The 143,873-nt window shown below is 38.3% G+C and overlaps 2 protein-coding genes across 4 annotated transcripts; one reads left to right on the top strand and one right to left on the bottom strand.

The window, feature by feature from the left end:
* Positions 1–22,185: 22,185 nt before the first annotated feature.
* On the bottom strand, positions 22,186–91,595 carry METTL25 (methyltransferase like 25). 3 transcript variants are annotated; one of them, XM_068400698.1, is made up of 12 exons: positions 91,337–91,595; positions 81,929–82,093; positions 75,494–75,594; positions 67,646–68,278; positions 64,382–64,526; positions 44,669–44,763; positions 42,135–42,164; positions 40,952–41,025; positions 38,415–38,508; positions 24,732–24,806; positions 24,042–24,113; positions 22,186–22,461 (listed from the first exon to the last, which is right to left on the bottom strand). In XM_068400698.1, exons 1-12 carry the CDS (start codon positions 91,593–91,595, stop codon positions 22,363–22,365), a joined length of 1,842 nt encoding a protein of 613 aa, XP_068256799.1. In that variant the 3' UTR covers positions 22,186–22,362. The 3 variants fall into 3 exon arrangements, with proteins under 3 accessions (XP_068256799.1, XP_068256800.1, XP_068256801.1); XM_068400699.1 differs by lacking the exon at positions 24,732–24,806; XM_068400700.1 differs by lacking the exons at positions 22,186–22,461; positions 24,042–24,113; positions 24,732–24,806 and adding an exon at positions 36,254–36,527.
* Positions 91,596–91,636: 41 nt separating this feature from the next.
* On the top strand, positions 91,637–97,849 carry CCDC59 (coiled-coil domain containing 59). The gene is made up of 4 exons (XM_068400701.1): positions 91,637–91,872; positions 92,633–92,855; positions 94,911–95,010; positions 97,604–97,849. The coding sequence occupies exons 1-4, from the start codon at positions 91,716–91,718 to the stop codon at positions 97,763–97,765; spliced, it is 642 nt and encodes a 213-aa protein (XP_068256802.1). The 5' UTR covers positions 91,637–91,715; the 3' UTR covers positions 97,766–97,849.
* Positions 97,850–143,873: the final 46,024 nt, after the last annotated feature.

Here is a 143,873-nt window from a genome sequence, read left to right as displayed (position 1 = left end):
ATATTCCGAAATCTTAATCCAAGAAATTGTCACATTCAGACTTCTCAGTCAGCATGAAAACAGTTCATCTCAGTCTCTGTATAGATAAGAGAGGTAGGCTTGAGTGGAACATTACATCTTTTTCTGGTCCTTAAGTGTTGCTACATACAAAATACAAATTCTTTGCAAGAAAGAAGTACATGCTATGAACACTTAAATGGCTCCAGTTATCCTACTGTGTCCACATTTCAGATTGACTCAAACCTCCTCTTCTGAAAAGCCCGTAAAAGAAAGATTAATGGCAAATAGGATGCTTTAGAAAACACAGACATCTGGAAGCAAAGATATCATAGTGGTGTAAGCCACAGTGGAATAAAACATTTGTTTAATTCAACCTTTAGACTCAAAAGCCAGTCAATAGGGAAAGAGAGCCAACAATCTAATGGCACACATTTCTTTATGCAAGGTCTGCTGTGCAGAAGAGCATCCAATTTAGTTTGCAAACTCTCCAAAACAGCAGGTGCTGGGTGTGCTGAGCTGTCAGAGCACCCAGTTCCTGGAGGTAAATACACGTCATCACTCACATACATAATCCTTGAACCTCTTCTGTCTGGCTGATGATCTTTTTCACCTGCATAAGCCCTTTCTTGCTCAGCCTCTTGAAGCAATGCAGGGCCAGAGAGGGACAGGGAGGAAACCAGCAGCACCGATTCCATAGGGATGGCCCACATGCCAGCACAAATCCTACAGGCATCTGTCATCTCAATGTGCAGCTGCTGCGCTATGGCAATAGCTGGCATAGGTTGCTGCAAAAATTCAGTGTGGATATGCATAGTGTTAATATAAAAAGTTAGCAGTTTTGAATATTGTGAGCTATTTTGCTGGTGATATTTACATTGTGCTGACTTTAATTTCCCACTCAGCAGGTTGAAATATTTTCTTCCAGACTGTGTTTCTCCTTAATCATGTAAGTCTGTTTCTAATTGAAGCTGATATTAAAAGAACGTGATTTTTTTCCTTAATGTGATTTCATGCAGTGCATTAGTATTCTCAAACATCCTTGCTTGTACAGTAGCATTGTCAATAGGTAACAGAACAGCTATAAGGACAGTATTTCTTAGCATCCTGGTTTGAAAACAACATTGCACCATGAGAAGAATCTCCAAACTCATTTGCACTGTGTGATCCTTTAATGAAGAACAGAGGTTCAGCTCAGAATTTTGCAGACTTTCTAAAAATGAAAGGACTTTATCTAGTAGATTACTTGGTAATAGAAAGTACATTAAAACATCAGTAAATCACACTGATGGATGGAACCTTGTCAGCTACTGAATTTAATTTGTGCTAAAGTTAAAATCAATTTAAGTCTGCGTATAGGCAAGGTTTGAGAGACCAACGGTGAACTACCAAATATTGGTCAGAATTCTGTAATGCAGTGGGTCACCTCCATTTTCATTCAAGTCAATGTAAGTTAAGTGTATTTAGCTTTTTGCAGAACTGAATGATAAGATGAAGGATTATTCTATGAGGAAAGAAAATTAACTGTTGCATAAGAAACAGATATAGGAGTTTCAGGGGTTTACAACTCATGAGTCTTTTCAAGAAGATTCAAGACCACCTTGCACCTTCACTATAACCTTTTTCATTAGGACATATTCCTATTAAAAAATCTTTAGTTACTGTCAGAGGAATAGAAACACCCCTTTCTTAAATTCAAATCAAGGGTGAGGAATAGCAACTCTTCCAGCCATTGCTACTGAGTACTATAAGATTATGGATCAAAAGATTACGGCCGTTGTGGCATCCTTATATAAAGAAACAGAGAAGCAACTGCAGAGCATGGTGTGATAAATGAGCAAAAATATCTCTTTGCAAGACATCTTTATGTATGTGAAAGAACCACACCAGAGTCTACATCTTTTTGAGATGAAGACTGAAGAATAAGAATCATCCAAGGCTTCCTCTTGCAAAAGATGTCTGTCACACAAACAAGCATTTGTATTTTTATGAAATCCTACAGCAGTCAGAGAGTGTCAGCTCCAGTCTCATAAATCCAATTGCAAGCTTATGATTAACTAAGCTAAACTGTAATGTGTATATCCATGTCGGAAGGGAGAGAGGGTACAAATACGCAAAAAGAGGAAGGATGCAACAAAATTGCATGGAGGGAATACTGAATGGGCAGCAAATTTGTAGCCTGAAGTTTACAACAGAAGTTAGCAAATTTCCAGTGTAAGCATAAGAGTGTAAGGTAGACATAAAATCCCATTTCCTTTGTTCAAAATCCTCCCAGCTGATTTGAAATTTTTCCTCTTATTAATTTAATTAAAATGAAAAAAATAGACTACCAATAGCAATTAAACAGTTTAGCATCCTAAACAAGTTCTACTTTATCTGTGAGAATGAGATTTTTTGTGTTTGAGAATATTTCATTCCAGAATATAACAGAAGATGCAAGTGGCAAGAAATAACAAGTTTCAAAATGTATTAGGATGGACTGTAAAAGATTAGTTGTTTTACACTGAGCAATGACAGGTTTCTCAACAGCATTCAGAAATTCCCAGCAGACGAAAGACAAGTATCATGCACACTGAAACAAATATATCATAACTTACTCCTCTTGGTCAGCACATATTTCAAACCATGGAAGGAGCCAATTTAGTAGAATTTCTGAAAGACTGAAAGAACTTCTTCGTGAGACTTTATGTACACTACACATTTCTAGGGTAGCACATGGCTAAATTATAAAATGTCTCGGTGTTACCCATCTCTTTGAGAAACAGTGCTAGAAGGAATGTGATACATTTCCATTTTAAAGGATTGAGAATCTCTAGTTTTTTACTTTGCTGAAAGGACAGTCCCACAGGGAACAGAAAGGGACTGTGACACCCAGCCTACTAGGAATGAGTTGCTGCCTCTTCTGGTGTCAAGCAGTTAAAAGTCTTCTCTTGGAAGGAAGTCAAAAGTGCAATGAATAAATCAGATAATTTCATGATATAAGCAGGATCTCAGTAGAAATGTTATTGCCAACCTTCTCTGCTGAGTAAAAAGTCCAGTTTTATCTCCTTACAGAATGATATAGTAAGTAGATTCTCCCACTAACACGTTTCTCACACAAGTCCAGCTGAGACTGCTGTAAACTAGAAAAAGTAGTGAATACATTTAGAAATTATTTTTAAACTTCCTCTTGCTTCATTCCCTTTCCCTTCTGTTACATTTCTGTTTTCGCGAAAGTCTTCCACCATCTCTTGAGAGCTATTCTTGGGCTTTATCTTTCCAGAAGTGCTTATATCACATGCTAATTGGCTTAATTAACTACAAGTCATAGCTCCAACAAAGGCATTTCCTATCTACTCAATGTGACCATTAAAAAGTGATTTGCATTACATTTGGAACAGCAGACACTTAGCTTGTGAAAGGGGCTAATGAAGCATGTGTTCTGGGCACACAAATCAGGTGTTAGAGGTGTAGAAAGCAATACACAATTCCTTTGCAGAAGAAATTTAAAAGGTTTTAACTAGTGGTTTTCCAATACTGACATAATTTTTTGCAATCATAAAATAATGAAGAGAAATGGAGAACTTCTTCCTCAAGCAATTTGACAATTATAAGAAAAAATGCAGTCTTTATTTTTAGTAATTCACAGAAGTGATTAAGTATGTACTATGTCAGAAAGATATTCTGTAAGTTATATTTTGAAAACAGAATTTGGAAAGGCAAGTGCAGCATTCAAGTGTTGCTAATGACCTGCAGAGACAAACCTGCACAAACACAGGGCTCTGCTCTTACATGTAGTAACAATGCAGCACTGCAAGCTCCAAAAAAGGGCACCATTTCAAGTGAAATTTAGGTTACATACAAGTGCCAATACACAAAAATATATTCCTGTAAATCTCCGCACAGCTGCTAACAGACCTTGGACTTGCTTAAGCTCTGTAGGCACTCTTGTTTTCAACACAGATTTCCGTTGATATCTGTAGCTCTTATTCTTGGTATGTGCGTGTGTATTTCACGTTGGCAGGGCTGAGCAGCATTGCCTGTGCCTGGTGCTAGATCTAAATTAGGATTAGAGGGATGGGATTTGGAGCCCCTGCACCAGGCTCCAGCACTGGTCTGGGAGATGTTCTCAGAGCACATCTGAAATGCCTGCACTCCGCACAGCACACAAGTGAAGCAGGAAACACCTTCAGAATATGGGCAGGAGAAATAAGTGTTTGATTGTCTCCCCCTCCTCCTTTTGCTGTTGTTTGGCAGTTGTGGCAGCCCCACAGATGTGAGGAAGGCTAGACTGAATTCCCGCCACCTCCTGCAGAACACAAGCTTTCTGGACACACACTCACATTATAAATGGAGACTGCTGTGTCTTATTCATCTCAGCTTTTATCTGACTTTGGCATTAGCCCTGACTTGGGGGCAGATCTCCAGAGGCCCCTTCCAGCCTAAATTATTATGTGATTATATTATCTGCTATTCGCATTTTGAAAAACAGCAGTAGCCTTTGCTAATTTTCTGCAAGAAAAACTGTACACCTGTTTTGTGAGGTGTATCCATAATGAATCGGGGTAAGTATGAATAAAGAATAAGAAAGAATAGGGAAAGTAAAACCTGTCCATGGAGTTTTCACACTGGTGAGTTGTAGATGGATCACTGTGCATATGGGTGTACGATTCAGGCATCCCTGAACTTTCTCATGTACTGCTTAGGCACCCAGGCATCCTAAATTCACTCATGAGCAAAAATTTCAGACCCTAAAATTCAGACGTGACACCAACAGGATTGCCTCTGGGGAAAGGGAACTCCAACTCCAGCTGCCCTGGTACCAGCTAATGCAGCTCAGTTTCTCACAGAGATCCATTATTCAGCAAGTCCTTTTCTGATTTTGCAGAGGAGAAGTCTGGCAGAAAGCTCTTTCACTCCTCCCTCATTTTGAGCTGAGCAGCAAGCCATGAACCAAGTTCCCATGCCCAGAGGTCATGGTTCTGGTCATGAAAGAGTTAATTGAAATTTTAATTCCTCACTTCTCTTCTTCCCTAGTTGAACGTAATCTGAAAATCAACAACTGAAAATCATGTTAAAGCAGCAGCAAATTTCAAATTATTGTCCAGCTTATCTGTAAGCTATCAGCAGAGTGCAACTAGACTTGAGAGCATGTCTGTATTAGTAGGCTGCAGTAAGAGGACATAGGTTCAAGCTAAACTCTTAATGAAGCAGCCCTGGAGCGGTGTTGGACTGTGCCAACTGTCATGGTTTCACGAGCTGTTCAGGGTGCAGGGGCGCAGTGGGATGCCCGGGCTCCCAGGGGCGACAGGGCAGGGCCTGGCACCAGACCCCATCCCTCTGCCCCAGCCAGGAGGGGGCAGCTGGGGGGCACCAGGGCAGCCCCAGCCCTGGGCATCAGGCACCTCTCTGGGGACAGGGCTGAGGCTGGGACATAGGCCCATGGGTGGGGCTGGCTCAGCAGGGCCCATGGCCGGGCAGGGCAGGGTTGAGCTCTTCCTTTTCACTAGAATGAACAATAAACTGACATAGTTTGAGATATCATGCGGACACGTCCCATGACAACAGCTGTTGCTGTTATAAGTTTATCCTCTCATATGTATGAACGAATGATCTTCTCTTAATCATCTTTGGCCAATCCAAAGGTTTTTGCCCTTAGTCTCAGAGAACCTTAGGCTGGGGTCTTTAACAGTTTTTCTAACTCATTATTCAGATGTGCTTCTTACATAGCCACCTCAAACATCACGCTTTTAATCTCTACTGCTGTAGAGATCAGATTCCCATTTGGCCATTGGGTAGTGCAGCATAGCTGCACCCTCGGGTTGTGGCTTTGAGTGGCTGAGCGGGCACAGACTCCTCCTCTGATCCCCACACGCCTCAGGGAGTTACAGGAGACTGATGGTGCCTCGCAAGGCCCTGCAAGGGGCTACCTCTGTGCTTTGCTGTGTTCGTTCCTTGCTTCTGGAGCATCTGGAGGACTGGAACATCTCTCTTATGAGGAGATGCTAAGGGAGCTGGGTCTGTTTAGCCTGGAGAAGAGAAGACGGAGAGAGGATCTTATCAACACTTACAAATACCCTAGGGGCGGGTGTCAAGAGGATGGGGCCAGACTCTTCTCAGTGGTGCGCAATGACAGGACAAGGGGCAATGGGCACAAACTGAAACATGGGAAGTTCTATCTGAATATGAGGAAAAGCTTCTTTACTTTGAGAGTGACAGAGCACTGGAACAGGCTGCCCAGGGAGGCTGTGGAGTCCTCTGAAGATATTCGAAACCCACCTGGACACGACCCTGTTCAACATGCTCCAGGGGAATCTACTTTGGCACGGGGTTGGACTAGATAATCTCCAGAGGTCCCTTCCAACCCTAACCATTGTGTGATTCTGTGATTCTGTGATTCTGTTGCTTATGCCCAATTTAAATTGGGAGGTTTTAGATCTATATCATTGCTACTGTCTGGAACAACACAAAGCTTCTGGTCTTGCTTACATGTTTACTTCTTCTGGCTAAAATGTCTTGTGTGGATCCCTAATACTAAGCAGAACTTTACTGGAGGTGTGAACTGTCAGTTCTGTCAGGCCTGGCATGTGCTCCTTCAAGAAATATGTTATCTCCTGGAAAGCATCCTTAAACTCATTCTCAATGTTTTGTTTCTCTGAACAATCAATCTTCTCAAGAAGATCATTTTAAAAAAGGAAGAACTTTTTTTTTTTCCAGAAATTGTGAAGTTTCCAAGTTATTTTTACCCACATACTCAGTTTTCTTCCTTTCTTAATAGCGGAAAGATCACTCCTATAAAACCCTGAATCTAACCATTTACCTTCTCCTAACTGTGGCTTTTCTTTCAGTGATAATATCATGGTTTCTGGCAGCACACAGACTTGTGCACCTGTGTCCAACTTAAAATGAATAAATGTTTCATTTGCTTTTGGACTAGTGGTTAATTCATCTTCTGTTGCAATGATGTCCAAAAATTCCTGTTTCTTCATTCTCTCTTCAGACTCTCCCGGCACCAGTAAACTCTTAGAAAGTGATGTAATTACTTACAGTTTCTGCATTTTCTTCTGAAGGCCAGGCATGGTGTTATTTATCGCAATGCATGGACCTGTTTTGTGTATGCTGATTTGAATCTCCACATGCTTTCCTTCTCCCTTTTTGAAGTAATTCATCTTCTTTTGCATCTTCTGTGTCAAAATTTCCTTCACTTCTTTGAAGTAAAAATCTAAGTAAATTTTTAAAGAGTTGAAACTGGATCTCCTATTAATTACTGTCTTCTAATTCAGATTTCAAACATGATTTGCTATACAGAAACTTAGTCTCCAAGATTTGAGGTGTTTCAGCCCTCTGTAAGTCAGCAAGTTTTGTATCTTCTCTTTTCATCCTGTGATTAAGAGTACCTCTCAATTCATGTAACAGAGAGCAGAGCATTCCTTCATTTCTGTGAGAGTTTCAGAGCCTGCCTTCTCTGTCCCAGTGTTTGCGAAGACAGTCAAGTTCTGCTCAAATTACTCCACATCTCTCTAGGATTTCAGATATTTTCAAATCATTCTATTTATTATTCAAGCATTTTCTTCGGTTTGCTTCCCTCCTGGCATCCTGCATCAATTAGGAATCATAAGAATCAAAGTGCTTGACTAATGTCTGGTTTGGGCTGTAGTATCTCAGTCATTAACATTTGATCGATGTATTTCCAGATCACCCAGTAATATATTTTTGATCCAGATCAGGTGTGGTCATGCAAACACTGTTTCATAAAATTAAGAGCATGCAACATGGTGTTAATGCTGTCTTTACACTGTGGGATTTTTGATCTTGCACTATAGGCTCTAAACTTGACACTAATGTGTAGTCAGAGCATGCCCTCAGTGCCTGAGTTGTAAGCTAACACAGCACAGCGTAATGTGAGCCTCAGAAGAACACAATGTATTCCCTCTGTTTTTTGCAGGGGTATCTGAAGTGTGTAACTCCCCACTAGTTTAGGTGAGTTAGACAAAGGAACCATGGTCAAAGGTGAAGATGTGTAACAGTGTATTTTTGTCCATACACAATGCTATAGGACTTCTTGATACCAAATCTAAACCTTTTTTTTTTAATTTTTGCATTTTCTGCTATGTTTCTCATTAGTCTGTCATTTTTTCCCTGCCATTTTTTCCCTCCCATGTTTCAGAGTCCAGAACTGCATCATCACATAAGCTTTAGGTCTGAATGCCAATCTAGATATACATTTAATGAGTGTCAATATATACTTAAATTGACTTTCAAACCCAAATAATTAAAATGCTCTTTAAATATTACCTATTTACTCTTTCCCGTGAGGTACGCCTTTAACTTATATTGTCGTTTTAATCTATTAAGTCATTGTTGTAGATGGGGAGAAGTTTGCAGGTTAACCAAAGAACATTTTACTTCAGAAATCCTGTCATGTAAAGGTGAACATAATTGTTCTCAAAGTGAGGAAGCTGACATGTAGGAGGAGAGCATCTATTTCTACTTTGTCGCTTCTGAAGAACACAGTTTATTATATTTGTCTTCATTCTCTCATTTTCAAAATAGGTGTGGAAATGTTTTTGAACATGCTTAGGGTCAGAAACTGGGAAGAAACACCTATGAACATATACTTTATGTCACTACAAATTCCAGTACTAACCTGATTTCATAATTTGCAAAAGTCCTCAGTGGTTGACTAAAGGATTGGGAAGATTTGAAACCTGACATTGTGAAAATTGCTGTTTCCAGCTTCGACAAGGGAAGGAAAGCTTTTGGAAGACGATACACTGGCATAGACACACAAATATATGAGTCTGGAAAGGCTGTCAAGCCATCATTTAGCCCATTTGTTTCTAGTGGGTGAAGGTCACCTATTAGATTGGATATCAAGCTTCCCCAGAGTTGTATTGGCTCTGTGCCAATTTATCACCTTCTGTGCCATCATTTTTGCACAAAAGCATCCTAATGCAGTGAAGCCTTGGATGCGTAGGCAACGGATTCAGTGAGGGATGAGGATGCAGGGTGGCAGCCTCATGAGTGGAGGTAAAGTGGCAAGCAGGATGCAGAGACAATGCTGAACTGGAATAGGCTGAAGTGAGCCCTCATCCCATATTAATGCTCCTCTTTCGACTGGCTTTGTGCTCATTACTGTATGCATTGAAAGGCTGTATGCTGTGAGTTACTGTGGACAGGGCTGGAAGACAATCTTACAAAATACGGAATGGGAGGTGTAGAACCCTGTCCCTTTGGAGCCAGAGTGTACATAGAGACATGGGAGGCCGGGGGTGGGGGGTAGGACAGATTATCTATAATGATCAATGATCTACTGCACACAACACTATAAAAATCATTCTTTCCATCGCTTGTCAGATGGTCCTGTAACATCTCCCTTCCTTACTCTCAGAGGAGAGCTCTGCAGATTTTCTCTGAACCTTCACAGGTATTCAGCCTGGATTTGGGGGAGAGAATTTGTGGATTTTGAACAGGAAACTTTCAGTTGTGAACTAAACCCATGTGCAAATGCTCAAATTTATATTCTGTGGGGAGTTAAATGGATTTCCGAGGTCTGCAAGCTTAGAAGACTGGAGAATTGCCAGAAACCCAGCAAGGTGACATTGTCACCATTCTGCAATTACTGTGGTATAACACAACCTAAGTTTCCTTGGGGGGAAAACAATCCATATCGAGCTTGAACAATAGGCCTTTGTTAAGCACTTCCATTTTCAGGAAGCTACAGTGTAGACAGCATTTTGAACTGGAGTAAGCCACGAGGTTAACAGAGGGCTTCATGGAACCTGAGACCATAGCTGAACAAATTCCAGTTGACCAAGAGCAACCTTTAGTTCAACACTTTGAGTTCATAGTTTTCTTTTCCAGTAAGACTTTTAAAGCCCAGGTAGGACTTTAAAAATATATAATAATACCACACATGGTTACACACACACAGGCACAAATATGAAGACTGAAAGAAGGGAAACCTAGCAGACAGAATCTAAGTTCTTTTCTTGGCAGATGTAGGGATTTTACTTTTAAGATAACTGTAACATTCCTTAGTTAATGTAGGGAGGTGACTTTAAAAGTTGATGCCTTGAAGGCTTGATACTCTGACATTCAGAATTTGTTTTATATGGTGAAAAAGATATTTTGCCAACGGGTTGATTTTCTACTTCTTTTTACTTATTACTACAAAAGGAGCATTTGTATCAAAAAAAATCCTTAATTTAACTTCCTGGGAAAAATGTATGAGAACCAGCTTAGATTGTTGATACTTGTTTGTAATAGAAAATGTACTGCTGTCCTTGCTACATGCTATATAAAAGGTATTAAGCTCAGGAAAATTCCTTGTGTTTTCCAGTGAGTAAAGGAGTTTATAGATCACACAGAGAAGAACTATGTCCTCATCAATTCACTTTTTCCTTTTGTGTAGGCTGTACAGAAAATCCTGGACTGGTAGGAATACAGGTAAGAATGCTGATTATTTGGCTGGTGGTGAATTTTCATACTAACAAAGGAAAATCAGTGACAGAAATTCATCATTCTGTGCTGATCAAAGCACCAAGCTGTAAGGTATATATTTATACACCATGACAGTACAAGCACAAAAATTTTTGTAAACCAAATAGTTCTATTCAAGCAGATTTGAGTCAAACATGTTGCCTCACATCTTTAACGCCCACTGAGTTGGCTAAGTTTTCCCATTAGAGATAATTATTTATAAAACTTTGTGTGTGTTGAGCATACAACGTGTAAAAATAGATACACTAACTGGAAACAATTCTCCTTTCCATTCTGTTCAATTACATTGGTTTACATTTGCTATGTTCCAAATGGTCAACATCTTTTTTTCATTAATTAATTAAATTGGTCTTGATTTTGTTTTCTGTTCTAGCTAAACAAAGTCTAAAAAGTTTCCATTGTTGCTGTTGCTGTGTTTCCAAAACATCCTGTGGTATGTCCAATTCAGTATATATTTGGCTGTTTTTCGTGTGCTTGCTTTGAATGTTCAGTCTGCATATAATGCAATGATATTCTTTCTGGCATCAAACGTCTGAATTTCCTTCCTAGCCTCTCTGTTATTGGTTCATGGCACGCTAATTTGATCATGATATGAATATAAATATTAAATGTGTATATTAAGCATACTAAATTTATCTTGCAGAGAAGTCTGGGGTAAATATGTTTCAGAAATATTTACTTTAGCTATAGATTTAATTTTTAAAACATATTTCTTTGTCTTTGTGCCTATTTTGTGTACATGTTCCATAAATACTTTTGTAAATCATCTTCATTAAATGAGTAGTTACAACTGCTAATTTTGATAAGATGCACTAATAGTTGCCAGAAATATAGTTCATAATTCATATTCTGTCATTAATCCCCCCCTTCAATTTACCATTCTTGCTGTTCTAGCTCATGATCCTCTAAGATATTCCCCACTTATTTTTACTACAATTAAATGCCTCATGACCTAAACAGGACTAGAGTAGTGAGGTTAAGCAGATGAGCCAATGTCTGCAGGAACAGATCTTGCTTTGCTCCAGAAATTATCCATTCAGAAAACAAAGCAGTGGAAAATGTAAATAATAATTCCATGCCATTTGTGAACCATCTGCAGGCTGACAGTTATTCCCTGAAGAAATTAATGTGTATTTCAAGACAACAAATATGAGAGATAAATATGATTTGCTAATGCAATTCATTTAAGGGGGAATTCAGCAGCAAGCAATGACACAGAATCAGGTAGGCATCTTGCAGGCTGATTTTTAGCTCTTCAAAAAAGGTTTAAATTAGACATAAGTCATTCCTGTATTTTACACCTAAGAGCGGAATTCACATAAATCAAGCAAAAAGTTAAATTAACCAATTAATGTGCCATGATATTTTTCTGTTCTTCTGCATAGCACATCATACACACTCAAAGACAGATGAATTCAGTCCAGAAAATGGGAATGCTTTGTAGCATTCTTCTGATCGTGTTAACTGAAGGATGTCGTTTTGCTACAGGAAGTAATTTATTACCTGTGTACATTTTAGGGCATCTTCTTAGCAACAAATTGCAGAGCTAAAAAGACCCTGTCATTTTAAGACCACAGCCAAACACAGAAGTTTCAGGAACTGAATGTAAACACTTTTAAGATAACTTTCAACAGAAGATACATTGATTAGAGACAAAAAGAATGAAGAACTTTAAAATATTAATAAGGCTGTAGCTAACTTTCATAACAAACATTAGGGATTTCAGGTTTTCTTTGATAGCTTATGTCTTACATAAAACTGCCTATCTAGAATAATTTTCCTTGTTTTTTGGGAGAGTGGACCACTGGAATTCATGTTGCTCAGTACATCACTGTTTTGTTTTCATAGACCATACAAACTGAAGGAAGTGACTGCGAATATTGGCATTGGAACTTTGTAAGTCTAAAACTGTAATAGGCACAGACATTCTCAGCATCTACAAAACAAAATCCAGATTTCTTTGGCATATGAAAGCTTATCTAGATTACTTGAAAATATATATTGCAAACTTTTACTTCAACTGGAAAATGGTGTTTCTCTCCAATACTCCAATATCACACAACTGAAGAAAACAAACCAAAAAGAACAGGTGAAAAGTCCATGGAAGTTAAATATTAAAGATAAAAATGACATTTCTAATACAAAAGGATAGTTTCCTTGAGGAGAGGTTTCAAGAGTGAAGGTCAGTTTTTGAAAAGCACTTTAAAGAACATTTAGTTTTGAAAAGGACTGTCAGAATGTAAATGTAGTGATAATGTAGATAGTGTACGTCCAAGGTGCTTTTCTGCCAGCAAAGAGAGATGTTTATGATTTATCACACATAATAATACTCACCTGTCTAAACAGAAATTGGGTTTATTTATATATTTTTTTGTTCTTTTTAATAATGTCCTCTAGGCAACCTGAGAATGATAATATATATAGCAATGTTCAGTGGCAAGCCTGTGAATTCCCCCCTGTGTTCAAGGGAAGCAATCTAGTTCAACAAAAAAACACTTAGAACAACCTGGAGTAGTATGCCTCACCATATTGCAAAGCACAATGTCACTTCTTCTAGAAGACAAGGCAAGTCCTGCAACACTATTCTTGGGAAAGAAAAAGACAATTAGAGAAAATGGAAAATCTTCCATTCTTTGCACTGAAAACTTAGTAGATTTTAGACAGTATTTTAATTTAGCTCCTAGAAGAGGTCCATGCATGTACTTCAGTTTTGATAATACAGGACACATGTGTCTTTCCAGAAAAAGTAATTGTATTTTGCATACTGAGCTCCAGCTGTCACTGTTGCTATACAGTAGTGCTCATATCCTTCCCTAGCCTTCCATGAGAAGAGTAAGTAGAAGAAATATGAAGGAAGCAAGAAGAGGAGAATTAATGAGAAACAATCTCCAAAATGAAAACTGGAGTAATGTTTCTTAGACGCATATTTTCCAATGGATATACCAAAGCATGTGTATTTAGTCTGAATCCCACCCACTTGTTCCAACAAGAGAATTGGTTTCTGACATAACACTTTGTTTTAGTTTTAGTGACGAGAAAGAGATCTGATACTCAGACCTGGAAAGTGTTCTAACTGAAGATATTTGAGTAAGACAGGGAGCCTTTAGATGACCAGATTTTTTTATTACAGTGTATTTGTGTTTCTGTCTACAGTGTTTAACTATTCTCTCACCAGCTGGACCCAACCACCTGCAGGCATATAGAGAAAGTATAGAAAAAAAATATCGGCATGTGAGTATATGAGGTGCTCAATTTTCAGGACCTTAACAACTGCATGCCCAAAATTTCCTGGAGCTGAGATACACAAAAACCAAACCATCCTCAACATGAACTGAGGACAGGCATAGCTTGGAGAAGTTCACAGTGGAAGATGAGAACAGTTCCCTAAATGACTGACCACTCCACTGCATTAATAAGGCTACTCGCTGCAATGACTAGACACATCAGGTACAAATCAAGCTGACTTCCACAACTGGAATTACTCAGCATTTGGTAGCAGCGTGTCCCAGGCACTACTTACATGAAACAGCTCTACAGGAGTCATGCTTGACCTGCTCATCAGCCACAAACTTCGTGTGAGCTGTTCATTGGTACCCTTAGTCAATAAAAGAAAGCTCTTAGCTCAAAGTGCTTCAAGACAGAACACAAGCAATGGGTGGGAGAACAGAAGTAATAAAGCTCTTCCTTCTTTATTCCTCTAGACCATGCTCCTGTTTCAAAAACTCAAACTTGATGCTCAGAGGATACACGTGCTCCTCCCCTGGGCTATGCAGGAGTACAGTCGTATCAGGGCAGCACTTCACCTGTCAGCCGGCGATGCTACAAAGCATAGAATTAATTTGGGGTAATACCATACTAACAGGCTTATGTGGCCTCTGGGACCCAAGGTAATAATATTGCAATTTTACATGGTGTAAAGCGAATCTATCTTTCCTTTTCTGAGCTGGAGAATCAGAACCTAAAGCTGGTCTCAAACCTTAACTGACTAAAAAGCAGTGAATTGAGCTGACATTAACTTCTGATGTCAAACTGGTAAAGAAACTAAGCGCTTACTGTGAACCGTAATCTTCTCTTGCATGTATTCAGATCTGTTTTGGCAGATGTTTTAATGGAGAAACACTACACTATTTACCATACCACAACAGTCTTATTTCATTCAATAAAGTTGTACAACACTAAGAACATGAATGTTCCTAGATTTGCTCTTCCAGAAACTTAGGTACAGCTTGCCAAGGGAAAATAAATTAGCAACATATGAAACTGCAATGTTTCAATAATACACTAGAAGTGAATGAAAAATTGTGACACATTTTACACTTAATTAATTTATGTTGACTTAAAGCTAAATGCTAAATCACAACAAACAAGAAAATTTTAAAAAATTGTTCCCACTGACAACCTGAAATATTATTTTCATTCTTCACTGAGATCCTACCTCCAGTTACATAAGTTTCAAGTCCTGCTGGAAAATATTTTCAATAAAATCACATTTAAAAAATGTTTTCCATAGAAATCCATTCTGAAAATACATCTTCAATGGAGTTGTAAAAATCAATCAAAATTTATGTCTGCATTTATAGGTTCTGTATTGAATTCATGGGCTGTGCAGAAAGAGTTATTAATTAGCATTACTTTCTGTAACACACAGTTCATGAATAGGGATGTGCTGCCTGTAAAGTGCGGATAGAGGTGGCTATTGGGGAAACATACCATTTATATAAAATCAATTCCTTGTTTTATAACGTTCTATAAAATTTCGTGCACAGAGGAAGGGAAGGAAGGGAAACACAGGTTTACAGTGAAATCTTGCTATGAAGATATTCTCTTAAAGTACTGTAACAAATGCTGCTTTTTGAAGAATTAAGGCTAAATCTTACTTTCCTTATTCATAAAAAGAGTTATAATAGGAGTTCATGGGAATTTAGCATTGGGCTTCAGTGAGAGCACAGGCTGTGACACTTGAGTTATTCTTAGGAACAATAAGTGTCATTTAACTCTGTATTACAGTAATCAGTGCTCTCATTGTTAAAGGACCGGTGAGTGAAGAAAATCCTGAGAGTTTTGATGCATTAAAAACATATTATCTGAAATAAAAAATAAACAAAAGCCATTTGAACTTTCTCTTACTATATGTCAGGAAGATTTCAGTAATGAACATGAGTTCACAATAATTTCTATACTGTTTGATACGTATAGATAAAGGAAGTGTACACAATCTCTTTGCCTTCACAAATGTACATCTGGAACTGTTTTTGTACAAAAGATATTTGATCACCCACACTGTTTGTCTTCAGCAGATGCTTTTGTATCCAAGCCTGCTCCCATGGAAATCAACAGAAATTTGCCAGTGACTCAAATGAAGACGACCCAGGTCTTCACTATGCAAGTGTATGTAACAGATCATTTCATATTATAATCTGTTAATGTTTTATCTAGGAACTTTTTATTCTGAATGCTTGGAATTGTCCTTCTTTTCTACATAGACAAATTACAATTATTCAAAGGATGTGGATGTCCAGAAAAGTGATGATTTCAATTTCAATGCTATTTGAATGTCTGATTTAGGAAATGATCTCTTCTCCATAATTCATTATTTCAATAACTGGTGTTTAGATAGGTGACATTAAACTTGATTCATGTGATTAACTAGTGCAAATGCAACAGTTATCCAAAAAATCACCTCTTAGATACACTTGTTACATGTTCTCTCACTGCTGCAATACTGTTTAAGGATGAGCACATGAACAAAGTGGCACTTCTCAATGATTTTTCTTTAATACCTTCTTTCTAAACAACTAAATTGAATTCTGTTTACTAAAAAACAAAAAGATTCAACATCACTACAGAAGTGTGACTTGAAAAAGAACTGTGACTTTTTAAAAAGCAATGAGTAATTCTCTAAAGCTCTTGTTGGCCAGAGATTTTTTACTTAAACCAAGAACTGTCTAGAGGTAATCTTAATGATACGCATTTTCACTACATGACTCTGTACCATTATTCATATTCTGAAACCAAAACTGTGCCATTTGTTAACCTTTTTATACTCTAAGGCACATTTATCCAAGTAATGTACAGTTCCTTCTACACTTTTTAACATCTGTGTGTCCTTCTGATGACTTCAAGCCTTTCTAAGACTAACAAGTGAATTTAGGATTTATGTCTGAGAAACAGCATGGCTGCATCTGCTGTCAGTCTTTATTCACTACTCTAATAATAGGAGGTGTAATAAACAACACAGATTTACAACTGTACATTTTAATTATTGTTTCTGAAGGTTACATAATCAGGAGAGGTGATCACTGCTCCTTCTTATTTGAAATTTTCCCTTTTGGTGCCAGACACTACCGAGTTATTCAGTAAGCAGACTGCTTTGCTCTTTTCATCAGTGATTCATGAAAGAGTTGACAGTTTTTGTGTTAAGGCAATCTAAGCTTCCGTCTAACAATCTGATTTGTTGGCTCAGTAGATTTACTGCATCTTGATTTTCTTGATAAATTCCACGTGAAACCCAATACCAGCTGCCCTGACAACATCTTTATCTATGTGAATAAGTTCATATTGGTCCAGATGAAAAGGAGAAGAGACTTACATAAACTGAGAATTTGTAATGAAAAATCAAAAGTTTGCAGAGGTTTCACATGCAAAATTTTTTAATCCACAGATAAAACTATAATTAAATTTAGAAGTGATACTTTGCTTGTGGACAGTCGTTAATTTAAACAAAGATATTAAATAATTGTATCTTGTTAGCATGTGTTACATACAAAAGGAAATGGATAGTCCTTGCTTATTATATATAGCCACTGTGACCGTAATTGCAAAAGAATGAAAAGAGATAATTCAATGACAAAGTACTAAAAAAAAAAAAAAAGAGCAAGCATAGACCAAAACTATGGGTTATACAACAGGTACAAAATAAATGTTGTGTAGAAAAGAGCTTGACTTCCTGGGGTGAACAGTATATCAGATTGTTGCCCTGAAAAAATTTTACACTTTTGCTGCTAGTTCCTAGATTGTTAGGCAAGTTTAAAATCTAAATCTTCTGTTCACTTGCTGAAAGTTCATGCTTTCCTGTATTTCCATTGAATAAGATAATTAAATTTCTTCCTACAGTTTATAAAGAATAGTTACATACTTTACAGTAACTGCAAATCTTTGAGATATTTTGTCCATATAATCTTGCCTATGTGTTTTGTATTCGTGAGTTTAACAAATTCTGGCCAACAGTATGCCTCGTGATGTAACCTGTACATACACTGTGCTTTCCTACCCAAGAACACACTTCTGCAGTACAATTTCAATTTCTTCTAAATTTCATTGGTAATCTAGAAACTGTTTTCTGATTGCCTTCGAATACACAGTTCTGAGGAAATGATGGTATATAGTAGGATTCCACTTGGATAAAACAACCTAAAATTACTGTAAAATCAAAAAATAAAGACATCTAGAAGTAGCTCCCACTCATAGCAATTAGTTGAAGTCATTTACTGTTTTGATAGGTAAAAAAAACCTGTATGATGAGAAAAGTCTACCTGTGGAACATAAACACAGGACAAATTTTGTAGACCTATTAATGCTAGTCAGGATTGACTGAATTAATTAACAGACTGAACTGACTGAAAAAGACAGTTAAATGGATTTCAGTAATGATATCTGGAGAAATCTTTGGATGTTGGACATACCCATTCTAAGAGTTCTGTTGCCTTTTAACACAAAGCAGAGAACAGAGTGTCATTCTCTTGCAGATTTCATGAACAGCATCACTGGGATGGTGAGACAAGTGTCTACTCCTCTCCAGTTTGATACAGACATTGCAGACAGTCTTGAGGAGGATGCAGGTATATACTGGGAAGATCAGTGTACAACAGTGTGTTTTAACAGTTTGAGGCAAATCTTCATTATGTTGGTGGGTTTCCTTGGATGTTTAATGATAATGTGCACTGGAATTTCTGTGAAGAAAATGCCTCAGAGCTCTTGAATCGAAAAAGACTCCTGAAGAGAAGATAATGTACATAATATTTTTTAATAACCTATGCCTCTCAGGCTGTCTGGTGCTTATTAATCCGTTTGATCATCAGGAATTAATTTCAAGGCTTTAAGGGAGAAAGCCACAAGAAGCATAACTGCGGTGCAACTTCACTGAGGCTTCCTAAATCTCAGAAGGGTTTTACTTCTTTTCTTAGAGTACTCTGAAATAGAACATTGACAAAGATAACAACCAGGGATAAGCAAATTCAAAGAAAGCAAATTATTCAGCAGTTCCTTGGAGATAAAGAATATAGAGCCACCAAACTGAGTTGGTTATTTCAGGTGAACATGGTGAGGGAACTGCAGCTGGATCCCAGCGAATTAGGCCATGCTCCCACCTGGCAGGAAATATAGAAATCTTGGAAACTGCAAAATTTCAGTGGATTTAAGGAAGCGAAAGTCACAGTTCTAAGGGTTAGGTGACCAATTTAAATGTCTGGGCAACGATACTTCGGTTCTGATTTGATTACGGACAGTGAAAATCCTTCGTGGCTCACAGCCTAGCATGGATTCCTCTCCTTTCGGAGCACTAGGATATATATCAGCAAGAAGGAGGACATATATCAGTAACAATGATAAGATGCATAGGACAAAGAAATTTAAAGATGCTAACAAAGACTGAGTATTCAGCTACTTCCCAGAGAAAAGGAAGTCTGAAGCACCACACTAAGTTGGCTATTTCACACGTAAGCAGGGAAGACTTTCTTGGTGCTGGTCCTATTTTACTACTTGCCATTAGCATCAGTGATCTCTGGCAATATAATGACACACTTAGCATGTTTTTTTAGGAAAAAAGTAAATCTGAACCAATAAGTGCTGATAGGAAAGAATACTCCCAAACATCAAAAAGACATAGAGCTGTTGCTAAGACAAATACATTTAGCATGCTTTCCCTGTGCAGATTTTAAGCCATCATAGCACATACGGATTTTGAGGCTCAAGATTTTTAACTCCTTCAAGACATAGCAAAAGCATTTTAACTCCAAGCAGGTAGTTATTGTTTTAACAGTAAATTAACGAATAATGTCAATGAAGAAGATAATCTGTAATAAAAAATACTTAATACTTAATCAGAAATACTTAACACTTAATCAGAAAAAATCTTGAAACTAAAATCCCAGAAACTAAAAGAGCCCAAATTTTTTTTTGTGGTGTGATATTCTAAGGCATGAATTAGAACCGCAGAATTAAAGTTTATCATCACAAAAGCAGGCTTGGAGATCTTAGGGCTACAACATACTCTTCAATATTAAGGTTGCACACATACCCTGCATATACTCTTGTTCCTCCATCCAAGAACAGGTTTCAGCCCTAAGAAAAATAAATAGAACACTCCAAATCTGCTACAGAATGCATAGGTGTGCCATGAACAGAATCAGGGACCTGAGGGAAAGCAGGTATATCCACTATTCCTTAGGGAGCATATCAAGAGAGATAGCTCTCTGTCACACTGAAAGAAAATGAAGATTCTTTTCTATCAAAAGACTTCATCATATATAGGATACGGTTTACATTATGGAAGAACTTATGGCAATAATCATGAAGAAAAATCGTTTTATTCATCTTGATTACTGACAGGGATTTTTCCATTATGTAAACAATAGTTCATAGGTATTCGGGCATCCAAAGCTTCAAAACAGCTTTGAGAGCAGACAGCAACTGACTTTGCTGACTGCAAACCTGTCATTCAAATCTCTTCATAGTTATTATTCTAAGCAGCACATCGCCTCTGTCTTTGCCTGCATAGACTACAAAGTGCGTGAAAAGTACTGAAAAAGCCTGAGAAGTTGCGGGGGGTGGGGGATGGAAATTTATTCAGACCTTTTTGAATCAGTGAAAAAGCACTTGGGCTAATCCTAGAGATGTGCTTGTTATTCTAAACTGTTGCAAATGTCATCTTAAGATAGTAAGAAGAATTTAACTTTGAATTCAGGTAGCATTACACACATTAAAATATCACACAAAATTAGCAATAGTCTGTATACCCTATGCAATTTCGACTGTGTTCAAATTAAAGCAGGTGGGGCTTGCTGAAACGAATGTTTTTGGGACATAACAGGGTACTTTTAAGCACTTATTTTTAGTGAGAATCTGTTCTTTGTTTGGACATCATATAAGCCCAGGTTTTAGTATTTGATCTGAAAAAGCAGATGAATCAATTCATAACACAAAAAAGGCAATTTCACCCCCAAGTAAATTTTCCAACAGTAAGATTGGATGACAACACTCTAACACTTCATTAATAATTAGACAACATGTCTTAACAAAACATAAAACAACAAAACCTATTTTTCTAACATTTTATTCATCTTTTTTCTTTCTAACATCATGTACTTTAGATTGGCTCTTTATATCAGATATTATTGGGTTTTTTCCTTCCAGATGCTTAGAGGTTAGGAAAGGATTTTATTTCTTTAATTTCCTTGGGTATTGCAGGTGTTCAGCAGCTCTAAGGATTGAACATACCAGGACCAAATGTGAGAAGCTCATACTGGATCCATGGATCTAATAAGGACCGAGAGTCCTAAAATAGACAGCAGTGAACTTACACCACCAAAAAAAAGGATTTCTTCCAAATGAACACATCAAGAAAGATGTGACTTGTTAGAAAAATACATTACTTCTCTTTCCTTGAATGGCCATGTTCACAAGCTCTCATTATATTTTGCAGACTGTTCCTACTCACATTTGAATCTCAGTCTGAGTCCCATGACTATTACTGTCACTATACAATTAACATAAAAATATTTTCTGTTATTCTCATCTTCTGCCCACCAAAGTTTCATTCTCCTCTTTTCTTCTTTAATGCTGTATTTTATTACTTATTTGTTGTCCTTTTTTCTGTGCACTGGTAGTTAATTATGTTTTATATATGCTGGAAAATTCTAATAAAAGCACTAGGAGTTAAAATAGAAACTTTTCTCTTTTTTATTTGATGGAAAATCTGCAAGTTTAATTAGGCAACCCATTGAGATAAATGCACCAACAAATAAATTTCCCGCTTATGAATGCAGTATAGCCAATGAGAAACGGCCTAGCAAGTTTCAATTCACTTGGGTACCACAGTATTTATACCCTACACATTTGGGCCAGATGATAATAGCTTTCTGATAAAACCCAAGGATTACAGAGTGAACTCAAGCAGGGCAGCTGATTCTTAAGCACTGGGAAATCTCCCACTGGATTAGAGCACACACATTTTTTTATTTCAGAGTGACAGGCGAACAAGTGCATGCCAGGAACATGCCTGAAGTAAGAAGGGGTTAATACAAAACTGCTCTTTGCAGGTAGTTACTATCTAGGCTCTTCTAGGTTGCTCTATAAATAAGCTGGTCCTGATGACCTGCAGAACAGGGAAGTACAAAGATCCTATTTAGTCTATGAACCTCTTGTTTACAGTGCAGGTTATTTTTCTGTTTATACTATGCACCATCTGAAACCAGAAAAGAAAAAGACGAGATTAGCCTGAGGCTGCTGATGCCAGACACTAGTAAAAGTTGAGAAGGTACAATCTCGTGATTAGAAATATCAAGAGAAGGAATATTGATACATAGTATAATGCCTTAAAAGAAGAAACATAAAAATTATTTAAAAAATAATCACATAATATGGGTCATAACTTTTATAATAAAGCCAGATGTTCAACATTGTTGAATAACTGACATAAGGAAGCAATGGTACTTATAAAGGAGATATTTATTTCTCATGATTCAAAGAGGCATTGCGCTTTTTAGTTCTGCAGCTGAAAAGCATACAGTCAGTGTACTTGAGGAATCAATTAAAAATAACAGAATAAAAGTGAGGAAACAGCAGTATCAGTTCAGAGCTTTCAACCTATCTGCAATTTGCTTCCACTTAAAAACATGACTGTTTCTTCAGAGCAATAACTGCATAGCATCTGGGGGATTTCACAGGATCAAATAACTTCACAAGTCCAGACCAGGCAATGTTGTCCTGTAAAATGATATGTGATTGAAGTACATAAAAATGTGTCTGACTTAAAAGCTATGATATGGTAATAGATCCACATTTTGAAATACAAAATTGCAAAAAAAGTACTAAAAATTATCCTTAATGAAAAGCAGAAAAAACACTGACCTAACAAGGAAATCATGGAAAGTTTGTTGAGAAAAAAGGATACTCAAAACAGGATGTATTTTAAAGACATTAAATTATTTCTGGCACTATCAAATGACAGCTTACCACCCCTTTCATCAACAAAGCTTTTTTTCGGTTGAACTACAGCAAAGAAATTAAGGATCAAGTCCTACTCATTTTATGCAGCACATTCTACTACTCAAGCTAATTAACTGACTTTTCAAATGAATAAGGCCAGCTGGATCTGGTCTTTATGTTGCATATGGCTTTTATCATTTCTATTTTTCCTTCCTAAACACATTTTGTGAATCAACCAGTACAAGATTAAATCAATGCGTCTATTACATTTAGAAAAGGTAAATTAGTGCTAAATGCAGCAAGTCTGATCTCCTGTCTTGGAAACCATACAGATTTCTATGTGATTTATAACTGGTTGCATTTGGGAAAATACATCATTATTTAAATATTTCAAACTGCCTTTTCTGTAAAAATACCATTTAGAACAAAAGCATACATTTACTACAACTCAGTTGTTCCAAGTACACTGTGGCAGAGAATAAAGTGAATTTTTACTTATGATAAAATGGAGCTGTTAAAATGAAAGGTTTATGGTGGAAAAACAGAGCTATTCACACGAATGGGTTCAAATTTTATTTTAAAATTTTATTTTGACTGTGGCCCAGAGCAGAAGCTGGAAGATGCGACCATTTCCTCCTAGCAAATTATTACTTGTCCAAAAAATGTTTACTGGTGCAGAGAAAGTATGACTGCTGTTTCTGAGTTAATCAGGCCGAGCTCAAAATTAGTGTTAGAAGAAAACACTGTTAATATAAATCATTATGGAGTAAATGTAGTAGCATTTGCTTATTATATCCCAGGTCTACATTTGTAAAATACATCCAGGCTGTATGTTAGTCAAATGTACCTCAGTTGACCCATACAGTTGGAAAAAGTGCACCCTCTCTCATCACTGATCTTAATTAAGAAACAATAAAAGGAAATCATAAACATTTTGGACCTAATTCAAAATTTATTGAATTATATGTTCTAAAACATATTCTTTGGAAGCTCTAGCATATACAGCATGATGTTTGTTTAGCATTTACAATATTCTTTTTAATTATGAAATATCTCAATATGTTATATAAAATGAGATTTGTTGCAGATTTAATTAATTTATTTTTTACTGTCTATTGACTAGTAATTACCATACAATTAAAAGAACATAAACTCTACTGTTGCTGCTTTGCTGAAAATAAAAACATCTGCTGGGCATATGTTTATACTAAATGGAATGAATGCTTATACTTTTGCAAATATGATAGAATAATAATTCTGCAGCAGAGACTTCTGGTCTGCACAGTAATAAATTGGCTGAAATAGTCTCATTTCACTGATGTAGCCTTTAGGTATCATAAAACATAATGCAAAAATACCTGCTCCTTGAGGTAACAAAGACGATCCAGAAGTATTAAAACTTCTACGCAGGGAGCCAGAACAACCTTCAGCTGAAAGAAAGATTAGATACCATAATGATTTTGGGAAAGACAGCCAATACGCTTCCGAATGGTTACACTTCCACAGAACAATTCCAGGAAGGTCAGTCATTTTCTAGGGGTTCTGTTGTACAAATGTCACCTTGCCAATTTTCCCTGTGGGATGGACATCTTCAAAACAGATTATATTAAAGATCAAAATACATGGAATGCCATAAAACCAGGAAAGTATGTTATTTAGTTGGTTTTGAAACATTGTGCAACAAGAAAATTATATTATATGAAGCAGAACAATTTTAAAGAGGGAAATAATGAATTTTAATAAAAAGAATTTTTATGAAATAACTGCATGGAGACTAGTCTGGGTTTAAAAGGAGACTGACATTTTGTTTTCCAGGGTAATAGTCCCTCTTGAAAAAGAATCTTCCATGTGTTTGCTTTGTTATTTTACTGACGCCTAATATAGTTTTGGAATAGGATATGCTCCAAAGTTCGGAAGGGGGAGCTGCTTTGTTTTTGAGATTGCATACTACAGTGCAAGACAGTCCACCTCCACATAAAACTTAACAGGGCTTTGTTCTAGACTGGCACATATATACAAGGTAATAGTATTAATCCTATAACTTTTACCATATTAAATGCTTCAAGTTCATTCATTCTGTGCTTGTATTTTTCATAGTAATCCATTATACAGCTGTCTGGGAGCTGCAAGGGATTAAAAAAAAAAAATATCAGAGTTATTCTAGTTACTTTTTCAAGAGAATTTTAAAACAACATATTTTTTTCCTAATTGAAAGTAACACTACAAAAGAAATCTGTGTTTTGTTTTTGAAATTAGCACTTTCCTTAGGTTTATAATAATTTTCTAATAGCAGTTTATTGGTTCTCATTTACAATAACAGTTCTTCAGACAGCATTTTGCACTGCCATGAAATACTGAAATACCTTCATTATTCAGAAGGCTCTAGCTATTCTTAAATGAGTATTCCACAGTAAAGTGGATATAACATTCTCATTTGTGTTCCCAGATATCTTATCTCCTCCTCACCCCCATCCCCAAGAGATTTATTTAAATACCTGAGGAGTGGATTCTGGTGTGAGAGTAACATGCTTCAGTCAGGACTCCTGAATGGTATTTCATATTACAAAACCTACTATCAGATTCTGGAAATAATACTTGTTTCTCTGTGCCTCAAGTTACCCATCTTTAAAATAAAACTTTCTCTGTTTACTTTGAACTACTACATGTTCCCCTCTTCTTTTCCCCAATCACCTGATGAAACGCTGCCAGCACTGCCACTATGACTGTAAATGCTGTGATTTGGGGATGATTTTGATACAAAGGAAGCTCAAGAACTCGACTAAGCCAAATCCCTTTTCAGCCCTTAGCGGCCACTGCACCACCGCAGGTAGCTAGAGCTATGACCATAACTGCTCTTCACAAAGCATGTTCTCTACAGGGCAGCCAGACCACAACATTTTCCAGGTTTTAAAGGTCATGAAGTCTCTACTCTTCTGCTGTCCACAGTCCTGAATGCTAAAGCAGACAGCTGAGCTGGCCACTTAAAGAACCTGTCAGAGGAGTGGGAAGTAGGTTTGCAATGTTACTGATGACAGAGGCTGATGGCAAGTGTGGAGCTAAAAGAGCGGAGCTGAAAGAGCAGCGCTGAAAGAACCTGATGTACTTCTTCAGTATTGGGAGCTTGCAGGACGGCTACTCTGTTGTGGCTATGGAAAGAGCTAGTCCACAACTTAGCAGAAAAGTAACGGTACTGACAAAAGACTATGAAAGATGGAGTGTTTAATACATTTTTGCATGCTTTTATTAGAAGAGTCATCTGAGAGCATGTGGCTAATCCAGTTGCAAAGAGGTAAAATCTCACAGCCTAAAACAGGGAACCAAACTAGAGAACATTTCCACAAATTATAAGTTTTCAGATCACCTATGTATTATGAACTTCATCATAGGACAGCCTGGAAGGGAATGAAGTGACCTCAGAACTATTACTCATTGTCACTGAGAAGTTCTCAAAGATGGTATGTCAGACAGCTAGTAAATGTATGTCTTATTATAGAGCCATCAGTTCAAATTCAGTGCACTGAAAAAAATGGAACAAATAAAGAATGTAAAAACATTGAAAGATAAGCAGATGAGTAATAGTCAACATGAATTTGTCAAGAACAATTCACAGGTCAGTCCACTTTGTTTACAAGGAGGGTGAAAGGATTCACGACGGCGAAAAACAACTGTCATATATTTTGATTTCAGCAAGATTTTTGATGCCACTTTCACATAACAATTTCATAAGTAATTTAAGAAACAAGGTTTAGATTAAAGTATTATACAGCAAGTGAAAACTGTTTGAATGACCATAATCAGAAAGTAGTTATTAATGACTCTTTGAACAACTGAAAAGACCTGCTGGCTGGAGCTCCATTAGAAAATGCAATGTTTTCATTAAGAACTCAGATGACAGAACAGAAATCACATTAACTAACTCTGCAAACGTGCAACAGGAAGGCATTGCAAGAACTTAAAATACTTTTCAGAAATTGGAGCATTGCTTAGAAAACAAGTTTGAAATGCTGTACAGAAAAGCAGAAGAGACTACACTCAGGCAGAAATAATCAGCTGTTCAGGATGGGGAACACCAAATGACAATCTGTGAGATACAGCAGATCACAAGCTGAGCGAGACTCACAGTTGTGCTACTGCAAAAAAAAGCCATCACCATTCTGCGACATGTATGGGAGAGCAGCCTGCAAAGTGTAGGAAGTAATCCTTCAACTCTGCTTGGCAGTGGCAAAGCTCTAGCTGGAATACTGCATCCATTTTTGGGCATCAGATTTCAAAGAAAGAAATGAACTGTCTGAAAAAGCCCTGAGAGAGGAAAGAGATCAGAGATCTAGAAAACATGACCTATGATGACGAAAGACTGAGAGAACTGGAACTGATCAGGTTAAATCAGAGAAAATTGAGAGTGGGCATAATAACAGTTTTTACAAGGCTATCATGAAGAAGCAGGGAACAGGTTGTTCACTCTTGTCTACAGTGGGTAAGATAAGAACTAATGGGAATGCATTGCAGCAAAAAAAATCTGCCAAAAGCTTGAAGAAATTTTCTCTCTTTGAGGTTAATTAAGGATTAGGGAGGTTGTCAGTCTCCTTCACAGGAAGCTTTAAGAAGATTAGACAAATATTTTTCAGGAATGACACAAAATTCTAACTCTGGCTTAAAACAAGGGGATGGGTTAGAAGAACTTCTGTGGTCTTTCAGTCTCATTTTTTTAATTTAGAAAGTACTTTTTCCCAACTACAGAGGCAAGGTTGAGTAGCTGATCTGGCAGTACTAATGTGGACTAACAGGACTTTTTTGGTCTTGTTGCTATTTTGTTTTCAGTAAAGCTGTGCAAATATCTGAGGGTTTGTTTTTCTCGTCCCCTCTAAAGAGCCAAACCAACTGAAATATATCAGTCATGAGATAAACAAAACAGTTTATTTAACCTCTGCCCTATAAGCTTTTCATTTCAACTGAGAATTAAAAGAGTTTTAGTATAATGGATTTTTGAAATTACAGGCTATTTGGAATTAAAGTACAAAGATCTGTACTTGTAAAAACGTGATCATGAAAACTTTTCTGCTTTTGCTTCCTTCTCCATTTTTCAACATGAAGCATTCAAATTAAAAGAAAACAAGCTGTGAAATGTTTGGCAAATAAAAAGCTGGGTCAAAAATGTCTCTTGGATGTTGCCATACTCAAGTACTGAGCCCAAGTGCTTTTCCACTCCCTCCTTGCTTACTACACATTCCAACTGAATTCATCTTGCTGTCACAAATTGATTAGGTACTATTCCAAACTGTACCTCAATTAAAAGTTTGGTGGGTGAACCAATTCAATGCAATAGTCCAGTTGTAAGAGAGAGAAAATGTCCACCATAGAGCACTGATAGAAAAGGGCATGAAAAGGGTACCTGATAGCTTAGGTATGTGGTCAATTTATTGAAAGATGACCAAAACCCAGGTAACACTGGCTTTGCAACAGCTTGCCACCTGGCTTCAGCTCTTAAAAGGTACTCAACACAATCTTCAGCTATCCTTTCAAGGTGAAGCAGGAGTAAATTATTGTTTGCATTTTCAGGAACAGAATTGTATTTACTAGCACCCATAGTACAAGCTCCATTTAGCCACCGGAGTTGTGCATGCAACTGTTCTCTATGCAGGGTTGCCACAGGTTTGTGTATCCAAAAAAAAAAAAATCTTTAAATCCATGCACTGAACTTTTTTCTTACATTATGATGTTGATACTATGGAATTTGTGGCCTGAGTGAAAATGCATAAAAAAACCCAAATACATATATCATGCACTTGTCTTAATAATGATTCTGCACTCAAAGATCTAGCTTACGCTACTGATATTCAAGTAAGCTTCAATACATACAGAGAGGTTTTGGCCAGTATTTCTTTGCTGATTTAGCTACAATGTCTCTTGGTCTTTATGAGGTTGTGAATAAGAGCACCTTGTCTCTTTGCACTGTGATGGTGGTGCATGCTTTCTTTTAAACTAATTTCTTTGTGGATTGGTGTGGTGGCTCCAATAGCCGAAATAACCAAGAGGAACTAGAGAGCAGCAAGGTCTCCACTGACATAGTCGTAACTGTACCATATGCTGGAAGTGGTACTAAAACTATACCATAGGCCAGCCTCATCAGTTGTGAACACTAGGAGACTGTCAACAGAGCCCTGAGAGCACGTGAGATACCACACGCCTGAGCACACCCGAGTTAGACTACAATCCCATAGACATGCTGATTGAGCACAGGCTGAGAAGAAAACATTCAAGCACAAGGTGGGTGACAATTAGTGATACCATACTTAAAACTTCTCCTGAGAGTGTTTTTTTCAGAGTTGTGTCTTTCCCTAGACTAAGAGTATTTTGACAAAATGAAAGCCTCTTTTACTGTCCAATGTTACACATGTGCTACAGAAGAGAGCTGGAGCCTAAGTATGCTGTTCCAGAGCCTGTTTAAACAGATATAATTCCCCTTTGCTGCCTCAAAGAGACTGCTTTCCCCTGCACTGACTGCACATTTCCATATTTCCTCTCTTTTCTTGTACCAGCACTATCATGAACACTAGCATGAGTATAAGAAAGCAGGAAGGGACCCTTTAAGCAGAGCAGTGTCTTAGATCAGTTCAAAACACTTGGGAGACCATACCATACAGCAACTTTTTACAATTTGCCCATGACTAAGGTAGTTAAAAAATAATGTAATGTAATGTAATGTAATGCAATGTAATGTAGTGTAATGTAAAATAATGTAAACCAGATAATGTAATTAGTGAGAAACTTAAGTTTATTTAGAACTTCATTTAAAATACATTTCAAACAAATGCAATCTATATTATTTAGAATTATATCTAACTGAAGTAAAAGTCACATCTATAAAGATTCCTTGTCAGACTAAAATGTTATGCTACCATAATTTGGATAGTATTTTGTCCGTTTGAAAAACAATTATACTTGAAAAGAGCATTATGTGCATCCACTTTATAGGCTGCAATACAAGTGTTACCTGAGCCTTCATTCAGTATTTCCCTAACTAATAACTGAACCAGGAAATCTGTAAGCTGAAATTCCTTCTGTCCAAGAAAACATTTGAGAAAGTCAATTCTTCAACATTAAATGTGTAAATTCATTTAGTGCCTTCATTTTTTGACTGTTTAGACTCCGTTAATTGCCGTGTTAGAATTCATGGAAAAACAGAGAGTATTGTTTTGGCTTTGGCTGCATGTTTGCTCAGTGGCTGTTCACAATAAAAAACATCAAAATTAGAAATAATCCTAGCAAAGATCAGACCAGTTTGAGGTATTCAGTGTCATTTAAAGATATCAACACTGAATTTGGTGTGGGGTAGATAAGAAATCTCAGGTTAAAAGGCCCTCTCTTTCCCAATTTATGCAAAAATTCTCCTTTTTAGTTCCCAGTATAGTTGTATTTATTCAGCTTAGTTAATGTCTTAATGTATTATACAATTCCACTACTGATAGTTACCCAGTCTTAAGTATGTGCTTTTTCAACAGTTTTTAAAACAACAGTAAAATTAAGCCACACAACTATATTCTTCCTCTTACCTCCCTTTCATTTGCCAGCTGCATTTTATGATATTCCACTAGTCATTGCTGAGAAGATATTACAAGGCAAGGGATGCTCTATGGTAAGCTAAGAGAAGCACATCACCTCTATTCACCCAATGTCCTCTTCTCTGTCTTACTGAAATAAGTTGTCCTAAATAATTGTCCTGTAGGAAACACTGACTGAAATTATGGCTGCATTTTTTCTCATTCAGCACATTGATCATTGGTTCACATTATATCAATACTCAAATCTTCAGGCAAGCATGGAAACAGGATGCAGTACGTGATCTACAGAAGCTCAGAAAGATACAGCGCAATCCCACAGGATAGGTGGCACAATTTTGTTGTATCACCGGTTACAAGATGTACCTTTATCTCTTTCTGTATCGCCCCTGTCTGACTTCATATAAAGTGATGAGGGTTGTTAACATATTAAGTCAAGGTGGGCATTTTATTAACTTCATAACAGAACACAGTGCAATGGTGTTTTTAAGACACTGACAAACGCCAAAGAACGGAGGAAGATGCTCTTAAATGTTTTGTCACAGCAAAAGAGCTAGTCACACTCTTTTCACAGTAGCAAGTGTCATTCGCTTCTAAGAAAGTAGCTTCTTTCAACGCAATTTAGCTGAGAGAAATGGGGAAAAAAAAAAGAGACCATCACAAAACCCACCAAGTTCCTAGAAAACGTTGTGATGGCATTTAGCATTCTTCCAAGAAATCTATTTGAAAAAAATTGGTTTAGCCCATTGGTATCTCAAATAGCACACCACACTAAAATTTAAATTATGAATTTTCCACTGGTAATTCTGTAGTTAAGACTCAATTTTCAGCAACTGAGAAACATTACAGATGAGAAATGAATAACATAGTCAGCCATTTGAATTTAGGAAGTGTAAGAAATCTGTTTGGTTAAAGAGTTCATACTGGTGCTGAATTTAAACTTAGAAATTCTTCACTCAACTAGCCCTTTGGCATAGGTCTAGAGAATGCCATGCTCCTTTGGTCAAAATCTTGTAAAGACAGTAAATCAGAAATTCATACGAAAAACTACTTTTGCCTGAAAAAATTTGAACATATGTATGTTAAAGGTGGAAGAAGTAAAGATCAGTCTATTACTTTAGAGTGTTCTCACATGGCTATGGAAACCTTATTAAGCATTTTCTAGGAAGGATGGAACTTTCCAAACAAATAGTTTTTTAAAAATGCAGCTTTCTAAATACTGCAAAGCAACTTATCCTGACAAGTTCCATAAGGACAGAGGCTTTTTATGTTGTCCCAGGCTCACCTGTTCATTTAAGTACAACATTGCTTGTCAATGATGTGTACAGATCACAGTGTCTCTTAATTATATGGTTTAAAATTATGAAAAAACATGCAAAACATTCTATTCAACATATTTTGACATAGTTGTGTTCAAGTTCAATGTATCAGAAGATCATTAGAACATCTGAAGCACAGCTGATTTAGGAGCAAGCTAGGAAATATATGTGATAAATTGCCAATGGTATTGTACGAGAAGCACAGATGTGGAAATGGGAAGGAATATCCTCAAAGTCTACTCACCATTACATGAGTAAGAATATGATTAGGGACTAAAACCAGGACAACTCATGATACATGTTGGACTGAGAGCCAACATGGGGGGGACAGAGCTTCCACCTGCATGTTCTTCAGAGGGACTACAAAGTTTGCAAAGGCTTGTCAGATGCCTCCTGGTTTGGTCTGGAAAGGGGGAATATATGAATTTAGGGATGGATCCCAGGAAACTCAAGAGGTGTTTCCAAACATTTTCACAGACACTCCCCGTGAAGATATGTGCAAGGTACATTTACCACTGCATGTTCACAAAGCATTTATGTGATCAGGACACCTAAGTCTCTTAGCAGGAGTCTTTGAAAGTCCCATCATCAAGTTCTCGGCTTTGCAGTGCTTTAAGTAAAGTGTTTCCATCTAATACTATAGGAATCTGAACACAGCAAATTGGAACTATTTTTTGTATTAATTTTTTAAAAGAGCACTATTATCATATAAATAAATGCAAGCAAGCACAGCATAATTTATGTCTGCTGAAAATTTATTCAGGACAGAGCCCAGTACATTAAATATAGAATTAGCTAACATGAATAACTGCCTCAACTTATAATAAGAGAAGACACCTCCTTAATCCATGTCCACTCTGCCATCTGAGCAATTATAAAAAGGAAATATATATTAAAACTGCAGTTCAAAACCAGTGGTAAATCACTGAAACCTGTAATACAACCATATTTATGCTCCAAGGGTAAACCTAGTTATTTTTAAAATTAACATATCTTTATTTTTTTTTTTTAAATCAACAGAATCAGTTTTTTTATTATAATTGTAAAAACCTCAGATTTTTGACTTTATATTTTACTTGACAGTTATAGCACTGAGAGATCACTCAGCTTAGCGACTTAGTTTTCAGGCTTTGTATGCTAATGTTATTGTTAGGTGTTTGCTTCATCAAAATGAAAGCAAAAAGTCACATATGCATGCTCTTGTGTTTTCTTAAAAAGTATCACTGTTTTAAAAAAAATTACTACTATATGAAACATATATCAACTATTCACACTAACTATATAAAAAGTGTCCAAAGCCACAAGAAAAAAAATTTCTCCAAAAAAGATGACCATTTAGTGAAAAAAAAATATTTTCACATAAATTCTGATTTCAGTATCATCTACCAGTTTTAGCACTCAAAATTCAATACTCTGAAGTTCACAAAAACACCAAGTCAATGTAACAAAGGGAAGTCATTTAGGAATTCCAGTAAAACTGAACTAGCAAGCCCAATGTATTTCAGATATATCTGGACTTATTTAGTTATATTAAAAATGCAAGCATAATTACTATGGGAAAAAGATTACTGTGTAAATGAATGATATGTAATAATTTCAGTGATTCTTATAAAAAAAGACAAAATTATATACAATTAATTATTAATTATAAACAAACCTAGAAGTCTTGGTTATTGTAGAGAAAGAAAGCACTAACATGTTTATTTAATTAAGTATACTTCTAAATACATAACCTTTGCAGAATATACAGGATGATATGTCTTACATCTAAATTTAGCTACATAGCTACATCAAGGCTTTGAAATATTTTGAGGCTAACATTGCTAGATATAATATATCAAATATCAAAGTTGTTTAAACTACTTAAGACAATAAATGAGCTTTTTACAGGTCATGAGTTTCTTGCACTGTATTATTAATGTAAATGCTACTGTGATGGGTACAACGCCTCACAGAAGTGTCTAGTACCCTTTACTGACCCACTGGTTGAGACCTGACAGCTGTAAATCTTTTTGGGATGCTCTACCTGAAGTACAGGATCAGAAAAAGACAAACGGGAAGCAGCTGTTTTTAAGAAGTCTGGCCAGGGTTAGAGCAAATGGGGATGGTGGAAACTCAGCATTAACCATCTGTTCATTGTTGCAGATCTCATCTCAGGTTTTTAGATGGGGCACCCGCCAAATAAATGACTTTTTCCGGGGGAAGAGCCCCAGCAACTTCAGGTTATGTGCAGATGCGAGACTGTTCGCAACTGAAAAACACCAGTCACAGGAGAGTTGGAAGCTCGGTTAAACAAAACGAAGTAATCTGCAATGACGCCCTTGCTGACAGGCATATAAACTTCTCTTTGTGTGTGAAAGCTTAAGGTGACCCTACCTCTGAAATTGTTATTGTATCTCCCCAGCATATGTCTACATCTGAAAGGGTTAAGTGATTTGTGAAGTATTTTGACTAAGACAAAGTAACTGCCTTATATGCTATTAGCCCATAGCAGTAACTATAGCGTGAATATAGCAGGAGATGAAATCAAAGTGACTAATAGTTTTTCTTTGCAGATGTGTCAGGAGTGTTTCCAGCCCTGTATATCTTCCTGCAATCAGACATGGCATTAAATAGCATTCTCTCCTTATTCCCAGACTGCACTTCACATGAATCCTGGCCAGCTTCTCTTTGTTAAACAGCTCCACTCGCTGAGGCTCTCACTAGCAGAAATCGATCCTAGCTGGGTCATAGATGACAAAGTCTGCCAGACACACATCCAGGCCTTAGGCTTAAGCACTTTCTCCCTTTAATCACCTTAAAGCCAGGCCTTATAAAAGATCCTTTGCTAATCTACCCCAATAAGTACAGGACACCAGGCAATTTAAGAAAGTTTTGGGTTTTTTACTTCAAAGACTCTAGAAACACATAAATACTTATACAAAGACTTTTCACTGTGGCAATGCCATTTGTAGCACCTATTGTCTTAAGCAGCAACCAAATGTATAAATAAAGAGGCTTAGTTTTAAATTCATCTGCAAGGCGGCTAGAAATAGATCTGAAACATGTTCTGCTGAAGAGGAAGGAGCGATTGCTCTTGCTGTTTGCAAGAAGCAAGGCTAACAAACGTAAGAGTGGGCAGCTCCTCTAGGAGAAAGAATAGGGATGAACGCTTCATTCTCTCAAGTGAGAGTCCCACATTCATGTTACATTGGGTAAAACAGTGAATAAAAGGGAAAAGAAATCTTCGGATAGAAAGAATTTCTCCCATATCTTCGTGACACTGAATGCTCTGCCCATACAACACGGAGTGTATAGGAACAGAGTGAGCTATGACAAAGAAAACAACCAGGAATAAAATACTGCCTTGGTGTGTATCCAGAGCAATTACTAAAGCCCTGTGCAGGTATCCACAGCCCACAAAGCAATCCCATTAGTTCTGAAGCTAGAAGCAATGTAACCATACCTGTGAAGCATCAAGCTCACACTAGAAGACCTCTCTCTGCCCTCACAAAATGAGAATATTTTGTTAGACGTTCAGTAGGCATGTCTCAGTTTTACTACTGAGGTGGAGAGATGTGTGAAAGGAATGATTCTGTACCAAAAGGCAGAAAAAAATAGTTTATTTGCATCTCAGTGTTTAATCTGGACTTGACAGGCTCTTCCACAATGAAAAGAGACACAATGGAGAAAATAATTTTCACTAAGGTAACAGGAAACTTCAGTCCCTGAACAGTAACTTGTAACAATGAATGGCCCTAGGTGATTGATAAATGCTATTTTTTTTTTTGTAGAAAATCTATTTTACTACTTTGTCTCACTCTAACTCACTTCTGATTGACTATCTTTTCTGGGTCTTTAAGGGTCTGGTTCTTATTTCAAATAGGCAAATATCTTCACATCTATTCCACAAAGAAAAGAGGCAGAGGGGCTTGTTCACATTAAGAATTGGCAGGATTAAAGAATTTATCTTTACTGAAAAACAATACCAAAAATTAACATACTGTTTCGATATTTATACCTGATAAGAGTCTTCATCAGTTCGATGTTTAGCAAAAGGCATACACTTACATAAATGAGTACCAAGGCAGGTTAGGTGTCTCATGCGTTTGCTCTCTTTAACCTGCCTCCACATTTGTCCAGACTGGAAAATGACTGGATTGCACCAGGGCTACCCTTGATCAGGAACAGAGGCATTGGTGTGCATAAAGGAAGGAGCTGTGGTGTTCACCATGAACCACGAGTTTGGAAGGATGTTTATGTCCCTGACTCCTAAAAACTTAGTGCCGCTACCCCTCTACTTCACAGTACATTTATTATTGTGCAGAGATTAAACCTCTCTTCGATTTTCTGATAAGCATAGTAAAAGACCTGAGAGTTGCAGTTTTCTGACTTAAATTTTTTAAAAAATATTTTTGCACATGTAAAGCAGAGACTTGTAAGTAAACAATTTTTTCTCATTGTTCTCTGTCATTACTACACAGCATTACTAAGTTTTAGCTGTATTTTTAACATCACCGAAATAAATTTATGCATTAAGACAATGACTGCCTCCTTTTTTTGTGAATGACAGGCACGTTTTTGATTATTCTGGAAGTATCCTTCATATATGCTTACTCCCGCCTTGTATTCTTCCCAAGGCATCAGTTTTTGGCCACTACCAGAGACAGAGCAGACATTTGGTCTATGCAGTACAGCTGCTCTTTTGTTCATTTTTAAAAACAGAGCTAGAAAACAAATTCTGCATAAATTTCTCTTTGATTTTTACTGTCTTTGAGAGCAAATGTTTAGGCTTCATCACATTTTAGCTATGTAAGTATTTTCTTTCTGAAGAGAGGAATTTAACACATTTTCCAATATTGTGTAGATATAGTGCTGACTCCATCATGAAAACTGCAGTGTCAGAACCACTGTTGAGGGACTAGTAACAACTTTCCTCTCAGCAGTATCAAAATAGCACGGTTTTATGCTGCTGCAAATTTCAACATAGCTGGGAAAGAAAAAATAATATTGTTTAGATCAGCATAAAATTCAGTCTTCAGTATGCAGCCAGCTGTACATAAAAATGAGGAGAAATATAAGCAAAAATGAGCATTTATTTGAATCAGGTCTTTAGGAACCACACAAACGTGCAGCTTGAAGTAGTGTTGACAGACATTTTTCTCTCAAAGCAACTTGCATTTGGCCAGACCCTTTCTGGCAAAAGGCAGCATGTGTAAAATCAGACATACTGACACAAAGTTTCTATGCTTACTGTTTTTAAAGAAAAGAATGTGTAACTCTCTACCAGCAGAGTTTAATCAATGATTATTATTTCACAAACAATCCACTATTGCTTTTGGGTGATTGTACACATACTGAGGAAGACACCATTTTAGTAGTGACTTTCAGCTGGGGTAAATGCATGATGTTATTGCCTATTTATCCAGAAAAGCAAACTGGTAACTCAATTTGCAAACAGAATTAAATATAATCCTTTTAAAACACAGTGAACTTCAGGCATAAGTCTTTTTCTTAATGCTGTAAGCATGACTCCAATGTCATTTGCATTTACCTGTTTATTTGGTTTTGCATTTTCCTCCTAATTCATGGTTTGATGAGCCTGGCAAATTTTAAGCGATTTGACATTTTGACTACAGATTTTAAGCACTGCTTTACCAAAGACTACAACTACATTTACCTTAAATATTTTACATACTTGCCACTGATTTTTTTACTAATCAGTCTAATACTCTAGTGTCTCCATTGCACAACTTGTTCTCACAGAGTGGTTGTGATCTTCACACAGTCATATTCCATGCCTAATGCTATGTTGCCATCTGTTGACCAATTTAGCAGTTGTCGTACTAAGACAAGACACTCAAGAACATAAAAAAAAATCTCCAAAAGATTTTATATGTTTAAATCTCAATTTTGTATTTACTTCTTTCTCTCTCTCTAGGAAAGTTATTCAAAAAATGTAATATTTATAATTAACATTAATTAATTTAAAGAAAAAAAGTATTAGGCCTTTCCATAAACAGAAGCTGCAGCAGAGAAGATCTTCAAAGGCTACTTAAGGAGACTGTCTAAAGGCTAAAATAAATTGGAAATACTTTGGGAAGTAAATTGTAAGAGAAACATACTGCACGGATGGAATTGCCTATCTTGCTATAATGTTACATCTTTCAGTTTCAAAAGGTGTCCAAAGGGATCAAGATAATATTGCTGGAGAAAAAATGAAAATAAAAAGGGGTCAAAGAGTTTACTACATCATTCATTATTCACGTTTTTTTTGGATCACTTTCAGGTTAACCTTAAGTACAGATGAAAAAGCAACATGTTTGCATAGGATAGTATTTCAGCAGGGTTTAAAAGGGTGCAAGAGCTATTTTTATCAGAATGTATAGTATCAGCACAGGCAAGAAGTTCTTCATGACTGCTTCACTCGGCATCTGAAAAGTATACTTAACTCTAAATGATAGCATGTATAAAATAGTGTATGTATTACATTTTTTGCCTCAAAGGAGATTTGTAGGATTAACTTCATAAATACTGGAAAGCCTTTAAAAAATTCTGATCATAAGCACCACGTATAAAAAAGGATTCTTTTTATATAAAGTCATCAGAATAAAGTAATTTTAAAACAAAATCTTTTCAAGAATTTATACATGGAAGTCTATTTCCAAAAAAGATGAAAAACACCAACTTTGATATTTTTTTAAATACATAAAAATAAGCATGGATTGGCTCTATTAATATTAATAAAAATAAGAATACTTTATACAGCAATATACAAACTAAATCAACTCAATGGCTCAAACATTGCATTATGGAGCTGACTTCAAGAACTTAGATGGATATGAGGATTTCATGCAGTCTCTATTTAGTGACTCACCTTTGAATCATTCAGGCCCAGCTTTTTCAGAGACTTTCTGACATAATCTATGAAGGAGGATGATTTGGAGAAAGTTTTTCCAACATGTCGATCACTGCAAATACAGCATTGAGATGCAGGCTTTTATAGATCCAACAATAGAAATGTACACATTTTTAATTCATTTTAATTAGATTTTTAATTCAGGAGCTACTACTGCCAAGTTAGTAATAATTTTCCTTTCTCCAGCTTTTACTTAAAACAAAACAAGCTAGCTAATACTTGAAGAAATTTCTAGATACAGCAACTGTACAACTGTACTATGGTTATAGTACAGTTATTATTTTGTCTAAAAGTTGGAGAGTTGAAGGTTTCTTTTTAATTTCTCCCTAATATTTTTATTTCCCTATATGAATGACAAAATTCTTATTTCCACTGACAGATATTTCCTTTTACCTTCTATAATTTACTATAATGCTGCTGTAATTTATTTACCATCAACCACTGGACTGAGCAAGTGCCAAGTTGGAGTAAAATTTCACTTTCGCTTGTTACCTTGTGTTCTTGTCCTCGCAATTTTTATTTCACTAAGTGAAGCCAGAATTTTCTCCTGTTCACAACTCAATGGCCTAATTTTGAAGCCAGCGAGAAATGTGGCTTGTTTCAAAAAACTTGTTAAAATAATGCAAGAAAACTTAAAAAACCTATAGGAAGACTGAATCCTAACAGGCCACTTTACATTTATTCTTTTCTCTGTGTTTAAAATATCTCGGAGAAACAATACGGAAAGTTTTTGTTGTCTGAATTTGCTTTCTTGACTGTGTCTTAATGTAATTCCTCTTCCAGCTGTGCAGTGTAGGAGTCACATTTTCAGCTACAGTAGCTGTTTGTGAGTATTCGATTACTTAAGAAGAAATATACTTTCCTCTCCGTGAAATACTAAATAGGAATAATCTTTGTTTAAAACTTTTTCCCTCTTTATTTTCAGTAAAACACCTTTCTCCTTATTTCAGGATCAGGATTAACATCTACTGAGGTCAACAGAAAGACTTTATTCAGTGGCAGTTCTGATGCTGCTTAGCTGGCAAGGATCTCCACTCACTGAGAATCAACAGTCACATTTATTTTTAAAGAAGGATTTGATTTCTGCAGTCATATTTAATATTCAGATGCACTTAAACATTCAGCCTGATGCAGTCTGAAAATCAGTTAATGATGATGCTGTTATGTCATTCTTTGCAAGATGGGCATCTGTCCTCCTAAGCACAAGCTACAGGGGGAAAGATATTGTCTGTGTCTGTCTGGAATGGAGCTAACTTCACAGCAGCCCTTGTAGTGTTGGGCTTTGGATTTGCGACTAAAACAGTGCTGGTAACACACCAATGCTTCAGCTGTTGCCAAACAGTGATTGCACAGCATCGAGGCCTTCTCTGTTCCTCCCTCTGCCCCTCAGGGAGTAGGCTGGGGTTGCACAAGAAGTGTGGGGGGACATGGTTGGGACAGCTGACCCAAATGGACCATAGGGATATTCCACACCGTGCAACATCATGCTCAGCAATGAAACTGGGTGGGAGTCTTTCCAAGGTAGCCATTGCTTTTATTTCAAAAGTATGATCTTAATTACTTCCTCCAAATCATGCTTCCTTTAACAAATGAAACATATTATCATCTATTTCACACTTTTTCTGGTTTTTTTTACAATTTATTAGCCATGGTTTTGTGTGTTATATTTTATGTAATTTTAAAATTAAAAAAAGCATTTATTCTTTCAGGAGTTTGACCTTCTGAAGGGTAAGCTGTCTGGCTCTACATTTAGCAAAAGATTTGGGGGTATCTGCATTAGCACTTATTTTAGTTCAGGAGTGAATTTTCTGTTTTTGCCTACCTCCCATGCCTTGGTTCACACTGTGGAATAGGATCAGAGCTCAAAAAATGGATTATTTTCATATTAAATTAAACTGGAAGGTGTGCTTCTGGATGTGTTCCAAGTGCTAACAGACATACATCCCACAGAATTAGATAAAATCTAATCCAACTACAACTCTAGAAGAGAATATAGTGCAGATGTCAGGTCCTCAGCACCAGCTCTCCAAATCCCATCCCACAAGGGCGCAGTGGTTGCTAACGTAGGCATAGGCAGTAAGTAGCTCTTTACAGCCGTGGCCATTGGGCTTTCAGCAGTTTTTCTCAGGACAAATGGAAATGCCTTTTTGTCTTCTGCAGTATTAAAGCTGCCAGGACCTCTGCATAGCAGGGTAGCCCAGGAATGGGTTGACTTTTTAGTGAATTTGCTGTCAGTTCTCTGGTGAATATATGTTTTACCCATGTATCTAGTACCAAAGAGGACCTATTTCAGCTATGGCTAAAGGAAAGGCAATACATTTGTGATGTGGAATTAGGATGAACAAACGTGTTCTGCGTTTTAATACCAATATATATATACAGTCCGATAAGACTGATTCTTACATCCTTCTTTCTAGGAAATACTTTCTCTACAGAAGAGAAGTGGAAGAGAATGAGATCTTTGATTTGTATTCTTTGAGTTCAGAGCTTCCTACCTTTTGGTGACACCATAAATTTCTTCTATAATAACCTGAAGAACAGCTCGATAAAACAATGATTCTGTAGGCAGCTGTAAAAAGTTTTATAACAGCAAGGATTTAAAATTGGTACTGAAATTAAGAATGGAGTAACAAAAACAGTATTGGCTTCCTTAACTACTTATTGGCTTGTATTCTTTACAATCAGTCATAACAGGTTTAAGAGGACAATTTACTCATGTTCTTGCATCCAGTTAAAATTACATTTTTGGGTCAGATTCTAATATAACCATGAATGAAAGAAAAAAAAAAAGAAACCCAAACTCTGAAGTAAGAGTTCAAAGGTTGGAAGAAGGGAAAAGAACAGAGGAAAAATGTATTGATCATGATCCAAATTCTACTATACAAAATAAATATAACAATTTACCTAAATTGTTTTAAAGACAAAAGGAGTAAATCCCTAGCTGAATCATTATACACTGTAGTCTGAACCATCTAGAAAGTACTATGCTCATAAAACCAGAATACACTGAAAACTTGGTATCTTTGTGTATGAAATATCTGTTTGTTAATGCTTGCCAATTAAAAATTCACAGCAAAGTGCATTTACAGTAAAAGACTACTGGGGTCAGTGGGCTTAGAGATGGAAAGAAGAGGTCTCTCAGCGTTGCCTTTTATATATTTGCACAGTTGGTGTCCACCATCCCCGAAAGGTAACTTGCACAACAATAATTCAGAGTATTCACAGGGAAAAAAAATATACAGGGATTAAAAATGAGAATGATGATGTTTCTAACAGGTTCAAGCTTTTGTCATAACAATTTCTATTTTTACATTAGTTGATAAAACATTGGGATAGAGTGATACAAACCAGGGATATCAGGAGGACATTTGTACCGAATTTATGTATTAGCTGAAAGATAGCAAAAGAGGTTAGGATGGGTAATGTCTTAAATTTTATGCTGTGCTTTTCTTCCAGACTCTTAATTGTCAAAAGAAAACAGATTCACTAAGTACAATCACAGCAATAAAAATGTGATTTCATGGTGACACATGCTATCTATCAGGATTTGATATAGTGTATGCTAGTATTTTAGATTCCAGAAATGCAGAAGTTCAATAAAAGGTCATGGATTAAGAGCATTCAAGGGGGAAAAACACATTTTATCTTAGAATGGCTAAAATAAACAATATTACTTACCATTTGGCCAACTGCAACTCGCTCCAAAGCCTTTAAGAGTGAAGGAAGTAAATTGCTGGTATGTTTATTCTTTATCAGAACATTTTATAAACACATTGTAGAAAAGTCAGAGGAGATGATATTTTAAAAGATTAATGGTGTGACATAACATCTTGCTTGCACACTTTAAAGTGTTAATACCTTTAGGGACTCATAATCAGCTCACTCCTGTTATTTTGGTTTATTTATAGGAGAAGCAATGACAACCAACTGTATGGAAACAGACGCATGCAAAATTTGTTTTTCTTAGTATTGTAAAAGAATTTCAGAGGATTACTTTCTGTGAAAGTGCTAAAAAGAAATGCATTTTTCTTGAGTCTGTTCCTACCAAAATACAAATAATTCACTTTGCATATTCAACTATTTTAAAATAAATATTAGTTCAATGTACAATGTCTTTAAATACTTATAGTCCCTAGTATTCAGACAAATTGAACTTCTGCATGTAAAGTTAAATAAAATAAAGATTTCAGAGGGACTGCAGTTTTAAATGCTGTGCATTATCTTTCACTAGATTCTTCATACCATAAATCCTGATGGAAGTGTGAGAAGACTTGATTTTTATGATCCATAACGACGAAGAATAACAAATAATTAGAAGCGTGGAATAGTTTTCCACAGTTGAAAAGATACTGTGCCTATAAAAATTTCAACTGATTATTAAGGATTGTAGTAGAAATGAAGACAAAAATTCCGTAAATTATATGACATTACAAGAAATCAGATAGCAAACTAAAAATGCCTCACCACTTAAGGGTCATCGTCACCTTTAGTACCCAAACTCCACTACAGTAAATAAGACTGCTTGTCTCTGAATGACCCACTTCTCCTTCTCTTAGTTTTAGAACTGATTTTGTCTTTCAGACTGTTCTTCAAATACGGTCCAAGTAGTTGCAGTTCTTCCGTTCATGGCTTTGGCCGACTATCAGGTTTGACTTCTGCTGTATAAGCTATAGTTCTCATGCCAGCATATATCTGCTGCTGCTTAGAAGATGGATCTGGGTTCTAACATGTATTGTAAGGGTCTGAAACTCTCATCCAGAACCTTTGGCCCTTGGCACTTCAACCAATTTGAATGACATGTAATAATGAACATCAGCAATAATGCTGAGTGTCATTGCTCAGCAGACTCAGTTTCTCCCAGCTAGCCATTACCCCTAGGAAGATGGGTGCCTAGCTGCACTGCGCTATCTCCCTCCTAGAAGGCAAGGAAAACCCTAGTCATGAAAAATGCATAGAGAGAATTACAAACATAACAACATTAGAAGTATCTAGTGACACAGGAGAACTCTTTGCCTTTCGTGAATGTTTAAACTAAAAAAGTTTTTAACTGCCAGATTTCTGTAATTTCTGTGAAATCTAAAATAGATATATATGGCACAATCAGTAGTCTCTTGGGGGTCACTTGCTTACAAAATTTATCTTCCTAGTATTGTTGAAAAACAGCCCAAACTTTTCCTTTCCAAAAGAAATGGAATGTGGAAAGGAAAAAGCTCATGTGTCAGGTGAGGAATTGGTATTGTATAACACCAACAAAAAAAAGAGAAAAGGTAAATCCCTTTTAGAAAGTACTTTTTGTGATAAGTTTTACAGCAACATCTCTAAAAGGAACAATTTTTTTCTTTTACCTTGCCAAGGGTAACACATTTGAGCCTTGCGAATACTAAACAACTGTCCTCCTATACCTTCTCCTGATAGCATTTAATTACCATGTTAGTTCAGGTTTACATAACCTTGATACGTTAGCCTGTACTGAGCCTTTAATCCACACTGTTCTCCGTAATGGAAGTACAGAGCTAGCAGCAGAGACTAGCCAGAACCTGATGTGATTCATCTTGATACTAGAAATTAAAAATTAATAGAGGAAAGGAATAGAGATCTTCTAACTGAGACAGTGGTTGAAATTTTCAGTACCTGTGTGTTTTTTCAAATTAGACAACAGTTCATCATCCTGTCTTGATAAGGTTAGGTCTTTAAAAGCACTTCATCTCTTGGTGCAAAGTTAAAAAGATGTTTCCAGTCTTTTAAGCCACAAGGATTTTAGAGCTCTTCTAGTTTTTGGAATAGGCAGGTTTGTTTAGGTTTTAAACAGTCAGAACATTCAATATTATGAATCATGAAGGTGTTGGGGGAGTTACTGATTGCAATCCTTCTACAATTACCTTGTTCCCCTCTAAGTCCTTGGCCAGGAAGTATTACCCTGAGGGGTTACCTTGTTTAGGTTTCAACAAAGGTTTGGCCTTTCTGTCCACTCTTAAAATACATTTCTGTCAATACTAATTTTTTCATGCCTTCAGCAAGTATAAAATATATAAAGCTGGAAGGTCAGTACTATTTTTTTTAGATATAATTCATCACGCTTAGAACATTAATGATGTTATTCTGTAGAGTCTTGGATTAAAGTCATGGCTATAGGATTAGAAGCCAAAAACAATGAATCCTGTAACATCTGGATAAAGCTCTCAGTAGGAAAAAGAAAAGATGGGGAATCATACCAAGCACGCTGACATTCTAGCATTGCGACCACAGCACCAGCCCTTGTCCTTCAAGTACTGACACATGGGAAATCCCCACACTTCCTCTGGGCAATCTGCAAAATGGAGAAAAAAAAAAATAGGCACAGCTTTCATAGGCTATTTTTCTCTTACTTACAGAATACACAATGTATTGAGCAAACTGAACAGTAGTTAATGGTAGCAGAAGTGCTTAACTGTTCTAGTCCAGTACCAAAAACCATGGTAGTGTTATAAAAAACATATTCTCCCTGTAACAGATGGTTTTGGTTTATGCTGAATTTCTGATAAATTCACATTTTCCAAAACAATTTTAATTGAGTGTCTTTTATGAAAATCCACTGAAAAAACATTCCAAGGGACTAGAGAAGAGTTTGCAAATACTTATGGCACCCCATGCCATGCCATGAGTCACAAGATGTAAGCTGGACAGTCGTTCAATATAGCAGGACTTCAGTATTGCTTCTCATTGGGTTCTTCTTCTATCAAAAACATCTTTTAAACATCACACAGAACAATGTGTATTTGTTTATTTCAGTTCTGAAGGCCCGCACTTTGCTGCGAGGCAGAATGCTTGTTTCCCAGAAAAGAGCAGCTGCGAAGGCTCTTGCTGTTTCTTCATAACACCAAGAAGCATTTGCATCACAATCTGTGCTCAGTTATCATTAATATTTTGAATAACAACCCAATTTAACACTCACGCAAATGTGGGAAAACTAAAGTATGGGGATTACTTTATAGATGTTTGTAACACTCAGGTTAAATGTAGACTAACTCCACAATGTTTTGAATTTTCATTAGTGCATTTGTCAGCTGATTTTTTAGAATGCTGAATAAGAATTACTACTTTCTTAAACAAAAAAACCCAACAAATTGGCTAGGATCCTGGCTCTTTAGCACAGAAAGATGACTCGGGCATATTTAAAGATAAATCAATGTAATGGGATTAAAAAAAGGACAGCAGAAATACGACTCTTCAAATTTACCAGAAGTCCGAGATACATACATGTCAGGAGAAATCGTTTCATGGAAGTTAAGCAAAGAAAAAGGGAAATAGGAAACTATAAATGATACGACCCTCCTCCCCACAGTGAAAGCGCTCTGTTTTCTAGCTGTAGTCTCCAGTCTTTGCTGACCTCTAGAGAGTAACAGCAAGCAGGTAATCTTCTGCTGGCAACCTCAAACTTTTCTCTCCTTTTAGCCCTGAGAAATGTCAGATTGCAACTGATTTCAGCACTAGGAATGTACTAAGAATTTGTAAGTGCTTCATGACAAGATATAAAATATTAATTAAGTTCAAGTTAATTTTTGAGTACATGGAATAAAACAGTATTTCTACTGCAGAGATGGTAGTAAGAACTTACTGAATATATTTTTTGCAAAGGAAACAGTGACTGCCATGGTTCCTATTGTATGATTCATATTTATAAGTCTTTCTAATACATATGTTAAAATATTTCAAAATAAAAAATGCAAACTGAGTTAGAAAGATGAAATCATTGATCTTTTCAAGTTATCCCTTCTAATTTACACCCTGTCCTCTAGGCAAACTAATCATCCATGCAAGTTAAAGGTGCTACCCACCGAGCTACAATCTCAATATTAGTGCACTATACTCATGCATAATTCTGAAGAATTTAAACTATTGAAACTGTAAAATAGGAGAAAAAGAGAGGGAAACTAATGCTCTAACTTAGAATTTTTTGTGTATATCCAAAGTTGACCACATATCTACAATATTGCCTTGAGTTCTATTTATTTTTCCATATCCAGTCCACTCTCAAGCATATTGTTGATTAAAAAAAATAAATTGTAGGATGAATATATTTCTATAAGGTTTATATATGTATCAGCTACTTTTTAAAACCCTGGAAATTCTGTTAATGCCTGCAACTATTTTCAGATACAGTTAATACTATATAGCTCACTAGTTACTGTATTGTGCTTCTATCTGACAACACAGCAGCTGTTCTAAATGATATAAAACACCAAAAAACATTTTAAGTATGGGTATTCGATGGAAGATTTCACAGCAAACAGCACACGTGTTTAACAGCGCACGAAGCAATCATATTATAATTCAATATAGAGGAGCCAATCAGACAGAATTCTTCCCATGAGAAGAAAACACAATGGGGAATTCTACGGAATCATTTGATGCGATGAAATGGAGCTACGCTGGGGCATAATCCTAGAACCTATTAGTTAAACAGCTAAGATTTTACCTCTAAGCTAACCTCTTAAAAAGAGTAGATCACACATTTAATAAAACAAATTGCTGCAAATATTGCACCAAACTAAATCATTGCAAAAAAATAGTAATTCTGTTACATTCTAGAACAAAATCTATAAACCACAATATAATTTTAATGTGGAGGAAGTGAACATAGGAAACATAATAGAGTTAAAGCAGCATCATGAACAACATGAAAAGTTGTATCCTACTTTGGCTTTGTGGAACAAGGTGGTTCATTGGAAACCTACACAGATAAAACACTGATTAAAGCAGTTCAAAGATATTTGCCATTATTTTTCACTGTCCCCATAAACTGGATAAATCTGTTTGAAGTGATGAAACATTCTCGTGTAAATCACCCAGTTACACATAGCAGGGTAAGACAAAGCATACATTACAAAGAAACATATAACGCTGAATAAAACAGAAAAGAACAATTTCAGCCGTTAGGCACAGAAAAAATTCCTATTATTTCCCTCTGAGTTTAGTAACACTCATAGTTTCATGGAAAAGTTAAACAAGTGCTTAAACAAACTAATCCTGTCTTTATCATTCTTTTTCGACAATAAAGAACATTTTCCTCATAGCCATAATATCTCCTCTCCTAGAAAAGGATTTTAATTTTTGAAAAACAAGGAAGTTTGTGGATCTTAAAACACAGGTGGGAGTATCTTTTAAACATTCTCATACTTTAAGCAATCCCTCAGCAGGTTTACTAACTCTTCTTGTGACCACAGGGATGTCTCATGACTAACTGACTAACTTCAGTGGCTAATTTCTCACTCCTCTAACAGGCAGAAATGCTATATGGAGAAGCTGTCTTGACTTCAGTTTATTATATACTTGAAATACTGTGGAGGAGATTAACACTTTGGGGAACAAGTGCAAATACATCCAGATGCCAGCCACAACTGAAAAGTATTCACAGAATTTTTCTCTCTGTGCTGTCTAACAAAGGAGAATACAAAGCTTCAGGTCTATATTGGTAAACTATTTTAAATTTGAGTAAATGTAAAGTCTCATATTTTATCAGCAACGAGATGATATGAATGAGACTAAATTTTCTATAAAGTATGTCAGTTTACCTTTCCTCTTCTTCTGGGAACCTAATACTACTAGTGTTTTTTAATATTTTGTCAGAATTGATTTCTTGTTTCTTAACTTAGTCTTGAAAGTCATATGTTATTTCCTGTCCTCTATTTATTTAGACCTTTTTTTAAGACCTTAAGTAAACTGCTGTCAAGTTTTGTAGAGGAATTGGACTTCAGCACTCTTCCATTTTGTGTATCGTTTGTAATACTGCAATAGTAGTGGCCTATACCATTTGGAGTACCTGTACTATTTTGAACTTTGTTTGTAAAAGATTTTCTCTCTTTCTATTTAACCTCCGAATGAAAAAAATGGCAATACATACAGACATCTGGTATACTGAAAACATTATATTGAGTAGTAAAAAAGTACAAGTCACAACAAATATATGATATATTTATAATTAAATCAACTAAAACTTCCCTCACCATGATTTAATTCTCTCTGGATCAGGGAAAAGCTTCAGGCAAGCCTTATTGTTGTTACCATCCTATTCACAGATGCATTAAGACTTTTACTGGCTCAGCAGTGTTTCAAAGAAATTTTTTAAGAGTTGTTTAACTAACAAAACAATTAAGTGTAGCTAGGTGTCACGGTTTAAAGCTGGGCCAGCTATTAACCAGGTGGCAGATGCTCTCTGTTAACCCTCTCCCCCCCACCTAAGGGAAAGGGAAAGGGAAAAGGGAGAGAGACTTATGGGTTGGAAAGTTAAAACAGTTTTAATAAACTATAATAATGAAAAAGAATATAATAACAATAATAATAGAAATAACCAAATATATACAAATATGTACAAAACCAAGATCAAGAGCTTGGAAATCCTCCTCAGGCAGAATTGCTCCCCCCAGTACAGGCAGAGGGGAAAAGGCAGTAGCTCCCCCCAGCACCGGCAGAGGGCAAAATGCAAAAGCTCTCCTGCCATCACACCTGCAGGCTTTTAACTGGAGATTTGGCAAAGCTGGTACCAATCAGTGGGAGACAGGAGGGCCCCTCCCTCCTGGGCCCCACCTCCAGGAGGCAGTGGGTTAGTGATAAACAGGAAAGTGAGAATGACATGTATGGGATGGAATACCTTGCTGGTCAATCCTGGGTCACCTGCCCCGTCCAATCCTCCCTGCAGGTACAACCCCCTTCGGCTCTTTACTCGTAAGCAGTGACCTTGGGTTCTCTAAGGCTATTTGGCCTGGTTTGAGCCAAACCAGGACACTAGGAAACAACTAGAACAAAATATAGAACACAATGTTTTCTATTTTATCCTTCCTTTTTTGGTAGTTATAGAAAAAATATCTGGCAGTAGAAGTAAGATGAAAAGATTTCTCTGGCTAATCCTTCTGTATGTGCACAGAGGTTTCCAAGAAAGTTCAAGAGAATGGGACAAGCTTCTCCACTATCCTATATTAGGCCTTACATAGTTCTCCAACTCTAAGTAAGATACTACAATTTCTAGTGTGCTAACATCTAAAATTTACTTCGCACAGCTTTAGAGCACTATATAGTTTCTACGAAACAACAGGACCGACAGTTTTTATTGTTACTAGACAAATAAGCTTAACTAGGGTTCCATATGGTCTTGCAGTTTCTTCTTTATCTTCCTTTGCTAACGTTTCACAAAAATGTATTTGCATTTGTGCTTCTCATCTTTTTACTTTCTTGCAATTCCCAACTGTTCTGAGCTGCAGTTCCCCATATAACAACTAATTTGTTATGTTTTCTGCTTTACCTTCTGGAAGACATAGTTTTATTGAGATAAAGTATTGAACACTATTTGTTAAACTCATCCTGGCAGAAACAATCCAGATTTTGTCATGAAATAATTTCTATCCCAATGGTTAATGCATAATTTACGAAAAAGAAATCAGGGTTTTGTTTCACTTTTGTGGTACAGTATAGATGTCTGTTTTGAAATTCTTCATCTGCTTTTTAAAAAAAAAGTAACATAAATAAGTTATGAAAAATGACAAAGTACTATAAAATAGAGGATTCTGATTTTCTTGAAATGCACTTTATCTTTCGATTCTATTTTCAAGATTTTAAGATTTTATAGTATATACATAATGAAAATAGAAGAGATTTATTTTCTAGTAATGACGAAGTTCATCAGATTGTAAACGGCGTGTGGCAAAGAGAAGGCAGAGCTATCCTTTTAGTGCACACACTGAAGTTCCCACTCTACTTGTTGTATTGTGTTTAAGAAATCGTATTCTCCTTAGAAAAACAAGCATTGCTAATTTCATTCCTAAACTTTATCTTTACTTGGACAATTTATTATTGAAATGTTGCGAAACAACAGTCTCTTGAAGTGTTTCAGCATGAGAACGTAACTTCAAGAGAAGAATTTAGTACAGTTATGCTGATGGTACGCCCACAGCTAGTGCTGTATGAAACCACTCACGTGACAGTTTTTAGTGACAGATATCTTACACTTCCTTTAAAAACTACCATTAAGACTGAAATCAGTTTCTGTAGTGAATTGCACCTATAATTTTTTGCCATTTATTTTAATATGGAAATTTATTAGTGATTTGAAAGAATACTAAAATGTTAATATTAAGAATTTGAAATATATTTCAAAATAGTGTAACTATTATCAGTAGCTCCTAATAACACCATTCAGTGAGTTATCATTGCAGTATAATGCTGTCAGTTCTAAATGCTTAAATATATCTTTGTCTCTTACCACTTAAAAACTGCGTTGGATAAAAACACCTACATGTAAAATATTGCATGTAGCTATGTAATCAGTTAACGTAGAAGTACTCCTAAGAGACCTTCAATTTTCTCTTTATATTTTCTTATCTTTTTTTATTACAACAGTCACATCTCCTACTCCTTGGCTATTATTTTGATATTAACATCTACTTCAGCTGATTCCTTCCTGATGTCTTAGTGTCTCATCTGTGTCCATCCTCACAGTCTGTACCACTAATTTCCAAATTCCACTATAATTATGAACTATAATTCTCCAATTTGCCTCTCTACTTCAGTGTATGATTTAGGTTTTTAAGACGCTTAATTCCCACTGATTCATGGAGCTGTTTTTCAAAGGTTTTATTGATTTTTTTAAAAAATGTTCTCTATTTCAAAGCATGAGAAACCTGGAGTTCAGATACTTATTAATTAACTTCACTTGCATTTTTGTACCCCACATCCATTGCACTTTGGTGTCTATGATCTCTTTCTGTGATCACGAAAGAAAAAAAAAAACAGATGAAAATAAAAGAAATGCAAGACTATGTGAAGGCTCCATTTTGAACCACTCCTGGGCAGCTAGGGAATACTCAAGGCACAAATAAAAGGAGTGCCAATTGTACAGAAAAATTACAAGTGACTGAAGATCAGACACAGCTGTCAGTGTGAGGTAATTGTACAAGGACTGCCAAGCACATTGAAAAATCTCTGTATTAATCATATACTTGTCGGCCAACAATGCTTCGGGATTCTTGCCAAGACATGTAGATAAAGGTAACATGACATAGCACCTAAAGTCTGTACATGGCTGAATCCAAAAGGCTGGCACTACCCGAGACGTAACAAACCTGGGAATCATGTCCTTGCTTCGGTAGTTCCTGGAATATTGATGGTCAAGATTAAAAAAAAAAGCTATAATAAATAGGACTAAATTATTCCCTTTCCCCTTATTCCTAATTATCCTCTATCGCATCATTCCTATTTTAATATTTGAAGTTGTTAGAAAATCAATGCATCCTTAAGAATGTATGGTATATGGTCCAATTGCATCTTCACCCATATAAAAAGCTGTGATCTAAAAAGCCTTGGAAGGATCTCCTTCTGTCTAACTAGAGCCTTCCTTCTTCCAAAGAATATAGCCAGCATTCCTAGAAGTAAATAGCATTCTAAATGTAAATTTCCCTCTCTTTAATTTTTTGTTCTCCTTTTTTTTTTAATTAATCAGATTCTTTAAAAATATTCTTATTAAAATGTTCTTTGTAGAGAAAGGGATTTTTGTGTCTATTACGCTGAACATAACAACACATGATTAATAACATAAACATATTACTGAAAACTAAAAGGAAACCTTGAAGGGCAACACCAAGTGAAAGATGAATAAATGGTTACTGACAGTTTTAAGTCAGTGCTGGCATTTTAGTGGGGGCCACAGTAACGTAGGGAGGGACCCTCATTCTTCTAGACTACTACTTGGAAGGGCCTGAATGACTTGCAATCTAGACAAACCAGAGAAGCAGAGTGAGGATGGAGATGACAAGCTCAGGCTCAGAAGTAGCTCAGTGAAGAAGAAGTCTCATCTCCCAGGAGAAAAGAGAAAACAGAGTTCATTCTAGTGCTACCAACAAACCCATAAAACTGCCATAAAAGTTGAGGTTAGTAGCTGTAACAGGAAATTACAATAAATTCTTTGCTAACACTGTATTAAAATACTGCTTTTTAGACCTGTTCCCTAATTCTAGGAAGTTAGTACTAGTCATATTAAAAATCAACAACAGAAACAAACTCCAACTCAAACACCCAGTGAATAAGAAATAAATACGTCATATATATATTGTCTTAAATAATATGCCATTCCACTTATGTGATGATTCAAAAGATAGTAATTTTCCAAATGCACAAATCAAACTATTTACTAGTAAAAAGAATATTATATTCTTGTACTCAAAATTGTACATATAATATTAAAAATTTTACATTTTTGCAAAGTGCTGATTACAACAGTATTAACTGGAAAGGAAAATGACCCCTAATTTTTAAGTTAAATTACCTGAAAAAAATCTAATCTTTACTGGTAAACACGCTAAATGTATAAACTCTCTTTAGTGCAAAAATAAAATGGAATTACAAGATACAAAATCCATTAACTGCCCTAAAAATGTGTAAGCTAAAGGAAGAGTATTTTTATATGAACTCTTTATACTGTGATCACATATTTTTCTCGATTTAATTATGTATAAAAATTTATTTTCTTAGACTGGACAATGGAATAACCTGCAGTTGCTTTCAATAAACTCCAAGCAGAAGAGAGATTAATTTCAACACTGGCAAAGGCTGTTTTATACACTAGACTTGTCTACCTCTTTCAGTTAGAGAAAACTCCCACTGAAGCCAATTACCGCCTTTTCATACTACCGGACATCTCTCGTAGCACTCAGTTAGCAAGGTGTGACACAAATTTTAAAAAGTAAAAGAATTTATATCCTAAATCAGACAAATCCCATTTGCAAAGTAGGAGAAAGAGGTATAATATATGCACAGACACAATATATAGCTATCCTTATATATCTTTTAATGTAACCAGTAACATTAACAGAACCGTATTTTATAACTCCTGCTTCTAATTCTCCTCATCCCAGTCATCACTAGCTGGCAAATTTATGTCTTATCTTAGTAGAAATATGTCTGCTGTAACAAACATGAGATATGCCTATGTAAGAACTATAGGAGTGGATATATCATTATAATACATCAGAAGTCTTCTGCACAAAAAAACCTGTAACATCCAAACTGGAATTAACACTCAAAGGTCACATTGTACTTTAGATTTTTCTCACCAAGGCCTTGAAATTGCAATACTCAGTGCAGAATGTTATGCTTAAAAGGTACCCTGCTGAAGTCATTAAAATACTACAAATTGTTTAGCCTACTTACAAGTTGTAGACTGAAGAATTAGAACATGTACAATTGTATATTTATGTTGACATTATGCTACAAAGATGTGTAAAAAGGCAATATCCTAAGACTTATAAAAACCAATCATCATCACGAAAACTGTGGAAGATGTATTAAATGACTTTGCAGAAACTATATTACAAGATGGGAAAAAGTTCTCTTAAGTTTTAAACTGAAAGTGGGTAGATTTAGATTAGATATAAGGAAGAAATTCTTTACTGTGAGGGTGGTGAGACACTGGAACAGGTTGCCCAGAGAAGCTGTGGATGCCCCCCCTCCCTGGAAGTGTTCAAGGTGAGGTTGGATGGGGCTTTGAGGAAGGTGTCCTCGCCCATGGCAGGGGGGTTGGAACTAGATGATCTTTGAGGTCCCTTCCAACCAAAACCATTCTATGATCCTACGATTCTATGATAAGTTCTGTATTTGAAAATGCCCTTTGCTTTCAAAAGAAAGCTTTCTCTTTTTCTTATTTCAGTTTGAAATATTTTTTGTAGTTGTTCTCCCTTGTCAAATATGACAATGTGTTTATTTGCCTAGTTTGGTATAAAATGCATAATGAAGAGATTTTATGTTGAAACAATCCATTTTTTTTCCATTTCAGAAAAGGTAAATAGACAATTATTTGATACTTTAAAAGACTATTATTACATTCCTGCAGATGTTACTGAAATAAGTGGTATATTGAACATGTGTAGTTCATCATTTTCATGGTATTTTGTTTCCAGAGAATTCATGTTAGAGTCCTTAATGACGGCTGGAGAAAGAGCCATTAGTTCACATACCATAAGCTCTTTGCTCTTGACAAACAAAGGCTGTCACTACGCACAGACTCTATTCTTACAGAAGTCTTGGAAGGAATTACTCTATTCACACCAGCAGAAAATATACAGCAACATTGTGCCTCGACTTTGTGCCTCAACGGTGTTATAAATACTACCATCCAAACAGGAAAGTCATCGTGCTTACCAAAGATTTATAGCTTTAGTAATTCTTCTGCTCTCAGTATAATTAGTCTTTTTACACTTGATCTCAATAACAGTCATTATAAAAAAAAAGTGGAAGCTTTTTTTCTTCTCAGCTATGTAATTTTTATTATGTTCTAAAAATTCTGACTCCATTTCAGAGCACGAAATTGTTAGGGTATTCTTCTGAATCTCCTTGAGAGAGCACAAGCTATTTAACTGTGTACTGCACAGTGACAGGAGAAAAAAGGTTCTTAACAGGTAACTTTCTTAGGTCAGTAGTGTAATTGGCACAGGCAAACAAAACATTTTTCTTTCAATGGTTATAAAAGTAAAAAAAAATTCTGTCCTTTGATAATAATTTGTATAGAACTCATTTTTTTCTTTAACTTTAATCTGAAATCTCTACGACCTTTTGCAGATATCTGAGTGTCTACAGAATTTCTTATAAATAGACAGTAGTTATAGGACTACCATTGTGATAAAGCTATAAAGGATTGCTCAAGGAAACAAAGCATGGAAGAAATGTTAAATGCAGTTCTTAAGCCACAGTCCTGAAACAGTTGGGGTCCCCAGAAGCAAGGGATGTTGAAAATACCTTAGACACTTGATTAACATAGATATACAAAACAAAGGGAAGCTTTTACAATTTGAAGAGTGGTAATGGCTGTAAGATAAGGAGACTCCAGGATGGTCTCACTTCAGATGGCTGGGCCATAGGATGGGCAATGCATGAGATAAGGGAATTGCAACAGCTACCCGAAGGATGTGGCCTACGTGATCCTCAGACTGAGTTTGCGCAGAAGCAGGGGTCAATCAGCGAACACAGTGAGGAAGACTACCGGCCTTCATCTGAAGACCCCCGACGACCACCAGGGAAAACAACTGCGCATGCGAACGGACATTTGCATATCTCATGGCTATGTAAATGACTTCTCGGAAATCCTATGACTATGTATAACGTTATGGTATATATTCTCTGAAAATTTGCCAAACCGGCGGAGCACTCATGGTGGATAATCCCCAGTGCTGCCCAGCGCTGCAATAAAGAATGCCTGCTTAATAACACACTCTGGTGTTATTGAGTTTTCTTTCGGACTCCTTACCCAGCCGCACCTAGCTTCCCACTTCGGTGAGGAAAGTTAGAAAGCAAGGGGGTTTGGAGATCTCCGATTTTTGTATCAGTCCTGATTCATAGAAGGAAGTCATCAGACAAAATATCTAAAATTGAAGGATCCCTAGAAGAAGTGATAGAAAACAAGAAGTTGTAAACAGCAAAAAATTGCCAAGGCCATATGGCATTCCTCCAAAAACTAAAACCAGGTTGAAATTGCTAAACTTCAGTGTGCAGCTTCTTGATTAAAACTCTTTGGTTCTAGAGATCTGAAAAGCAGGTAATGTAATATTAATGCTTATGAAGGGCTCGAGGGAAGGTCCAGGGAGCTTCCAAACAAGAAGCCTCACATTTATATGGAGAGAAAGTATTTTAAAGAATAGACTCATTGGATATATGAGCAAATATAACATATTTGGGAAAAGTGAACGTGACTTTCTTAAAGGTAAGTCACATCTGACAAACATGTCTGAATTTTTTTTGAAGGCTTCAAGTAATGCTTAGACAAGAAAGATAGAGTGGGTTTTCAAACGGCCTTCAACAAGACCATTAGAGAAAGTATGGAAACACAGAACAAGATAAAAAGTATTCCTATGGGTAAGTGATTGACAGAAACAAAGCATGGGAATCAAATACCATTTTTCACAGAGGACAGAGATCACCAGCAGAGGCCTAAGGAGACTTGTGCTGGAACAGGTTGTTGATCAAATTCACAAATGATCCGAAAAAGTTAATGAAGGGTAGGACAAAGTCTGCTGATGATCCTAAGGGTAATAAAAATTAGAGATGAAATGGCATATAAAATTCAATGTAGATGAAAGTGATTCAAATTGGGAAAAATTAACTTTAAATATACAATGAATGGCTTTGAACTGAGAGCTGACAGTTTGATGAAAAGATCAGCCCAGTACTAAGAAAAGGAAAAAAAAAACATTAAGAATTATTAAGAAAAAAACCCAGAAAACACTATTATGCTACTATATAAATCCATGCTGCACCTGAACCTTGAATTCTGTGTTTGGATTTGTTTTTTTCAACTTGGACAACAAGTAATACCACGCAAAAAGATGCAGAAAAGAGAAACAGGATTGTCATAAGTAAGGAACATTTTAATAACAGGAGCAAGTAATATGAAAAATTAAAGCTGTAAAACAGATAAAAGGGGAACGAAAAATCCGCAAAATCATGAATGGGATGGAGAAAATAAATAGGGACAGATGTATACTGGCTTTTACACCCAAAATTAAGGGGCATAAAAAAACTCCATGGAGTTAGCAGCCCTAAAACAATTAAAAGGAAATGCTTCTTCCTACAACATGCAGTTAATTCCTTACTGTAGCATGCTATAGATGCTATATGTTCAAAAGTAACCTGAAGGATTCAAGGAATAAAAACCCATCAAGGATTATTTAATGCAAATATTCATGAGCCAAAACATGCCGGAATCAAAAAGAGTATTTGGGGGAAGTATTGCTTTGTGCTGCCTGTGATTTTATACTCCTCTCTATATGCCTGCTATTGGCCTATATGGAAGACAAGATACCAGAACAGAGGAACCTTTGATGTTAACAAATTGCATGATTTCCATGTCTCTGCTATGGATACTGAAGCCAAGCTGTATATTGATTTTGTATCTTCATTCTACTTTGTTATCAAAATATCATTTTATATAAAAATTAATGTCTTCTTTCATATACTGATGTCGCATCTGTCAAGAAATAGGCCTGAGAATGTGATATAAGTAATACACACATTAAACTTATAATCTCAGGTCTATCAATGTAGCAGATAGTGTGAAAGCCAGCTAATTCATTAACATATCAAACTGTACTTCAATAGCAAAGCAAAGAATTACAGATATTCAGTACCTGTAGTAGTGGAGACAGAAATAAGTTTGCAAAATTCTCAGCTATTTCAAGTATTTAAGTACCTTGAAAGACTCAACTAATATAGTGAATATGATGAAAGTTTGGTGCTTATTTTAAAACTGGGACTATCTCAGTGGATTTAAACTAACAGATGATCTGTTTCATAGTGTGTTTCAATCATAAAAATAACATGGAAATTATGTCACTCAACTTTTTCATTCCTCCACTAATACTAATGAAATTACAATAAATCTGCATTCAGAAGTGTTAAGCTTGGATCATAACCAAGGGACAATTATTTATCTTTAGCAATTCTGAAATCCTAGAGGATTCACATTACAAAGTGATACCAAAATGTTGCACGCACTTTCCAGTACTAGGACAAAGACAGAATAATCATTGAGTAAAGATTATTTAAGATGAATAAGTAATTCTAATTTATATCAATATAAAATTCTTGATAGCATCTTCTGAGATTGTAATTAAATAGAATTAAATGTCATTTTTCCTTCCCCTGAGATTTTTCAGTGGAAAGTAATCTTTATCACCCTCAGCACGCACAGCCTACTTTGTCTCTTTGTATACACTGCCAAACTCAGTCAAGGCAGTACTGAAACACAAATACTCCAACCTTTTTCGGGTCTTCCATAGCATCTATATTCCATGACATCGTAGTATCTCAGTCTACTTCTAGGATTCCACACAAAGGAGAGGAACTACTTAAACTGCCTTTTTCCTTCATGGGAAAGATTAAATCTTCCATGGCTAAATACTTCACAGTTCCTTGAGTTTGTATTTTTCCTAAAAATCCCATCACTAAACAAGATTTTGCTGGAGGGAGTGGGGGGCGGGAGAAAGAACAATGTTCTTCCATTGGAGGAAATAGAATCAGCTGTCATCAAAATAATTTTCAAAACTGAATGCTAAGGTATGCTTTAGTTATGTGCATTATAGAAACATTGGCTTTCTCGATTATAATCTCTTACTGTGTACACACAAAATTATAAATGTAGGATAGTTTTAGGTTTTAATATATTTTTGCTACATTTATTAATGAAAAATACTTTAATAACTTAGAAAGGTATTGCTGTCATTTAACATCTGTAAAACTTACCTAGTTAATATTTGTTCACGCTTCATATTTTTTTCAGAATCAATTTTGATAGAAAACATCTGGGTTTTAGTGACTAGTTAGCTCTGTCATGTGCCCTGTGCAGCAGTATCTAAAGATGCCTTGGAAAGGAAATCAAGCTTTTTGATCTTTTGCTTGGAAGTGTTTTCCTGTGTTGCCATGGTATCAGTGATAGCTATTTTAAGACTTGGCTACGGAATATCTTTGAAAATATACCTAGGCAACACATAAATCATCTGTACTCTAATACTTCTAAAACAGTGACTAATCTTTCCATATTTCAGTGGAACGGAGTGATATGAAGCCATTATGTTTGTGTAAGGAATCTTTTAGAAAATACAGTTTTGAAGTTTTTGTTCACTGAATCCACCTTATTCAAGGGCTTTTCAGTTTTCACAAATCTGATAAAAATCTGACATGAATTTTGACTATCCTTGGCATCCCTTTCAGTTTCCTTAATTACGTTCACTAGCTTTTAAAAGTTAGAGCTTAACAAATGTAGCCAAAGTTTATATTTACATAACTTGAAAGTCCAAGGCTCTTACTCTTCTGCAAAAGGTTTCGTGACTTCTTCCAGAGTGCCTTATTGAGAAGCTACTCTCTATAGCTTCCAGGATGGCTCTAGAATTCCTCTGCCCAGTATGTACCACCTTCTTCCTAGAGCAGTGACCTAGCGCTGGAAATCCTTAAAAAAGCTGGTGTTCACGATTTGCAGTACTCAAGCTAACCTCAAAAAGGGTTTCTATCAGACAGCTGTCATTGAAACTACCTATACAACTACACCTATGTCTTTTTTCAAATTATGAAATACTTATTTATAAGTAGCTCCTTAGCAATAGTAGCATTCATGTGTTTTTTCCTCAAAACAGAGGATATCACATTGAAGAATCACTGGTTTCTAGACTGGTACTGATGTGTTTAGTGGTATGGAGAATGGAAAGAAGAGAATCAGAATACAGAAACACATCAATTCCTTTTTAAGGAAAGTCAAGTCTTTCAGAAAACAACTTAAATTTGCAGTTACTGTCTGTTAAGGGATAATCATAGTCCAGTTGCTACATTGCCTGAGAAATGTATTAGCTGAATGTAAGATACAACAGCTCCCAAAAATCCTAAGAATAGCTCCTGAATAGAGGCACAGTTTGTTTTAACCTAAAAATCATTAGCTAACTGATTTTTTCCAGAAAAAACTGCCATAATGGCTCACTATGTAAACAGGTTTACGTAAAAAGTCTCTAATAAATAGTAAAATCCTTACTACTCTGATGTAATTGACTATCCGATGCAGTAACAGTGAAGAAAAACCCCAAAGGAATCAATTATACTAATGGCTAAGTGCATTTTATCCATAGAAGAATCTCTGTATAAACAGCCAATTCTCCTTAGAGAAAGCCAAAGTAAAACTACATAGAATTTTCCAAGACCTGTCATAATATTCCTTATTAACTGAAATTTAGTATTTGGTACTGGTTATAATAGCAGTGGAATTTAAAGACAGGTGTTAAAAGTCACTGGCTTCAACTTCTTTTAATTTAATTGAAATTTGACTTTACACAGCACCTCTTGGTTGTTGTAGTTACTAATAAATCAAAACAAAGGCTTTCATGATCTTAAGAGTTCTAAATTATTCCCAGCATAATTGGAAATGTAGTCTCCTCACAAAAATTTCCAGATGAATTTAGCTTATTTATAGACACACAGAAGGACATTGTATACAGACTGCAATAAGCAAGACTGTGACTACTGGCACCTATTTTCATCAGAAATGCTCCCAAAGTATTCACAGCAGGTCCAATGGCAAACTCAGTCAGGCAATCTTGCAATATCTTTACTATTTTTAGAATATATGAGAAATGTAAGGCATTATTCCCCGTAGTGAGCTCCTCAGACACAAAAAAACCCAAACTTGTGATAACCACGGTGACTCGATAGCCCGCCAAAAATAGCATAGTAATATTTTGTTTGTATTTTCTCAACTCATCACCTCAGATTTATAAACACTACGTTAGGCAACAAAACATGTAAAATTTCTTCCCATGAATATCAGTTAATTCCAGTTAATATGAAGTGAAAAGGCAATTTTTCACTGGCCTCAAACAAGACTGATCTTGGTACTAAATAAAACTTCACTGCCAAACAACATACAGCCCAGTCATCTCAAGTTATAGCAACCATCAGTCCCCAGCAGCTTTTTTGTGAGCTGGCACATCTGCTTCAACTAGGCTTATGAGAACAACCATCTGCATTAATGAAGCAGCAAAGATGGAAAATGTGTTACTTTGGGGGAAAGAGCTCTGAGATGGACTTGCCTCAACCTTGACCTTAATGGTGTGCACCTCAAGAAAATAAAAAAGCTTTTAAACTGGGCAAAATATAATATAAATATAAAATAGAGCAATGATATTTTTAAAATGCATTTTTAAAAACGTCAAAGTCTCGAAGCTACTATGTGAAGATAAAATAAGTATAAATTGCTCTATAACAGAACTTCCCACTGTGTCCTTGCAGGCAAGCCCTTGCTTACTGGACTGATTTCAAACAAATAAGTGATTTCCTGTGTTGCAGCAAATTCTGCCCAACTATCTCTGCTTCTTAGGAAGATCTTCTATCCATCACCGCAGAGATCTAGCTATAAGTCTGCATCCTAATACTCAAACTAGCCTCTCCACATAAGGCTTCTACAGGTCTCTGCAATCTCTGGTTGATGCCTACCTAGATTAGCCAGTAGCTTCCCTGAGCTTAGTGTAAGAGCCTGGGCAAGTGAAGGGACTACCTACAGTCAAGATTATATTGGCTCAGGGACCACACAAGCAAACTGGAAATACACAAGTGCATGTGACCAGATGGGATGCATTTCAGGAAGCTGAGGCAACTGGCTGGTGTCACACGAAGACCACACTCTATCATCTTTGAAAGGTTATGTCCATCAAGGGAAGTTCCTGATGACAGGAAAAAGGCAAACATCACACCCGTCTTCAGTCTAACCTCAGTTCTCAATAAGCTTATGGAGCAAATTTTCCTGGCAACCATGCCCAGGCCCATGAAGAACAAGAAGGACGTTGAGAATAGTTGGCAGGAATTTATCAGGGACCGACAAACTTTATTGCCTTCTGTGATTAAGTGCTGGCTCCATGAACTAGGGGAGAGCATAGTCATAGTTTACCTTGTCTTTAGTGAGGCTTTCAGCAAGGTTTCCTTAGTATCTTTATAGACAAATTGGAAAGATATGACTCAGACAGGTGGACTGTAAAGTGGGTAGAAAACTGATAGGACTCTGAAGCTTAACAGTGAAGCCTGCAGGTTAAGGGGTGTGATTATTCCCCCTTTTTAGCACTTACGAGAATATCTAGAGTGCTTCTTTCGGCTCTCCAGCCCACCACACTAACATACTGGAATGAGTTCAGTGGTGGCAAGAGGACTACAGCGCTGCAGAGAAGGTCAAGGAGGGATCTAACTGCTGTCTGACTACCTAAAGGAAAGGGAACAGAAAAGATTAAGCCGGACTCTTCTTGGAGGTGCACAATGAAAAGACAATAGACAATGCATGAGAGCTGCAAATTCTGAATGGATACAAGGAAAAAACTTTGGGGTGATGGCAAACATTGGAATGGGCTGCTGAATCACTGCCCTTGGAGATATTCAAAACATGACTGGACAAGGCCCTGAAAAACCTGATCTAAGTTGGCCCTGCTAAGTTGGAACTACTTATGTGTTCTTTCCCAAAAAAAAGAATACTGTAATTTCCTTTTATTCCTCCTAAAGGTTCTTCTTTGAGAATACTTTTTATCCTGCAAGCTGAGAAAAATCAAACAGCTAGAAATTCCAACATGCAATTTGGCTTCATTTCTATACTGCTATGAAACTGCAGTATCTCTTACCACCTTGCATGTACATCTGTTTGTTTGAACTTAAAACAGGTTATCATATCTGATCCTTTGGTGGTGTCTGAGTAACAATAATATAGTAAAACCTTATGCACTGGTCTGGAAAAAGAACAGGAAGACATGTCCTCTTTGCAATAACAAGAAACATCCAAATGTTTCAGACACACAAACTTAATGACAAGTGTCTGAGAAGTTCATCATTTTTTAAAACTCTGATGTAAAAGGCATTGAGAAACTTTGACTGTGTCTTCTTTTTCTTTGTTTTTGGTGTGATCTGAAGTATTGTGAAATAACTGAAACTAATGTACTTCAAAAACTCTTAAAATTGTTGCAGAGCAAGATAAGAATAACATGAAAACATTGTTAAACCAAGCAAGAGCTAGCATGCGTCACGTTCAGTCTGGAGCTGTGCCTTAGCTGCCTGAGCAGCCAACTGTTAAAGAGTAGCAGCTGGGTTCCACCTGCCTTTCTGACCGCAGAGTTCCCTTAAAGAGCTGAAATAAACTTTGCAAATCCACCCCTCTCAATTTGGTTGATATGATGATCAGGTTCTAGGACTTAAGAAGCACATGGACCGTCTGGAGCAAGTCCAGAGGAGGGCCATGAAGATGATCAGAGGGCTGGAGCACCTCTCTTATGAAGACAGGCTGAGAGAGTTGGGGCTGTTCAGCCTGGAGAAGAGAAGGCTCTGGGGAGACCTTCTAGCAGCCTTCCAGTACCTGAAGGGGGCCTACAGGAAAGCGGGAGAGGGGCTTTTTACAAGGGCATGTAGCGACAGGACGAGAGGTAATGGTTTTAAATGGAAAGAAAGTAGATTTAGATTAGATATTAGGAAGAAATTCTTGACTGTGAGGCTGGTGAGACACTGGCACAGGTTGCCCAGAGAAGTTGTGGATGCCTGTGTGGAACACAGAGAAGTGCTCAAGGCCAGGTTGGATGGGGCTTTGAGCAACCTAGTGTAGTGGAAGGTGTCCCTGCCCATGGCAGGGGTGTTGGAACTAGATGATCTTTATGGTCCCTTCAAACCCAAACCATTCTATGATTCTGTAATTCCATGACTTCGGCAAACAATCATTTAGACAGCTCAGCTACATACCACTTGCCTCAGGAAAGCCAGCTATTTAATGTTTTTCATTATGCAGAATTTACCTTTCAAGTAAAGATACCAACTTTCTATCAAAAATTAAAAAAAAACACATTTGAAGGAAAATTTGCCTGTAGTGTGAATCCCCAAATAATTTTCAGGTTGTCTCCCCAAGAAAAACTGTTATATATGTACTGTTCCATAATGTTCTAAACTGGTAATGCCCCAGAGCACAGCACTCACATGAGTGTTTTTTGGAGTAATATCTTACATTACAAGGACTCAATTCTGCTCCTGGTTGTACATATACAACTCAACATAAATGGATGTTGCATACAGACAGCCAAGGGCAAAATCTGGTAGAAAATATTTCAAAAGGATGAAAACATATCGGATTAAAAAAGCCTCCACATTTTACAATTGAAGTAATGGAATAAAACCAGCTGTATTCATAACCACATAAAAACATTCTGCATTAATGTCCCTAATTTCAGTAAGAATATTAGGAATATTGGCATAACAGAAAAGCTACAGGGCATCCGTGAGTGAATGACCCACATAATGTAATTAAAACCAGTACTAAATAAGCCATTGGAATGGAACAAACACAAGGAGGTTACTAATTAAAAGGTATAATATCCTCAACATGTAAACTGGCAGCCACAAGTTAAGCTCAGAAGAATTACCTTCCTGGTTTTCAAACTGTTCTGACAACAGATGGTAGCAGCAGCCTACACTGCAAACTGCTTTGATTTCAGGCTTGGCAGTAAAAATTCGTAGTGTGTTTGCAGCAAGATCACCACATGTATGTAGACCCACCATCATACAGTCCTAAGAAGAAAAAGAAAAAAAAAGGCAACAATAAAACATCTCCCTCTTCAACTGAAAGAGTACGAATAACAACAACAAACTCCAAAACCCAAACATGTTGCAAACAGTTACTGAGTGGTGAGGTTTAAATACACAACTCCATGAGGACTCCTGCTGTTCTGTTCTAGAATTTTTCAATGCATAATAAAAGCTCTTCAGTGCTAAGAAAACATGGTGCATTGCCTCTGTGGAGAGTCAGACTGCCCATTGCTTTGTTTGGGTAAGGAACTATGCATCTCTGTACTCTACCTTCACTGGCCATGAGGAAGCAGAAGTTCAAGACTATGAAAGCAGCTGTTTTACCTCCATGGAAGGGAACATCTAGGTGATGACTGGTCACGGGCCGTTTTCTCCTATCTTTCCTAACTTTCCTGTTATTATTATTACTACCACTGCTACTTCCTTTTCTTACTTCAGATTTACTGCTATAAGTCTGGCTGGACCTATATTTGGCATTTCTGCTACTTTGAATTGCTACAACCAAACCCATTTCCTAAATGTAAGTGTAATTTGAAGAGCAGGCCCTTCTCCACTTAGTTATTTCCAAAACTGCAGCACAGCCACAGTTTTGCAGTGTGCCTACTACCATTCAACCACAAACAGGCATTTTCTTCCATAGCACAAAGTAAGAATGCAGCTTCAGGTGCTCTGTTCTTCTGTCCATTCTATCTTCTGGTTTCCTTTCCCCTCAATTTCCCTTTTCCCTCTATTTCTCCATCCAAATTAACCCTCTTCTCACCATTCATAACAAGGTATTTCCCTTTTGGCATTCTTAGGTGGAACCCACATGGTAAACATGGTGTTGCTTTGAATTTCAGCCTTATTTATTAACAAGGTTATCAACAAGAAATTAGCCCAGGGACATTAAATTGTGATACTTTTCTATAATCATTTTTACTTTACGTGCACATCTATTTTTGCTGTTGTATATTTGATTTTCCCATACATCTGTATTATATAGTATTGTATGTGCGAAACAGTAAAACCTCCCCTTTCTTCCTCTGTTTTTCAATTCTTCCCATCCCCCTTCTCACCTTGCACTTTGTGCTGCTTCTCTGTACTTGCCCTCTCATTGTCTTAAGATCCAAAATTTTTAGGTGGCAAAAGTTCAGTTTCAGTCCAGCTTTTTTTTTTTCTAACGGTCAGCTTCAGTTTGCCATTCCACAAAGCTTTTTTCCACATGCAATTACAGAAATAGTGGAACAAGACTAAAGTTTGGAAGCTAAGGGAAAATGTGCACTTGCAAGGGCAGCATTTAAACCCCAGGACAGGAAAAGTTAGAGAGATTCTTTCAGGAGAAAGCTAGTAGAAAATGGCTACCACATGCAAGATACAGGAAACACATTATCATAGAATCATAGAATGGTTTGGGTTGGAAGGGACCCCTCAAAGATCATCTAGTTCCAACACCCCTGCCATGGGCAGGGACACCTTTCCACTAGACCAGGTTGCTCAAAGCCCCATCCAACCTGCCCTTGAACACTGCCACGGAGGGGGCATTCACAACTTCTCTGGGCAACCTGTTCCAGTGTCTCACCAATCTCACATTATGATGCTCTAAACTTCTGAACAATAGGAGGGCAGTCTGTCTGTGTCAGGTACACGTTTGGACCACCACTGACTTCAGTGAGGTTGCCTGGGTTGTCTGAAAGTACTTTCTGGATCATTGGCTTAAGTGTAGCAAAATTTGACATCTCAATATTAGTCCTGGGCTATATACAAACATGCATTCCTATACCCATATTTCATCAGCAGATTAATTTCAGAACTTACGGTATGAATCAGTAAAAAACTAATTTTACCCATTCCTCATTTGTCCCTAGCTTAGGAAAATTTGAGGAAAAAAAAATCAATTTATGGTTACAATAAAAAATGGTAAATATTTGCAAAACTATTTCTAAAAATTATTTTCTTTCTAACAATTCTCAAAATACTTTAAAAACATGTAAATGCGCATTTTAAAGTTTTTTTATTACACATTCATCACACATAATGTGCAATTTGGTTATTAATATTTTTTAACATAATGAAGTTTTTACCTTTTCTGACATTATTTTTTTTTTTAATAAAGAAAGGCAGTGATATAGGATTTCTTCTGCCTTTTACATCATACAAATTACATGCTATGAGGATACAAAATCCAGCTGTGAAAATGTAAAGGCATATGCTTCATCAACAAACCCTGCTGTTCAGGGTGTCTTTTGCAGACAGACATGAGCTTGCTCCACACATTCTCAGATACTCAGTAGGATTTATTAGCTCAAATTATAGGGCCATCACACAAACCTATGTTCTTGAATCAGAGATGAATTACACCCCTGAACATAATAGTTCAGTTACTACTGAACACAGACAAGTTTTCACCTTTCCATGAAAGACTGAATGTATCTACCCAATCAATGTACGTTAGCTGAGGCATAGGAACTAAACAGCCATACAGCTCCTAGACTTCTGTCACTGTCTTTGGGCAGCTGAGCTTGGGCTTATTCCTGTAGACACAATCCCTGTCAGCTAGTAAATTACTAAATGAACTTAAAGTAAGCCCGAAAAGTCAAAATATAAAAACATGATTTGCAAAGAGGGCTCTTTACAAACTATGTTCAGTACTATACACAATAAATTCTCCTATGCCTTCAAAGTTTAATTGAAACTACAAAAAATACAAAACTTAAAAAAGAAGAAATTTCAGGAAAATTGAAGTTCCAGTGCTTAATATATCCATCTATCTGGTAAATATAACTCTTCTCATAATAATTAGATGTTGTCTATAACCACACTTGTAAAATACTTGAATGTGCTAATATGTATGCTGTTAAATTTGACAGCTGATTATTATCCACCCCACAAATTCTAAAGGCTGCTTTACATATTCAAAATAATCGCAACATATATATTAAAATAGAAAAACAATCTGTATCTGGTAGACATACTTCTGCTAACTGGCTGAAAAACATCATTGGGCCAGAGTATCCATTTACACCACTGATAGCACTCTGTGTACACTCAGCAAACATTATGTACATATGAAAATGGCAATATAAAGACAAAGGACAATCTACTTCAAATATTATTAAAATAACCTCCAGATCTGCTATGATGTCACTGAGTTCTGTTTCTGCAGTGATGCAAGAGGTCAATGGAAAATACAGGTTTGATTCACTCAACTTGCTCGCTTTAGCCTTGAGAGATGCCATTTTTCTTTGCACCTTTTCCTTTTCACAGAGTTCCCCACAGTTACACTGAGATGAAGAAAATACTTCCACAGCATCTGCAGGCAGAACACTTAGAACAGTGAGAACCTCTTCAGAAAGTCTGCTCTCATCAGACTGTGTCCGAGCCACCAAAACAACTTCAGTTTGTTTGCTGGTTTCAGATGTAGCTATTTCTGTGAAACCACAAGAAGGAACAAAATCTTGGATAGTCACTTGGTCCTGACTTTGAAGACTGCTGTCACTATTTAAGGGCTTTTCGCTGATTGCTTTACATTTAGTTTCACTTTCCACTGGCCTGTCATTTGCCTTTTCCAAGCTCTGGCTTTTGCGGTTTGCTCTTCCTCGACTCTGATATGCTCTCCAGTGTTTCTTCAATTTTCTGTTCCTTTCATAAGCACCATTAGTGTTGGTGTTTGAGGAGTCAATTCCATAAACTTTTAAGTTATATTGCATGGACAAAAAAGAACTCAGGTAGCCTTTTCCAGAACCTATATCAATCACCTAGATAAGGAGTGGAAAAAAAAAATCACTATATTAATGAGCAAAAAGACACACTTCAATCAAATGCAAAATAATTCCCTAAAAATTTAAGCATGGATTTCATAATTACATTATCAGTTATCCCTCCTAATACATTGAGTTCATTTGCTTTGTTGATCCACCTGGCTTTAAAACACAAAATTATGTCTTAAGAGATTTGCTCCAGAAAACACACACTGCAATGCTTATGCAATGCTCATGTCCTGACTCGCTGGGAAAGACTTTCAGTATATTTTTTGACACAGAACTTCCTAATGCTAAAGAAAATAACCATAAACCACCAACACCACTACCTGCCTTTGCTAAACTGGGTCAGGATATAGAGTTAGCAAAGAGAGCATTCACAGTATTTAGCTTTAGGCACCTAGCTCCCATATTGAGGAGTCTGTATGTCACTAGGTATACCGAAATAAGCATCTTCAGGTTCGATGCCTCACATAATCACTTCAGATGTGACCTAAAAATAGGTGATATTAATACCCTCTCTTCTGTCAGAATGTTTCTTTATACCACTTTCCCATTCTGTGCAAATGATCCATACAGCTTTGATTAACGTAAGGATGCTTTTGTAATAAAACAAAGGGGCTCACATGGCACATACAATCAGAATGGTTTGGGTTGGAAGGGACCTTAAACATCATCTAGTTCCAACCCCCCTGCCATGGGCAAGGACACCTTCCACTAGACCACGTTGCTCAAAGCCCCATCCAACCTGGCCTTAAACACTTCCAGGGAGGGGGCAGCCACAACTTCTCTGGGCAACCTGTTCCAGTGTCTCACCAACCTCGCATGTGCTTTCACTGCCTGTTCTGGAGGAAGGAGTGAATAGAAAACTAGTTACAGTTTTGTCTCATAGCTGATAGCATGTGCTACTTCTGTGTCTGATATAACACAGGAAGGAAAACACTCTACAGAGTAGTAGCAGAAATAAGAGTTGAACCTGACAACTTTAGGTACGTAATCACAGCTTTATATTATGTGTGCTTTAATTTGTAAGAAATACATACACATAACAAAATATTTTACAAGAATAGGCAGAGTGTCACTTCTCTAAGGAAAGAAAATTATAATGTTCACTTCTGTTCAGGTATCTACCAAAAATTACAGTGACTAGATATAATTGCTTCTTTGTAGATGTTCCTGAAAGTGTTTGATTGAAGAACATCTATGTCTTGTTCTTGGCCTGTCACACATTCATAAGAAAGCTTACACTGACATTTGTAAGTCCAAACAGCAGCATACACTACATGGATCCATCTTAAACTCAACTGCATAGTTTTTTTACCAGGAAAGAATACTCAGTATAGCAATACTCTTCCTGAAATGAAAAACAAAGATTTATTCCTTATTCCAAGACAGTTGAAGATTTGTACAGCCATGGAATTAGAAAGAAAAATTTGAACCAATGTCACTAAAGACAACGTAAAACAGTGGAGAATACACACTATTAAGTAAAAATCGTTTACCTAGGCTGCATGTGCCTTTCTCATCTGCACTCTTCATGTGATATTGCTGCATATTTGCCATCTAGGGATGCTACAATCCTCAGATTTCTTGAATGAAATCAGTACAGGAGTGGATTAAATGAAATAGAATTGATATAATCTAAGCATACTTTTTGAAAATGCTATTTATTTATCACATTTATCACCAATATTCTCCTCGATTGTTTAAAAGTGAAGGAAAGAAAAATGTTCAAGTATTAATTTTACTCACTATTTTATGTAGTGGATATTACTATTACACAGAATATGCACACCTCCACTTCTACAAGACTTTTAATTAGTTCTGTGAAAGGCAGCAGTTGGACACAGAGTCAGCTAGGGAATTATTCCTAACTCCTACGTGTGACCTCTAGTGGCTGTAAAGACAAGCTGCTGTTTGGGTAAGGTTTTTTCAGTTCCAAGTAAAAAGAAAACAGTCATATACCTGTAAATTACCACCAGGAGAATAGTTTCAAAATGAAAGAAAAATTTGACTAAAAATAAGCAGGCAATGATCTTGTGCTAAACAAATAGATTGCATTAAATTAATCCCTGTTTTACCTTCCCTTGATTACATAAGGAAAGGTAATCAGCAATCCATAGAATATCTGCCAAGCATGAACTTTTAAAATGAAATTTCCATGATATAATGAACTCTAAAGGTCTTGTCCATAGTGAGCCTGGTACTATGTTTAAACACAGTTTCCAGCACAGCACAATCAAGAACTTCATTTCCAGAAGCATTCCAGCATTTCCCAGCACCAAATCACAAATTTAATGGATACTAAATGCAGAATTATATCATACTTACATTAGACATTGCAACTCTTGCTGCATATGCTGCAATTTCCAAGGAAAACTTCCACAAATACATTAAAGAAAATAAATGTGCATTTAAGCAAAGAAGAACCATCACTGGCTTCTTTTCAGTTTAATCAAGAACTTCTTTATAAAATAAAGTTCCACTTGTACAATAGGAAAAACACTTAAAAGGGGCAGTAAACAACTGAAAAAAAAACCCTTTACTTAGTTTGCTTTAATGTTTTAATTCAAATCATTAACCTAGAAGTGATGACAGTAGTAATAATGTTTTTGCTTTTATTCTCATTTTACTATTTATTATACTACATTATAAAATACCATAAGGGAGTAATATCCTCTACCACCCATTATACATCATGGGTATTGAGGTGAAATGAAGGGCATTTTTCAAGCCGTCAGTGATCTGTAATATCTGAAAGAAACACCCCGAGGACACGTGCTGCTGTAAAACGTGTTGTATTTTCATAGCTCCAGATTTTTTAATTAAATGCTGCATATATTTTGTTTTGTGAGAAGGATAGGAAAAAATCAATAAGGAAAAACCTCTCCTAAAACTTTACAATTCCTATTTTTTTAAGTCGAAAAGTAACAAAAACAAAAGAAGTTGCTTTTTAATAACTGAGAAGGAGGCTTTTCTTTTTTTTTTGTTTTAAATGTAACTGGAAAGCTCTTTTCATATATTAGGGATTTGTAACTTTGCACAAATAAATTCTGTTACAGTGTATGAGTAAAATGTAAGAAAGTTAATATAGAGCAGTCGGCATTTCATATTCAGTGATATATTGCAATAATATTTTTCATCAAATGTTAACATTTAAAAAAAGAAACAAAACAGAAAATAATCCTTTGTCTAAAGATACTCCAAGCCATCTGATAAAAGTGCATAATCACTGGATGAAATTACAGCATATTGACAGATATTTAATAATGATTGGTTTGAGATTTTATTAGTAACCAGATACATCGGGACTTAGGTTAGGACATTAAGGTGGCTCTTTTTTTACTCTCTGAATATGGGTTTTCCTTTCATTCCTGAATCTCACAGGAACTATTTAAGATCTATATGAAAATGCTATATGAAACATCACCTTCCAGCAAACTCAGAGACCATGTAGTCCTGCATTATAAGCAAACTACGCTCTCCTACAGCTTTGTCACTCTGTGGAAGTCTTCAACACTTGAACAACTAATACTTGCCTGAAGCAAAAGGTAAGCAAGGCAAAACACATGCTAATGATAGAAGAAAATACTTTCACAAATCTGCTGCTACTGTATTTCTGTTCTTTACAGAGTGCATCCACTGCACAGCTGTTGAGGTCACCCACACTGGTCACAGCGGCTGGCTCCTGAAAGAGCTGCTGGAGAGATCGCCTTCCATCACTGTAAATGATCCCAGATGCTCACAAATCGATTGTGTCTTGTCCAGTAATATTTGGCCTTAACTGCAGCTCTCTGTTTACTTGGTAATCACAGTTGTAAGGAGAAGACTGCCTAAAACCGTGCCTTTGTCAGCTATTCCTCACAAGACAGATGGGCAGGATTCAGAGTTTTGATCTCTGTTTCCGAGGATGCCACAGGCCTGACCTGAGATTATGTAAAGTACTGCATCATTTATACTATCTAAATTAAACTCTGTCTGAGCCAAATAACTTCCTAATCAAAGTTCAGCTTCAGAAACTCAGAGCTGAATCCAAGTTTTGGGGCCTGCCCTTCGGTCAATGGTGGCAGCAGCAGCAACTCAGGACGCTGCAGATACTTCTCTACCCCTAAACTGAACAGAGCACGGCCACGTACAGAATCACAGAATCACAGAAACAATCAGGTTGGAAGAGACCTCAGGGATCATCGAGTCCAACCGTTGCCCTGACACCACCATGTCAACTAGACCATGGCACTAAGTGTCATGTCCAGTCTTTTCTTAAACACATCCAGAGATGGTGACTCCACCACCTCCCTGGGCAGCCCATTCCCATGTCTAATGACCCTTTCTGAGAAGAAATGCTTCCTAATGTCCAACCTGAACCTCCCCTGGCGGAGATTGAGGCTATGTCCTCTTGTCCTATCACTAGTTGCCTGAGAGAAGAGGCCAACTCCCACTTCACTACAACCTCCCTTCAGGTAGTTGTAGACTGCAATAAGGTCACCTCGGAGCCTCCTCTTCTCCAGGCTAAACAACCCTAGCTCCCTCAGCCGTTCCTCGTAGGTCAGACCCTCCAGACCCTTCACCAGCTTGGTCGCCCTCCTCTGGACTCGCTCCAACACCTCAACATCTTTCTTGAAGTGTGGGGCCCAGAACTGGACACAGTATTCAAGATGCGGCCTCACCAGTGCCGAGTACAGAGGGACGATCACTTCCCTCGACCAGCTGGCTACACTATTCCTAATAGAGGCCAGGATGCCATTGGCCTTCTTGGCCACCTGGGCACACTGCTGGCTCATGTTTAGCCGGCTGTCGATCAGCACCCCCAGGTCTCTTTCCACCGGGCCGTTTTCTAACCACTCTTCCCCCAGCCTGTAGAGCTGCATGGGGTTGTTGTGGCTGAAGTGTAAGACCTGGCACTTGTTCTTGTTGAACCTCATGCTGTTGGTCTCGGCCCATCTATCTAACCTGTCCAAATCCCTCTGTAGGGCCTTCCTACCCTCCAGCAGATCGACACTCCCACCCAGCTTGGTGTCATCTGCAAAAATCCCTACGTCTAGATCATCTATAAAGATATTGAACAGCACCGGACCCAGAACTGAGCCCTGGGGAACACCGCTAGTGACTGGCCGCCAGTTGGACTTTGCCCCATTCACCACCACTCTCTGGGCTCGGCCATCCAGCCAGTTTTTAACCCATTTAAGAGTCCACCCATCCAAGCCCCGGGCAGCCAGTTTGTCTAGGAGGATGCTGTGGGAGACAGTGTCGAATGCCTTACTGAATTCTAGATAGACTACATCCACAGCCCTGCCCTCATCTACTAAGCGGGTCACTTGGTCATAGAAGGAGACCAGGTTGGTCGAGCAGGACCTGCCTTTCATGAATCCATGTTGGCTGGCCCCGATGCCCCGATTGTCCTGCATGGGCCGTGTAATGGCACTCAGGATGATCTCTTCCATCGCCTTGCCTGGCACCGAGGTCAGGCTGACAGGCCTATAGTTCCCTGGATCGTCCTTCCGACCCTTCTTGTAGATGGGCGTTACGTTTGCTAATTTCCAGTCAGCTGGAACTTCTCCAGTTAACCAGGACTGCTGGTAGATAGTAGAGAGTGGTTTGGCAAGTTCATTTGCCAGTTCCTTCATTACTCTGGGGTGAATCCCATCCGGGCCCAGAGCCTTGTGGGTGTCCAACTGGCACAGCAGGTCACTAACCGTCTCCTCCTGGATCATGGGAGGTTCACACAGCTCCCCATCCCTAACTTCAGGCTCTGGGGGCCGAGTCTCCTGAGGACAACCGGTCTTGACATTAAAGACCGAGGCAAAGAAGGCATTGAGCACCTCTGCCTTTTCCTCATCCCCTGACACTATACTACCCTCCTCATTCAGCAAGTGGTGGAGGCTCTCCTTGACCCTCCTTTTGCTGTTGATGTATTTGTAAAAGCTTTTTTTGTTATCTTTGTACTCTACCCCCAGCGCACGACTGGCCATATCATTAATTTTTTAGCAACCCCTCTGGCACAGGTATGAAGCAGGCCAACTAGCACTCTCCCACTGCAAAGGCCAGGCACAATTTGAGGGACAAAATATACCAGAGACCGTAGTAATACAGACTTAGCCTGCCCAACTGCAGCTGTCTCTCCTCTACCCATGTCTCCTATATTAATTTTAAACTATACTCAGACATACTTAGGAAAAAAAAAAGGCTCAGAGGGAATATGTTTAGAATAAAATTTGGGCAGATACCTTATTAATCTTTGGTTTTAAACAAATATAGTTTGTTCTCCACAAATCTTTGTGGGAATTAATATTAGGCTGGAGGAAATTAGTCTCCATTTACACTTACAGATCCCTGCATAGAAAGCAAGTGCAGCTCAGATGTAGAAAGGAATCAAATGCAGTGTCCAGAGCCACCAGACATCTACTGTTTAGAGTGAGGATGAAGCTACATTAGCCACTTACTAGCATTATAGAGATTAAAATGATTAAACCAACTCAGTTCACCCAGTTACTTAAAAATTTAGTCTTACCGCAATAAAGGTCTAAGACATGGAATCTAACAGAAAGTTTAGCGTTGAAAGACCTTACAGAAAATTACATGTATGTAAGACGAAGAAATGGTACTGGTGTTACTTTTGTCAAATAGAATGTGAAATATGGTACTGAAAAAAGTATTGTTGTGATGCTCCTGTTTTGTCAACAGATCCGTAAGTAGTCCATAAGTGAAGAAAGGTGAACAGCATTAAACAATAGGAAACATTTTAAATCCCTTGTGCCAGAATAAGAAGACATGCTTTCAAAATTTCTCAGATTTTCTGCTTTGGTCTTTACGTGATACTCCTTGACAGAAAGAGAAGAATGAAGTTTTACTCTCCTACTGATGCCTATGGTAAATTGCCAGCAATATAATACTGATAAACAAGGCAGTACCCGTGCATAGCAAAATACAGTACAATTTTTAGCTGTTCAACATATAGAGGATGATTATAATTTCTTGAAATTTTTCATGAGTCATAAAATGATTATGACACACTGAAAGGCAGCTCCTTTAGAATGATATATTTGTAAACAAAATTGTCCTTCAGCTGAGCCCTAAAGGCTCTTCTTTAGCTACAATTATTTACAGGAAAAATAAGAACAGCAGTGACAGAATACCAAAATGGGGTATTCAAACACAGTAAAGAGAATAATTTGGAAGGCACGCAGTAACATAGAGTAAGAACTGCTTTCTTACCTGCTTTATACCACAATAATTCGCTATTTTGTCTACCAGCTCTGACATCACCTGCACTTCATGTGATTTCTTATTATTCATAAACTCATCAGTTTTTATACCTGTATTGGATTAAGAAAATAAATACACATTAACGCAATCCATAACAATAAAGATTTGCAATCAATCAGAAAAAATACCAAGCTAAAAATATGCTATAGTCTATTTATATTTTAAGGAAAAACTCACTAAATTATTACAAGACTAAACTTCTGAATTACAGATGAATTAGTAAAATTCAACACACTGTAAAACTTAGTACTGTTAGTGTAGTTTTTTCAAGATGTAGCATATCTAATACCTGACCAGATATTAGACAACAGCTACTACTATAAAACTGTCCTATTTCTTCCTGTTCATTAAAAAATATTTATTTTTCTGTTGTTTGTCACATTTACCTTTACATACATGAAATACAAGCACAGGGACAATTAATAGTCACACAGTACAGCTTGTTAATTCTGCAGATTTGCTCACAATATCAAGTGGGAGATATCTCAAATAAAAGTTAAAAGCGATGCTGGGGAAATTCAAAGGAAGATGCACATTTATTTTCTTTATTTAGCCTACGGATGGGTCATAGAACTGTTACATCTTTATGGTAGAAAATCACTCATTTCAATGTTGCTGGAGAATGTGTTAATGAGATGGAGTCAATCTCTACCACAAGTTTACAGCTTGTGGAGAATACCAAGAACCCACTTGCTAATCTCTACGTCCCCAAACCAAAGGAGGAGCTCAGAAGTCACTCACTTGGGAGAAACCCACACATTTCTCTTAGGCAGAATTACAGAATCAATCCATCAGGTTGGAAGAGACCTCAGGGATCATTAAGTCCAACCGTTGCCCTGACACCACCATGTCAAATAGACCACGGCACTAAGTGTCATGTCCAGTCTTGTCTTAAACACATCCAGAGATGGTGACTCCACCACCTCCCTGGGCAGCCCATTCCAATGTCTAATAACCCTTTCTGAAAAGAAATTCTTCCTAATGTCCAACCTGAACCTCCCCTGGCGAAGCTTGAGGCTGTGTCCTCTTGTCCTATCGCTAGTTGCCTGGGAGAAGAGGCCAACTCCCACTTCACTACAACCTCCCTTCAGGTAGTTGTAGACTGCAATAAGGTCACCTCGGAGCCTTCTCTTCTCCAGGCTAAACAACCCCAGCTCCCTCAGCCGTTCCTCGTAGGTCAGACCCTCCAGACCCTTCACCAGCTTGGTCGCCCTCCTCTGGACTCGCTCCAACACCTCAACATCTTTCTTGAAGTGTGGGGCCCAGAACTGGACACAGTACTCAAGGTGCGGCCTCACCAGTGCCGAGTACAGAGGGAAGATCACTTCCTTAGACTGGCTGGCTACCCTATTCCTAATAGAGGCCAGGATGCCATTGGCCTTCTTGGCCACCTGGGCACACTGCTTGCTCATGTTTAGCCGGCTGTCGATCAGCACCCCCAGGTCTCTTTCCACCGGGCCACTTTCTAACCACTCTTCCCCCAGCCTGTAGCGCTGCATGAGGTTGTTGTGGCCGAAGTGTAAGACCCGGCACTTGTTCTTGTTGAACCTCATGCTGTTGGTCTCGGCCCATCTATCTAACTTGTCCAGATCCCTCTGTAGGGCCTTCCTACCCTCCAGCAGATCAACACTCCCACCCAGCTTGGTGTCATCTGCAAATTTACTGAGGGTGCACTCAATCCCTACGTCCAGATCATCTATAAAGATATTGAACAGCACCGGACCCAGAACTGAGCCCTGGGGAACACCGCTAGTGACTGGCCGCCAGTTGGACTTTGCCCCATTCACCACCACTCTCTGGGCTCGGCCATCCAGCCAGTTTTTAACCCATTTAAGAGTCCACCCATCCAAGCCCCGGGCAGCCAGTTTGTCTAGCAGGATGCTGTGGGAGACAGTGTCGAATGCCTTACTGAATTCTAGATAGACTACATCCACAGCCCTGCCCTCATCTACTAAGCGGGTCACTTGGTCATAGAAGGAGACCAGGTTGGTCGAGCAGGACCTGCCTTTCATGAATCCATGTTGGCTGGCCCCGATGCCCCGATTGTCCTGCATGTGCCGTGTAATGGCACTCAGGATGATCTGTTCCATCACCTTGCCCAGCACTGAGGTCAGGCTGACAGGCCTATAGTTCCCTGGATCGTCCTTCCGACCCTTCTTGTAGATGGGCGTTACGTTTGCTAATTTCCAGTCAGCTGGAACTTCTCCAGTTAACCAGGACTGCCGGTAGATGATAGAGAGTGGTTTGGCAAGTTCATTTGCCAGTTCCTTCATTACTCTGGGGTGAATCTCATCCAGGCTCATAGCCTTGTGGGTGTCCAATTGGCACAGGCGACCAACACTACGGTACACTTGGCTCTAGTTAAACTGATGGAAGTTTTTGTAAGTCTGAGTGATGGTAGAAGAAACTGGACCATTACTGATGGGCATGCTCCTAGAAAACAAGACTTTCCTACATGACTGGGCAGATTAATATACTTTCCCATTCTCTGCTTTTTGCACAATATGTGTTCACCTGTCCAGAAACTGATCATTAGGCAAAAACTATGTTCGTTCCTTGATCAGATCATGCTGGGAACAGAGCCAAGAGTGTTACTTCTTTAAAAGAGAGTGGGGAATTGAACCGAGCTCATGAGAAACCTAGTGTTTTCTCTATTTTTCCCCAAACCCACAGGATCTCTCTATTTCTTAAACATCTGGGGTTTTTATAATAAACTGTTATGATAATACTTAAAATCTAATATAGACTCTATGAACTGACAAAAGAAAAAAATAGACTAAAATACTTTTAAACAAAACAAATAGCAGAAACAAGTGTGTGATTTCACTAAAGATTCACCTTAACTTTAAAATTGTGAAGGTCTACACAGTGTCCTAAAACCTCTTAATTTGTAAGCATTTCAAATGAAAGAAAAAAAAGACAGGAAAAAAAAAAGAAAGAAAAAGAAAAAAGGTCTCTTTTTTGTTTATATTTGAAGATTTTTGTGTCTGGATAGGCTCACAGAAGAAGCAGCAGAATGGGAACAGGAAGAAACAGACATTTAACTTCTTGACAGAAATAGAAGTTTTTTGACTGTTCTCCAAAGCAGCACTGTCACTTTGAACTATCACCACATATTGCACCTTTCACTCTTTGCTATAGTATGAACTCAAAAGACTGAATTGAATAATGCTGTCTGAAGTATCATTTCAGAGAGTACTTAAGCCAAATTAATATTTCAAACATGGAAGAAATCCAGAAATCCAGAAACAAGACCCAGCTTGCAAAAGCTGCATCTCCAGGTAAAAAAATCATAGTTTGCTTATACCTACATATATCAAGTATTTATCGTCTTAGCTACTAAAGTTTCTTAACCATTTTAGACCTCTTTTCCTACTTTTTGCAGAATGAACACTCTGCTTATATTTCAGCTCAGGAAAAATGATACTGTGTGCAGGAAATTATGGATTTTTTACAAATTTTATTGTTGCCGCATTTTCGCAGAATTCTGATAGATTTGTTTACATTATTTTGAAAAACAAGCAGACATATGACAAATAGAAAAAATGTATTTGGGGACTGTTTTATATTGCCAAGACAATGGCAAATTTGAAAAAAACATGTATACTACTTTTAAACAAACTGTGTAAATTCATTCTGCTTTCACAAAATTGCTTTCTTGAAACAAATAATTATACACGTAGATTTCCTTAATACATGTACAACTGATGCAAGCAGAACAAATACTAATTTCAAAAGCCATAAGAAATTTATAGATCCATCTCCTTTTGTGATGAAAAAAGAAAGTGGGGTTCAAACACTTCACGGAAGTACCCTGGATATAACAGAGTAATAAAAAGCTTAATGTTATTAGTTTTAGCTAGTACTGAAACGTTGCTTGTTTCCATTGTGATCCCCTAGCACAGGTAGCTGTTTTTCATTTGAAAAACTGCTTCAACTCTATAATGCCATTTACAGCTGTATCTTTAGTTGTGAAACTGAACAAATTAAGGAGAGACTGTCTTTTATACAGGGCTAGTGAAGATCTTCTTAAGATCTCCTATGGCAGGGTGCAGGGGTTTTATACCCCAGCTACCTGTGGAAATTCAGACACACCAGATAAAAAAAAAGAAATTCACAGTCCACACCAGACACCACCACCTATACAGAAGTTACACTACTATGATTTAATTCCATAAGCCAGCGTGAGGGACTGGGATAACCATATACTAAAAAAACCATTGAGGCAGAGTGATATTCCAGTACATAGAATTTAAAGACAGATTCGTTAACAGTCACTGCATGACTACTACCTTGGCCCTAAACACATTGGAAAGGTAGAGAGTACTCTTAATACAATACTCTAGCAAACATCACTTCTTAGATATGAACTCTGCAACAAGAGAAAGTCTCCCTGCTGGCTTCCTCCCCTTGGGCAGGCTCTTCTGGATCCTGTGTGTTCAGTACAAGCAACCTGATGGTGCAGTAAGGATCACAGTGACCTTCATTAGGAAGCAATGGAGAAAGCCCTTTAGACTCAGAACTCCAGTCTGAGTAGCTGTGTCCACAATACGCTTAAAATGTTTGTGCTTACCACTTATTCCAAGGAAGGATAGCAATATGTCTACATTAAGATGGTGAAGAAGTTAAAGAACTATGCAAGTGTGCAATAAGCATGTTTGTCTTAGAACAAGAAAATGTATTAAAAACATCTGAAACATAAATGGAGTTATCCTGATGCATACTTTTCAGAATATGAGCAAGGCCATCATAAAGTTGTCATTTTTCTCAGACTTACACTTCTCTTGACTTGCAAGCTTTAGTATGCAGGAAATTAATATATTTTCTGAAATACAGAATTAAGTCAAAAATATTTAAAATAGCTTAAAGTTAAAAGATCACAACTTTCATTTGGCAACTTGCACATTACAAATCCATAATTTGGTATTTTGCTTCTGCCAAATGATTATCAGGAACTTCAATTAAGTTAATTTACTGATACTTACTGCCAATTCAACACAAAGGTTTTGAATTATAATACCATTGCATACATTTGGAACATGTTTTATTTTTTCTGTGAAGTACAATTTAGAATTACTGCATCACAAACCCAGGCCCCAGTTACCCAACCGAGCAGCACTCCTGCAAGACACAGAATAAAACATTCAGCAATTGGCTTATTCTGATGCTCCATTCTGCATGACAAGAAGATGAAAGAAACCTTGTAGTTTTTTCTAAGAAAGCTAATCCAGGTATGAACTCAAGTATGAATATAACAAGGTAGAACTACAGAATTACAGAACATTAAGCAGAACACAGGGAAGGAGAACCTAATAAAAATGAAAAGAGCTAAAAAGGAAGTGGAAGAAAGGCAGCATACAACTGTCAAACAAGAAAAAAGGGCTTCAGATAAAAGGAAAGAAGCCGGAAAGTAAGACCAATGCACAATAAACGATTAAGACTATCTATCTTAGCTATGGCATTTTAGTAATTCTGAAGAAATGAAAAACTGGGGAGCCAACCACAGAAAATGGCAAAATTTTGCCATTCTACAGAGAAGATTGCTGTAGAAAATGGGAAGGATGCCCAACATACATAATGGTGCTATCACTTAGGATAAGAAACGTCAGAGTTTTAACATATTATAGAGATAAAACAAACTAGAAAGCAAAGGCAGAGAGCTGCTCAGTCTGTCTCTGAAAAACTAATTAGAAATCTGAAAGACAGTGACAAATCTATAATGACTGAGGACTCCATGAAGGGCACATTTTCTGTGAAAATGACAGCAGCCCAGGTAAGTATAAATGCCAGTTTATCACCTAATAAAAAAAATATAATTGGGGTAAGACTTCCAGTGTCCAACTTGAGAGTGTTTTAATTCAATTTCTCTAACTAGAGAAATGAAATTACTCTAGTTTTATGACATATATATGGTATTGGTCCAAAACATACAGGATGAATAAAATCTTTTTTTTTTGAGACATCAAACACTTATTGGACCTTGTTCAGCTAAACACCAAAGCACATATTTAATATTGAACAAAAGATGTAACAAAAAACACCCATATTTGCCAGATTTTAGGGTGAGCCTTTTAAAAAAAGGAGAAAAGCAAAGGGAAATAACAAATATCTCAAATAATGATGTGCCTGCTTGCCTATCGCATCCTCTTTAAAACTGAATCTCAGGAAGGCCCTATAGGTACTGAATGCTGTGACCCCTCTGCTCAAATTTGAGCAAAAGAACCCATTTTCTAAACAAAGGCAATGAAGAAACAGCCTAGGAACAAATAGAAATCAAAGTGAGAAGCATGTAGGAAAAAAAACCAACCAAACCACCCTCCAAAACCAAAACTCTACAGGTCCTCCAGTGAATAAGAAAAAACTTAAATACAAATGTAAATAAACCTGTTATTCCTCGATTGTCTCCTCTCAGTGCTTCAAGTACGTCTTCTAATGGGGTACACACTCCAAGGCAGGACAAAGAATAATACTTAGCAGCCAGGGCAAACAAATGTACATTGATAAGCTTCTTAGAGTTTTCACAAAACACATGGGAAAACATGTCATCATCTGTACAGAAAAGAAAAAGAAAAGATTTCTGTAAATAGTGCTTAATATCTCTGTAATAGACGTAATAGAGCTGACGGAGATCTACAAGCAATAAATACATAACATCAGACAGAAGTAACCATTTATTTTGCTTCTGTAAGTGCGAAAGCTCATTATTTTTCTTCAGCTGTATTCCCTCTTCAGAACTGAGGTCAAGTTTTACTCTTAGCTGAACTAGTGCAAATGTGGAAAAATCTATTATTTTAGCAGAGCTACTTTAGTATAATTGACAAGAGAGTTCAGTCAACATTATCACTTGTCTTTTGTTTACAAACTTGCTCATTATACGTTTCCTAGTCAGCCCCATCTGACAATACACACTACTAGTTTTTTTAAGAAATGCAGCTGCTCAATATATGAAATGTTTTGATTTACAATCACTATATTAACATATTTTCCTAGCTGCTTTGTAGCTGGTGAATCTGCTCAGAGAATTAAATTAATTTTTATTACCAATCAAGTGTGAGCCAAAGTTAGGTTCCAATGCATATTTTGTTTGACTCAGGATGAAATGCTTCAGTTTGGTATTACTTAGTTTTTAGAAAATATGTCCTTTTCAAAAACGTACATTTATTTTTAAGTGAAACATATTGCTATGAATCAATTACTAATTCTGAGATTGTTTTATATTTTCTAATTCCTCTGTATTTTAGCTAAAACTATTTCTATGTAGTTTTGCTAATAATTTTTAATTTCTAAATACTTTTCTTTAAAAATATATAAAAGCTAACAAGGCTAGCAAACAAACTGTTACAAAGATTTCGAAGCTTTGCCTTTTGTCTGATGCGTAGATATCAAGCAAGTACATACCTAGCACGGCAGCTTACCTGAATCTGGCCTACCCACCTGGATGACAATGGAAACAGCTGTTTTTATTGACCTCACCTCTAATGCTCTTAATTTTCTTGCACGACCACAATTACTGGTCATGCATATATTACAATTTATTAAAAACAGTCCCAACAGTGTTGACATATTAATTTTCATGGTATTACACTACCAAGGCATGAGTCCAGCAAACAAACTTTGGACCGAAGAAAGAATAAATATTGTCTAAGCTATAACTATAATTAATATTATTTCAGTGTCTGCATGGCGCTTCTTATTCTACTTCTCGCTACTACAAAATCAGAAAAGCCACGTTTCTCTACAAATGACTTCCTTATGGCTTCCATAGACCTTGTCTATGACTTCCTTATTTGAACTTCTGAACATCCAGTAACTTTTAGTTAGTGAACCTTCATGAAGGATAAGGGTGTAACATGCTACTAGAGAACAGAAATAAAGAGAAACACTAAACCAGAATAAAGACTGCAAAGTTTTTAGGGAGAAGGGGTAATTTTGCTTTCCAATGTCTCTGTAATATATGTTAGGGAAAGACAAGAAATTAGATGCATGCATTTTGAAATTACTGAAGCAAAATAAATTTCCTTTCTGACAACACCTTCAAATCAAGAAATAATGGAAAAGACTAATATAATGGGATAACATAATCAAACACTTTCGGACAATGTCCAGAATTGCTTTTTTCCCCCTCCTAAAAAAGTTTCAACAACCATAAAAGGAGGTGAATATCTACACACAAAGAATATTTTTGCTCTCTGCTGGGTAAATGTTATGCAAGGAGTTTTTACAAGAAACTGTCACAGCTTGAGTTACTGATGAAGAAGAAAATTTCAGTTTATTTTTAAGGGAGGTTCACTCATTTAACTTATTTTAGATTTTCTGGGAATGAACAGCGTTCGAGAAAATTTACATGCGTAACAGCATTCTGAACAGCGTTCCAGAAAAATACACGGACAGTGGGATTGAGTGTGCCCTCAGCAAGTTTGCTGACAACATCAAGCTGAGTGGTGCGGTTGACACGCTGGAGGGAAGGGATGCCATCCAGAGGGACCTGGACAGGCTTGAGAGCTGGGCCTGTGCGAACCGCATGAAGTTCAACAAGGCCAAGTGCAAGGTCCTGCATGTGGGTCGGGGCAATCCCAAGCACAAATACAGTCTGGGTGGAGAATGGATTGAGAGCAGCCCTGAGGAGAAGGACTTGGGGGTGATAGTTAACGAGAAGCTCAACATGAGCCGGCAACGTGGATAGATTTAGATTAGATGTAAGGAAGAAATTCTTTACTGTGAGGGCGGTGAGACACTGGAACAGGTTGCCCAGAGAAGTTGTGGATGCCCCCTCCCTGGCAGTGTTCAAGGCCAGGCTGGATGGGGCTTTGAGCAACCTGGTCTAGTGGAAAGGTGTCCCTGCCCGTGACAGGGGGGTTGGAACTAGATGATCTTTAAGGTCCCTTCCAACCCAAACCATTCTATGACTCTATGATAAAATTTATAGACATTCACAAATTGAATGTAGTCCGAATCAGTAAAAATGCATAGAAATCTTTTAAGTTCGATGCAGTGGGAAGAAATCACTAATCTGTCAAGAAAGAGAACAAGGTTTAAGAGACTCATCAAGCAATTATATGCTAACAATTATTGAGAAAGTGATAGACATGGGACATTAAGTCAAAAGGCGCAGAGGGATATTTTGACCAGCCAGACGTTTAGCAGTTTTGCCAGGTGAAGAAGAAATCTAATTTTCTTGATGAGAAGTGGATGTTCCACTTTGTTTCATGCATATTATGACATCTTTGAATTAGTATAATACTTAGTATAACACACTAGAGAAAAGTCCGGTCCATTCTAAAATACATTTATGTTGTTCTTTATCTCCAAATTTTACTTCCTCAGTGACCAGCATGGTTTGGGGCTTTTTTTAATTTTAGAAAACTGGAGCACAGAACACTGAAACATTTAAACTTTTTAGCAACTGGCACACATTTTTAAATATACTGGCCAATCTTGTATAACAAAACAAACCAAAAATCAGTCAAGCAAAAACCTTTCCCCCAAAATTCACTTCTTTTCTTCATGACATAACATTATATTAAATAAAGGAGATTTGAAAATACATTGGAATGTCATCCTGTTACAAAATATTTCCTTAACACATGTGAGATGCATGAGAAACATCTGAATAAAATTTGATTTTTGTAATTTTAATTTTCATACATGGATATTACATATCTATTAAATGTATTTTGGTTTATAAGTAGTATTTTTTCAAAATGTCTGGCTAGATATTGAGTGTTTTTAATTGACCTTTATATTTTAAATACACTGTATCACTAGTGGAAAAAAATATGCTTTCATCATTACAGTAGCATCAGATACTCGGTGACAAGAAGAAATACTGCCATTCTTCCTCCATATAACAGGATAGCAATAAAATTCATGAAAACATGTCACTTTCACATAACAAGTCTATTAAAAGATGCCTTTGTTGACTCCAAGTGTTCTAATATATGTATTCTTTCATTAATTTTAAGCAGCTTAGAATTATTCTTAATGTAAACTTTCTAGTAGTATTAGTAGAAATAAACAGAAAATTATAAAACAACCTGAAATATCCTATAGGTGTCATAAATATGACATTGATGTATTTGCTTTAGTTCAAAAGGCAGAAATGAATGCAAATGTTACTGACAAATTAGGTACCTATATGTTGTTTATAAACATGATCTATTTCGATACGCGAGACATGCTTGTTTTGCTGCAATAGGCAGGATCTGTAAGTACATTAGTTTCCTTAATTGAAAATAAACTCACTACACCAATGTTAAGGCCAACCCTCCAATGCATGGTACCGAAATGGATACCGGAAAAGGGTTGTTTCAAAGCATCAGCCTTGCCTACCACCTCAAACCAGAATGGCATCCCAGTCCAACAGAAATTTCTGCAACGTCTAGGCCAGCATGTGTATTTCTTCATCCAGGAAAGTCATTCTGAGCAGACAACAGTTAATTCAAAAAATGGGCACAAATATGCACACAAGGATGACACGCCTGCACAAGCTACCACGAGTTAAATATTTTGTTTAGGTAATTACATCGATACTGTACTGAAGCTGTATCTGGAGTGAAAGCTAAGGCTTTCTCATCAATTTCTGCTGCAAGGTCTATAGTCTTCTTTCTTCAAACTGGATCAACATCAACTTCTTGGATACCGTAATGGCCATACCCTTAACATCTACCAAATGACTAAATGCAAGAATGCCATTGACCTAAGCCACCTTGCTTCTACAACACCAGTCATCATCCAAAACACAGCAAAACCAGTATCTCTCATCTCCTCTGTAAGGAATACATATTATATACCTCACTGGCAGCTTTCACCCAACAATCACTGTGGAAATAAACATCATGTGAATTACATATACAAACTTGCCACAGTACAAAAAGAAAACTATCATCAACCATGCACATACCCATCTTACACCACACTACCCTGACACTGACATGGAAAATCATTAAATCTATACCCTTGAAGAAATTTATCCTTATTTTTGCTATCTAACTTTCAAATAGCTCACCATGATCAACAGCATAAGCAAATATTCTGCAGATTACCAAACACCAAATGAAACCAGGTCCTGCCATGCTAAAAAGTAAAACACATCTCTGCAGCCCACACAACCAGACCCTCCCCATACTAACAGGAGTATCAAAATTCATGGACCCTCTCCTGCTTATCCTAAAGCTCAAGCTGGTTTTTCCGATTCCTCAAATTTCTCTCACGGAAATTATGCAAGTGAAAAGAACTGTCACAACGCATCAGAACGAACTCACGACATCAATTAAGAAAAATCAGTGTCAGTGAGAGAAATTATTTCACAGAACCAAAACCAGCCTCTCAGTTTGGAGTTTAAAGGGAGTCAAATACATTTCTTCAGGATACGAGCATGAACACGAATATTCAGAACTCTACTGGGTATTAAAACTGTGTACTCAGTAAACTGGTTTTATGGTGTAAAAGAATACATCTATCGAGTTCACAATATTTAGCAACCGAACCTTCCTTTCACTTTACTTGCTGCTGATTCCAATATATCGCACAAATACAACTTATCTTGAAACTTCCTAACTTTTCTAGGTTACAGATCGATTATTGAAATTCGGAGTTTTCTGCTTCTTTGTCAGAACCCGTGAAAAAGCTTATAAACCCAAAGCGTGCCTGCTTTCACTTTTTCAGCACCTGACACAGTAAAAGATATTAACGCTCCTTACAAATCCCACTTAACTGAAATTAAATGCAGTAATACAAGATCACTAGTGTATTGTCTGTAATAACACTCCTACCAAATTCAAATTGTTGTCGCAGCTTGCCAACTAAAAGAAAAAATCCAACGGCATTAAGGTATCTGAAGCACGACTTCAAACTATGGAATGGCAGTTGTCTGACTACATCTTATTTATGAATTTTAAAAATGTTAGTTTTCTCAAAATGTTTCTACTTTGGTTGCTCATGAGATGAAATCTAGCATGTCTTTTAACCAGTCAGTTCATACACTTGCAAATAAATCTTCAGAGGAAAGAAACATATGCCAAAAAAATGGAATTATATTACAAACAGTAATTTACAGTAAAATATGAAAATACTTAAAACACAGATTTTTCGGTGCCTGTGTCCAATTTACAGCAATGACGTGATAAATAAGATGCAATATGGCAAATGTCAGCTTTTTGATGTATAAAAATATAGAACAGTTTTCTATATCTAAAAATGGATCTCAAACTTTTCTGTAGGGTACAACTGAAAACAGGGGTTCCACCCTGTATATGGTCATTATAACAAAATATCATCTGACGAGGATCTGAAAATATTCTTTTGAAACTGATTTACAGAACATGTAATGTAGTGTTCTGTAACATGATTATCTTCTTGCATATAATACTGTAGAACAGAATTGTAATTTCTTGCTTGCTAGCTTCTATAACTACAATTCAGCACATGTATTTGTCAAAATCCCTATAGTGACATAAAATATGGTGCAGAATAACAGTTTTGTGCCAATCTGCCATAATGTTACTTTTTAGTTTGCAGAGCTATGTGAGTTTGAACTAACAAATTCACATTTTCAGATCAGTTCTGTCAAATCTAGCTTATGTTTCCCTATAATTTAATTTGGGATCCCTGTTAGAACAGATTCTAGAAACCTTTTCGTAATAGTCTGGGGATTGTGAATGTATAAATGTAAAACTTCTCAAACGCTTAGGAAGCAAAGGTTTCACCATGTGAAAGTAAAATGTCATTTTACACATATTTTGAGTATTTGGGGTACATGACCACAATGTCATTTGAGCATGCAAAATAAATCTATTCTCATAGCCACATTCCAAAAAAGGGTAGTTCTATGAATGATAGCACGTTATGAGAGCCTTTTAGTACCAGTGTCAAGGTAAATATAAATAACTAACATTGAAACATCTGATAATTTTAAGAACCACCACACATACAGTTAGTATTTTAGAGGAATATAAGGAAGAGTCATTTCTGTTTATGTTGGGTTTCAAGATCTCTCATGGTTGGGTTTTGTTCTCTGATGTTACTAAGCTGTACTAATGCACTCAAATAAGCTATGATATTAAGTTTCTCAATCCAAATTTTAATACAGTGCATTCATTTTCAAGGTAGATGCTTGCAGGTACCTCTACTGAGAAACTCATATTCTACTATGATGTATTTTCATCATATGACTGGATGGACAGATACCATGCAGTCAAATGAGTCAGGTATGAACCACCAAATCAGCAAGCACATGCCCATTCCATTACAGTGTCTCCAATTTTGTCACGATACTGGAGAAATTTTGAGAGTGTCTCAAAACCTTCCAAATGTTAAATAACATACTATAATTTTGAGAGTAGAAAAAAAGAGCAATTCTCATGAGCAGAAATAATCCCTGCAGAAACCAAAGAAGAAATGTTATATTTTAGCCACAGCACGAATGCTTCATACCCTTCTAAACACGTGCTTCATTTTAGCCATAAATTGCGTCTTTTGTTCCAGTAATTTCTGTATCTGATTCTGTAACACGCATTTTGAATACAGACACTAAATGATTTTCCAGTTTTAAAATCTACAAAACAATATTCTGCCTTCCTGATTCATTTTTCTACTCTACAGGCCACCACTTCAGCTTCTGAATCGCTTCATGGGCTTTCCCATAGAAACAGGTAAGCTCAGGGTAATTTTCCTTTAGTGTTTTCTTTTTGATGACTTCATCTAATAATTAGTTTTGTTCCAGCCTCTACTTACATTTAATTTTATGTCCCATTGCTCTTAATCAGTTCTGACTCTGATATCACCTGTCAAAAACATTAAGTTTTTCCTCGCTGCTTCCCAACACTTGCTTGCTGACTGGACCAGTCTTGTTTCCATCTGGCTCTCAAAGTTAATTCATAATCCAGTGTCTTTTTTATGCACAAATAAATTCTGTGGGTTTTCCCAGATACCTCAACCCTTTAAAAGTGAGCCTTACAGTTAATATTTTGAAGGTCTTTAGATCCAAGAGAGAAATGTTCCAAGTGATGTAGCAATTCACAGTTCTTCAATCTCTTTCCAAATCCAAATCATTATCTAGCTTGACTTCTATGCCAAAAAGTATGCAGCTCCACATGCTACTTTCTGTGGACCCTTCCATTACACTCAACGTGCTTTCCTGTCTCACGTGTCATTTCATGTAGCCTTTCGGAGCTAACGCTACGTGAGAACTATCTATGCTCCATAAGCTTTGGCATGATGCAGGTTTTTCTCAGCCAAGTTCTTTGTCAAAGATTTTACCTTTTAGTTTTGAAACTGATCTCTTTGCTGGGGCTCAGTCTCCCCAAATACCCTACCTTTCAGATGCTTTATCTTCATTTCTGTGCTCTGCCTGAAAGCGTTATTACTGATATGCTTCCCTTTACTTCGACTGCAGTAAATTCAGTAATACAGTTTCATAGTTGGCCTCCTCTTGAGTTACTTGAAAATTACTAAAAATATGAAGTGCTTCTTAAATAGGGTCTTGTCAGAAATAAAACTGCTTTCTGTCTTCCTTTGCCAGACACACTCATTATTACAGATACATAAGAAAGCGGTGTTTAAGCCTTTTCTAGCTGTCCTCTACATTTCCAGTGTTTCAACATTTGGAAGACTTTTAACTGTTACATCTTTCCACTCATGCGGAAGGGTCTTTTTTTGGTTCATTTCACTTCTGTTCTTCAGAAAGTAGTCAAGAGTGAAGGAGTCTGACAGTGAGGAGTTTCATTTCTGAATGAACAGGATGCAATTTATCAAACGAGACCATCATCACAACTGTCACTACCCAGAGCGTCCTAAAGCGCAATTCCCCCCACCACGGCTATACTTCACCTGAACCATGGAGGTTCCGAACACACCCCGTTACCCTGGAAAAGACGAGTGCTGCTGGTGCGAACACAGGCATGAGAGGGCAGAAACGGCCTCCTGTTGTCCTTGACATCCCTGGCCAGATTTAATTCTATCAGGACTTTAGCTTTCCTAACATGGCCCCTGGCTGCTCGGACAATTTCCCTGTATTCTTCCCAGGCTACCTGCCCTTGCTTCCGCCCTTTGTAGGCTTCCTTCTTGTGCCTGAGTTTATCCAGGAGCTCCTTGTTCATCCATGCAGGCCTACTGGTGTTCTTGCCTGGTTCCTCTTTGTTGGGCTGCATTGCTCCTGAGCCTGGAGAAGGTGGTCCTTGACGGCTAACCAGCTTTCTTTGGCCCCTCTTCCCTCCAGGGCTTTATGCCAAGGGACTCTCTCAAGCAGGTCCCTTGCAGAGGCCTAAAGCGCAATTCCCCCCACCACGGCTATACTTCACCTGAACCGTGGAGGTTTCCAACACACCCCGTTACGCTGGAAAAGACGAGCGCTGCTGGTGCAAAACAGGCATGAGAGGGCAGAAATGGCCTCAGCTGAAGGCAGACTAATGGAACAAGGACACGGCAACGGCCGCAGGAGGGCAGCGACGTAGGAAAGAAAAAGCAGCTCAGCAGAGTGGTGTGAAATTCTCCTGTTTTATTAGAGCAAGGAAAATAATTTTAAACATAGACGGGGGACAATGAGGAGGTCTTAGAAGCGAGAAAAGCAACCGATGTCGCCGGCGGAGCATGAGGCGGCTGGAAGGGGGGAGGCCCTGAGAGGCCCACAGGCGGCCCCAGCAGCCCCCGCGCAACAGGAGCCCGCGCTGCTGCCACACCTCCGCGGGCCCCCCCACACCTCCCTTAGCAACGGCGCCGCGAACGCCACCGGCACCGGGCCGGAGGGGCCGCCCCCCCTCCCGCGGGCCCCCCGGCCCCGCCCCCGCCCCGACTCACCCCACAGCACCTCCCCGGCGCCGGAGGCCTCCCCCAGGGGGCGCCGCAGCGCCAGCGGCCCGGCGTCGCGCAGCGCCTCCAGCACGGCGGCGGGGCGCAGGGCCACCAGCCGGTCCCACAGCCCGCGCGTGTAGAACTCCACCGTGTGCGCGCGGCACAGCGGCAGCGCGCGCGCCAGGAACCGCGCCACGCGCCGCAGGCTCCCCGCCGCCGCCGCCGGAGACAGCTGGGGCGGCAGCGCGCGGGGCGGCAGCGACATGGCGCCGCGCAAGGCCCCGGACTGCGCTCCGCTCGCCGGGCCTGTTGGCCGGGCCGCCGCCGTCAGCTACGGAGGCGGGTGAATCGAGCGCCGAGTGGTGGCGGCGGCGCTCGGTGACGTATGTCGCTGCGCGACGCCGGGAGAGTGATGGCGGCGGCGCGGCGTGGCGGGCCGGGACCGGCGGCGGCAAATGCGGGCGCCGCGGCCCGCGGTCCCCGCCGAAAACGGCTGTGGAGGCCCGTCTTACTGCGCAACGTCGTGGGCAGCGTCCAGGAGGGTGAGTCGGGGGCTGGGGCAGCCGCGACTGGCCCCCGGCGGGTCTGAGGTGGCGTCATGGCGGGAGAGACGGCGCCGAGGGAGGCCCGGCCCGGCCCCGCTGGTCGCCGCTGTTGGCCTCCCGCCGTGCCGCTGAGCTGGCTCGCGCCGGGCCCGGGCCGGGGCCACACCTGCCTGCCTTAGTGAGGGGTGGGTTACGCGTCGCGGAGCCCGGAGACCTGTCCCCGCACGCTGCTTGAGGGGCGGTTAAAGGCACGTTACGCGAGTGGTCTAACATGGGCGAGGGGGGCTCCCGATGCAAGGGGGGCTGGGGTCAGCCTGTGTCCAGCTGCTGCTCCCGGACCCCGGGATTGCAGACCCTGCTCTTTTTTTGGTGTGCGCTCGGGCCGGGTAGTGATGGTGCTCTGCTTTAGGACTCGCTTTCCATTTTCTGTGGAGCTGTATATTGTAAATAGGAGCACATTGGGAAACAGGTTCAGAGCAGTGGCTGGTAGTTATGCAAATGTAAAAATGAACTGGCAGGAAAACGAGCATCGGCTTTTGCAGCACTTTTCTGAAATTTCAACTTTGGAGAAAGAATCAAAGGAAAAGGTGGGACTAACTTGGACTTGCTGCCTTTAGAAACTATTTTACTAATGAATGTTACCAAATTCAGTAGCTCTTAAGGCTAATGCAATAAAAACATATTAGGGAAAAAAACATGCTTAACTTAAGAACGGTAAGCGGTTATGTGTATTTAACCCTTTTTCTTATGTTTTCAGGACGAGGATTTGCATTTCAGAGAAAACAAAAGATTGAAAGACAATACAGGAAATTGTTGAAAAAGGGAAGAAAGGTCCATTCACAACAGGATAATCAGTTTACTGATACTTATCCAGAGCACTTGAAACATCTTTACCTAGCAGAGGAAGAAATGTTTAAGAAACAGCGCAGGGCTCCAGATGATTCAGTTTTATCAGAAGAAAAACTTAATAAAGCAGCAGAGTAAGTTTTTTAAGTACATCTCTAAAAACAATTGTTTCCAGCATTAAAGAAATATTTTAGATCTTATCATTTACATGGACTTCAGTATGGTGATTTGCTTTACTGAAAAAATGCTTTACTAAAGCAGTGTGCAGTTATCCTTTTGTGGTATGGCTAGTTTTGGGGGGATTTTAACTATGAACTTGAAAAAAAAGAATGAAGTGGAGGATTTAGTAAAACCTTGAGGCAGTAAAGTGTTCTTGATCCAAGAAATAATTTTAAATGATAGAGATGTGATAATAGTTTGCCAGTGGTCTTTGGGCTTTTTTGTTTTTTTTTTGTTTTATTTTCAGTTTATTTATAATGACTGGGAAAAGTCAAATGGAGTTTTTAATTTGTGATCTAACAAATGTCAGACAACTTAAACCATTTTTCCCCTGTGTGACAGTAATTCCCCTTGAAATCTTGGTTAAGTATGTCAGTAAAATGAAAAGCAGTAGTCACTCAGGTCTAAACACTGTCATGGTAGTGTTTTCAAACAGCGTTCAAGTACAGTGATTGAGATAATGCCTTTTTGTCCCCAGTACAAGGAGTGCCATAAGCCTTTGAATTCCAGGGTGTATCTACATCTAAACTTTCCTGGGAAGAATGCTCAGGAGAAGGGGGAAAGGCAGCCAGATCTAAGCCCAGCAGTGGGAGAAAGGGAGAGGTTTGTCTGGAATAGGCAGCAAATTCGTGGGGATGTCTGAAATAGGACTGTTTTTCTTGTAACCAAAGGGTTTTTTAATTTTGGTTAAACTACGGTCATTGTGATTGTAAACCTGAATTAATAATTCTGCAAAAATGTGACTGTTAATCTGAGGTGAGGTGATGCGTGGAGTCTGCTAGGTAGACTTCAGTGTTCTCTGGGGATGAAAAATAAGACTTTGGTTAGGTAATTCGATTTTAGCATATATTGCAATTTAAGTAGTTTTGTAGTTCACAGGCGATGAGGTGTCATTACACAGTATTGCCACAAGATGGAGATGAGAATAAAGCAAAGATTTTTTTTTCTCCTGAAAACTGTGGTATTTCTAAATGAAAGCATTAGTAAATGCCTTCACTTTCCTTTTTTGTCATCTATCTGAAATATCCTAGATTATGATGGCTAGTTCTCAATTTTTTGTACTGTGAGTAATAGAGTAATCAAAAACTTATTTTGTGAACAGCTGTTAACTGTCTAGCAAAGCTTATGTTTTTCAAGTGTGAAATGTTTATGTAATGGCTTTATTGTAAATCGGAAAAAAAAATTTAAAATTAAGTAACCAGAAAAATCCACTAAAAGTAGTGCGACAGTAAATGCCAGACAAGTGGCGCTGGTTTGCTTTTACTGTTTTCTTTGAAAAATACCTGGGCAATTTTTTATATTGAAATTGGGAAGGAAAATTCACTTCCTGATTTCAGAACATTAAGGACAATAATATACTATCTCCTTCAGGAAGAAACTTTTAGAAAGGCAGTGTAACTACTGTGCTTTTTACCTTGCCAGGTCAGCCTGAGTTCTTTGGCAGGCAGTCTGCTAACAGCTGCCTCTCCTCATATCTCTGCAGTTGCATCCATATGTCGGAATTAGAAAGAGCTCTAACATAGTGCATTCAGTTTTTCTGTCTCTGAAGAGCTAGTGTGATGGGAAAAAACCCTCTTTTAGGCACTCTTTGTTCATGAAACACCATCCATGTGAAGATCCAGCAGGTGGGGTATATGTGTTACTAGAAGTTCTGTGCAGTCTTCAGTACACTCGGCATTGGAGGCATTGTTTGCTGTGTTTTCAATGCTAGACACTCGTTACATGACACGTAGTGGTGTAGGTTATCATGTAAGAGTAGTGCAAATAGGTATCCGTTCAATGTAGAAGGATGAGTCTTACTTGTCACTTATGTAATCTATAAATCTGTATTTCTAATTAACTTCCCCAGATATGCAAAAAACAGTGCAAGAGTGGAAGACTGCACTCTGACTGTGCAGTAGCTATAGGATATTTGGTTTTGTCTGCTTGGTAATAGTCCATATCTGAAGTCCTTGTACTTTTTCTTATAGGTCAGTTACAACTGAAGGGAAATTTAAGAAGAAAACATCCAATCAGAAGGCAAAAGAAGAGTATGAGAAAATAAAGGCTGAGCGTGCTAGAAAGAAAGAGGTAAATCTTAAACAGAGATCTTTCTTGATTGTAGACAAAGACTAGATTAATACCATTTCTACTTGTCAGTCTTCCATCTGGACCCAAATAGGACGATAGGAGAGGAACACAGGTATTGGTATTCTTTCAGTCTTCTTCAAGTTGACAGTAATATTCAGGCATGCAGGTGTTCAAAGTTATTGTTGTCTTTGTTCTTGCTATTTTTGTCTTGCAGTTGCCATTAGCAGGATTTTTATTATGTCAGTTGGTACATCAAAAAGAACCTGGAGCTTGATCTGTGTATCCCAGTGGATTGTACTAGACCTCTTAAATATTGAAGGGGAAGTAATAACAATACCATCATCTTGTGATGAAAATCCTCTTTCTTATGGTGTTATCATAATGCAGTCTTCATTTTACCTTTTTATGTGCTTTGACCAACAGTGAAACAATTAAATGTAATTCTGTGCATGACCAAAATCTTTAGTAATTTTTTCCCTTGTTCTAATTTAATGGGACTTACTCTTACAGGGCATATCTTCATATTATCATTGTTGAATAACTCAGTTGAGCTATGCATTTGAGACATCCTTATTTAACTAGTTTTGTTCTCTCCCAGTACATTGTTCATTGCACTGTAAAATGGCACACGTCGTAACATTGTAGAAGTTGTGTAACTTGCTGCTGACAAACAGCTGTATAAATATTACATAAATATATAGTGGGATAAAACATATTATTTCTTCAGTTTAGCTGTATTGAAAACCGTAGCAGGTTTATGCAAGCTGATCCGTGATTCTGGGCGAGTTACGTGGTTGTTCAGCTGAGAGCTTCTTTTTTGAACATTAGGTACAGATCATACTAAAAGAAATGAATGCTATGGCCAGCTTATTTAGAGGAAATAGGAACAAACAAGAACACAGCAAGACTGCAAGGAATTTTCGTTGAGCAGCACATAGGAGTTGCCTGAAGGGAGGTGTTAGCATTTCTGGTCTTATTCAAGATACTTAGGCAAAACAAACAGTAGCTGAGTGCTACAATAGCAGTAATAATTTATGTGGAATACTGGTATGAAGATCACATACTTTATCCTCACATATGTTCGCAAGCACTGGATTTGCTGTTATTTATTTGGGGAAAAGAAATAAGCTTAAAGGCCCAATTTTGGCCGCCACATTATATAAAAAAGCTAGGACTTAGTAGAGGTCAGAAAAAACACGAGCGTAAGTAACAACTACTTGATGAATGTTCTCGGGTTGAGTAAGCATTTGGTTGGTAGCTTAAGTGTATGTTGTTTACAACAGTATACAGAACAGCAGTAAAATTATTAGATAGGAAGTGAATTACAGGTGAGTTAGTTGATGCTACTCTGGTTTTAAAAAAAAAAAAAGGAATGAATTATATTAATCTTTATTACAGTAAAATACATGAAGCATTCTGAATGGAGAGATGTTATATTTGCAGGTTTGGAATTTTTTCCCACAGAAGCCTCTTAGACTTCTATTTAGAAGTGTTTTCTTGGATCGCATCTGGTTAATTTTATATTCTACGTTACAGAGCATTCTTACTTATTTTTGTACATCACAGAAGCTAGCTATGTCATAGAAAACAATAATGTCATTGATAAATTATCACCTGTTTGAGCGTTCTGCAGAAACATCTGCCTTTGTGGTCAGCGTGGCACTGCATTTCAAAGAATTATGCTTTATGAGAAGAAATCACCCAAATGAACTGAAGCAGTCCTTCAGTCTGATTTGTGATGTCTTGCGTATTTCGGTAGGACGTAATGTAAGTGAGGCAAGCTAGTTAGCTTGCTTGTTGTGGATGTTTGCCCAAATTACTCACTAAAATTACAACACTAGAGAAGGGGGTGTAAGCTGTTTGATAAAAACTGAAAATAATATCATTATGATTATCCATATAGTGTAAGTGCCTCCATTAGTGTTTTGGTTGCATGTGTGGTGTCCCCTCAACACAGAAATTTTGTACAGTTGAAAATTTAGACTTTTTTTCCCTCTCTTAGTAAAGACAGCAGTCTGTGTTGTTTCGAAGAGGACAGGTCGCTAATAGTTTGGTCCTGATTAACTTGCCCTAGGTAATGCTGCTTGCAATGCTGTCCTAGTATCACATAAACTTGCCCAGCTTCCAGCTCCAGATACGTCCCATATCTTATCTGCCCATCCCATGCAGATCTGGCCAATATCCTAGCATGTCTGGACATTTACATGGGGGCTGCTGGATCAAACTCTTTCTTTCTTTCATGCACTCAAGAGGACAAAGTGGGAAATTTTTGCCACACTGTCATTCAAGGAAGAAAGTCAAGGAGCTCATTTAGCAGAAAGGAAGTAGTACATATTTTACTGACAAACCTTGCTGTAGGATGTTCTACTGAAGAAAACTTGGCTCTTCTCTTGAAGCTTTAGGCAATATAATATGTTTTGATTGCAGTATGCACTGAGAGTCCTGAGTAAGTTTTCGAGAGTAATGGTGTTTGTAGTGTCTGTACAATACCTGATTGCTACTATCTTTACAAAAATAAATTTATTTCTTATAGATAGCTTCATAGTTACAGAAGGTATGTAATTATTTCATAATCATATCTGTTTAATTTCAGGAAGCAGAAAAAAGAAAACAACAAAGAGAAGCAGCTCAACGGTTGTACAAGCAAAAGAAAATGGAAGCTTATAAAATACTGAGTAAGAAGACAAAAAGAGGACAGCCAAATCTAAACTTACAAATGGAGTTTCTTCTTCAGAAAATACAGCAAAATACATAAGCCTCAGCATACTTCTTAATTACAGATCTTGAGTTACCTGTGGACATTTTATTAATTTTAATAAATAATGTCTTTTTGCTTCTATATGGCTTTTGTCATTGGCTTGATTTATCTCATCAATCCAATAGTGGAGGGTATTCATCCTGAAAATATGTTTTCTCTGCTGAGAGTGAGAGAGAACTGGTACCTTGAAAATAAATGCTCTGTATTTCTAACTTAAATTCTGTTAGCTATGTAATATCCTGAATTCCAAATCATTAGAACCTAGTACCATCTGAACATAATTCTAGATAGTGTAAAGCATTTGTTTTCTAGCCCTAACACTTGCTGCGATTGTGACTACTAAAATTATGCTTACTTGAGTCAAATGATACATGCAACATAATTGTTATCTTATGAACTGCCAAGGCTAGGACTGTGTTTTGTGTGCTATTGGGTGAGGTTTGGCACATGAAAACAAAGAGAAACTATACTTGGATGGCTATTATTTATCATTCTCCTCAAAGAATAAAACTTACCAAAGGTCCAAAAATGGTTTGAATGTAAAGATTGTGTAGACTTAACATATACTTCGTGCTTTATACTTTGGTGATTTATTTTGTTCGTGAGCTAAATATGACTGTCTAGCTATGAAGGATCAGGTAGATGGGTTGATGTTTTGGTATGCTGAGTATATCAAGTTTCTAATTTTTATTCTTTGGAACATCTTTAGAAAAATAATTCTTTTAAATCTTGTTTTGGATACGCAGTTAGTGATCTTTGGCCTAATAAAATGAAAGCATTCTTAGTAAGACTAGAAGGTTTGCAATAAAGCAAGTTAACTATTTTCCTTAAGTTTACAAGAGAATACTGTTACGCTTTTGCCTTTATCTCAGTCTACTTTGGCACTCAAGAAATAATACCGAGGTTTTTTCTGCATATAATAAAGACTATTTAGACATCAAAGTAAGGAAATGTTTTGGAATAAATATCTCAGGACATGCTTTGTAAGATTTGCAATACATTTACAGTGTTACAGTATTATTTACAGTATTAAATTATTTACATTATTAAATTAGAAGTTGATGTCAACTGCAAAAAATTCCTTATTTAAAATACATAGGAAAAATAAATAGGTTTGAATTGTATGACAAGCGCTGTTAAATGAGGAATAGTTTAGAAGTTTGAGTTGGCTAAAATGTTTCTTGTGTCAGTGTCCTGAGGCTTTTTCAGCCTCATCTTGTTATAGTTTTTGCAAGGCTTTGAATCCTTGTGCTGTGATGTCATTTCGGAAAAACTGAACACAAGTCATAAGGTAGTGCACCAACAGAAAATATGGGAGCTTTTCTTGAAATGGGCATGTCCATTCTGGGAGAGAAAGGGAGTGTAAATTTGGTATGCTTATTCTGTTTTATACTTTTTCTCCTATGTGTTTTTTTTCTGATAATTGCTGTAGTTTCCAGTTTTGAATGGCTCCATGCTGAAACATTAAAGAGCAGAAATCTGCGAAGTGCCCAGAGAGTGGGAAGATGAGTTTTGGCATACACAGTTGTCCTGGTTTGGCCTTTTTCGATTCTTGTCATTCTCAGCTATCAGCTTTTATTTTAAAAAATGAAAACTACAATATTTGCAATTACTAGTTTTTTTTTAATGAGTAGTGCAAAAGACTTAAACTGTTAGCTTCATGTAACTTGTGGATAACACAAAACATCCTCCACATGAATTCATGGTTGAAGTTCTTCCATTTTTTGTTTGCGTGTGTCTGCTACTCTGTATGATCTTTTGTCATTCTTTGGCTAAGGAAATGTTAGCAACACAAGTATTCTGAATTGTCATCCTAAAAAAAAAACTTCAGTTTGCCATCAGTTCACTTATATAGCTTCTGGGCAGATGTTTGCCACGATGTCAGCTATCTGGAAAGTTTTCGGAAAACCGTAAGTCTTAGACCAGTAATTCCATTGGTCAGTGGCCATCCTGGGTTTCTGGTATCATTGTAGATACTGGTATACAGTCTAAATGCCAGTACACTTTTAGATATGGTGTTTATCTATGAAGCATTGGATGAAGTTTGAATGACGCATTTGAAATCCAGTTCTTTTTTCTCTTGTGTTAAATTGAGTGAACACTTCACTATCGAAATGTTCCATGTGCTTGATTCTTCCTGGAGAATAGTATAGGTAATACAAGCTAGTAAGTGAATTATCCTTTGTTTTTTTCATTCATCCGTAGCAACAAGAAATCTCAGTTGTTGATCAGTGGAAAAGAACAGAATTCTACTCTAAAAAGAAATCTTTTTTTTTTTTACTTGCATTATTCTCTGATTTTGATTAAGAATTAGAATTTTGAAAGAAATTCAAGATTCATAGTATCTGTTCTACAGTATTGGTCATTAAAATTTAATCTTACCTCATTCTAACTTTAATTGTTGCCCTTCTCTTTAGTGTTCATAGTCCATGTTCTTGGTGATAGTTAAAATGAAACAGATCAGGTTTATCTGATTTTCCTGAAGAGTCACCTGAAAATGCCTCCCTCTCCCCCCAGCACTTCAGATAGCCTGATCAGGCAGAACACTTAATCAGAAACCAATGCGGCGCCCGACCTTAGCCCCAGCATTGCTGGTTTCAAGGAGGAGAGGGAGTTTCTGTCATTTTTCCTTGTCACTTTCTCTCTGTGGGAATCTGGCCCTTCCTTTTTAGCATTGTCTCAGAAATCGTAAACCACGTGCTCGGGCGACATCTTATGGCGGCTGCCTGGAATGCCTGAGCCTGGCAACGTGGGATGGCGCAATAAGCTAGGCGCCCGCCCTCCACCCGCCTCCGGATGCGTGTCTCCGGTGACAGCCTGGCAAGGGACCAATCCTTCGGCGCAGGAACCGGACATGTCCCGCCTTCGGACCTGTGATTGGTGCGAACTGTTGACTGACGGCTCCCAGTCACATGACTCTGCCGAAAAACTCTATAAAAGAGGCTGGATCACTTCAACACGTGGGACCCTCACCGCCATCTTCCAAGTAGGAAGGAGGACATCGCTGGATCTCAGGGTGGTGAATATTTTCTTTTTCTTTCTCTTTCAACTGTTTTCTCTGTTTCTTTCTTTCTTTTATCTCTCTCTCTTTCTTTTCCTTGAATATTGAGTTGCCTCAGTGTTGGACCTAATAAAGTCAGAGCCAAGTGTGTTGATACCGTGCCTCGGTTGTGCTTTGTCTGAACTCAAGGATCACGAATCTTTAATATTTCGGGTCAGGATTTTTTGGGGGTGCTTTACCTGCAGGCAGGTTAAGCATACCGGGTGTTCGCATTGAACCAGGCACGCCGCACGTGGGCTGCACTGGAATTATTTATATTTTTGGCGGGCCCTGCGCACGGGCTGTCTGCATTGAACCAGGCACGCCGCACGTGGGCTGCACTGGAATTACTAATTAGGCGGGTCTCTCTCTCTCTCTCTCTCTCTCTCGGGGAGCAGGGGACGGGGATTGTCTGCATTTTATTTCTAGATTTGCTCCTTTTTTGACTAATTAGGCGGGTCTCTCTCTCTCTCTCTCTCTCTCTTTCTCGGGGGGGGCGGACGGGGGGCGGCTGTCTGCATTTTATTTCTAGATTTGCTTTAGAGGCGGACCTTAAATCCGGAACCCGACACTCTCCTCCATAGCTTTATTTGATTTGGAGATTAAAAAGGGGCTATGACTAAGCCCAGCTTCTTACAGACTCCCATACACAAGACCTTTTTTTACCACCGGAAGTTAATTCTTGATACAACAGTTTTAAAAGTTAAATTTACATATTTCCTCACACTGTCCTTTGCTGATTACGGTGAAGTAGCAGCCCAGGACGGCAGTCATGAGAAGCTTGTCCAGTCCTGTGTCTCGTCTGCTTCCTGAGCCCGCAGTCCTGCACTGTCAAGCCTCTGAAATTAGTTCAGTACCACTGGAAGGCAGAGATACAGAAATGATGATGCTGAGTGGCTCAAGGTCATACAGGCAGAGAAAGGAATTGAACCTTTGTTTCATTTACAGAGTAGCATTGTAACAGCTGACCCATCATATTTTTATGGAGAAAAGTATGGAGAATGGAGGGAGGGAATGTTTTGAGGAAGGAAATAAAGATCTGATTACTTTTTTTGATCTGGTCGTTGCTAGGAAAATAGTCCAATGGCAACTACAATTTATGGAGGCTGCCTGTAAAAGCTACTGCTTTCAACTATGTCTTTTAATTTGAAACATATGATACGTTAGTCCAAAGGGATATTAAACCCTTACAGCAGGTACAAGCGATTTCTGTTTGAAAGTGTGATCCACCTAAGTACCGAGAAATGGCCCCTTACTTGTGCTGTTTTTTTTATTAAACTTTGCTGTGTAGTAAAGATGTAGAAATGTGAAAAAGGAGCATTAAGTCCTGTAGCCATTCTGTTATGAGGAACAGAATGTGAAGCTTCCCTTGCTCCTTTTGTAGGTAACTTCTTGGGAAATCATAATAGTAACTTAAGTGGATCATCTCATTAAGCTGTCTTTGACAGTATGAGGACTTTCTCATCCTGTACCCATCTTGAAAGAATTTTTTTTTCTTGGCCCTAATAGGAAAAAACAAAACAAAAACTTTCATCTGTTAATATAGTAACGCTTTGGAAATGTGGGACAATGTAGACTTTGGATTTTTTTATCTTTACAATCTGATGTGTGCCCAGGTGGCCAAAAAGGCCAACAGCATCCTGGCTTGTATCAGAAATAGTGTGGCCAGCAGGACAAGAGAAGTGGTCGTCCTCCTGTACTTGGCACTGGTGAGGCCACACCTCGAATACTGTGTTCAGTTTTGGGCCCCTCACTACAAGAAAGACATTGAGGTGCTGGAGCGAGTCCAAAGAAGGGCAAGGAAGCTGGTGAAGGGTCTAGAGCACAAGTCTTATGAGGAGCGGCTGAGGGAACTGGGGGTGTTTAGCCTGGAGAAAAGGAGGCTCAGAGGAGACCTTATTGCTATATACAAGTACCTGAAAGGAGGTGGTAGCGAGGAGGGTGTTTGTAGAGGCTTGATTAAATGAGAAGGGGCACGATCTTGTGCCACTGAGCAGTCTGAGCAACCCAGGCTTTGAGCTACGCAAGAGTTAAGTCCAGAGCTCTGAGTATGTAAATCCATAGACCAATCACAAGTGCGATCGGGGCGTGTGATTAGCATGTACTCAGGTTACCGCCTATATATTCGCGGCGTGCTTTGCGAATAAACGAGAAGCTTCCATACTCACATTGAGATTGTGTCGTTTACTCCGGACCCCGTCACCCAGCACCTGCGAGCGTGCCTCCCCCGTTTTCCCCATACTTCAACTGGTAGCAGAGGATGGTTCCCTTGGGCATGCTCTCTCCTAGACTGCGGTAAGCAGCGAAAAGGAGGTGTTGGGAAAAAGACGGCTGGGAGAGGTGCTGTTCGGGTCCAAATAGGGGCAGAGCAGACACTGGAAGAGTTGGCCACTCAGCTCCCAGAGTTCAGGTGCTGTTCGGGTCCAAAAAAGGACAGAGCAGACACTGGAAAAAGGGCAGCCATGGAGACAGAGGCTGCAGCCGCGTTACTCGCAGGTATCCTCTCTAAGAGAGGGAGCGAAACAGCGGAGAAACAGCTAATTAAGCTGATAAAGTTGGGCCAGCGCTGGGGACATTTTAAAGACACAGCGCTTGTATTTTCCGTGGAGGAATGGAGAGAAGTGGGAGACATTATGTGGGAAAAGACTGTTGAGAGGGACCCCGAGGAAAAAGAAATTAAGGAGGTGCGTGGACTCTGGCAAAACGTGATAGAGACTTTAAAAACTATGAGGGCAGAAAGGGAGGTTGCCCGCGCGGCTGCTGAGATGCGGCCGGCGCCGCCGGAGCCCACCCCCCCTGCTAAAAAGGAAGAAACTCAGGTTCTGGCTCGTTTCTTCGGGTTACCGGCAGTTAAGGGCATGTTGGCGCTGATAAAACCATCTATCGCTGAAGCCCGCGCGGTGGTAGAGGCGGCGGACTCCCGGGAGCGATGGCGCAGTAAGAATTTAGAGGAGGAGGTTGCAAACAAAGAGACACGTGGCTCTCAGAGAACCGCACGGCAAAGGGAGCGGAAACAGGAGGGGGGGGGGTGGTCAGCTCCTCACCCTACCCAGATGGCATCCGGAGAGGGGGGCCGGCCCCTCCCCTCCACGCTGCCGGAGTACCCGCCCCTTCCACCCTCACCCTGTCCATCAGGATCGACCCCACCTGACCGTGGGAACCCGGAGACGGACGCCACCGGCCTTTTACAGCAGGTCTTGCGGGAATTACGGGACTTAAAGGTACAGCGCCTAGGCGATCGACGAGCGCCGTTCCGAAAGTGGTCTAGCGGCTAGGATTCCCGGTTTTCACCCCCCGTGGCCCGGGTTGGATTCCCGGTGTGGGAACCACGTGATTGGAAAAATTCTTCAACAAACAAAAGCTGCAGTTACACAGTATGGAAGTAAAATCAGACGCTACATAAGGTGTATTCGCAATACCAAATATACAGGTTTAGTATTTTTGCCTGTTAGTGAATGTTTTACATGTGTAACGTTTTGGTTGAGATGTTAAATGGTGGAGGAGTACTGTGGATGTGAATGTGGGAAATAATTTTAATCATGTGTAAATGGTCACAGGGCCTAAGTTGCAGTAATTAACTTGTTGCTGATTTATTTAACAATGCCTTGTTGCTTTCTATGCATTAACGTTTGGGTGTAAAGATTGTGTGTATATCCAACAGGGAGACACAGTATTTAAATTGACCAACTAATGTTACACTGCTTTGAAGGTGGCCTATGACTGAAGAGCGACTGCAGAAGTACTAAGAGACTGGCAGAGGAACAGTTAAAAGCAGGACATATCAAACCCTCAGTTAGTCCTTGGAATACACCCATTTTTGTCATCCCTAAGAAAAGTGGAAAGTGGAGATTATTACATGATTTATGGAAAATTAATGAGCAAATGCAAGCAATGGGAGCATTGCAACCAGGTATTCCGTCACCTAACATGTTACCAGCAGGATGGCATATATTGATTGTAGACTTGAAGGACTGTTTTTTCACCATATCCTTACATCCTCAGGACACCATGAGGTTTGCCTTTTCTATTCCTGTTATCAACAAAGCGGAACCAGCTCAAAGGTATGAATGGGTAGTTCTACCGCAGGGCATGAAAAATTCACCTACGTTATGTCAGCTTTATGTGGCATGGGCACTGAAACCATTGCGCCAGCTATGGCCACAGACTATCATCTATCATTATATGGACGATATTTTGTTATGCCAGGCCGATCCTTTTTCAGAAGAAAGTCTCCACAAACTAACAACAACGTTGGCGGAGAAAGGTCTCGTGATTGCACCAGAAAAGATTCAACGAACTGATCCCTGGAAATACTTAGGATGGACAATTTCGGATGCTCAAATCCGACCTCAAAAGGTGGAGCTACATACAGATTTGAAGAACCTGAAGGATGTACAAACACTTCTCGGAGGTATTCAGTGGGTCCGTAACTGTGTCGGTATCTTGAATACCGAGATTGCCCCCCTCACCGAACTGCTGCGACGATCACACCCTGCTGACACCATACAACTGTCTGAGACTCAACAAAGCGCGTTGCGGTCAATCATCGCCAAATTACAAACTGCATGGTCATCACGACGCATTCGTGAACTACCTGTGTCTCTGCTTGTAATTAACAGTGAAAATATGGTTTGTGGTGTCATTTGTCAGTGGCAAAACAAACAGGGAACTCCCCCAGGGCTACAACCAATGCCACTACAAATGCCACGATAAAGATGAAGCTTTTTGAGTGTTGGAATGGGTATTCCTTAGTGTACAACCGAAGACAAGCATACAGACTAGACCAGAAGCCATAGGGGAACTAGTGAGAAAGGGTAGATCTAGGATTATAGAATTAACGGGACTGGATCCAGCGAACATTAGTATTCCTGTTAATGCTGTAGACCTAGAATGGTGGTTCCGTAATTCTCGACCCATTCAGGAGGCGTTTTTGGGGTACGAAGGAAGAGTCCATTCACAGCAACCGAAAGGCAAATTATGGCAGATATTACAGAAAAATCAATGGATAGAAAAATCTAAAGTACAGAAAACACCAATAGTGGAAGGGTTAACAGTCTATACAGATGTGGGAAAGAAACAGCACAAAGCGGTGTGCGTGTGGCAGGAAAAAGGGGATTGGGTACACCACATGCTGTATGGTCAGACCAATGATACCTTACAGACTCTGGAACTACCTGCCGTAGGCTGGGCCTTGACAAATTGGCTGGATGGGGCTATAAATATAGTCACAGATTCTATGTACGTAGCAGGTGTCATGCCACGATTGGAGGAGGCATTGCTCCGAAACACACAAAATCCCCGCCTTGGGCAGTTATTCTTGCAATTGTGGTCTATTATGCGACAACACAGTGTGCCTTGTTGCATAATACATGTACGGAGTCATCAATGGGATCTTGGTTTGGGGAAGGGCAATCAGGTGGCAGACTCCCTGGTTAGTCCTGCTTGCCATATTCCTCCTTTAGACAAATTTCAACAAGCCAGACAAAGCCATGAGCATTTCCATCAAAATGCAAAAGGAATACAGAGACAATTTGGAATAACAGAAAATGAGGCAAAATCTATTGTTCAAGCATGTCCGAGGTGTGGGGCTCAGGGACCAGGCATTGGTATTGGTGTAAACCCGAAGGGTTTGGCAGCACTTGAGCTATGGCAGATGGATGTAACACATATTCCAGAGTTTGGGAGACAAAAATATGTACATGTCACAGTAGATACTTTCTCGAAGTTAATCTGGGCATCTGCAATGTCCAGAGAAAAGGCGCAACAGGTTTGTAAACATTTGTTGGCGTGTTTTGCCATTATGGGGGTGCCAGAACAGATCAAAACAGATAATGGGCCAGCATACACCAGCCAAAAGTTTCGTGTATTTTTAACACGCTGGGGAGTGAAACATGTTACTGGTATACCACACTCCCCGACAGGTCAGGGGATCATCGAACGTACCCATAGAACCATAAAGGAATATTTGAGGAGACAGAAGGAGGTAGATACTGATCCAACATCGCGGTTGCATAAAGTGTTGTTTACTTTGAATTTTCTGTGTTTGACAGGGGACCGAGAAGAACCACCGGTTGTTGTACATCACCAGCAGTTGAAATTTAATAATAACACCATTATACCTCAGTTACAGGTGATTTATCGGGAACCTGCTACAGGGGAGTGGAAAGGACCGGTGCCAGTGATCCTTAGTGGCCGGGGATATATGTGCGTGGCCACCGACCAGGGACCACTTTGGGTGCCGAGCCGATCAGTAAAACCACACCTCCCCGAGAAATCGGATGGGTGATGGAACTGATAAAAATGGTACTTATGGGAGTTCTTGTGATTGCAGTTATCTTGTTAGTGTTACCATGTTTGTTTTCTTGTTTGCAGAAAGCTTTAATGAAACTTGTAAATCAGACCTGGCTTGCTCACAAACAAGAAGGGGGAATTGTAGAGGCTTGGTTAAATGAGAAGGGGCACGATCTTGTGCCACTGAGCAGTCTGAGCAACCCAGGCTTTGAGCTACGCAAGAGTTAAGTCCAGAGCTCTGAGTATGTAAATCCATAGACCAATCACAAGTGCAATCGGGGCGTGTGATTAGCATGTACTCAGGTTACCGCCTATATATTCGCGGCGTGCTTTGCGAATAAATGAGAAGCTTCCATACTCACATTGAGATTGTGTCGTTTACTCCGGACCCCGTCACCCAGCACCTGTGAGCGCGCCCCCCCGTTTTTCCCCTTACTTCAGGTGTTAGTCTCTTCTCCCAGGTAACAAGCGATAGAATGAGAGGAAGTGGCCTCAGGTTGCACCAGGGGAGGTTTAGATTGGATATCAGGAAAAATTTCCTCATGAAAAGGTTTATCAAACATTGGAACAGGCTGCCCAGGGAAGTGGTGGAGTCACCATCCTTGGAGATACTTAAAAGATGAGTAGACATGGTGCTTAGGGATATTGTTTAGGGCTATTGTTTAGTGGTTGTCTTGGTAGTGTTAGGTTAATGGTTGGACTCTATGATCTTAAAGGTCCTTTCCAACCAAGACGATTCTGTGATAAATTAGGCCTGCACTAAGAATTAGGTAAAGAACATGAAGTTAAAAACCTGATTGTCATCTTAAAACCAGTTCTTGGGTTTTTGAAGTAGTATCTATTTCTGCTTTCAGAAAGTAATGTTTTAAATTATTAATCAAAGAATTTAGAAGCAGTTCTAAAAGGATTAATGGACAGAAGTGTTGTGAGCATAAGAAAAATGGAAGGGCACTTCATTTAATAAAAACAGCGAGGACAGGACAGAGCTCTGAAATACCAGTTTTCAGTAAAATTTTTATTAACTCATGCATGCCTTCTGGAAATTGCTGAGTGGGTAGTTAATAATGAACTGAGAACCATGTAGCTAGCTTGCAGACTTTCCTCTAAAGAAAACCTTTATGGGATGTTAAAAAAGAAAAAAGGTCTAAAGTATTTCAGTCTAAACTCTTGGTAAAATAATTGTTGGTCCATTCATAAAGCTGCTGTGTAACTGGACCTGTAACATGCCATTTGCTCTATCTTTTGTGTACAGCTTTGTCATGAACTTTGTTGTCTTTTATGTAGTTTTTAATTAATAGCAATTTGGATCAACATTTTCAAGTCTGCATTTATTTATATTTTTTCCCAAAAGAGAGATTATCCCCACATTTATATCTATTCTTTTAACATCTTGATATCAACCCAGTTGAGGAAACACATGTGTCTATTGAGAAACTGTATTTGAGGATCCCACTTTGCGAATTAAAAAAGAAAATAAACATTATAGAAACTAAGCTAGCTTAATATTTTACTTACCTGTTCAGTCCACACTTACTAGGTAGTGTGATAAGAAGTGGCACAGAGATTTAAACTATCAATATGCAAAAATGGTGAATTTTATTTTGTCTTTTAACTGCCATGAGACAGTTTGTGTTACAAAACCGTAAGTGCTAGAAGCAGAAAGACTGTTTCCCTAAGGAGAGTCTCTGGTTTCTGCTTGCAGTAGGCACTCTGGGGCTGAAATCCAGATCTGCAGATTAAATGGTTACAGCTCTGTTGCACTAATCTGCTTGTGGGGTGTCAGAGTGGGCTAAACTCCCCATTGATGTGCTCCTCACTTCATAAATGCTGATTTTTGGAAATGAACAAGAAACAAATACCTCTGTTTTCGATCTTTGATAGTTGCCAGGTTATGAGATCTGATACTGTGTTTTAAGACTGTCCCTCTAATCTAAGAAACAATTTATTTTGAAACAAAAATGTGGAAGAAAAGTACTATTTGTTACATACGTACATAGCATCGAACATGGGTATCTAGCCACAAGAACAGCGTCAAGAGGGGAAATGGTAAGTTAATCTAAATAAAGTTATTTTATCAAGTCATTTAGTTTGTTTTCTTCTGCGTTACTGGAAACCTGTAGTGAAAAGTAACAGCAGGCTGCAGCTAACGGGTTGTTTCATGTACTTTTTAGCATGATTATTGCTTTTATCAATTATGTTTGAATAGCTCAGAGCATTAAGGAAAGTTCTAGAGATTACTAGTACGAGTCTGACCTTTTCATTTAGGTCCTGTGCTTATATTTATTGTGGCCGTATTGACTAAACCCTTTTCTTCCTGAGAACTATGCAGTAGCTAGACATTTTTAGTGGTAAATGTGACCGGTGTCATGAAATCATACAGCTCGTGTTTCTAATTGGGAAGTCCACAAAAGTGCACAGAAAGGGACTAATCTATTCAATCAGAATTGACTTCAGACAATGCTGAAGATGATAGAAACTACAAACTGGGAATGAATAAGAGTAGTGGTTCTTTAGCTACCAGCGGGATTTCACTTTGAAGTAGCTGTCACTAATAATTTGGGAAGCAGTGAACAAATAAAAGCAATATGGAAATAAATGTAGGTATGTGCATTCAGGAACTATGGATGCTAATTCTTTTGCAATACCCATAAACAGTACAAGTGTTGAGACATACAGCATACAGGAGTGACTGTAGTGTAGTAGTCTCATGCTGAATTCTGCATTGAAGGTCTAACTCCATGGGAGCTCTCAAAAACAAGAGTATGGTGCAATATGGACTTGGGTTGCCCTATGACATTGATGCACTTTTTTTTATTGTTCCCGTGTTTGTTACTTGAAAAAAAGGAAACACTTAAGGGAGTTACAAAGGTGGTGTTTATTATTTTCGTGTATTTTAGAGATCACAGTTTTACACCTGATGACCCTGCAATGTAGTGAAAGGTGATCTGAGACTCAAAAAGTAGTAAATAAAAACAACAACCAGGGGATTCCTGGAATATTTTTTGACAAACTGAAGGTAGTTTTATTTGTCCTGTTTTAAGAATAGAAATGTAACATTCTAACTCTGATGTTCTTAAGGTTTTCTGTAGTCAGTGAGGATACCATCAAGGGGCAAATAATCTCATCTGAACATAAATGCCAGGTCTCACTCCTAGAGATACATACCTATCCCTAGGGAGTTTATGGTGACCAGTTCTAACATCTAGACTTCTAGAGGTAGGTGAGATGAATCCCTTTTTGTGTCTTGAAGAAACCTTTGCAAGGGTCATTTGGCAACAACACTGAATTAGAAATCCACGATTTACAGTGCAGTTCTGTTAAAATCTAGACACAGAGTGAAAAATGCTTTCTGAGCAATAGAACTGTAAAACAGTCCTGAATGTATCACACACAGCTGACCGGAGCAGGGCAGTGGGGTACTGTGTTCCTCAGCTCCCTTTGAGCAGGGAGCTGTTCATTTTGATATGGTAGTTTATCTCTATGTCCCTAGAGCTTTTTCTCCCTTTGGTTAAACAGTAATGATTTGCTACAAAGTAGGTTATTTTTCTTTTTCCTTTTTTTCTTTTTTTGATTTTCTTTTTTATTTTCTTTTTTCTTTTTTCTTTCTCACTCGCTTTCTCTCTCTTCTTGTTCCTTACGTGATATAATAAAATAGTAGGACTTAAATTAACTGCCAATAGCAGATGGAAAGTACATGTCCTACAATTGTTGACATGTCATCCTAATCTAAAAGTCAAAGGCATGCTGGCATGCAACTAGAATTTCCTCCTATTTAACATCTAAAAAAATTAAAACTGTACTGTAATACGTAGTTGTTTTAGGTCAACAGCCAACTCAAATCAGTTACACATATGGCTTAGTCTGCTTTAAGGAGAGCCAGGTGGTGAAACTTGTACAGTAGCAAGGTAATGCTAGGTTATGGTAAGGCCTTCATGTTTTATCATTCAGTTGTTAATATTTACGTTCAATTTATTTTATTGTCCAGTTAAGTTACATCAAATATAAGGTAAAATAAATAAATACACCTTTTTTTTTCAGAATAGATTAATAAATTGACTACTTCACAACGAATTTTTTAATTTGTTCTTAGTTTCAAGGACCAGTTGTAGTTTTGGATGTAGAAGTATACACCAGACTAGTCAGGCTGGTGCTGTTGTGTTCTTTCCCCAAGAGCTGCATACACCAATTGAGTGTAATTAAAACAGTCTTCAGGCTGATATAATTTATGTTTCCTACCTACACCAGTTTTGGGTTTGTTCCCTGATGACAGGACTGCTGTATTCTTGTTGAGGATTTTCCAGGAGGAATGGAAGTTGCTGCACTCCACAGATGGCTGTCTCATTGGCAGGGAATTCATCCGGTCTCAGCACTTAGGATTTACTGTGCACACACAAACTCTGCATTCAGTGCACACACAGTATGTCTGATCTGGCCCAGACTCATCAGATTTATGGCAGGAAGATTTACAGCTGATCTGTACACATAAAGCGTTTGACACGGTCTCCCACAGCATCCTCGCAGCTAAACTGAGGAAGTGTGGTCTGGATGATCGGGTAGTGAGGTGGATTGTGAACTGGCTGAAGGAAAGAAGCCAGAGAGTAGTGGTCAGTGGGACAGAGTCCAGTTGGAGGTCTGTGTCTAGCGGAGTCCCTCAAGGATCGGTTCTGGGACCAGTTCTATTCAATACATTCATTAATGACTTGGATGAGGGATTAGAGTGCGCTGTCAGCAAGTTCGCTGATGACACAAAACTGGGAGGAGTGGCTGATGTGCCGGAAGGCTGCGCAGCCATTCAGAGAGACCTGGACAGGCTGGAGAGTTGGGCGGGGAGAAATTTAATGAAATATAACAAGGGCAAGTGTAGAGTCCTGCATCTGGGCAAGAACAACCCCATGTACCAGTACAAGTTGGGGGGCAGACCTGTTGGAGACCAGCGTAGGGGAAAGGGACCTGGGGGTCCTAGTGGACAACAGGATGACCATGAGCCAGCAGTGTGCCCTTGTGGCCAAGAAGGCCAGTGGCATCCTGGGGTGTATTAGAAGGGGTGTGGTCAGCAGGTCGAGAGAGGTTCTCCTCCCCCTCTACTCTGCCCTGGTGAGGCCGCATCTGGAGTATTGTGTCCAGTTCTGGGCCCCTCAGTTCAAGAAGGACAGGGAACTGCTAGAGAGAGTCCAGCGCAGAGCCACGAAGATGATTAAGGGAGTGGAACATCTCCCTTATGAGGAGAGGCTGAGGGAGCTGGGTCTCTTTAGCTTAGAGAAGAGGAGACTGAGGGGTGACCTCATTAATGTTTATAAATATGTAAAGGGCAAGTGTCAAGAGGATGGAGCCAGGCTCTTCTCAGTGACATCCCTTGACAGGACAAGGGGCAATGGGTGCAAGCTGGAACACAGGAGGTTCCACTTAAATTTGAGGAAAAACTTCTTTACGGTGAGGGTGACGGAACACTGGAACAGGCTGCCCAGAGAGGTTGTGGAGTCTCCTTCTCTGGAGACATTCAAAACCCGCCTGGACGCGTTCCTGTGTGATATGGTCTAGGCAATCCTGCCCCGGCAGGGGGATTGGACTAGATGATCTTTCGAGGTCCCTTCCAATCCCTAACATTCTGTGATTCTGTGATTCTGTGATTCTGTGATTCTGTGATATTGAGCATTTGAAGCTTCTAGAAATTTTACTGCATGTTTACATACATGTCATGAAACTGGTTTGCTCAGCATCCCTTGCGGTTGGCAACACAGTATTCAAGTCTGCATACACGCTACTGGGTATTTAAAAGTAATGTGAAAATGTTAGGTCATCAAACTTCGTCAAACTAAATTACTGGATACAAAAAGTCCACTAACACCAAATATTTCATAACCCTACCTGTTAATAAATTAAAGCCAAGCTTATTTTTCATAGCTGCAGTTGCTTTTGCTTCAGTGTCCTTTTTTAGTTTGCATCTTATTTTATGACAGCTAAAAAAAAAGCAACATTCTGCACTTAGGATCACAGAACATATATCTGCTGGAGGCAGGACGTCTCCTCTCAGATATAAAGCTGTAATATGTGATATTATATTCCACTACAATCATTAATGCGTGTTTTTGCCATCTCAGAGAAATATGCTGTAATATAATTTCTGCTTTTGAACATAACACATGCATTTATTTCTCCAAAGACAATGCAGTGAAAGCTTTTTTATGCTGTTTTGATTTCTCCAGTTAACTGTTCATCTGTAGAAATTATAGGTATAAAAACACGAATTCATGCTGTATCACAATTTCTACTGATATTTATGATTTTTTCTGCTACTTATTTAATTTTGAGGGTTTTTTTCTATTTTTTTTTCCTTATAGATAGTATAAACAAAACTGGTACCTTAGGTGGAAAATGGTATTTGGATTTAATGAGGTAGACAGAGTTCCTTTTAAAAGAATCTGGTATGCATTAAAATACTTTTAGTGGTTGATAACCAATACACATTAAAATATCAATTTATTCAAAGTATGATTTTTATAATTGTCGCATACATGTTAACATGTTGAATTGCACCGCAGATTTGAAAACACAAAACAGTATTTCATATGCACTCTGCTCAAGATTAAAGCAAAGGAAAGGGGATATAAATTACACATCCATACCCACACATAGGTATCTGTAAACACTGGTCTGTTTTGAGGCAATTCCGTAAGATGTTAGTTTTTTATTTTAAAACTGTGTCTTGTCCAGGTGGTAGCAATTGCTGTTGTGAGTGTTATTTTAAAATCAATTATATACATCATTTTGTGGTAATTTCACTTTCTGAACCTGCAAGTACATGAGCTGTTGCTCCTTGATTCTTTTTTTTACAGTATTCTGCACTGAAGGCAATCTGTTCTTTAATGCACGGAGATAGTGTGGAGGTACACTGACAAATTGCCTTTGCAGTAAGAGCAATAAATCATGCCAAAAATGGCAAAACACTTTGTATTTAACAAATATTTTCAGTGGGAGTGCACAAAGAGGACAAAACACAGTTACAACATACACAGGAACACCTTCCACTTCTGCGTCGTACTTAGTAGTAGAGCAAGTTGTCAAATTTTCAGCTGCATAAGAGGATGCAGGACAGCTCTTCCAACCCACATCCTCACTTCCCATCTCTGCTCAGAACAAGCACGATTAGGAATGGGCTTCATCTTAAATCAGTGGGGTTAAGCACATGCTTGAAGTTAATCATGCAATGTGAGAGAAACTAAAAAGGAAAATAAAAAGCTACCTTGTCCTTCCTCTGACTTCTGTGTTGGTTGTTTGTTTGTTTTCTGAAGTCAGAACCTAAATCTTACAATTTGTATTTATTTCTGGCAGAGTACTTTTCATTACATCACACCCGACTGCACCATAAAAGCAAATGAGCAGTTAAGTGGTGGTAGGCAGGCACAGCGGGAGCTCATTAAGAGCAATACCATGTTGGAAGCTTTCTGAAACACCAGATTTTTTAGTGCATTGTCAGAATTAAGCATATTTCTGTGGGAATCCTGTTCTAGCACAGGCAGTAAATAGCATGCAGGAGGAATTTTTCATGAATGCTTTAAATTTCAAGTACATTCTGAATATTGCTAATACCTTCAACCTTCACAACTGATGAAATCCTAAGGTTTTTTGAATAAAGGTGGACGTATGTTTAATATGCTGTATATGATAAAAATGAAGATTGTTTGCAAACTTCCTTGGTTCTGAAAGGTAGAGGTATTTTGCAAAAATAATATATAGGCACAACTTTCCCAGTAGCACCCTTAATTTTTTTAATATTTTTAATTTTCTGAAGATTACTGGGCTGCATTGTAAACTCTTTTACAATAGGTCGTCGCCTTCTTTGGATTTGGATTCACAAAACAAAAAACATGGGTATGATGAAGTTTGAGTATTTACTATTTAAGGAAAAACTTTTAACTGAAAAGCAAAAGAAAAGGAAAAAAAGAGTAATCAGAAGTGAGCTTAACCTGAAACTATAATGTGCGGGTAAGACTGTCATAGTTTTTTATTTCCTCAGAATGTCATTTAGCAAGTGTGAAATTAAGCTACCTCCAACCTTAGGGAGCTGTAAAAAACCCCCACAACACCACAAAAGAAAACAACGACAACAACAACAACAAAACCCCCAAAAAACAAAAAGCAGGAACACCTAGAAGCATCTCTGTCAGTCAGTTTGCATTAGGTGTCTCTCAAAAAGGTGTAGTCTCCTAAAAATTATGAACTTAATACGGAAATGATTATTTGACCTGTGCTAGGAAAAAATGTCAGAGTAGATGATTAGTGTATGACTTGTTTGCAGTTTGAATTATTATCTAATATGTTTGGGGTATTATTCCTACTCCACCAAAATCTAATTTGCACTGAAGACTGCAGACTTTTGCATCTGTTAACAGTTGCAGATTAATTACAGGCTGAAAAGCTTTCATTATCCTTTAATTTCACTGCCTTTTACTTTCAGTTCTATGGTACTATTAATAAATTGTAAACAGTTCCCTGCAGATAGTAGCAGGGCTATTGTACATTAAAGAAGAGATTTACTCGGGAGTGGTTTTGGTATTAGATGTAAGGAAGATGCCATTGTTAAAGTGATGAGGGGTCAGAGAAGTGTATTTTCTAGTTCTCTAACCAGCATGGAGGATGAGATCTTGTTCTTCTTCCCGGCTTGGGACAAAAGCATTCCCCTAAACGGCGTTTTGTTCTTTGACGTATTAAGAGTGCACGTCCTCGTAAGCCTATGTTTAACAGAAGTGACACATCACAGTAAAGTTAGGGGTCCCACAGAAGAGAAAGGTATGGAAGGTGCAGATAGATGGGTGAACAACTATGTGTGTTTCTTAATGTAAACAATATTCAGAATACAGGTTCAGATGAACCACTGTTTTACAAAACCAGTGCATATATGTAATAAAATAACACATGTAATTTAACAGACAAGTTCACATTTACAGAACTTCTTTTATCATAAGCGTTTTAGAGTATATATATATCCAGGATATTTCTTTCTGTTTAAAACAGGGATGCCATTGCAAGTAGCTAAATAATCTCAACTGAAAAAAAAAAGAAAATACTTTTCCTTAGTTTGAGCGTGGAAAATATGTACTACAAAGCAAAAGGTTATTTATTACCAAAAGCCACTGTTGTAATATGGTTTGTATTTAATTTAAAACAAGAAACTAATTTCAGGGTTTTAGATTTAATAAAAAAAAACACTCTGAAATTTAAATTTTCCCTGGTGCCAGCTGACTTTGGATGTTTCCCAATGACTGTTTGTGTAGAAACAGCAAACATATTATGAAGATAATTTTAAAACATTTTTAAACATCTCACATTTGTGGTTATCTAGGTTCAGAAGGTAATATCAAATACCTGTCTACATTTCAGCTGAGCAACTCCACAGAAAAGATGGAGAGAAATAGTTTGCAGCACCCATGCTTCCATTGGTACTGCATGTGTGCAAGCACTTTTCAGGGGCTCTTTTTGTTCTTGGTTAAGAAAAGCCCACTGGGTGGAGGCATGGAGCTGAATTTCATCAGCACACAGCAATTCATAGATTAATAAATGTAAAAAAAAGGAAGGGACACTAAGATCAAAAACTGGTAGTCTTGTTTAACGAAGTCTGTAAGACTTGATCATTAATTGAAGTTGGGCACACCTTCCTTAAAACCCACCGATCATAATTTGAAATTATTTCTGGCATTAGAGGATAGATTGAAAACTTTTGTGAACTACTCAGATGTATCCCTTATTTTTAATTTTATGCTGTCCAGTTACAGTTTTGGCCATATCCTGCTCTAGCTTTGCTGGTTACATGAACAATACTTGTAACAGTTACATATGTAATTACACTTCCTAGTCTACATAGAAGGAATCCCTGAAGCCTTGCAGTATAGAGTCTACTTCAGTAATTTTTTGGCTCTTCTGAGAGCTAATTGCCAGTTTATCAACATTTTTCTCTTAACAGGGGCACCAAAGCTGAGCAAGGCTAACTGTTCCACAAGCCCTTGTAGGTTGCACAACACCTTGTTTTCCACTACGTTATACACTTATCACAGAATCACAGAATCACAGAATGTTAGGGATTGGAAGGGACCTCGAAAGATCATCTAGTCCAATCCCCCTGCTGGAGCAGGACCACCTAGACCATATCACACAGGAACGCGTCCAGGCGGGTTTTGAATGTCTCCAGAGAAGGAGACTCCACAACCTCTCTGGGCAGCCTGTTCCAGTGTTCAGTTACCCTCACTGTAAAGAAGTTTTTTCTCCTATTTATGTGGAACCTCCTGTGTTCCAGCATGCCCATGCTAAATAAGAGACTTGGCCACAACCCCTCAATTTCTCATCTGGACTTGCTACCTGGCTAATAGTATCAACAAACAACACTGCTTGCAACAGAAACTGAGAGCAGTAGCAGATGATAACCACAACTCCACAGCTTCCCTGGGCTCAGCTTTCTCCTGCAGGTGCTGCCAGCTGTGGCTGCACATTCTGGTGGCCCCGGTGTCACAGGCAGCTCAAACGCTCTTCGCCAGGTGAGCTTCTGCTCCTGGGGACTAACTTGAAATGATATAGAGAGTGTGCCTGCATCCCTCTGCAGTGGTTCAGCTGGAGGAGTTTTCAACAGGGCTGGTGACCTCGCAGACAGAACTGAGGGTGGAGGGCCAGAAGCAGTCCATTGACATCCATTTCGTACAGATAGAGGGATTTTTAATGCAACACTGTGAGGCGCTGAGATTTGCTAATCTCTGCTTAATCTGGTTTCCTGAGTTTTGGACACAGTTTCAGCCTAGGACCTCTATCTGTCAGCTGTAATGATAGTGACATGCCGTTGACTGTTCTTCTATTGATATATCTCAGAGCAACTTCGTATGAGATCTTCTCTGTGTAACTGTGGGAAGAAAAAACAGAGTCAAAAGACACCTAGTTAGAGGCTTGACAAATATCCTCTTAGTCAGCTCTAGTTAGTGGAGGCACAAGTACAACAAGGTCAGACTTTGTAATTTTGTCTCTAGATGTATATTCTGTGCTCTTTCTTTGTGGAAAATGCTCAGAAAATGTCTCCAGAGGAATTCCAATTAGTGGAGTCTTGGCAAATATTGACCCATGTGGGAGACAAGTCAGTGCCCCAAGGTTAACCAAAGTGTCTGCTGTGCTGCTACAGTGTTGTTATGGCTCTTCTTTGGGTTGGTTCACCCATACATCTTCAGCCAGACACAAAGACAGTTTGCAGTCAGGATATATGCACCTTTAAGCTAGGACTTACTGAGCTGTTAGTCTAAGTGTCAGTGTGCCCAGCACCTCTGGTATGAAGAATCTTTGCTGAGAGGCTGACATCAGTCAGGACGGGGAAGGGTTGGACACTATCGCACATCTTCTGTGCTTCCAATTGCTGTCTGCTACCAGCTACATCAACCCTCACAATACTGGCAATTTCACCCAGTGCTTCACAGCTAGTTCCCAACTGAACAGACCAGCCTTACTTGCCTCCCTGCTTTATTCATACTGGGACTTCAAACCTTTCCATGCTGTTTTTTTTTCTCTAGTGTATCTTTGAGCCACTAAAGATGCTATCTCAACAATCCTACCCCTGGGTGAGACTTTTGTCTTTCCTGTCTCTTTACAGACCTTCTCATAGCACTTTCATGACAGTCTGAGTCCAAGTTATTCTGCTGTGTCACATGAGAGCTGAGTTTTGCATGCCCGGTCCACTGGGGAGAGTGGGGGCAGCCTTCAGATGAGGTTACAGAGGGAGAGTTTCGGCCTATGCACTGACCCAGGGAAAGGTGGGCAGGAGTTCATTCCTCTGGAGAATTAAATTAATCGTATTACTGGTTCGACCCTGCCACTGCTTTTCACAGCCCAGTGTAAATTACAAAAGACTGGGAATTTCTTGTTGCTTGAAGTCACTCCAGATCATGGAAGCAGCGTTTTCATCCAGGTCAGGGTGCTCTGCCTTTAGGTTCAGGAGTGGATCATACAGTGTGGTATCAGGTTCTTCCAGCCCAGGTCCAGGACTCCCATTTGTCCTTGCCCTTATCTTTCCTACTTGCCCATTCCTCCAGCCTGCCTAGGTCTGAATCGCAGCCCTGGCTTCGAGTGTGTTGATTGGTATCCCCAATTTGGTGTCCGGGTCACTATTAAAGATGTTAGACATGACAGGTCCCAGGACAGACCCTTGTGGTACTCCACTTGTCACCAGCTCCAGATAGCACCCAATGACCCTCTGAGTGCAGTCATCCAGCAGCCTTTTACCCATCTACTAACCTGTTTAGTAGTAGTTTTTTGAATGGGAAATACGCAGTGTGTATCTCATTTTGCTTTTTCCGCATCTAGTGAGCAGAAATATTTATTGAAAATTTGGGCCCTTTATGTTTTTTTTAAAATCAGTTTGTTCCTGAAATAGCATCGATAGGATTCCTTTTGTCCTAAATAGACCTTAAAATAGTTTTATTTTCCTTACTGCCAGCTATAGAGCTTCCTTTTTATCCTTTAATTTCCTCTATTGACTTTCTACAATTTCTTATTGATATTCATTTCACTATCCTTCTTTTTTTGTGCTCTTTTGAACATAAAAAGCATTTTTTTATTAATCTGTACAACTCTGTGATGTATACATGTAATAAAAATGAAAATGTAGAAGTACTAATTTATGTGCATAAATTCAGCTCATTTACTATTACTGAAAATATTGAGCATCATAAAAGAGGCAGTGATACTCCACATAAAAATAGTAACAGCTGTTATACTTGTAACACCTAACAATCCTGAATTACAAGAATATTTTGAACAGCATTTTTTACTGTTTTTGAAAATCCCCTGTGTCACCCTGGAGAGCTCTAACTGTATAGTATCTAGGATGAAAAAGGAGGCCTTTCCAGTGAAGATTTTAAAACCAGTGTTATCTGCTGTACCAAGATTATTCTAAAAATCTTATATAATTATTTTGGAAATAATTTCGTTCAGCTCAGTAGTATTAGGTCTTATCCTTCATCCTGACAGATGATGAGTTAGATCACAGAATTATAAATTCTTGTAGCTTAGTTCCAGTGATCATGACTTGATTATATTTGTTATGTGCAAAATACATACTGAGGAAGCAGTAAGTTTATAATACTACAAAAGATACATTACAACCCTGGCATACACTTCCTTCTCAGGAATCTTCAATTCTAGTAAAATGTGCAAAGCCATTATGCAGCAGGAAAACTATGACGTAGTTGCCGTCATGGAAACATGGTGGTATGACTTGCACAACTGGAGTGCTGCAATGGATGGCTATAAACTCTTCAGAAGGGATAGGTGGGGTGGCCCTGTATATTAGGGAGTGTTTTGACTGTCTAGAGCTTGAGAATAGTGATGATAGGGTTGAGTGTTTATTGGTAAGGATGAGGGGGAAGGCCAAGAAGGCAGTTATCATGGTGGGAGTCTGTAACAGACCACCCAGCCAGGATGAAGAGACAGATGAAATATTCTATAAGCAGCTGGGAGAAGTCTCATGATCGCTAGCCCTTGTTCTCATGGGGGACTTCAACTTACCGGATGTGTGCTGGAAATACAATGCAGTGGAGAGGAAACAGTCATGGAGGTTCTTGGAGTGTGTGGAAGATAACTTCCTGACACAGCTCGTGAGTGAGCCAACTAGGGAAGGTGCCCTGCTGGACCTCTTGTTTGCAAACAGGGAAGGACTTGTGGGTGATGTGATGGTTGGAGGTCATCTTGGGCATAGTGATCATGAAATGGTAGAGTTTTTGATTCTTGGAGAAGTAAGGAAGGGGGTCAACAGAACTGCTACCTTGGACTTCCGGAGGGCAGACTTTGGCCTGTTTAGGAGCCTCGTTGACAGAGTCCCTTGGGAGGCAGTCCTGAATGGCAAAGGAGTCCAGGAAGGCTGGACACTCTCCAAGAAGAAAATCTTAAAGGTGCAGGAGCAGGCTGTCCCCATGTGCCAAAAGACGAGCCATCAGGAAAGAAGACTGGCCTGGCTGAACAGTGAGCTTTGGCTGGAACTCAGGAAAAAAAGGAAAGTTTATGACCTTTGGAAGAAGGGGCAGGCCATTCAGGAGGACTACAAAGATGATGTGAAGCTATGCAGGGAGAAAATTAGAAGGGCCAAAGCCCAGCTAGAACTTAATCTGGCCACTGCCGTAAAAGACAATAAAAAAATGTTTCAATAAATACATTAGACAAAAGGAGGGCTAAGGAGAATCTCCATCCTTTACTGGATGCGAGGGAAAACATAGTGACAAAGGATGAAGAAATGCTTTCTTTGCCTCAGTCTTTAGTAGTAAGACCAGTTGTTCTCTGGGTACCCAGCCCCCTGAGCTGGAGGACAGGGACAGGGAGCAAAATGAAGTCCTCATAATCCAAGGGGAAATGGTTAGCAACCTGCTACACCACTTAGACACACACAAGCCTGTGGGGCCAGATGGGATCCACCCAAGGGCACTGAGAGAGCTGGCGGAAGTGCTCACCAAGCCACTTTCCATCATTTATCAACAGTCCTGGCTAACCAGGAGGTCCCAGTTGACTGGAGGTTAGCAAATGTGACACCCGTCTACAAGAAGGGCCGGAAGGAACATCCAGGGAACTACAGGCCTGTCAGTCTAACCTCGGTGCCAGGGAAGGTTATGGATCAGATCATCTTGATGATCTTGATGAGTGTCATCACGCGGCACGTACAGGACAGCCAGGTGATCAGGCCCAGTCAGCATGGGTTTATGAAAGGCAGGTCCTATTTGACTAACCTGATCTCCTTCTATGACAAGGTGACCTGCTTACTGAATGAGGGAAAGGCTGTGGATGTTGCCTACCTAGACTTTGGTAAAGCCTTTGACACCATTTCCCACAGCATTCTACTGGAGAAACTGACTGCTCATGGCTTGGATGGGCATAGTCTTCACTGGGTAAAAAAATGGCTGTATGGCCGAGCCCAAAGAGTGGTGGTGAATGGAGTTAAATCCAGTTGGCGGCTGGTCACAGTGGTATTCCCCAGGGCTCAGTATCGGGCCAGTTCTCTTTAATGTCTTTATCAATGATCTGGATGAGGGGATCAAGTGCACCCTCAGTAAGTTCACAGATGACACGAAGTTGGGCAGGAGTGTTGATCTACTGGAGGGTAGAAAGGCTCTGCAGAGGGATCTCGACAGGTTGGATAGATGGGCCACGGCCAATTGTATGAGGTTCAACAAGGCTAAGTGCCGGGCCCTGCCCTTGGGGCACAACAACTCCATGCAATGCTGCAGGCTTGGGGAAGAGTGTCTGGAAAGCTGCCTGGCGGAAAAGGTCGTGGGGGTATTGGCTGACAGGTCGAATATGAGCCAGCAGTGTGCCCAGGTGGCCAAGAAAGCCAATGGCATCCTGGCTTGTATCAGAAATAGTGTGGCCAGCAGGACTAGGGAAGTGATTGTCCCCCTGTACTCGGCACTGGTGAGGCTGCACGTTGAATACTGTGTTCAGTTTTGGGCCCCTCACTACAAGAAAGACATCGAGGTGCTGGAGTGTCTCCAAAAAAGGGCAATGAAGCTGGTGAAGGGTCTAGCGCGCAAGTCTTCTGAGGAGCAGGTGAGGGAACTGGAGCTGTTTAGTCTGGAGAAAAGGAGGCTCAGGGGAGACCTTATCACTCTCTACAGCTACCTGAAAGGAGGTTGTAGTGAGGTGGGTGTCAGTCTCTTCTCCCAAGTAACAAGAAAAGACAAGAGGAAACAGCCTCAAGTTGCACCAGGGGAGGTTTAGATTGCATATTAGCAAAAACTTCTTCACTGAAAGGGTTGTTAGGCATTGGAACAGGCTGCCCAGGGAAGTGGTGGTGTCACCATCCCTGGAGGAATTTAAAAGATGTGGAGGTGTGGTGCTTAGGGACATGGTTTAGTGGTGGACTTGGCAGTGCTAGGCTAATGGTTGGATGTGATGATCTTAAAGGTCCTTTTTAACAAAAACTATTCTATGATTCTATGAAAATAATACAAGGTTATTACAATATAAGGTTGTAAAATAGCTAGATAGTTTGTTTATGATCTGATACTTTTATCTTGTAGATTTACAATGAACTAAGCCAATCCAGAAATTTACAAGAAAAAGTGCTCTTATGCATTTATGCAGATTTTTTCCTGACTGTTCTTCTCCTGAGAAAAAATATGTAGTATACATAAATTGTGGCAACTTACAAATATGATTTTTCTCATGAGTTTTATGGGTACATGGGTGTTTTCCAAGTAAACTCATCACCAAGAGCTTGTTTACATAATTTGATTGACAAACACCTCAGCACAATTACTTACAAAACTGTGGAAAAATTCCTGGGGAAAAGCATAATTGAAGGGATTATTTTGTTTGCTGAAGCTCTAGCAGTATTCTAACAACAACAGTGTATGTACAACAGGGAATATTTTATATAACAGTGAGCATTTTTTAAATGTCAAGTTTAGTTCCAGGTGGCTTTTGAAAACACAATCCTGGTAGGCCATTTAGTTTGAATTCTAGGGACTGCAATTTCTTTGACACCCACTCAGGATAATTGTCCTTATTTGTGGTTGGAATCCATAAGCTAGAGCCTTACCTGAGGAAGTAAAGTAGCAATTCATGAAAAGCTGGAGTGAGGCACAGTGGAGAGGTCCCACTCAAGCTGGCAGTGTAGTGTCTGTCATGCAAAGCTTGAAGGATCATCTCAGTTTGAGCAGGGGAGAGGGTAAGGTAGTTGCCATCTCAGTTCCTTTCTGTAAACTCCTCCCTGAAAGATAGTACCCACCTGCTAACGTTAAGGGGTGAACATAACAGGTAGGAGTCATGCTGGCTTGGCACCGCTCACTCCTGTGTGATGCAGATACTCCTGTTGTCTTTGAACAGCATCCTGCAGAACCAGTCCATTAGCGGGCAGCGGTAAAGAGTGGGGCAAATAGTAAGTGACTCTCCTGTTTTCTGTAATATCAGTTATTCATCACTGTTTAACAAATGCTTTATGGAAACAATTCAGCCTGCACGCTATGCACGTCTTCCATTCATGGTGCAATTGAATCTGATATTATATATTATATTCTGATTGTTCTACCAAAACATTTTACATAGCAGAATGATTGATAAGTAGTAGGTAGCAATGGTGGGTTTTTTTCCTGCTGTACCTTCATAAAATGAATATGAGTATTTTAGGATTATCTACATGTTCTACAGTTCTGCAATTTTGACCTGCAGAGAGAGAGAGAGACTAAAAAGACGTGTTGTGTGTGCGTGTGTGGATGTTTAAAACGAGAAGATGTTACATACTCAGCATTAGTATGTACTCTCCATTGTCTGATTTTACCCTGGATCCATAAAGTAATTAATGTATTTTAAGAATTATCAGTTCCAGGGAAGTAATTTTGTTATTTACGCAAAGGGATAAAATAAAGTTTTAAAACATATATTAAGAAACTGTGATAAGAGTTGAAGCCATACTGTTGAAGTACTTGATCTCCTTCTTTGCCCATCTGTTTTGAAGGCTGTTATTTTTGTTGCACTACTCAATACTAATAACGTTCAGGAACAGTTCCTGTTCCTCTAATACTGTACTGGTTATATTGTTTCACAACCTGAAAATTGTGGGTAAGTTTGCTGCAGCTGGGCTTGTCACAGCCTGGAATTGTTCTGTTGGAAAGCAGGAAAACTGATGTTCAGGACTGAAGATACTGCTTTTCCACTCTGACCATCACATGAAGAACTAGTTTGAACCTTTTCCTAGCCTGTCTCAGAGGAAAAGTAACTGTCAAACAAAGGCTAGCCCCTGGGGAACAGAAAAAGAAACCAATAACCTTATGTGATGTTTCTGGTAGCTGGCCAATTTTCTTGAGCGAATAGAGTATTCTTTCCAAGTCAATATCTTGATTATGCTTCTTGGTTTGGGGTTTTACTGGCCTCCAGGGTAAAAGAGAAGGAACACCAACTTTTTTCTGCTTTTCCTATTAATAGCCCTTTACCACAGAGCTTCACAACAATATTTTCCCCAGAGAGCCTTAAAACAATACATCTTTTCCAGACTGAACAGCTTTCTTCTTGGTTCCTCTTCAAGTCAGCAAAGCCTGCCTTCTTGGCCTCTGCCTTTTTTCAACATGGAATAAAGAAAAATCTCTAAGTAATGAAGCAGACTCATTTGAAATCGATCCCTATTACAATTTTAGCTTTGCATTTCACTGGTGTGCAGCCTGATCCTTGCAAAAAAGTGACTGAAAATACAGTGCTGTGAAGTAACCTCCCTGGCTTCAGTCTCCACTGCTGGATTCACCAGCGCTCCTCTTTGTAGACACATGGATCAAGAGAGGAGCCTGTAGTGGCTGTAGTCCCAATGTAAGATCAAGCCATTACTCGTAATGGGTAGATTTCAAACACTATAAAAGTCATACTAGGTAGCAATGCCCTCAGAGTTAGCATCTTGTGTATGACATTATATGTTAACATAGTATAATAATTATGATATCTCCCATAAAATAAGGTAACAAAAAATAATTCCATTGTTGTTAGACTCACTATAACTATTCTAATGAGAAAACATCAGAGTTTTTCAAAGTTTGTTTTGTTAAAAGAAAATTACATTTCTGCCATGAAGACATAGTAGTAGTAGTAGTAGTAGTAGTAGTAGTAGTAATAGTAAAGTTATCCAGATACTTCAATTTTAAAAAATAAGCATACGCTTAGGTGTGATGACTAGTCATAATTGAAGCAGCCTGATTAACTTTTTTGTATTTAATTGATTCTTAGAGTAAAATTTTGATCTATTGAAGGCAATCAGATTTTCACCTTGTGTTTTCAGCACACCAAATTTTCTCCCCTGTTCTTTCATTAACCTTTTTTGCTCCTATTCCAGTCTTTCGTTTCTTGAAGTGATAGACTTCAAAGATCTGATCACAAGACCTGATAGATCTTGTGGACCATAGCCCTTAATTTCATGTGTCAGTAATTTTCAAGCTGTAAAAGCAAGCTTGCTAGAGCTCCAGATGAACATATTTTATTTCTTTTGCTAGTGTCTGAGGATGGTAACACCAACACAGCACCTCAAGACATTGATGCCTCTGTGATAGAGAACACACAGATTTTTATGACCTCAAAGAAAAATGCAGTCAATTCATGTCAAACCACTGATTTCTCACTACTCCCCCCCTTTTCAAATAGCTACATCTGGATACTTCTTCCGCTGCTTGGAAATACCGTGTATCAGTGCACAGGGAGTGGTACATCCTGTAACAAGCATAAGTCACCCTCCCTCTGGTGTTGAGGAACAAATGCATCATCTCAGATGTGCACTCAGGGCCATGTCTTTGAAAGGCAGATCTGTTTGGTGGTGTGACAATGGTACAGGAAAGCATTTTGTAGAACCTGCTGCTTTCATGCAACATGCAGAGGGCATTTCAGGGCATTTCGGAAAGAAAGTATATTCCAACAACTGGTAGTTTTGTTGCTCTCCATTCATTTCAGAGGCAGATGAATGAAACTCTCGTATCCTTTACAGAAAATATGAAGTAGCATCTTAGCAGAAATCATGTGGTTCCAGATTGCCTTCGCACATCCCAAACAATATTTTCTTGAGAGAAAGCCAAAACGTCATTTCAAAGCACTGTTAACAAATGTATAGACTGAATAAACACGTATCTCTGCATTCAACCACTAGGTCAATAAAATATTTACAAAACCATGTTCTAAAAACAAACGGCAAACTTCTACAGAGGAAGCTCAGTACTTTTGTAGTTACTAACTTTACTACTTCATGGGTTTAAATTCACCAGTGGATTTCATGCTAGTGTAAAATGAAGCATAAGTTCAGTCAAAAATGATAATATGTCTAGGTTATTTATATCCTCTAATGTCATCAATTTTTATTTATTACAATCCTACTGTAGAATACCATTGCATTATGGGAGGTGTGGGGAGTGTGTTTTTGTGTCCTGTTGTGGACTATACGAATTTTTCCGGTGATGGCATAGAATACTTTAGAAAAAAAACCCAGACACAGATTGCTGAATAACAATATATGGTGTAGAGGGGTTTTTGGAGCAGAATGGTCATGTAATGAGCCAGAAGTATGAGAGTATGGAGTGAATGCCTAGCTGCGTGAGAAGATTCATGTAGCTAGTGTCAACAAGCTGACCTTCGAGAGATGAGGAAAAACAGTAGCTGAGCAAACAAGAATTGAGGGAGTAGCCGGTGGGAGCCGAACACGGAGGAGAAGAAACAAGAACTGATGGAGCCAATTAAGGAAGGACCAGTGGCAGAGCAGTGACCAATCAACACATCAAAGAAGAGTATGTTTAGTAATATTAACGAATAGCAATGCACATGCTTACAGCCAGGGAAAGTACAAAATGTATAAAAGGGACAGCTTATGCTTAATAAATGTCTTCACTTTGATTCACATTGGATTTTGTGGAGGCATGTTCCTTCTCCTCAATATGGCCCTGTTTTTTTAAGTCATGTTTTGTTAGTTCCCTAGAAGTAGTTCATGGAACCTCAGGAATGGGTGTATCACAAGCCGAAAAGCACTCTTTACTATTGAGCAATCCTCCACGTAACTGGGGTCTGGATGCTAAAGTCAAGCCAGAAGCAGCTGAGGGTTGGAAATCAGCAGCTACGAATCACATTCAGGAAGGAGGGAAAATGAAGAGTCAGGGCACTATATCAGACTTTTAGCTACGCCTTTTGACGAGAAGCCTTTCCAGATGGATCCCTTTTAAATCAGCCTTTTCTTAATGTAGTGGTTTTATAAACAACATTTTGCCCTAATACCGTAGGCAGGATTTTCTGAGGAGAGGCCATTCAGGTCACCTAGAGTAGGGAGAGTCACTTCCAGGTAGGAGGATTTATTTATGGGCATTCACATGAGGATGATAAGGAATAGAGTCTAAGGAAAAAGAGCTGGATATGCTCTAGGAGTCCTCCATCGCATCAGAAAATAGTCTGGGAAGTATGGATTGCTTGGAGGGAAACATTAAGTATTTTTTTTGCTGAAGAAGGGAAGAGTCAATTCTCTCGTACATCCCTCTGCACTGCTTTGCTTAAGAACCTCCTGCCATTTGAATGGGCCATTTCTCTTTCCTAAAGGTTTGTTTTTGTTTTTGTTTTTTAATTGAAAGACCTTGATGTGTGACTGTATGATACTTGACGCTTCCTCTCATTTGGTGAAGCTTTTGATTTCTTTTTTCTGTCACCTAGGTAAAGCTTCCAGGATCCAAGAACCTCATGCAATTATCAGGAAACATCAGCTGTGGATGAATTCAGATTTAACGGACTTGAACTTCTGTGCAACTAATCTGGTTTTATTCTAAACTAGGAAATGCAGACAACATTTCAAGCAATGCATTTACTGCTCAACAGCAGTGTCAGGCTTTCAGCATTTCTAAAGTTGTCATAATAAGGCTATCTTCATGCCATAAAAAGGATTGTTTAGTAATGATATATGAAGACTGTGAAGAATATAACTGTTTTCTACAAGATCTGATTCCATCAGGATTACTGCTAGTGTGACCTTTTAAAACCCATGGAAGATTTGTTTGGAACCAAATCCTGACATTGGATATTCATGTATTATGGTATTGCATTTTAAATGGTGATAATAGCAAGAAACGTTCCTTCTTAAAGGGTTTTCTGCTTACATTTCATGATTCAAATGTTCATATTAGTTTATATTTTCACTTGCCTTGCCTGCATGTGGAACATTTAAAGAACTCTTGAAAATACGGAAGGCATGCCATATTCTTCGCTACAATAATGGCCCTCCTAAGAGGATATTTTTCCAGTGATTGATAGAACCAGGTCATTGACAAAGAAACCTTGTTTAACTGTCTGTATTTGTATAACAAACATGATTTGGGCCTTCTTTAGACAATTGCTTTCCTTTATGTGGATTCCTCAAATGTAAGACATAAGAAAAAACAGCTCTCAAAAACAGTTCTCAGCAGAATTTGGGACCTTCCTCAAGTAGTAAAAAGTTACATTTTTAAAAGGTTGTATTTCCTAACATAATGACAGTTCACACATGACTGAGATCAACAGTACTTTCAGTCACTGACTGGGGAACTGCAGAGTTCTTCTGGATGCTGTGTTTTAGGCAAAAAAATATAAAACAAATTCTTCCTGACCTTACAAGTATTTCTTTCTTAGTGAGAGTTCAAATTATGTCAGATTTTGTCACAGAAAATCAATAGAAGAAATATTAGTAACATAAGTCAGTGAGTTGGAAGTGGAGAAAGAACCAATATAAGGCTCAGTAAATGTTCTTCACAAAATATTCCCTGTTTCCAAAGAGGGGCTTCACTTTAATTATTTTTGCTTCAGTTTTCATCCATTGAATTATGAATTTCTTACAAGAGACTCAAAAAAAAATTGTCTCACTTCTCCAGAGAAAACAGCAGAGAGTCTCAAATACTGAGCTGCTGGATTTGTGGAATTGCTTCCTTTGTTGTCATGGAAACTAAAGTTATGAAAAATTGAATGAAAGAAGTTGATGATGCCTCCCATAGTTTTCCTATAACTCTTGGAGATGTTAATGTTCCTTAACACAGATAATTATTTGTAAATACTTCGGAGCAAAGGATGGAACAATATGGAGTTTTGTTGAAGAATAACGGAATATTTATGTGCATACTAATGCTTAATCAATATCCTACAGAAGAATATTACAAATTGTAATCCCAGTGAAGTTAGTCAAAATTTACTAGTGGAAGCAGTAGGAACAGAATTTGATCCAAATGATGAGGAATTATTGTTCCACAAATCCCTGTGAGTTTCCACCATTGGGAATTCTGTGAATTCACATTCTGTGAATTAATCTCTTTCTAAAGGTTACCTGACAGTTAGTCAGCAAAATCCTCTGGGTCAGTTGGTCTAGCCAGTTTATAGCTATGGTCTTAATTATATCTATAACGGGCTTCTGAAAAAAATTCTGTACTTCAGGGTTCTCCCACAGTTCATTAGCATGGGCATTTTACTCTGGTAATCATCTAGATCAACTTCCTTATTAAGAAGGTATCTTGTATCATCAGGAAAGCAGCCAAATCAGAGGTACTTTGCACCTGAAATATACAGATGTCTGTTGGGCATCAACCCAAATCCTGACTCTGGTTTATCTTTCTTGTTGATTTGACAAGTAATTGTTCTCTGTTGGTCACTGGAAACTTTGTAAGTAAATATTGGACATCCCAGTTCTGTTTCCTTCAAGGAAATCCAGCCCCCAACCCTCATAGACTTCTCACCAAGACTACCAGCAAAATCTAGTTTATGACAATTATTATTTTAATAATCTTAAAGGACCTGGGATTTGTCCATGGATTCTTTACAATTATTCTAAAAACTACTACTCAAATAGGTATCTACAGTTCAAAAAAGTGAAAGAAATGAAGAAAGAAAAGGAGTAGAAGTCCAGGCATAAGCTGGCTTTCTGAAGTTGGTAGTGGTGGTTCTTTCAACCATCTCTTTTGATAAATTTAATGTTATGTATTTTACATTACAAACTGATAGAGTTAGTAGTACTTAAGAATCAGTCATGATGAACTCCACCTTTTACAACATACCAGCATGTGATACCCATTACTATATAGTAAATTAATGGTTAGAGCACTGGATACATAGCTAACATCTTGGGTTAATTCTCCTCTTCCACTTAAACTAATTCAAATCTAAACTAAGATACACTCTGTGCAAGTCATTTAACTCTTTTCCTTGTTTAGAGGCTGTGTGCAAATACCCTCCAACTTTCCTGTTGAAGCTGTGCATTCTGCAGCAGTTAAATTATTGTTCTCTTAATAGTGAATAGACAGCAGGACCATGACAGACCATGATGGTTTGGGTGTTCCCATGTGAATGACTAATCAAAGATTTTTACCCTCTACTCCTGTGACTGACCGCACTTTTCATTAAAAAGTTTTGGAATATATGGCAGAAGCACTTGTGAGAGGAGGACTCTAGCCACAGGGCACACCTCTGCTTTCTGGTTGCTGTGCTAGGGTCTGTGCCTTCTGTCTCCCGACTAATCTGGGGAGCTGTCTGTGGACTGTGCTGGCAAGTTTGCACTGGCCATCTCAGGTGTCTGACTCATCCCAACAACTCTATAAGCAAAGTGCTTAATTCAAAGCTTTTTTTTTTCCCCCCAGACATCAAAGAATTAGTATTATGATACTTAACACAATGTCTGTTTAATGTACCTAAATCTTTTATTGAATAAGATCCTCATTTTTTCTGCTTTAGTTTTGCACTGTTGAGTGATGATATTACTGTTACATTTCACTGCTGTTATTCAAAAAGATACAGTTAGAAAAAGCCTATAACTTGTGAGTTGCTCAGGTAGTAAATTAATGACTGCCATGAAAATGAAGTAGATAAGAATAGGTAAAACAATACAACAAAATGTATAGTTTCAATTTCTGAATCTTAAAAATAACTTCCATAAACTAAAAATCCATTAAAAGGTATTCTCATGCAGTCCATGAGAATAGTATTTCATACAAAAATACAAATGGTAGTATTAGCAGATAAAATATAGCAACCATAATGCAAAAATAAAACCGTTCCGTTCATTCTTTATAAAAAGGATAGGTTCTCTAGAAATGAATAAAAAATATACCAAATGCAAAAGAAAAATCAATTAATATCAATAAGAGTTTTGTGTTGCTTTCGGAGAAGTCAGGATTTTGCTTTGTAAGGTTCTTCCTTGACTTCACTTTGACTTTACTGAGAGTTGTTCATCCTGATTCAAATCATGCTCAACTTTAACTCTTTGTCATTGAAACCTAAAGCCAGGATTACTTGAAGAACGTGTTTGAGTGCTTTCCCTAAATCATATCTTTGCCAAATCTCCTGGTTTAATCATATTGTTTTTCCAGAACCACCTCCTGGATTTGTGTAATTAAATAGAGTTTCAGCTGCAAGGTTTTTCTGTATGTCTTCTTTATTAAGCATCTTGTCTTTATAGAAGCAGATAAAAACTAGAAACTATGAAGCCCATAAAGGCACACATTCCAGAAAACAAATAAAAATAACCTCAAAGGGTTCTTTTTATAGCTGTTCTTTGTGACCTAGCCTCTTTGAGGTTATACCTTGAGTGATATAGGATCAAAATCTCAAGACACATGTAGGAAACAACTATGTTTTTCAAGACATAATTTTGTTTTAGTGAAAGGAAATAAAAAGCTCCTTGAGTCTTGCATATGAATGTGTTTTTCATTATAAAATCAAGGAAACAAGACTTTTGTTTAACCTTGGGAAGAATGAAGACATGAGAAATGCTAACAGGTTGCATCCTGAATATAATTTGCACTTTCTGGACAATTTATGAAGGCAGCAAATTTTAAAAGATACTCTTTTACCTTCAGCAGTCTGTTTATCCACAAACCAAAATGTGCTTGATTTACGACCACATATAATTCTTTTTAACAGGATAATAATATCACTAATATTGATAATTTAATAACCAAAAATTGAATGGCTTGGGAATCTTATATTTTTTAGAGGTAAAAGGAAAAAGGGGGCTTTTAAACATTGACATGTTACTTAGGACCATTCTATGTACAACATTAAAATATAATCCCCACAAGGCCAACCTTCTACTCTCCTGTATTTCTTCTTTCATTGACATAACTTTTTCCACTATTCTGTGGTGAAATTAAATTAAATAGTTACTGATACATCTAAACATAAACATATCCCGACAATCTCAGCGTATTTCAGATCAGATGAGGAAGCTATGTTTAACCACGGGAACATTTTATGAAAGCTCATTCTCCACCATTGGAAGTTTCCAGGATAATCCCTGAAAGAATTACTTCTTAGCCCTGTATATAATATCTTTTTCAATACCTGCAATTCCAATTCATCACTAATGTCCTGGTTTCATTGGGATTTGGTTTCAGTTTGTGGCCAGCCATGGTGTTCAAGGCCCTTAGCAGTTATATCCAGGGCAGCTGACCCTGGCCAGCCCACAGGTGTATTCTATATCATTAACATCAAGCTCACTATAAAAGAGAGGACTTGGGGGGAAGAGGTGGGTTTTTCATTTATCTTCTTCCTTGTGATTCCTGAAGTAACTTGCTGATGTTCTCTAGATAAGTATAGTTTTGTGTTGTCGTGTATATTGATTTTTTCATTTCATTAAATCTGTTCAACTTCAGCGTACAGGTTTCCCTCCTTTTCCCAATTCCCTTCCCCAAATGAGGAAGGGACATTAGATGATAGAAAAACTGTTTATTGTTTAGCCCTGGGTGTGGACTAAGTGTGGACAGCTAATTAGCATTTTGAATTCAAGTGGGGTTTTTTTAAACATATGCTCTCATTCAAGCACTACTATGTCATATGTTGGAAAAATTAATTAAACCCTTTGGACTGTTAGTGCAATTCTGAAAATTGGAGGGGATTAATCTCATCTAACTTTCAATTTCTTAAATTTAGGCACCTATTCTAAGCTAATTGTTTAGGATCCCTCTACCTCCCATGAAGAAAACAAGTAGCACCAAACACTGGGTCCTCCTGCTGTAAGGCAGGTGTCTAAGGCAGGACAGATAGTGTGGTTCCTAGCAATACCTCTTATTGTCTCCCACAATTGACTGTGGTGGTATCTGGATGATAAACATTCAGCAGATGATGCCTAGGCTTTTTATTAGTAAAATGAAGGGCAATGAATCTTGTTCTGTAATGAAGTTCTCATCACCATAGTATTTCAACACCAGGAAATTCAGATTCTGTAAGGCATGTTTCTATGCTGCATCCCAGCACTGGCAGCGGCACCTTTCCCAGCTCCATAGCTCCTCTCTGGTGCTGCTACCTGCTTTCTGCCCTGTGGACCGGCAGCTCCCAGCTCCACCTCTGCTGCGGCTTGTGGAGCCATACCTGCCTCTGCCAGGTGCCAAGCGAGCAACTCGCTGCCTCAAAGGAACACCTTGCTGCATAGGGGGCTGTGATAACACAAATTCAGGTTCTAAGCAGATATTAGTGGTCCCTAAGATGAGAGGAGAAATTGTGGAAGGGCCAAGAGACAACTTGAAGGAAGAAGCCTGAAGGGAAATGGAGAAACAGGAAAAGGACAGCTGTAGCAGAAGAAACAAAATGTGAGACTTATTTGTGTATGCATAAAAATTAGGTGATATACAAAGAATCATGGAGGAGGAGGCTGTTGGAACAAAGAAGGATGCATAATTCAGATTTTATTTTTATGACAGACTTGAGTTGTCTTTGAACAGCCTGGCTTGTGAATAGTTAAACCGAATTTCTTGACTAACCTATAGAGTGACATTTGTTTCCATAAATTATTCACTGAATACCTGCAAATAACAAACTTGTCTGTTGTAGCTGGCTTTCAAGAAAAAAAGGGTGAAATTTTCAATACATTATTCAAACAGCTGGAGTTCAGATATGTTTTTGTGTATGTCAGCCACAAATACACTTGAGGTGTTATTAGATGGCAAGTGTGATAAACTGGGCATTTCCTTTGCATCAAACGCTATTGATTGCTGAGCTCAGAGAGCCATTGTCTGCTGGAAATGTGGAATATTTGAGCGTTTGCCAGTTTCTTGTTGCTGAGCAACGGCATTTGTCCCTTCCAGTTTCTTGTGTGTATGTAGCTTGTACATATGGATTAAACTGAATGTAGAACAAAAACTATCTTAACTATTTAATGACCATATAAAATATCTCCTCTGTTTAAAAAGAGCTGCCAAGCAGAAAAATTTCTGCATTTTCCTACACAGCTTGGGCTAGGTAGAGGACATGTCTGTCAGGGAGCAGCCAGAGCAGGGACAGGGAGTGTGGAGCCCAGAAGTGCCTGTGCTGTCCAGGCAGGGGCTCAAAGCCAGGGCTCAGCCCCACAGCCGAGCAAGGGAGCAGGGCAGGCCCGGAGATCATGGCCAGGCCTAACCAAAGGCACAGATCATAAGACAGTATCATGGTGATGGGGTGATTCCCAGGTCCAGACAGGACATCAGGCCAGGAGCAGACACAGCCCCAGGGTGGTTGGGCAAGGCCATGGGGGTGGCGATGGGCTGAAACCAGGTCAAGACATGGTTGGCCCTGCTCAACAGTGCTGATGGCTGGGCAGGGCTGTGGGGAGCTGGAGACTGGCCCTACTGCTATGTCACTGGGGCAGGGGCTGATGGCTCCAGGGGGCTGACATTGGGTCCTGGGCTGTGGGCAGGGTGGGGGAAGCCCCATGGGGCTGACATGAAGTCCTGGGCCATGGGCAGAGTGAGGGAGCCCCAGTCCTCCCAAGTCCCTGACAGTGGTGTTGGTAAACATCTTTATTGAGAGTCATGTGTTCTCACTGCTGTGTCTGGATTATTTTATAATGCTGAATTTCTGGACAAAAAGTAAAGACCTTTTACTACACTTTATGCAGTGTCTGCATTTCTTCATTCCGTAATGACTGTGCAAGCAAAAAATTAGCATTCATTAGCAATGAGCATGTTCTCCAAAGCTTGGACTGTCAGCAGCATCTCACCACCATTGGAAAATGAGAGCATTTTTGTGAGATCCACAGATAGGTAAAAGTGTGATTCACATGACAGTGCTAAAGATTATTTTGACCTTTTCATCAGTCACTTTGAAATGTCAGATGTTTTCAACTTGGGTCCACATATCTCCTTTAGCTCCATTAAGCACCTGTTTTCTATCTGATATTTTCAATTTTAATAATGAGTTCAAATAGCTGCATGTTAATTAACACAACAAAAACTTATTTCTGTTGTATTTCCAAATGGGAAACCTATTCACTTATGTTCAAGTATGAAGTCAACACTGAACCCAGCTTCCAACTCTAGATCCTATGAGGTCCACAGTGCTTAATTAGTGCATTTTTGTGACTAACCAATGAAGGTCAACAGCAAGCATCTTAAGTGTGATGAGAAACAGTCATGCTGGATTGAGTTACTCATATCTGAAAGTGTTTTGGTCAAACTCTAATTCATCTTTTTAATTCTAGCAGTTCTAACAGGAGTCTTACTGATGTCAGCAATGTAACTTTTGCCTGCCAGCTGAAAAAGTAATTAGTAATAGTACAGCAGATGAAGACTTTTCTAGAGTATATCTGATTTGATAACTAAACAGAAATATTGGCTTAAACTTAAGTTCTGAAGATCTATTACAGACTTCCATTAAGAGGTAAGGTTGGCCCAGGAAATGCTGGCCATCATTTTCTCTCTACATTCAGTGCTGTGTCCATCAGTATCTAACTGGTGGCTGCTATTTCCTTCAAGATAGGTATAAAACAGTGTTTAAACAAATGAAGAACACTTTATTTTTTAATTTAATGAATGCTGCAAGTCTTCTGTTCTTCCATACCTCCATACTGAAAATAAAATAGATATGGAAGAATTTCTCATATGCAGCTCATGCATGAAGATTATTTCTATATGAAAGATCACAGAAACTATTCATAAATATGTTAATTATGTACATCTGACTTCCTCAGCCCCTCTTTGGACACAAATACACCTTCTTTTGATGTATCATACCACCTCAAATCTTTGAACTGTTTCAGACTTTCATCACTAATTGTAGAACTTTCTTCCCTCCTGTTCTAGCCCAGTGCCAAGAAGAGGCAAGATTTAGGTCTGCATTTGTTGTCATTTTCTCCAAGGCGAAGAAAGTACACCCAGAGTATCTTCCGGAGAAGGCTGGTAAGTGGAAGTAGAGATTCCAAACTCCCCAATAATGTCCATGTTTTCTCCCAAGATGGTGTTCGCCCTGTGTCTGGAAAGCCATTTTATGTTACTTTAAGGAATGTGATTGTTCTGTTTGAATGCATGCTGCTTGAATTCCTAAATTTTAAGGAAACTTTCTGTGAGGTGTGTGAAAACAGGTATATTAAAATGACTCTTTAAATATACCTATTTATATTTCCCTAAAAAATGTACTGTGGTTTTCCTTTTTTTCCCCCCCTCTAACATAGGTGGCATATTGAAGAATAAGTGCAGGTATACTGTAAGATGTTTATAAACAGCCATTTCTGTTCATGTAAACAATACTGCATTCAGGATCTCCCAGAATGGAGGTGAGATGTATAGGAGTAAATGACATATCTTACCAAGTGGAAGAACTTGGTATAACATTTTATTCTCTGGTCATTTTGGCTTTTGATCGCATTTCTTAGTGTCAAGGGTGTTATGTTCTTAGTTAGCTACATTAATATAAGTCTGCATATGTACTTGGATCTGTATATACATGTATGTGCATGTATATGCATGTATGTGATATATATGAAGATTAAGTCATGGTCTGGAAATAACTGGCTTCATAAAGAGGTTTCATCATAAGCTTTAAATTAAGGTAGTGTCACCGTAGCTAATCTGTTATAGTCATGCCCTGATAATATAAATTATTAATATGTATGATTCAACAGCAGTGATTCTACTCTGTAATAAATACAGGAAAGCATAACTCAATGGGACACATTAGGACATTAAGGGGTTGATAGGTTGAAAATCCCAGCAATGATAAGCCAACTGGTACTTTTACATTTCCGTTAGAGAAATATAACAAATCATGTAAAATATGGATGTAAGTCTGATCCTAGCTAATTCAGATTGCTATTATAACAGAATCACAGAATCAACCAGGTTGGAAGAGACCTCTGGGATCATCGAGTCCAACAGTTGCCCTGACACCACCCTGTCAACTAGACCATGGCACCAAATGCCATGTCCAGTCTTTTCTTAAACACATCCAGAGATGGTGACTCCACCACCTCCCTGGGTAGCCCATTCCAATGTCTAATAACCCTTTCTGAAAAGAAATTCTTCCTAATGTCCAACCTGAACCTCCCCTGGCAAAGCTTGAGGCTGTGTCCTCTTGTCCTATCGCTAGTTGCCTGGGAGAAGAGGCCGACTCCCACTTCACTACAACCTCCCTTCAGGTAGTTGTAGACTGCAATAAGGTCACCTCGGAGCCTCCTCTTCTCCAGGCTAAACAACCCCAGCTCCCTCAGCCGTTCCTGGGGTCAGACCCTTCAGACCCTTCACCAGCTTGGTTGCCCTCCTCTGGACTCGCTCCAACACCTCAACATCTTTCTTGAAATGCGGGGCCCTTTGTTCAGAAACAAAAGATTTCTGAAGAAAAAGGGTATGGCTGCTGAATTAATGACATCATTTCTTAAGCTGATGAGTTGGTCTCATCCTCTGGTTTTTGCACAGTGATTTTGCATGAAGATACCTGAGTACTGAGTTCCTTTCTTCAACACTAAATGCTAAGCAGCAAGAGAAAAGTCTGGAGAAGTACAGAAAGTAACAGGGATACAGACATCAAACAAATAATGCAAATGCTATAATTCAATATTAATAATGATGAAACAAATTTTTTTAGCTGAAATAATCTCAAGTCATTTTTAAATCCTAGAAGCAGCAGCATCCTTTACCACAGCAGCACTGTTGCTACAGCACAAAACTAATAGATGCATTCAGTTCTGCAATGTGAGTCTACCAGCAGTCTTGCCAAAGCCAACTTCTGTGAAGAGAGTGCTGGAGTTCTACCTTACTTGCGTATTTATCCAAGCATGGATTTACCTACTGAGTTAGATCAAAATTTCATATAGTTGAGTTAGGATTTACCTAGAAAGTTAATGGAATATACATCTTCCCTCTAGTCCCTCATAGTCATTACTTTGGATCACGCTGCATATATTTCTTGGTCATATGACATAGAAGCTCCTCTAAAGCCCCACAGGATCTGCCTTAAATGTGGTATTTAGTTACTTGTGACATCATCACCAATGGTGCAAGAACTTGAATGCCACTTATCTGACACAATTCATACTTGCAGCCAAAGTAATTTTAATTTACTTCAGCTGCTCCCCAGAATTTGTGCTAAAACAAACAGATTATGCAAAGTTCAAAGCTGTATATTCAGAAATGCATCCAGTTAATGGTCTTATGAAACTAATATTCATATGGCATTGCAAAGCCAACTGTTTTGTGGCAGTATGAATGGAAGTAATGATCAGTGGTGAGTATTTTGGTACAGAGTAGGCATCATTATTTTAAGAACTTACAGTTTTCTGATAAGCTTGCATTTGTAACCAATGTTATTGAAGGAACAGACTAGAAGGAAGCCCCTGTATTTTACTTTGTTTTTGGAGACAATATCATAAAATTCTCTTTGTAAATGGAGTAAACACCAAGTTTGAAAAATCCTGAAGTTTTTTAACTCCCATTACAGCTGTAGGAACGCTATTCTGGAACTGTACTTCTGCAGGAGGCCGCCTACATTCTAACCAAAATTTATTCATAGCCAGTTTGTTTCTATTGGTTTTCATGCCAAATTTGTCCTTTAGATTAAATAGTTCTTATTCTTCTCCCTTATTTATCCCCAACATGTTTATAGAGAGTGACTGTATTCCCTCTCAGCTTTTGTTTTGCTAGGCTAAACAAGGCAAGCTCTGTTGACAGATGGTTGGCCAGAACCCAGCCAGGCAAAGCTGACACACCAGCTTCAGAAAGCCAGGAGTAATCACTCTTTGGAGGCTACCTCCAGACTCTAATGCGACCCATCAGAGATTTGAGAGCAAATGAACATTCTCTTGGGCTGTAGCTGTCTCACTTCTTCCTGTTCCCCAATTACCAATACTCCATGAACTGATTCTTTTTTTTTAATAATTGTCAGTCAGAAGCTCAAACCCTTTTATAGACATGGGAATTGTAATTGTAGCCTGAGTTAACATAACTGGACTACTTTTGATCTAACTAATTTATACACCAAAATAAATGAAAGATAAGGAGTCTGAAGAGAGGGCAGTAACAAGCCATCATGGATCCTGAGTTCTTATTTCACAATTTGAGATATGGTAAAGTCCTTGCTGTCAGTGTTATTGTTTCCTCTATTCAAAATGAGCTTTCCTATGTATACATGTGTGGCAGTCATACTGGTGGCTGCTGTGTGTACATATTTTCCCTTGATCCTGAAAAAGAGCTCTTTCAATGCTTGTGGAAAACCAGAAGTGTACAGAAATCATTGATAAATCCTGACTATTTTCCTCCCTCATTACTTTAATATGGGCCTGGCAACAACAATTAATTTCTCCTTTCGAGCCACAAATGTCATGGCCAAAATTCAAACCAAGGTACTTATGTGCTGCCAATATAGAAAAGAAATTGCTTATTTCAGATTTAAAGTTACTCTCCTTCCCCATCTTAAAAATATTTTGCAGTCATGAAGTGTCTTCTTACCAACGGTGCTGGCTGCTTGTCAACATGGGTGAGGTAATCCCTGCATATAGTGCTCAATTTTAGGAGCTCGCTAATCTCCAAACTGTAAAAATTAATAGGTTGGGCTGTTGAAATAGGCTTTGAAATCTTGTTCCTGTAAATCTTACATGGGAAAAATATGGATTCTGCCACCTATGGATAGCTTTATGACTAAAAAAATCTGTTCAAGATTTGCCCCATGTACATGTTTTTCTTTTAATGAAGTCAAACCTAAAAGGAGTATTTATCAGGACCTATGTCCATACTTGGCTACCGGTTTCCCTCCCTCCTTCCTGTTGTCAGTTTCTCCCATCCTTTCTTCCTTCCTCCTCCTCGCTCCCTCCCTCTCTCCTCTCCCTCACTCCCTCAATCCCTTACATCCTTCCTACCTTCTTTCTATTACTCAGGTTTCTCTATTTTATCACACATCGTGGGATGATTTCTGCTGCTCAAGTGTTTACATGTTTGAATGAATCAGAGGCATCATTTTCAGTGCCAAAATAAGTCCAGCAGCACATTTTCTTGATTTATTAGGATATATATCATCTGATTACTTTATGCTAAAACTTTCTATGTACAATTTATCAAACTTGTTCTTCAATATAATTTTTCCTTACTTCCTAATTCTTCCTATTTTTTTCTTTTCTTGTTAAAACTGTATTTAAATGAATTGCAGAAATATGAGAATTGAGAAAATACATTCCATTTGACACTACTGACACTTTGCTTATATGTTATGTCATTTTCCCATATTTCATCCTTCATGTAAGTGAGCATGATTAAATCCTTCAGCAGGAACTGAAGCTTTTTTTGGCTGTGGATGACCTTTTGGCTTTTAAACACTATCATAATATGAATAATATATTTATTCATTACACTGCCCTCAACAGAGAATGCTGCTGCACAAAAAAGAACTTTTACCTTACATATAGGGGTCTGCTAACTGGGTTTTTGCAGCTATGTGAAGTTCCTTTTCAATAAGGATAGCTGCAAGAATACCTAAATACATATTATATCCAATATCTTAGTAAACATTCTTAACACTATCAAGTAAAATGCTGCCATTTTCATCAATAAAATTCATATTCACAGGTATTCAAACAGCAGTCTTTGGTTGTGGAGACTTCAATATTTGCAAGTGTCATTTTAAAATAAACCCCAATTTTATTTGGACAGTGACTGAGCAGGAAATACCTGCAAAATCTCTAACCAGTTCAATTAGACAGCTAAAGTTCTTTGAAGTATAAGATGGCATTATCACATGTATAAGAAATTCATTAAAACATGTCTGCTTGAAATGCCTCAAATCTTTAGTGTGCATGTGAGTGGTAGGGACTGTGCATGGGGTAGCACTAGGTAAAAGACTAGTGCAGGAAAGGCAGCTGCTGCCAGTGGAGAGGAAGAGAGCAGAGAGAAATGATGGGAGAGGAGAAAAGGAAGACAAAGTATTCCAATCGAACAACTTTCCATCAGTGTCTTCAGAGCAGTGATAATGAATGGCCCGAGCTGAGTGCCACAAGAAAGTGGGACTTGAGAGATGTACAAAAAAATCCATCAAATATAAGAGCAGTGCTAACCTCCCTATATACTGGTTGGCACGGACAGCAAACGACTCAAAATGACTCCTTGCATACAGGTATTCACAATGCCACCATACACTTCCTATTCCTTCTTTAGTGTTTCTCTTTGCCTGACTGGATTTCCATATGTTGTACTCTGCCTTACTGCCATATGGTGCAATGAAATGTAATAGCTTCTACTTAAAAGCATTCCTTAATCAGCTGGCAGGTCACATCGCAATCTTCTTGCTGTGAGTAGCCCTGTCAGCCTCTGGATGATCATCTAATGTGATTTTTTGTTCTATTTACTTTGGCTGCAAACAGGTATTGCATATTGACACTGTTTCACCCCATTTGTATTTTGAGTGGTTCCTTGGAAATATTTTGCCCCCAAAAGGATACTTTTGCTTTTTTTATCACTGTTGGCTGTTGCTGCTGGTGGTTTTTTTAATAGTTATTAGGACCTATTTTTTTTTAATCTCTGTTCTTCAAATTTATAAAGTTAACAGTGTGCTGAAGTACTTCAGTACTTAATACTCTCCAGTGATGAGGTTTTAGAATTTTAGGGACTAATTCTTTATTATTACAGTTTAACACAAACATGTTATATAAAAAATGAATGAAACGCCAGGAAAATAATGAAGAAATGACTGATCAAATAGAACCATTTATATGTTTCATTTTTTGTATTTTTCTTGCTTTAAAGCTTATTCAGCACAGCTCTGTACACTTTTTCTACACATTTTTTCATGCATATATATTTTAGCACAATAGCTTCCTCAAATGGGACAGTGAGACAGGCTGTCACTGGGAGGAACACACCATACAGGCAAGGGCAGTTATAGTAATTCTTGAAGAAACAACGGATAGAGAAAAATTCCTTCCAGGGGCTTCCTGAAGGTGATGTGGCCCTGTTTAATAGTGGGTTAAGTGTTTTTGTATGTAAGAAGACAAGGTCCTGTTCTTGTGTGCTAAACTACCTCTTGAATCTGTCTAGGGACAAAACTGAATCATTGACAAAAAATCCTCACTTTCAAATCAATTCTGTTTTGATAGTTCAAAGCCAATATTGAAACACACAAATCTGCTTCATCTGTCAGAGCATGAGAAAAGGAATACGGCTAAAGGAAAGATGCTCATGAGCAGAATGTTTCTATGCTGTATATAGTCCTAAGTTATTAAGCTTTATGAGCCCTGACATGGGTTACTGCTATTAGTGGAGGTGGAAAAGGTAAAATGACAAGGTTTTAGACTTTTTTTTTTTAACTTGCATTCATTACATTTCAGTTTGACTATAGCCATGGTGTATAGCGTAGAAAAATATCCATTTCTTGTGCCAGTCATTCTGGAGAGAGAGAGTGTTTTGTTCTTTCAGAAATGAATGTAAAGGAATTTTTCTACTCTTTCTTGTTTAGAACTGATAATTATAAATAGTAATGGATTTTTTATAATTGATTCTGCTTATCTGTGCTACCAGATTTTTGACTATATTTCCCATTGCAAATTAGTTTGCTATACCTCTGTCAGTATTTGCTCTACATTTATATTTGAGCTTGTCTCTTTTTCAATGTATACTCTTGTTAAATTAGGATTATGTGTTTAGTTTGACTGATTTTCTGTCTTTTTATTGATAGTTTTTCAGATTTAGTGGGTAGCATATACAAAATGTTCATGTTGCAAAGACTCTTGCTGTGTTTGAAAAGCTTTCTGAAGGAAGATTCTGTAGCTTTTTCTGCAAAGCACAGTGCTTTAGATTTATCTTCTTTCATTTGAAAGTTTCTCCCTTTACCTAAATGTTAGAAACTCATTGCATCATACTCAATGGGACTTGTAAATTTAAGGTGTTGTATACTCTTAACATTCAATCTACCAAGAAAATTCTCCTTTCAGCACTACTTGCAGACACCTCTTAAGGTAGTTCCTTAACTAGTGCATGACCTTTATAATACAAGGTAAATTTCAGTTTTTAATGTGAAATCTCTTCCATGTTTTACTTCAGACAGAAAGTATTTACAGCATTTCTTTTGTTTTTAAAAAACAGTTATCTCACA

This window comes from Nyctibius grandis, chromosome 5, assembly GCF_013368605.1.
Source record: "Nyctibius grandis isolate bNycGra1 chromosome 5, bNycGra1.pri, whole genome shotgun sequence".
In the NCBI taxonomy this organism is placed as follows: domain Eukaryota; kingdom Metazoa; phylum Chordata; class Aves; order Nyctibiiformes; family Nyctibiidae; genus Nyctibius; species Nyctibius grandis.
Note: the sequence above shows the minus strand (reverse complement) of the source record. Positions and strands in the feature narration are given on the sequence as shown.

Excerpts from the sequence above, each read along its gene's own strand:
- CCDC59 (XM_068400701.1), top strand. The coding sequence starts at position 91,716 with ATGTCGCTGCGCGACGCCGGGAGAGTGATGGCGGCGGCGCGGCGTGGC. Across the intron at positions 91,873-92,632 it reads CGTGGGCAGCGTCCAGGAGG|GACGAGGATTTGCATTTCAG; the intron begins GTGAGTCGGGGG and ends TTATGTTTTCAG. Across the intron at positions 92,856-94,910 it reads AAACTTAATAAAGCAGCAGA|GTCAGTTACAACTGAAGGGA; the intron begins GTAAGTTTTTTA and ends TTTTTCTTATAG.
- METTL25 (XM_068400698.1), bottom strand. The coding sequence starts at position 91,595 with ATGTCGCTGCCGCCCCGCGCGCTGCCGCCCCAGCTGTCTCCGGCGGCG. Across the intron at positions 68,279-75,493 it reads ATTATTGTGGTATAAAGCAG|GTGATTGATATAGGTTCTGG; the intron begins GTAAGAAAGCAG and ends CTCCTTATCTAG. Across the intron at positions 38,509-40,951 it reads ATTTATGGTGTCACCAAAAG|TGATCGACATGTTGGAAAAA; the intron begins GTAGGAAGCTCT and ends CTGTATTTGCAG.